We start from the raw sequence: 144179 nt of genomic DNA on the forward strand, positions 1-144179 counted from the left end.
TCTTCTGAGACCTTGTGAGGTCTGAGAAGCAGACCTCGGTTTCCTGACTATTATTTCTAGGGTTGGGTCTTGTGAGTACATTAATGCCCTTTCCCGCATGTAATCTGACTAAGTATTGAGAAAAACAAAAATCCTGTACATTATAAACAGATGACTGATGTGCTATAATTTTGGCGTAATTACTATAGTTTCTTGGACCGCGTACTATAATTCGGTGCCAAAAAGATGGCAGCACTGGAATGATCCTCTGGAAGCAAAGCAAAGTAAAGCGAATACGAAACAAAACATGGCCGACGTATTTTTATGTCAAAATTTCGTACTTTGATATATTAACACTGTAAATCAGTCGTCCGAGCCGTCTAATTGTGAAAAATACGATCACATGATTGTGAATAATTAATTACGACCGAACGAAACAGTCGAACTGCGGTGTGAATCGAATTACGCGTATTTTTCAAGATGTGAGACGTTTGTTGTCATTGCAAGGTAAGTTTTGGGTGCTTTCTTTTGCCTCGGTATGTTCATTGTTCGTGTTATTTGTCAAATATTCGAGCGTGTCACCGAAATTAATCATCCGTACTATTTTTTATTGATACTAAACTTGACGAAACGCGTGGCCAATTACGCGTTTCCGTCTTATCTGGCTATGATTACCTAGTCCTAGGTGGATATTGTTTGCCTCAGATTTACCTCACTTTTCAAATATTGTTCCCATATCACCGAGATATTCGATACATTATGATGATTGATAATGAAGAGCACAATATCACCAATTATTATGAGACATTATAAGTATGTTCCTCGATGACAGTCGGTATTTATTTTTTATTAAGTATGTAATTGTGTAGCCTTGTTTTCTTCGGATTACATATTTTTTAGATTGTATATACCTATTTATTCTGTCGGTATATCGTACTGTAGTGAACTCTGTCGCATCCGTCATAGAATTTCTTATTCATGCGGTGAGTAGGTCAATATTTTTCTTAAATGTTTATGTCTAATAAATGTTATTATTGTGTGATGATTTCCTGTGAGGTCACATCTTAAATTAGTATTGAAGCGCTATTGAAATTATTTATCATCAGCTTCTTGTGGTCAAAGTGACACCTTGCATCACAAACAATATTATTTTGTAATTTCTTGGAACATTCTTCACCTGACATCACAAGTCTAGCTAATAATATTATGGAATATGGAACATTATAAAAAGCAAGTCGCCAGGTATATTTTTATAAATACTTTAAAATTTAACACAATAATCGTACAGCTAGTTTAGCTACATTCAGTCCAGGCGTTCTTGAATTTTCATCGACAGGCTAATGTTCAGCAATTTTCGGGGCGTAAAAAAAAGGTGTCAAATCAGTTTGTGTCACCTATTACGCACTATGGTGTGTCGTTGTATCTTAACGCAATAATGGTACTTTCAAAATCCACGGTCGGCGGCCTCCGTTTCGGAAATGATCCCAATAGTGCGAATAATCCTACAAGCTTACCGAGAGTGCTCACTTACTCAGACTTGCGACGGCAGCTCAAATTTCTAGTACCTATAATAATATATTTTAATAATTTTTAGTGTTTTGCTGTCATACGTATGTAGTTGAAATGCAGCCTTCCGGCGCGACTGAAATTGAGTTGGTTATAGTGACATTAAACTTATAGGATGAAATGAGAATTGTGGACTCTTTTAGTCCGTAGTCCAGAATTACTTACTTGAGGGTCTCTACCCCAAACTCTCCCTCACCAGTCAGTCAGTCACACTCTGGGGTTCATAAACCTTATCCATTGCATCGACCAACATGACCAGCGCATCTGATTCTTGGCGTCCTCAAGATTTTAACTATATTATGCATAAATTGTTCAAAGAAATCAGCGTTCTTCGATATGAAACCTTTGGTTTTCCTTAACCATTTGGAATTCTTTAAATATATTTCCAAGACCTTCTCTATGCACAGAGTTATATTATTGTGCAGTTTTGAAATCCACGAAGAGATAGTTAACATCTTGGTCGTAGTGCTGCTTCTTTTCCAGCATCTGGCGTAGTTGTTTATATCAAATTTTATTTTAGGCATGGTCACAATATTGAAGCTCGAGTTGATATAAATAAAAAGGATTTCAAGTTATACACATTTATATTTTTTTAAAAATCGATGTTTTTTAAAATATATATAAAAAATATTGAAACGATGAATTAGTCAAAAATCTACACCACATAAAATCTAAAACTTAATAAACTAAATTTTAATGATAATTATGACCATAAAATATAATGCAATAATAAGATTTGACCCTGCAACGAATTCACATTTTATTACATTTTTTTACAATTGTAAGTTTATCTTGTTTAAAAAAAAATAAAAAATCTTTTTAATGTTTTCGGATACCTACATATTTATTAAATAATACAGTTGAAATTGTAAATTATCAAAAAAAAATCTCAAATTGCAAGCTTCGTATATTTCCGCTAGGTTCTCTGCTGGCATGCGTCTCCCCCTTAAGCCGTATCAATCGAATACTGGACACTCACCGACTCTTATCTCTCATTCAGACTCAACTGAGTCACAGTGAAGATGGATGAAACAACACTATTACATTGGTATTACCGAGATTCGGTTAATCTGCAGTCCTCCATTTTGACATTAACTAATACTTATTAATCCATCTAGTTGTAGGCTAAACAGTTTGTTGTTTTTTATCCAATATTTAGTGTTATTTTGGATGCGTTGTGTCATTGCAGATGTAGCCGGGCGAGCCATGGAGCGTGGGCGCGCGGAGCATCCCGTGGAGCTGGAGCCGGCAGTCCCTTCCGGCAGCGGATCGCAGCGTGCGGCTGACCCAGCCGTCACTTTCCGCCGCCTTGAGCCCTCCTACGCTGACGTCGCCCTGCCTGCCGCCTTCCTCGGCGTTGCCCTGCTCGCCGCTCTCTTCGTGCTCGTCGTGCTCGTCGCCTGGATCCGCGCCCACGCCGCCGCCTCCCGAGGGCGCACCCCACGCGATAAATCGCCAGCCTCAGTCCCCTCCGCCCTGGACGTGCCCACGCGGACGCCCCGCCCGGAGGAAGACGACAGCCGGTGTCCTGACGAGAGAGACGCTGCAGACGACCTCATTCCTGCAGACGATTTTGCCTTTCGGCTTCCCCGGATCTTCGACGATCCCGCCGACTTGAAGTTCGAGGACGAAGCCGAAGACCGAGAGAGGAATGCTCGAAGACCTCCCGCCGCCCATATGAGAAAGAGCAAAGCCGGGAAGACGACCCCGCCCGGTGGGGAGGGAAGTCGGCTCGCCCTTGTAGACAGTAGTCTGCCACCACGTTCAGAGCCAGCCCCACCCGAGCGCCGTTGGATTCCGCGCGGCAAAACATTGCTTGACTGGAGAGGCCGCGGCCAGAGCGGGGTCCTCGCTGTACCTGGCGAAGCCCCCCGCAGTCCGTTGGTTGCCCCTACTTTGGCACCTGACCGTTCGCCCTCCCTAGAGAAAGATGACAGGTCTCCCCTGTTTCGAAGGGACGAGCCCAAAAATGCCCGGTTCCGGTTTGGGGAAGACGCTGCAGAGCGTTGTGCAGCCGCTGGTTACGGTAGCGGCGGCGCCAGTCCCCTTGTGGAGGTGAGAGTGCAGCCACCCTCCACCGATTCTCACCGTGCCCTGGAACTCGTTTCACGGCGCTCTGGAACGCCGGAGTCGCCGTGTGAATCTTTCAAAGTCAGCAGCGCCCGTCTGAGGAGGGCGGGGAGTTTGAATGGTGAAGCACGCACCCCGGAAACCGTTGATTTCAAGGGCGAATTCAAAAGGTCGCCAAAAGATAAGCGTCTCAGTAGAACTGTGAGCGGAATGCATTTTGAAACATTCGATGGTGGGCTCGGTCCTGAATCTCTCGAGCGGATCGAACGCGACCCTGGCGAGAGAGAGAGGGGTATCCGGAATCCAAGCCGGGGACGAGAGCCGGTGAGAGAACGGGCAGAGGTCCAAAACTCACCTCGGGCTACGGAGGACGTCGACCGCGGCCCTAGATTTGACTTCTCTCCAGGGCTATTCCGCTCTGGGCCGCTCAGCTCTGCGGGCTCGCCTGGTGATCGGAAGTCGCCAAGTTTCTTCGCTGACAATCAGAGTCGGAATGCGTCTCCCAAGTCGTTCAGGGCCGAAGGCCCACTTTCACCCAGAATATCGGCTATGGACCCGTACAGAGCGGCACGGAGTCCGCTCATTATGGACAACGGGATGGATCACTTCCGATTCGACAAAGCGGAATATGGCACAGCTGACAACAGGATGAATGACTCTCCAGATGAGGTAGACTGCGCATTTTTAACAAAAGGTTCTGACGACACGGATGTCTCCGCTGTTGAATTGGCTGGCAACGAAAAGACTGATTTAGAAAAATTGTCCCCGCAACCCTCAATTGGAGCGAATGTCTCGCGGAACGGTGAAAATGAGGGGATTGATTTCGACAGACATGTTGTATCCAGAGGCAATTCGTTAAAAGTCGATGATTCCCGGGAAGAATCAATAAAAACACGGTCCCGGCGAAACTCAGGCAGGCCAGCCCTTTCCAGAGACAACTCCTTCAACGTGGCTGTCGATGACCCGTCTCAGGACCGAAAGATGTCGGGAGATCGATCGGCCACCTTCCGAAACGGTCCCGAGGATATTGCCAACGGCGAACTATCGATGCGCATGTCACTGGAGATGGAAGATAACGAACCTGCGGAATGCATTGATGGTTCTTTACAAATAAACATAGAAACTGACGACTCAGACAGATCTGCAAACGGAGTTCTCCCCGCTGTAACCGAAGACGGCCCAGACGGCTTGAGCGTACCGCAGGCCGGAGGCACTGCCAACTACCGAAGGCAACGTCTCAAATCCATCTCCTTGGACTCTGACAACGCCAAGTTCATTGAGCAGAACCTGGGAATACCCATTGTCAAACATCTGCGCCACGAGAACTTGTTCGATCCACGAGATGACGGCGATGATTCTGAAGCAGAACCATATGATGACGATGGTGATACTCGCTTTCATCATGCTGACGTTCCGAGGCGGACGGCATCGCCCACACACAGAGACGCCTACTTTAAATTTGGTGTTGCCGATGCGGTTGACCTGTATGCCGAATTTCGAGACGGAGCACTTGCGTCACCCGGTGATGCTCTCCCATTGAGGGATGGCCCGGTGGATTCCCCGGAGCCCGCCTCCCCTGTCAAGTATCTCCGAGATGGAGCTTCTGCTGTCTCCTTCTGCGAGATGCAGCCGAGGTTCTCTCCCAAAGAATTTGATTCCTTTGGAACTGGTGATGTAAAAATGTCCAAAGTTAGCAAGAACATAAGAAATCTGACGATAGACATCGGCAAAAGGGATGAGGACCTGGAGAGGGAGTTACGGGAGTATGAGCGCCTTGATTCAGCCACGGAGAAGCGTGCGACGCCCAAGACACCCACCCTAAAGGTGAAGGCCGCCTCCCTCGACTCTTCTGAGACTTTAAACCTGTCATTGCCCCGTGGGGATACGCTACGGGTGCCACACGACTCCGTCTCTGTGCCCAACACACCCAAGCGTAGGCCTGAGCGCCCCCTCGGCCACCGTGCCGGCCGCCTCGTCAAAGCCGATGATTATGGCGGGAACCTCCGCGACACTCACGGTCCTCAGCGGAAGCTCCACTCCAACGCCAAAGGCCCGGCCGGCCTCAAGGACAGTGGAATATTCCTTAGGGAGAACCACGCCAGCCTCATGCTTTTCCAAGCGGCTAAGTATGTCCCCGGCTCCGCCTTCAGCCGCAGGATGGGCTCTTTCGATGAAAACACAGTCGACCCGGCCGACAATGGCCCCACCCACCCCCGGCTTCCAGACCTCGCTGACCATCGCCTTGGCCCGCCGCAAAAGCACGGCGACGGGAACCCGTCTGTTCTCAAGCAAAACCTGAGTGTCTCCAGCGCCAACCTGAAAACTCTGCCCGAGGGGGTTCCCTCAAGCGACTTCCGAACCCGGCCTGACATGGACCGGCCCTCCAAGAGAACCCTCTTGCAGCGGCGCGGCTCCAATCAGAGCCTCACAATCAACCTAGATGGTGCCGGGGCCGGCTTGAGGCGTTCAACACTCAGCCTCCGAGGTTCTGATTTGTCGCTTGCCAGCTTCGGCGCATCCGGCTGCAATCTCAACGGCATAAAGGGCAGCGCATCTAATTTTAGCCTTAACACAGACAATCGACAAAGGAGGAACATCTTAGAGAGGAGGAATTCCAACACGTCATTGACACTAGCGCCAGAACCTGCACGCCACGCTCGCCCATATGGTGGTTCCAGTTGCAGCCTACGCGCTTCGCAGGGTAGCCTGGCGGGCGGCCGCCTCCTGCAGCGTCGCGGCTCAAATGCTAGTCTCACCCTTAACCTACAGGGCTCCCCCGCCTGCCGGGCCTCTGCCTCCTCGCTTGCCCGTTGCACTAGCAACGGCTCTCTTGATACCCGCCCTGGCGCAGACACGGATGCCGTGGGCGGCCGGAGAAGGGGGCTCCTGGAGCGCCGTGGCTCCAATGCCTCTCTGACACTGAACGTTGACAGTGGAGGTACGCGCCTCCGCTCTGACGCGGTTCTCAGCGTGTCTAATTATGACCTGGACGGCTCCGGCCGCACCCTCAGTCGCTGCGGGAGCGGCCTTGGCCGCCGAGGCTCTGACGTTTCCGAGCCAGACGACACGGCACGTGATGTACCCCGAGATGTGGAGATTGATGAAGCAGTTGCGCGGGATAGCCTCGCAGGCGATGCTGCACGCCGAACAGACAGGCATCGGAAGGCCGTCAGCACAGAGAGTCTTCTCCCCGAGCCGCGCCGTACGCGAACATCCCGCCGCCGGGACGCAACCGACACGTATTCCTTCGGGTCCCATGACGATCTCCGCTCAGACCGATATGCTGAAGGCACAGAAGCGGGAGGCGGTGACCTCGCCTATGTGGGTGGTGACCCAGATGACGAGATGATTTATGCTGTTCGGCCCCTTGCCAGCATCACTACTGAACCGCTCAGTCCCCATGCCACTTCTGAGGACTTCAAGACCTACTTGGCCAACGTCCAGCATCTGCAAAACGCCTCTAACATCCTGACCGGGCGCCACCTGAGAGACCTCAGTTCAGTGTTCCGCGAGGGATACTCGCGGCCCTCGCGGAGCGAGCGCCCCTCATATGGGACACTCCCGGAGCCCGATGACGGAGAGAGCAATCCCCAGCGACTTCTCCCTGAGGCTGATGCGCCGCGCCCTGACCGCCAGAAGGCTTTGCTGCGGAACCTGCATCAAGAATTCTGGGACTTGCCCACCAACTTCCAGGAGAAGCCGATGGTGTTCGGCTCCCATCCCAAGAACCGCTACAAGACCATCCTGCCTAACGAGCACTCTCGGGTTATCCTGAGAGCGGAGGCAGGAGCCACTGACGAAGGCTACATCAATGCCAATTACATTAAGGTGAGAAGACTACTTTTTATCAATTCTGATATTTTGTCGAACTAGACTTACTAGAACTGTCCAATAGAGAGTGTAATCCGATCGGTTCCTTTGATTTCTCGCCTTAACTTTATTCTTGATCAGTAAATTAAATGAATCGGGACATAACTTACAAAAGCACTTCTAAGCTGCTATAAGAAATATATCGTCGCTGCACATTCGCACATTCTAAGATAATTGTTATTTTTTTTTTATTAAATTAGACTAAAATATTTCATTTGTTATTAAAGCCTAATTTTTAAAAAAATATCACCACTTCAACATAAAAAACTCAATTTACCAATTTTTCGGCACATACAACTTATTCTTTACATAATTTGTGCATATTATAAGATATCTTCTAGAATCTAGACCAATGATACTCAACCTTTTTTTTCTTCAGGCTAAATACATATATTTGTAAAGTAACGCAGGCCGCATCACTACTGGTGTGACGAAAAAATCATGAACCCCTTTTTTACAAAACATTTTTGAGATTTTAAAAATTATGCGTGTTTTTTTAATTAATCATGTGCAATAGCAACACTCTTATACCAGATCTGATGTGAACCATAATGATAATCCTCTTTGGGTATCTGTGCGTCAAAATCGAAATGAATTTCAAGATATACGAAATTCCTGATAATAAATGTGTTTCGGGCCGCACATAAAAGCTTAAAGGGCCGCATGTGGGCCGCAGGTTGAGTATCGCTGATCTAGACCAAGGGTTCACAAATATTTTCGTCAAAGCTTACAGTTTTGAAATCAAAAATATTTGGGGGGCCAGCCTTTCTTTTGTAAATATTTTCTCTTTTTAAAAAAAATAAGGCAAAAATAATATTTTATTGTGTAAACTTATATTTTTAACTAAATATACATTATTCTCTTATAGAATATACTAAAAAATAATATTTCAATTTTTTAAATTGTTTGGTTGAAACTAAATCCTGCAACCTTGGCTCAATTTTGTGGTGTGAATACGCAAAACAGATCGATATGGTTGTCTGTTAATTTTGATCATGTTAAGCATGTTTAACTATACTTGGATATCGTCGCCGTAGATGTCAAGGGGGAGCCAGTCCACAAAATCATATTGCTGAGAAACAGGCACTCTAAAGATTTTGTGTGACAAAGAAAAGTAACATTTTTCTATTGAACTTTTTTGTTTTTAAAGATATAACAGTGAGACTTTCAACATAGAATATACATTGTGGTGTTATCTTTTTATTATTTTGTACAAATAACTAAAAAGAATAGTATCTTAGAAGTTATGTGTGTTATATCTCTTGACCACTGAATATTGAAATGTACAAAAAATGTAGTCAAAAGAGGTTTGTGGCTTAAATCCATTGACCACTGCATCTTTGATGATTTTAAAATGCTTTTGTGTACTTTACTCATTTTCACCAAATTTGTGGCTTGGCTCCCTTGACATCTACGGCGACGATATACCTCAAGTGAAAGATGCTTTTGCTTCTACGTTCTCTTGCAAATCTATTAATTCAAGCTGCATATTTACGGGAACAGCGTCCAGGTTACATGAAAAGGAATCTTGAAAAATATTAAAATTCATTTGATGTTTCAATCCAAGAAGTGCTTAGAAAATTCATCTAACATACATTGAATGATCCTGTAGTATTTTTCTGATCGCATAATACTGGAAGCCTCGGTAGATTCATTCAAAAGAGTTTGAAATGCTTCCAAATGACAAAAATTTCCAACATCGAATTGTTGTTGAATATGTCGAATCTCTGAAGCCTTCACATAATTAAAGAGATGGAAATAAACGCGCCCGCAAATGCAACAGACCTTGAATGCAATTGCAATATTACCGGACGTGTGGTGATTTGGTGCCTGGTGAGCCTGACATGAGGAAACAGCCTTCACCCAAAATAGGTCATGGCTGCGACCGCGCATTTAATTAACGGGTGCATACAAGTTCAAATTTTCCAGAATATCAGGATTGGATACTATACCACGTGAGAGCAGGGAAATATATGCAGCTACAATATGACATTGAATACATAAATAACACGAAAATATTATTATTAGGAGGCGTCCCTATAAAAATGGTCTATGTAATACATTGGTATCAAAAGTGATTTTATTGTATTTAAAGGGCTTATAATATGTTATAACACTACACAGCGTGGGGAATTGAATTTTCGTAATATTGCCACACTTATCAAAATTCATTTGAAAGGTTGGCTCGTGGAAGAGGGGTCCATATGCGATGTACATTGATACTTTTACTATGTTTATTTTTTATGTTTTTGTTGTTTGCTCTATTATGTGTTATGTTAAAATATGATTTTTAAATCAAGAAAATGCTTATCTTTCAAAATATACACATACAACAATGAAATGGTTGTATTTATTTTTTCATCTCTCCTGAACATTTTTGTTTTTGCATATAGACCCTTTTTATAGGGACGCCTTCAGTTTATGAAATTTAATTTAATTAAAATAATTTATATAAAATTAAATAAATAAAAAACCATCAACCATCGAATATGGGATATCTGAATCGCTTGACCTGCTCTATCTTTGATTGCAAGTTTATATTTAGCCAGGTTCCTTGAAAATTTTAGTCATTTTAATAGATAACACAGTTTTGAATTTATGTCCTGTGAAGTGCAAACTGCGCTGTGTTTTTGAAGATCCTCTTCTGATTCTGCTATAATAAATATTGATAATGCACCCCTTCATCCTCATTTTGCATTTGATCGGTTCATCCGTCCATAATAATGTGATATTTTTTTCCCATTCCAGGGGCACGATTATACCAAAAACTGTTACATAGCGACTCAGGGACCGCTCCAGAACACCGTTTATGACTTCTGGCTGATGGTCTATCAGAATGGCAGCAGGTTTAATGGAGATGGATGCACCAAGACTAATGAAGAACGACATTTCGGCTCCCCCCGAGCCGGCAGCGGAGACACAACGGAGAGATCCCGGGAGGGGCCGTCGGCCGCGCAGAAGATCGTCATGCTCACCAACCTGGTGGAGAATGGTCGCCAGAAATGTGAGAGATACTTCCCTTTGGAGCTGGATGAGGAGTTGCTCTTTCGGCGCGCGCCCGTCTCCGCCTGTTCCTCGGCGCGCGCCGACCTTGCCCCGCCGGGAGACTCGGAGGCCAACTCTTTCACTGTCAAGAATGTCGGCATTCTGAATAAAGTCGGCTACACTGTCAGAAAATTAAATGTCGTCTACAGAAACCGGTTCTTGAAGGTCGCTCCTGAGTATCCTCGAGACAGTTTGATTAAAATAGACATCCAACCGTCGACCGGCGGCGAGGAAACAGTGGACGTGGCCGGCGATGACCAAGCCCGCTCGCTTGTCGTGTACCATTACTGGTTCGACAGCTGGGCCGATCACAAGTGTCCGGAGGATGTCACCGCTCTGCTGGCCCTCAGCCTAGACGCGTCGCCCGGTCGCCGTCCAGATTTCGAGACGCGGGAGAAGAGGGCGGAGCCGTCCGATGCCCCCGTCGGATTCGAGAGAGGGACGGAAGCAGACGGAGCCGCCGCAGCACACGGAGAGCGGCGACTCAGCGCCTTCCAGCTGGCCAAGGCTTTCTTCGATGAAGCCTCGCGGGCCTCGTCGGAAAGCGTTCGGAACGTTGGCGACAGAAAGAATTCACTCGCCGGAAGGTTGGATCCACCGAAGCTTCGAAGGGATTCGGGGACGAGACGTGAATCTGCAAGCGGGATTGATCTTCGAAAGAGCGTCACCATTCCGAAGTCGATCGCTTCCGAGGCCGATCGGGAGGGGACTGACGCACCCCCGCTCATTGTGCACTGCTCGGCGGGCATCGGGCGCACAGGCTGCCTCATCGCCGTGCTTAATGGCCTCCGCCAGCTGGAGGCGGAGGGGCGGGTCGACGTGCTGGGCATTGTGTGCAACATGCGACTCAATCGCGGTGGCATGGTTCAGAACTCTGAGCAGTATGAGCTCATCCACAAGGTGCTGTGTCTGCACCGGGAGATCGCCCCGCCCGACGCCCGCTGATCGCCACCTTTCTTCAGACATTTACCGCTTCCGTGTGAAAGTGAATTCCTAACTTTTTCTCACGTTTGATAATTTCCTGGTGTTTTTGAAAATATTACGTATCCCCCCCGTCAAACGTTCGATTAATGATAGTTAATTTATTGTCTCCTTGTGAGATATTTATTTTTACGTCCTTTTTGTAAATAGATTATTTGTAGCCGTGCAAAGAAAATATTTTTTGAAGTAGTTTTAAGTAAATCTAATAATTGAGTAGTCATTCATGTTTTATCGGGACGCGCGCTTAGTATATTTTTGGGCAGTTTCATACCGGTCGTGAGCCATTTTATTAACTGTTGTTAAAATTCTAACGTAGATAAATTTAAATAATACACTGCCGCAGGTGAAATTCATGTCTTATTTTTGCATATCGCTCGGTTCGCCCGGCCATTGTAACTTTATTTTCACGCGTTTGATGCATTCATCGATTATTATTTATTATACATATCGATAGAAAATTTTCCAATCGGTCCAATACAGATATTGGATCCGATATTCCTTATCATTGGTAATGTCGGCAATACGTAAATCGCTCGCAGTCCTCCAACCCGAATTAGTGCATCAATTTTACAATACCAACAGTGTAACACAACTCTAGCGATGACGGTTCACGTAGGCGAGGCCGGCTCAGTGCACTATGAATAATAATTGTTATCTCCCGTCGGATAAATAGACCTAAAAATAACTTCTCACTATTGTTCCCGTAAAATCCAGGCAAATATTGAAAGATTTAACGATATAAATGGCAAGAAAAGTATTACGGTCACTCAAGCATCAATAACCGACAGACTTTTCTTCGGCCATATCTGCCCCTCGGTTGGAGAATACGGACACCACGCGGCGCCTCCGAGAATTCCTGTCGCTCGCTAGTCTTCTCGCATCATTCCAGGTTATACCGTCATCCCATAGCTCCGCTGTATACACTCTATAGATAGTATTCAGCGGCTTTCCGGGACAATCCGGTCGGTTTGAAAAATAAACGAGCCGGGTTGAGGCATCCGCAGCACGCGGCCGAGCCGGGTCAAATGGTCAAAATCAACGATGTCGATAACACCTTCCATAAGTAGAGGCAAAAAAATGACTTGCGGTCCACTGATTAGGTTAGCTACAAGCGAATTTTCATTGTACTTTCATTTGCAGAGAATTTCATACTACTGCTATGACATCATTTGCAAATTTTGAGGGTGTATCAAAAGACAGTCAGTCACGATAAGCAGCCACTACACTGGCATTATTTAGTTTATGTAAACCCATTTATAACCACACTCGAGTAAGGAATCACAATGGGCCGCCACGGCGTGAGTAAGAAAACCGAAATGACAACTGAGTGATGTTGATATTTCGTCGGTGTAGGAATGGTTTATCGAATAGACCAAATGTCAAATGTTCAAGAGACAAAAAACAAATTTCATTATCCTATATTTAAATACATGGAGGTATTTAAATTGTTGTTTTTACTGTATATGAATGCTGTATTCATTACAAAGCAATTTAAAGAAAAGGATGGTTCTGGTCCATTTTGATACAAAAAATCATTCTGCATTAAAAGGTCAATTTCGACAAAAACGGATATTCGACAAACCAATCTATAGCGACGATTTGTTGACACACTAATACCAAAAATGAGGCTTCTTCTCCTTCTATTTTTATAGTCCAAATTCTTTGGTAAAAATGCAATTTGAGTAATGCGGAGAGTATTAGTGTCTCGGGAGTCGCCCGTCAAACAAATGCAGAATTTTTAAATTGAAATGCATAATAGAAAATGAACAGGTCGTGTTAAGGCATGAATACGCAGTTTTGTATTCAAAATGTGGGAGCGGAAGTTTTTTCAGGTGTTTTGAAGGTATGAAACTATTATGTATGTATATGATTTTAAAAACTCCAAATTCATTCTATATAATGTTACTGATAGTTCTTCCGATTCAATTGTCGCTGTAGATATTTTTTATTTTTGTGACATCTTGCCGAGTTTTACTAAACAGAGTGTGTTGATTTTGTGCCATTGAATTAGCGAAAGAAACATTTTTTGAAATCTGTTTTTAAATTAATACAATTTTGTGAAATAATAATTCAGTAATGAGTATAAAATATTACATATTATCCAGTCGAAAGGTGAAACTCGCTCGTTTATGTTTATCATTAAATATACTTACATGTATCCAGTAATTTTATTATTTTAAAAATCAAGATTGCATCGATGACTTCTCCGAAATGATTTATATTTTATGATAAAATCCAGTTAATTTAAAAATGAAAAGTTTATAACCATGTCTTCTCGATCTAGTGGTAGTGTTTACTATGTTATCTGCACAAATGAAATCGCCCATTTATTCATTGCTCTGTCGGATTTTCAAAACCGACTCATTCCTATTCAATTGTCAATCTAATCGACTCAATGAGTGTTTTTCGACCGGCTTCAGGTTATGTGAGAAATTAGTATGACCCTCAGATAGCGAGGACCCCCTGTAACACAGTGTTGCCAATCGTGGTCCGCATACTAGGTACAATATTAAAAGGTTATAGTACGCCCAAAATACTATAATTTTGAATATCAGAAAAAATGGATTTTTTATCTTAAAGATTTAATTTCGACATTAAAAAATACGCCTAAAGTACTATAATTTCGTAATGGAAGAAAATTTGGTGAGCCGAGAAAAAAAGTTGCTCGAAAGAAGTAAAAAAAGTCCTCGACTTTTTATTTATAATCGATTCGCCGGTCAGCATTTTGGTTGGAAGAGATACCTAATTAAAAAAGGTTTCGCTGTTTCTCAAATTCTCCATTATTTGTTTTGTGAGAAATAAAAAACTTATACATACCTATTGAACAGATGACAATGCGTGCTATAATTTCTTGGACCGCGTACTATAATTCAGTCACGGATAGATGGCAACACTGATGTAACATGACATTTTGAAAGTTTAGCCGGTTTAGTTATCGCCAAAGTGAGCGATCAAAGTGGGGATTTTTTGTATCGACAAGGAATGAAAGAATAAAAACTGATTCCGCCAATCAAAAAAAAATTTGGATCAGAATCATCGACCAAATATCTGATCTGTTAAATTGACGAGGTTATACTTACATTACGTGTATGGTGAATCTGTAAAACGAGTTTATCTTTGACCTGAGATTTCTGATTCAATTTTATTTTAGTTACTATTTACTGTACCAAAATTTACAAAATCAGATGATTCATTAAATTTAAATGCTTATTTTTGACTCGAGATGCTCGTCATAGTTGAGTAACAGTTCATCACAGTTGAACTGTTTCAATCCGTTTAAAACCCACCTATGAATTGTGAAACGCTGAATATTCATTTCCTCAAAGTAACATTGTTTTGTTTTCACTTGATAATTAATATTAATAATTATTAGTAACCATCCTTTTGGCTTATTACACGATAATTTTCCTTTTGAGGTTTTTATATTTGGTGTATAGGGTAATCATTGATAATGTCATTAATTCCAATCTTATTTTTTTTATATACATAGTTAAATATTGTAAAAACTTAATAACGTTCGGTTGTAACTTAATAATATTCGGTGTTTTTTTAGTAATAGGTAAACGCCGTTCGGCACCAATTTAGTGTTATTTTTATGTAAATACTTTTATATAAAATATTAATATATTACGATACGTAATGGTAAACAGTTCCAATTTATTTTCATCTTTGTAAAATATATGTAAGCTATGTATTATAATATATCGTGAATATTTTTTGTGTAATTAAAAAAATTGTAAAACCAGTCTATCGTAGATTCCTAAAACGATACCTTTTGTAAGTTATATCAAAAAATCTATATTAAATATAATATTATATTATATCATATTTATTATTGTATGTTTAAAAAATGATAACACCAAAATCTATTTACATAATTTTACTATTAAGTGTAAGTGTAAGTAAAATGTTTATGTATTTTTTTCTATTTATGTATAAATATATATTGATAGATAGATACCAGTGTTAAATATTAAACAATAAAAAAATATATATCTAGATTCTTTTGTGACAAAATTGATATTTTTATTTGTAATTGTCCGGCCTCGACTCCTATTTCTCTAGAGACTATTTTGCTTTTTTTGTTCGCAAATATAATTATTTATATTTCAACAGTTCGTTTTGGTAATCGGTCATCTTCACTCTTATCGACAGAGAGCGAATCTACAGGCAGTCGTTTGGATTTAGCCGCATCGGATCCAGTTCGGGTCGATGCGGGTTTTACACGGCGTTGATACTGCTCATCGACTAAGTTGTGAAGTTGTACCATTTTTTCTGTTGCAATGCACCGTCGGATTTCTTTGAAAAACTCTATGTAATGGTGTAGGTTGTGTCTGAAAAGATACAAACAAAACATCAATCTATCATCGATTGAACCAGTTTCGGTGTGACAAGAGTAAGCGTACGCATACATGTCAATCTATACAGTTTTCATTTTGACAAAATATACGGTTTTCGGTTCAGTTCTGGTTCGAAGCCCTGGTTACAACTGAAATAGCTTTCGACATAAAAGACAACCTGTAGATTTTAATATAGAATTGTATAATCTAAATGCTTTTTTTTATAACATTTCACGAAATTAGGGTTCAAACTTATTAGTCCCAGTCATCAAAATTGATTGCAAATGTTCACTTGTTAATGCTGACTTGTATTGAAATTTTACGTAACCTACGAGTATTTCACCTTTTGAAAATGTCTTTTCACCTAGGTAGGTGTAGGTGCTACCAATAAATCCTTCAGCATTGCAGTCATATTATGACCACGATAGTCATCGCTCGCAAGACATTTATAGAAATCTCATAGTAGTTGACAATTCAGTGGAAAAACAATTTTTAGGATATGCGGTCAATAATACAGAGAGAACTCCAGTTGTATTGGTTCCCATAAATATGACTGACAAGCGTGCACTATTTTTTTGATCTCCATAGCCTAACTTCTCAAAAATCACACTTCACCGCTGATGTAGTTACTATTACAAAGCATCAGGGAAGTGAAATACATATATTATACATTTAAGTTTTATATTCACGAGAATGTCAATTCTTAGGGGACACTGTGACTCACATCATCAATAAAACGCTGGATAGAAGTTCTCTGGTATTGGTTAGATGATAAATGTATGCTCGACTATGTTTTCTGCACGCTAAACAAGTACAGCCGTCCACTAACGGGCCAAAGTCTTCTTTGTATCTGGAAATTAACAAAATGATTGTTCTATAAATATTAATTAAACTATAAGTATTCTTCGACCTTATAAAATAATAATATATTTAGTCACAATGATTAGATATCGGCCTTTAATGGTCAACCCATAAAAAAACACATTAAAATGGTGGATGAATCAAATATCCTAAGGAAACCTTTTGCCCATATATGTTTAGTAGGAGATTCTACAAATCGTCAGTTGTGTCGCTAAATTTCAAAACTCGCCATAACACCTTTTTGAAATAGTTAAGATATATAATATATTGTCAATGGATTCGTAATTAAAATCTCTACATGAAAACTTTATCGCCTCTTTCAAAATCCGCTACGAGTGACTTATTTATGAAACAAAATCAATGCGTCTATCAATTCCCGCTATAACACTGTTTAACTCATTCGCTGCTGACTATATAATGAGATTTTAATTAGCACCTTTAAAATGCACGTTAATTACATCGATCGGCCGGCCGCCTGGTCATTACGCGCATGTGCGTCTTCAGCGTCCAAAGTATTAACATTCAAAAACCGCTTTAATACAACTGACCAATAAAAAGCGAGAATCAGACTAAAAACAACATGGCCGCCAGTACATTTATTCTGTGACTTGTGAGAAGAATGTTATTTTGTTGATTTGATAATTTAACTATTTGTAGTCTCAACGTGAATATGGTTAAATATCCAATTAATAAAGCAAGGAAGATGTTGAGCCAACCAAAATCTTGGAAAGTCAACCAAATGTGCCAAAAACAGTAAGTTAAATTTGACATAAATGTGTTGGAAATGCATGGGTCACTACCTGAATTTCCAGTGGCGTGTAACTTAATTATGAGTGGTTAAAACTGTTCTTTTCACTAATATATTTTTTTACAAAGAATAAATTGTTACGAAATCATTTAAAAATCTCGTTCTAATATAATATATAATAGTTTGTATACGTTAAATAATGATACCCAGCAGATAAATTAATATAGAAAGTTTTTATCTAATTAACTGTTTCATTTCAGATATGCATATATTTTGGTGTTGAGAAAACAACATTTTTGTAGCAACAAGTTTAAATAAAAATAATTCTATTTACATTGCGACATTAAGTTGTCAAAATATTCCCTAACAAAATACGCTATAACCTTCAATGCATATTTCAAAAACCGTTATAACACTATGTAACTTACTAAAGCTGCTATAACCAAACATTTAAAACTATTATTTAATCAGTGGACTAGAATACAATATAAATAGGTATACAACATATTTCCAATAATGATCATTCATTGGGCAAAAAAAGAAAAACATCAATAATTCCATTATCCAAAAATTGAGAAGTTTTTATCAATTATCTCAAAAAATAAAAAGGTGTTATAGCGGGTTTTGAAACTTAGCGACACAGTTGTCCTTTCTGCCAGCTTAGGTGCAACGATAATTATATTACTTATTGCTGAGCGGCGTGTGTCAAAGAATTCATATTCGCATGTTGCAATTAAAATACTTTTTTTTGTTAAGCAATAGTGAACCATTAATACAATGTCTGTAGAATACGTTTTTTCATAATTACATATCTAAAAACTTTTGCATCCTACAACTACTATACATACAAATACCTATTAATAGATACCTACAAATAATAAATGATTTTGTTCGTGGACCCCTTTTAGAATGTTCTAAAAGTACCATATTGATACCTATTACCAAGTATATATTGTATAGTATCAAAACAATAGGTAACGATATCGCGAAAGTACCTATATCGATAGAAAAATCGTATATTTATTTCTTTACATATTTAAGTATTTTGAAGATGCTCAGCCCAAACTGGTCTATTTGATTATAAACTATTGTCACTGATGAATTTCACCAAATTGATCATAAGAAATTTCCTCTTCAAAGTACCAGTGGTGTACGGTCTATAGATGTAGATGCGGGACATCCCTGGAAATATTCGTTTGAATAATTATGGTATAATTATAATACCTATCATATATTATGTATTGCATAAGCCGTAATTGTATTCTTCATTCTTTCAAACGAACCGCAGAGAGGTATAAATTTGTATGAAACGTACGCATGGAATGGGTTACATTAAGATAGTTGAAAAATGTTGCAATATTTGAGTTCGACCCTGAAAAAAAAGACAAAATTTATCTACACTCGTAACAATGGTGTTGCTATAATGTTAATTGTTAACTTTTAATTGCACACATTGGCTTTTTTTTTTGACCATGTCTGATCCTAAGACGATCATATTATGGACAGAGTGGATGTTTGTATTAACAGATTTTTGTTTATACAAAAAATGGATGTTAGCCACTTGCTCAATCTATTAGGTTCCATACTCGGACTCCAAACACACATTGAAAAATAATACATATTATGTTCATTTGCCAGATCCAGGATTCGAGCCTGGGACCCATCGAGCTCGGCCATCGTGGGCGTAAATTAATAATAATTTATACATATTCACAAAATATACACACATGCGCACATGGTAATATGGTATTTGACATTAAATAACTAGGTATTTCAGTATAGCAGTATTGTATGAAATTGAAACAGCAAAGGCACATGGTAAATTGCCATTTTCTATTCACATGTAGAAGTGGACCCCGCAATGCAGGACATATCTTAAACGATTTACGAGCAACACTTATCAGCCGTTCACTTGCCGGTATATAGAGAGGAAAGGAACATGTGAACCAGATACATACACGTATTTGTTGATATTATACCCTTCCTGTAGGATTCGCCACGGGCAGTGAAATATAAATATTGTTAATTTAACTAATTTTCTATGCAATAGGTGAAGCTGTAAACATTTTTCAGTGATGAAGGCCGATGATAATTATTGACGTACATCTTATCTTGTAAATTCATTTCGTACTCCATATTGGCATCCGATTTGACGTCGAGTTTGAATCGGAATGACAGGGCATGAAAACGTTCGGTAGTTTGATAGGCGGCACTCGTGTCGAATAGGTCCCACCCGGACGCCACCAGGTGGAGAAGGGTCACCGCATTCCAGCATCCTGCTGCTACTCTCACTTTATTCTCCGGCAAGAGAGTCTGGAAAATGATAAATATTATTTTAGACATTGAGAATTGACTATAAATAAAAAGATAAAATGAATCTATATTAATGTGATTGAGGATTGAATTAACAGTGGATTAGAGTGAACCACTTTGTACAGTGGATTATTTTGCATATATTGAGGGTATACTGACAGAAAGCATTAACTCATTAAAACAAGTTCTGAGATAATCGCAAAAAGGACTTTAATTTTTTTTTCAAAGCGTTCTCCCACGTAGATTTTTTTATGATTTGAAAACATTTTTTCTACATTATAAAGACTAACCTTTATGGCAAACACAATATACATGTTAAAAGTCCTGTATTTTGTATACGTAGAACGCATTAGGTCATTATCATGCTTTCTATCAGAATAAAAAAATAACAATATGATTTAATAATGTTTCTATTTTCTCACCATTATATCCTATGCCTTTGTGCGTTTTACCAGGACGTAGAGTGTAAAATTGTATACATTTTGGCATTTAAAACAGAAAAACAGCAAAAACTGAAATAATGTGTTGTCAGTATACCCTCGATATGTAGTACCTACAGCAAAATCGCAGGCAGAGTGAATCCGGCTAATCAATAAATAGAAAGTGTCATAGCCGACTGGAAAAACGAAAAACACCTCTGGGTGTGTTTGAACTGTCAACCTTTTGATCTGCAGCTAAATGCACTGTGTCCTCAGGCTCGGATTGGTGAAAATTGTTGAAAATATCTACTTCGTCATATATGTATTATTTAACACGAAAACTTGATTAAATAATGGCGCCAGGTGGGATCTAGCTCTATCCACATCTTCTTAGTTGATAGTCGAATGAGCTACGGCGAGTGTGAGGATTTCAGCGCATTTATTCTATACGCCAGACTGCTTTCGGTCACTACGGCAGCTATCTAGGGCACGTTTGTATCGAAGTATTAGCACTTATTGTAACAATTACAATAAGTTAGTCGTCAAAACTGTCTATCTCGCTCTAAAATTTACCACAGCCAAAAGAGGTGCTGTTAAAACATAGCACTTACAATTACAACTAACTTATTGTAATTGTTACAATAAGTGCTAACACTTCGATAGAACCCTACCCTAGATAGCGGCCGAAAGCAGTCTTGTGTATGGAATAGAAGCGCAGGAATAATAAATGAAAATCAAGAAAACCATTTGTTCATTTCACCATCTACTTTTTATTACTGCAGTGCCCCGCAGTCATTTTTAATAAACTTTATACCTGTCAACCAGTGGCGGCCGGTGGTTTCCAAAATTGCTTTCATTGGGGGTGCACTCAAAATTTTCTTACCTTATTTAAAAAGCATATCAATTCAGCGTTGTTTCTGTTTAGCGAACACCTCAATCACTTCTCATTAAAGTCTTGAACTGTTTGTAAAAGTTTTTTCTCAATGCTTAACACAGGTAGACATGTTAAGTCAGTCCTGATTCATGGTAAGTATTTCTGAAAGACGATTTAATTCTTTTAATGGTTGAAAAACACTTTTCAATTTCCACAGATGTCATCGGACCATCCTTTTTTTATTCTGACTCTTATTATTATTATTGATAAAGTCTACGTTTACCGACATCATTTTAAAACACATACACTTCACTGATTGAACTATAATTATAAGTATTAAGTATTATAAATCTTTTATTCAAAATTTATCATTTTAAAACACATACACTTCCCTGATTAAACAATAAGTATATATATTGTTATGAATTTATTTTTATGAACAAAACTATCGAAATAACGTGACAAAACACCTAAAAAAGCCGACTATAACGACGACCGCAGAAATCACACTGAATTGTATGTAAGAAATAATATTTGAAGAAAATATTAAAAAAACAAAACTATCGATTGTTTTGAATAGGTAGGTACGTATTTTTCGACTCTCGACAAATCGTCAGTTTCTTCGTCTACAAAAAGCAATAAAACTCCAGCAAAATGCCTGCATTGTTAAAAATATGACATGTTATACATATTCACTCACTATGAGAAAGAACATGGTAACTGAGATTTTAATTTTTTATAAATTATATTCAAATATTTGCAAATATAGAAGGAATAAAGGATCGATCCAAAATATTTATGTTGATAATCAATTTTTATTCAATATCAGCCTATTTTCAATGAATTTATATGAGATTTAAATAAAAAAAATCTATTTTTTTATCAATCCTGCTAAATCTCAGTTACTACATTTTTCCGCGTAACTTTTGAGCTGCGTCCCTAATGGTCATAAAATTTTATGTATTCATGAGTTATTTATCGTTTTCACGTGTTGGCTTGAACTGTTATTACCCAATGTAATATGAACGGCAAACTAAGATCTATATTTGTGCGTTCCGACGAGCGCACGAATTCGGTGACTTTACTGAGTATATGCTTTTGGTATAAATTTACATGGATTAAATTGCGATAAACGAGTGATGACTTATGAATAGCATTGTTGCACATTGAGTGATGTTTAGGAAAAAGCAGTGCAGCGCACATGCATGGTGTTAGAGGAGCCGCCGCTGCTGTCAACTTCATTCTGAGATTTCACATCAGTAATGCAGAATATGAGTTTGACACGTACCGTGATATCTTGCAGGAACGGTTCGAGTTGGTGTTTTTGATATTCCTCAATGAGAGGGCCATCATGGGTGACGCCGTCCAGAATGAAACCCCCGAGTTTATCGGAGACGGCCGCGACCGACTCTGCACATCTTTTGCGCTCTTCTGTAGAATGCCCTCCTTCGATTACTCCTGTAAATATTATTTAGCTGTTTCAATGTATGTGAAATCCGGGAGAAAAGTTTTAAATACTCACTAAAATATGTATATCTTTAATAATTACAAAAATGTAAACTAACTTATAGATATCATTGTAATTAGAATTTATAGTACCTAATAGAGAAGTATTCTGTGATAAATACTCTGACTGGAAATGTCTCTGAATGCATCGAGCGAGCATGGCGGCGCTCCCGGCGGCCGATTTGGTGACTCTCTTCTTAGAAGAGGTGGAGTCTGTAAAACCGTCGCAGAAGGCCGAGTACAGGTCTGGCTTGAAACACTCCACTGTGTCCATGTAACTGAAATTATCCACAAAATATTTTATAGATCAAATATGACAGAGTTCAAGAGGTGTGCTGATTGTGGGTCCTTAATACAAAACGAGCGTCGTACATAAATAATTTTATGTGACAAATATCGATACTACATCAGTATAAAAAAGCATTTGTGGCGATCACACGTGACAAAAATGAATCTTTTTTGAGCACTATTCTTGGACTACGTAATTGGTATTTTCATTCAAAATAAGTAATACCTATTTAATGTTCTCCATTCTTAAAATAACAATAATACACTAATACTAAGAAAAATAGATAAAAATTGTAATTGAATTAAAATGGGCAATGATCCATTGGCATCTACCGGATTTTCATCACTATGTACTATTATTACGTACCTACATAATATTATTATGTACTGTAAAAAAATGTTCACTTAAAAATGTCATGAATTTGAATCCATTAAAAGACGATGGTTACTTTCGAAGCATATCCATTTCGCTATTGATTAAACATGCAACTTGGTTAGAATAACATTTCATTAAAAAATAAGTAGGTAGTATGCTCCTACCCATCGGCATCCATTTGTATTCTTCCTTTTCTTGTCCACAAGGGAACTTTGAGTGATTCTGTGGAACTGTAGGGATGGGCGGCTGTGGGATCTTGCAGCATCATGAAGCGAGGGTACTCTCCGAGTCCGCAAAATTGTGCCACCCCTTCACCTTGCGCTTTCACTCCAGGAACCATGTGGAGGGTTGACAGAAGAGGAGTTTCCATTAAGAACAGATCGCTTGTCAGCATTTGTAATACTTCATGGGTTAAATGTGGAATGCTAGCGCCCTGAAATAAATAATACAGCATCATCTATATTTTACGATGTAGGAGTCGAGCATTCTTTGGCGAAGAACTGAGAGCCCAAAGCATCTCCAATTCTGTTTGCTTCAACTAACTGAACCAATGTTTGATTTTCGGTTTATATGGAGAAAAAATAAATTCATTTCCAACTGCACTGTATTTCCGCTATTGATATAAGTTTTTCAACGATAAAAGGTGTTGCAGGCAAACGATTGGTGGCACCCAGTTCCCGATACATATCAAACGATCTCGATGACATGGTTATGATAATATTGTTTCAAGTATTGACCTTAATTTGGCGGCTAAACTAAAATAACAGGTTCGGTTTAACCTATATTTTTAAAACAGCTATCTTACTTTGGTGTACATCATGATTGCTGGAGTCTCTATAGTAAGACCTGGTATTCTAGGCAGGTCTGATATGGCACCCCGTCGTCCCAGTGAGGATTTAGATGCATGCACGGTGAATTTCATTGCTTTCATCGAATATATTGTCTTGAGAAGTTTTTTAAATTTTATTTCATAATAATTCACCATGCACAATTTTCAAACAAATTGCTCACACATGTCAATTTGACATTTCGATAAGTGCTGCCATATGTATATTATTATCAGCTAATCTATGTGCCATATTATGTATTTGAATAAGTATCTATGGTTTTCAAAATGGAAATAAAGATCCATGTCTAAATTAAAATCAAAGTCTATTTACAATCTTTTTCGAATTCCATTTTTCGGCACGCCAATTTTCCTATTATGAAATTACAGTACAGTTCTTTGCACTAATTTAGCGTAGGTATTTTTTTATGTTGAAATTAAACTTAAGGCCATTGGACCCGTTTTTTCCTGTCTTCTCAGAATCGTGGAAATGGCAAGGACGTTTGACACATAAAAAACACTTTATTTATTTAAAATCTAATAAATAATATTCAAATAAAACTTTTTGTGTCATTAAAATTTTCTGATTCGCTTTACTTTTTAAAATAAATGACAAATAGTCGGTCCTGTTTTCGAAATTGGCCAAAACGACTGTCACGCCACAGTGAATTTTTGAACTTAATAATAGTTTTGCAGGTATATATCGTCACCGTTTTAGCAAAACCATCTATGTGCACTTTCTCAAATTGTGCAGGAGAAGGATAAAACTGAATAAAAAAATAATGTTACATTTAAACATTAAAATTATGAAGAATGCTTTATTATAATCAGAAAATGGTCTAAGATTATTATTTTGTTTACAAAAATCTTTTATTTTTAATACAAAAATAATAAAAATACAGTTTGTGATGTCACATAAGTTGTTTTGACCGTTTTGTAAATACACATAGTTTAATTTATTCATCAAAATGTGAATAATAATAAATTCATGAAAAACTGTTACATAAATAATAGTTGAAATATACATAGTGTGTTAGTGATAAATTGCAATATCATTTTATTAATTATTAATGCAATAGTGAGATGATATTATATTTATAAGTTCGTTTACTTTCTATTAGCAGGTTTAAATGTTAGGTTATCGTAGAAATAGTGGTGATCTTTCTCTATTACACTTTTTAATTCCTGAAGATGTATGTATTTCGACTGTGATATTGGCAATGATTCATTATATATATTATAAAAGCTGTTGAATCTCGATGTTTTTTCTCTCTAAAGATATAACTTAGAGCAGTAGCGAATAATTTATTTCGGTTTTGATATCCACACCCATCCGATATTAGAATTATTTCATTGTATTGTCCTGCTTTCGATGAGATGAGACAAATTCATTAGAAGATACATTATGAAGAATGTATATGGTGAAATTGTGTAGTTGCAGCTTTTGTTTATAATACATTTGTGCCTGTGTTTTGGACATAGCAGCACACTTTGGAGATCCATTGTGATTACTAACCGTCCAGTAATACTTCTGGTACTCTCCTTCATTTCATTTTTGGTCTTCTAGCATCTTTTTTTTTTTAATAATGTGGCTATTGTATTCCATTTCTGAAACATTCTTCATTTTATAACTACAGCATATGGCAGTGATGGCACACTGATCTTTACGTGGTTGGTGGATACTGATTTTTTGGTGGTAAATATACTGGAGTATATTCAGCTGCTTTATGACCATTTTCCAGAGACCATTTTTTATATTCATCATGCATTTGTATTTTGGATCGGAAACACGATTCCACATACACCCTGGAGGTATTTTCTCTGCAATAATGGGTGGGAACTTTGGAATTAGATCCAACCATAATGTAACATTTTTCCACAAATCTCTCCGTTTTGATTTTTGGTTGCACTACCAATTATTTATCTTCAGTCAGATTCTTATTACTTGTCATTGTTGCTTTCAATTGGCCACTGTCATCGAGGCGTTTGTAGTTGTTTATCCAACTTTTAAATTAATTCTCGCCTATACCCTATTGACCATGTAGGCATCTTCCAGAAATTATTGAATATTTCCTGTCTCTCTTTTTGAGAAAGCATCTTTCAAACCGTCGTGCAAGACCATAATGCATAGCATATAACATAGAAACAAACAATGTGTAGCCAAACTGTAAAAAAACATTACACTCTCGATATCAAAATACCATCTTACTTATATGTTACTATAATATACACATAGTTGTTTTTGTGAACCGTGGTTTTTGAACCTTACACATAGCTGTTTTTTATTTTTTGAAATAACTTCGGAGCGAGTTTACCCAACACATAGATCATTTTACTGGCCTATAGAGAAAAAAATAAGGAATGACGTGGTATTTAAAAGTCATTTTTGATAAAAGTGACACATAGATGGTTTTGCTAAAACGGTGACGATATTGTATGAAAGAAATGGGTAAAATAATACATTTGATTAATTAACCCACGTACTTTTTTTAATATCAGAAAAATAAATATTTTAAAGCCATTTTAGTTTGAGTATACATCAGCCAATTTTGAATGATTTTTTCTCACAAAATAATATATACTGCACAATAAAAATATTTTTTTATTATAATATAACATTCAAGTAATATTATAAATAATAATTAACAATGAAAAAATAAATAAAACCTTATAAATTCGGTACAATTAGTGACGCTATATTACCAAAACACGTCGTACGTTTTCATGTATTTATCCTATTTTCAGACAATGTAGAAATATAATTATTTTGCAAAATTAACAAAAAGAGACCATTTGATCGATTAATCCATATAGTTTTTTCTATTTTCTCATTTCTAACCTTAGTAGGCTTCTGAATTTCAACGGGTTAATTTATTGTTAAGTGAGAATTAGCTGCTTTTGTTGTCAGTGTATATTTGATGAGTGCGCATCCTGACGATGTCGAAAGGCGAAACCAGGATCGCATAAAACGACTCAAATGAAATAGTACAAAACTTTTAGAATTTAATATATTTAATGCCGAGTTGAATTGAATGGAATCACCTTAGGCATTTATTAGTAATTATTTAACTCAAGTAAAACATATATTGAGGTAAGAACCTATTTCATTGAATAATAAAAACAATATTACTCTTCACATCACAAGTGACAAGATTTATATGAATTGTGTATTGCCTGAACTCGTCGATCCTAGACTAACACGGTCGATGGATATAAGAAACCCTCAATATAATAATTATCAAGTTAACAATTAATATCTATCAGTATAATAATATCAATTATCAATTAATAGCTATCAATAGAAAAGAAAATAAAATTATAAAAAAAACAATTTATAATAGTTATTCTAATACATTGCATACCGTTAAACCTATACACTAATCAAGGAACCAATTATTAATTTTCTATACACTAATGTTCCGAAATCCTCCGCGGCGACCAAAACGTACTGCCGTCAAATACTTCTTCTTCTTCTTTTCTTCTTTGCCCATATCCGCCCCTTAACTGGAGCATATGGACACCACGCGGCGCCTCCAAGAATCCCTGTCGCTCGCCAGTCTTCTTGCTTCGTTCCAGGTCAAACCAGCATCCCGTAGCTCCGCCGTATACACTCTGTAGATTGTATTTAGCGGCCTTCCAGGACGCCGGAATCCGGTCGGCTTGAAGAACAGGCAAGCCAGGTTAAAGTTCTCTTCTGGCATCCGCAGCACGTGGCCGAGCCAGGTCCAACGTCGCCTCTTCACTTTCAGCGTGATGAGAGGCTGCTTGGTACGTTCTCTTATCTCCTCGTTGCTCCTAAAGTCATACCACCGCACACCCAGTATTCGTCGCAAACATCTGTTTTCGAAGCTCAGTATACGGTTGCTCTGAGCCTTCGTAAGGTGCCATGATTCGCTACCGTAAAGCAGCACCGTCAGAATGCAAGCGTCGAATAGGCGGCATTTGGTTTTGACCGAGTACAATCGTGAGTCCCAGACATTTCGCATCGAGTTGAATGTTGCTCCAGCCATTCCCATTCGGATAGCGAGCTCTTTCTGCAAAATGCCATCTCCCGTGATGTGTACCCCCAGGTACTTGAAGCTGTCGACGCTCTCGATGCTCTGTCCATCGCTAATCAGAGGGAAATCTGGATCAGGACAGGTGCTATTGCACAAGACGTTGGTTTTCTTCCTCGACAAATATTCATTGAATTGCTTTCTTTTATGAGTCATTTTTTTATAATTTAATAAAAACGCAATAATAACAGAAATCTTTCATGCCATCTTAAGTTCGTATCATTGAACCTGAACTGAACGAATCAAATGGCACCATTGGATTTATTTGATTTGGAACCGTTTGGTAAAATGTCCACGGAAACGCTTTTCTGACAACTAATTAGTGTTGCCAGTACTTAAAATTAATTCATAATATATTAGTCTCTAAAACAGAAAAATATTTGAAACGTCAACTTGTTATGAAATTCTAACCTCCTATCGTGGTCTACAATAATACAAATTTAACAAACTGTCGTATTCATTCATTTTAAATATACAAAATATAAAGAATGCTTCATAAATAGGTAGCCATTTAGTTAATTTATAAGATTTATAGGTATGACGAGTTTTTAAAAATTACTTTTGATTAGAGCTTTTCATAATTGACCACTATTGTTCATGTCGACAGTATGATATTGTGACTTAGACGACAATCGAACTCGTTAGGTAATATAAAGATCATTCCGGGTTGATTTAACACAGTTTGTAGCTTAGAATCTCCGTTACAAAATATAAATAAAATGAAAATAAATTCTTTGTCTGACATAATAATTATAGTAATGATATTAAATCGAACTTGCATAGAAAATAGTGCTGGATTTTGAGATAACAAGACCAAAAGCGGCGTCTTGTTCGCGTATGGTTACTTATGAATAATAGGTATTGATTATTAATCTATAATACATAATATAATTCAAGTGCACTCCTATGGTGTAAATATCTAATATATTAATATGAACACCTCACTATATATAAATGCCGAATAATGCTTATCAACACTTTGACAGATTGCCATTAGTCTATGGATCGTCCGAATTGGTTTGACGTTTCATGTCAAACCATTTCTGATGGTCCGAGAACGGTTTGATTTTCAATGATACACTGAACCAAACGTCAAATTTCAAACCATTTCCGGTCAACTACAATTTGTATGTATATTGTCTATGGTTTAATTTGATTTGTTTCGTTCATGTTGAAAGAAACGAACCTCTTGTGAATGTTTTAAACTTATGCCAGCGCTCCATTGGCGAGCCAAAAGTCCGACGACAATAAGTCTTCAGATTTTTCTACGTTCTGCTACTGGCCAACAGACGTTCAACGAAACGAGTATATAATTAATTTGACGAGTAAAACAGTCGACTTTGACAGCATAGATAATATACGTATATCTGACAGTTAAATCGTGATGGCGTTAAATGATACCGACGTTTTATGTTTTTTGGGTTATTGGGTGGCAGATAATGTAATAACGAAGCAAAGGGTACACAAATACTGGGTGAAACATTGGATAAGGAAACGAACGACATTATCCCACACAAATTTAATACGAGAATTGCGTTTGCAACCGAGCGATTTCCGCAATTATTTGCGAATGTCGGAGGATGTATACACAGAACTGTATAATTTGGTCTCCCCATTTATTAAAAAAAAAATACTATGATGAGGGAAGCTATTTCTCCTCATGATAGATTATGTGCAACCCTGCGATTTTTGGCTGCCGGCGGAACATTCACTGACTTGCATTATAGAACTGCGATTGGAAGACAAACTCTGGGCAAGATAATTCCCGAAACTTGCCAAGTCATCATTGACGTTTTGAAAGGAGAATATTTCAAGGTGTGTATTATATTATACGTCATCTAATAAAGTTGGGCAAATTTACAAATATATCATTAACAAGTAGACATTGGTTGGTCTTATAAAGTGAACGTTTAGTGGATTGTTTTACCTATATAAATCATAGACGGCAACATCATAAGAATGGCAGACAAGATGCATTTGAGATAGGTATATATATAGTCACAAATAAGGCCATCGTTGACATGCTAAATATTCAATAGACCATTAGAATGCTGTACCTAGCCAGGACTCTCCATATAGGCTGTAAGCAAGCTGCTTAATTATTCCTGTTGAATGTATTGTAATACTAGTCATATTCTTCGAAAAGCAAGCATGGAATTTGATTTCTAAATGAGGCCACATAATAATATAGGTTTGCTAACATAGCTCAAATACTTACCATTTGTTGTATCGCTTAAGCTAAGGTTTATAGGCATAAAAACAAACAAAAAAACAAATATTTTTACAAGATATTTATTCATACAAAAAACATTAATTTATTATACCGGCTTTTGTACATTTTTGCTTAATATACGATACACTGGTTGAGTATGAACAGTAGTTGCTGGCGTTATTTTGTCACTTTGTCCCATAAAGGCAACTTCATGCATCAGCTTCTCGGCCAGCAATCTTTGTCCCTGTGACATCGATCGTAGTTTCATGGCCATCATTTTGCCAAAAACATCAAATTCATCTTCAGTCTTGCTTAGTTTGTCGGTGATTAATTCTAACACTTTGTTGGCGCTATCATTCGATTTTTTTCGTTTGAACGATGGGGGTTCTGGTGCTCTATTGAGATTCGACCTTGGAGTAGTCGACAACGTGGATGTTGAAGGCGAATATTCTATCTGTAAATAAAATGTTGATTATTTTTTGTTGCAGTTCCCTGATACGCACGAAGAAATGGAGACGATTGCAGAAGAATTTAATAGTAAATGGCAATTTCCAAATTGCCTGGGCGCAGTTGATGGGAAACACATTGCAATCGTGCCACCTGCAGGCGCCGGCTCCCACTTTTATAATTACAAACATTTCCACAGCATTGTTTTGATGGCGATTGCAAATGCTAATTATGAATTTATTTATGTTGATGTTGGAACAAATGGACGTATTTCTGATGGAGGCGTACTGAGAAAATCTGATTTTTTCAAACGTTTAGACGAAGGCAGATTAAAAATACCTGCACCAAAAAAACCTACTGCTAATTCTGATGCACTGCCATTTGTTTATATTGGCGATGAAGCCTTTGCATTACGTAACGATTTCATAAAGCCGTATTCACAAAGGCAATTAAATCACAGTTGTTGCACGGGATGGTGTGATGAGGGGTAGGTGATGAATAAAATCAGAAGGATTTGATGCGTATAAAAGTAATTCCCCAAATTTATTATCCCTTAACACAAATTACAGATTCAATTTACAGCTTAAATAATACAAAGTTTATAAATTAGATTACGACGATAGTGTTTGTGATAAAAGTTATTTTAACGTTGAAGCGAGCGGCGTGTTATTAAGACGAGCGAATTTAAGGTACTGAGTCCTTGTTGGATTGCCACGTCTGTTTTTATATTGAAAGTAGACAAAGAAAATGCTATCCACAGCGTGGGTAAATTTATTGTTTTGTTCCCACATTGCGGATAGATTCCTGGGATTTTGTCTGCGAAATTTGATTAAGGTACAAACGTTATCAGTCCAACAATGGATTTCACACGACACAATGACAGGAATGCACTGTTTACTCGTTCATTCCTGTGATGGACAACTGACACCCGGCACTTAAGCATTTCTTCAGCCGGCGGGAGGTGATCATATGTCCGTTCTCACGGCAGTGTTTTGCTGATTATTAAAAATATTGAATTATTAAAATGTTGTAATTTTTAGGTTTTAACTGCCATCTACACATTGCACTGTCTGCGGACTACTTCCACCCTCACAGTAAAAGAATATATAATTATCGGACATGCAGAGCCAGGCGAATTATAGAAAATGTTTTTGGCATTTTAGCTGCTAGATTCCGCATTTTTCAAGCTCCAATAAACATGAAAATTGAAAATATCAATACAGTTGTATTAGCTTGCTGTGTGCTGCACAACTTTCTTCGTCGCAAATCAACACATACTTATACTCCTTCTCATGACCTTGATAGGGAAAATCCTGAGACAGGTTTAATAGAGCTCGGACTGAGGTCACAGGACACCTTAGCGCCTTTGGAAGCAACGACTAATCGGAACTCGACTGCCAATGCTAAGAAAGCGCGAGGAGATTTCGAAAAATATTTTAATACTACCGGGGCTGTCACATGGCAAGAAAGTATGATAAGCAATAGATAAATTAAACCAATGTAACAATTTAGTTAAAATGTTTTACCTCAATACAATCTTCGTTGTTTAACGAGTTGGAGTAACTCTCATCAGGAGACATGTTTTCCAAATCGTCCACCATGCTGGATATTGAGCTCGATTCTGTAAAACAAAATGTAAATTGTTAAAATACAACATAATACTCAAACTTGTTTTTTATTATCTCTCCCCTAAGTACCCATTCCTTCATACGGTTAATATTGATATTGGTATAATTGGTGTAATCCAGTATATCGGGTATTTTCAAAATGTGTTTTCCGCTGTATTCCTCATAACCAAACTGTACCATTAATTTTGATTGATGATTGACGATTTATTGATTGTCTCTGAAGGAACCTAACTCGAGCGATTTTTGATTTTATGATCATTTCTTTTCTTCTTCTTTCGACCATGTCCGATCATAATATGGACCTCCACGGAGTGGAGGTTTGTATTGACAGATTTTGTTTTTACGAGAAATGGATGTCAGCCACTTGCTCAACATATTAGGTCCATACTCTGACTCATACACAAATTGAAATTCAATGTGTACTTGTCAGACCCAGGATTTGAACCTGGGACCCGACCACGACTCAATAAGCCGCGCTTCCACCGCCATGATCGTACCTATATATTATTATTTCTTACCTACCTCAGCAAAGAATAAATAATTTTATTGTGACTAGAAATGATTCATAGCTGTATGTTTTAATTGCTTAATAGTAGCTAATCTAATGCGATGTCACTTTCAGAGATACGACAATGTCATAGTCTGCACGTGTATAATAAATAGCTTTAAAGCATTCCCTCGTACCTATATATTATTATTATTTATTACCTACCTCGGCAAAGAATAAGAAATTTTATTGTGACTAGAAATGATTCATAGCTGTATGTTTTAATTGCTTAATAGTAGCTAATCTAATGCGATGTCACTTTCAGAGATACGACAATGTCATAGTCTGCACGTGTATAATAAATAGCTTTAAAGCATTCCCTCGTACCTATATATTATTATTATTTATTACCTACCTCGGCAAAGAATAAGAAATTTTATTGTGACTAGAAATGATTCATAGCTGTATGTTTTAATTGCTTAATAGTAGCTAATCTAATGCGATGTCACTTTCAGAGATACGACAATGTCATAGTCTGCACGTGTATAATAAATAGCTTTAAAGCATTCCCTCGTACCTATATATTATTATTATTTATTACCTACCTCGGCAAAGAATAAGAAATTTTATTGTGACTAGAAATGATTCATAGCTGTATGTTTTAATTGCTTAATAGTAGCTAATCTAATGCGATGTCACTTTCAGAGCTATGTACGACAATTTCATAATCTGCACGTGTATAATAAATAGCTTTAAAGCATTCCTACGTACCTTCCATTTGGTCGTTCAAGAACTCCAAATTTTTATAGTACCACAGTTTGGGTAGATAAACTGCGTCTGTGCCGGCTCCGCTTCGATATGATGTCCTTACTTTATTTCTTTCCTTTCTGTAACCCGACCTCAATGTCTGTATTTTCTTTTTAACATCGTCGACCCTTGCCTGCGGCTCCACCTTGATTAAAATCTCCAAAAGTTCCGCATACGCCAAGGACTTGGCATCACGATTCTTGTATAGTGGGCTGGTCGTCTTCCACAACGATGGGTTGTCTTTAAAACAACTAATAAAATCTTCCAAGAAACTTTTCGAATGCACTCGTAGATCTACCATTGTTGTTATCGATGTGAGATGTCCGAACACTTTGAATGACAGTAAAATAATGATGGCGCTGTCGTCCGTCGGCATAGATATAAATAATGTGACGGTAAAGCGTGGTGAACGTACGAATTTCAGCGGCTCGGCGAGTAAAATATCAAACATGTTTGAAATCCAACGAGCCTGGTCTGCGGATTAAAAAGTCCGCAGACCTGGGGTGCTCCACGCGAAAAAAAAGTCCGAAGACTGTAAATCGTCTGACTTGCGTGCCAATGGAGCGCCGGCATTATAATTTGTAATGTTAGCTTATGAAAATGAATAAAATTATATTTGTTTACACTTTCGGGTTTTTTAGTATTAGATTTTTTTTTGAAAAATATTTGCACTTAATTTGAACCTACAATATGATAGGTTCAAGAAAAGGTGTCACTTCACAAATTCAGCATATCAATAATATGAGGTTCTTATTTAGAGGTCTACTATTTTTATTCTTATAATTTATTCTACCGACTACAAAAATGTTTATAAAATTTGTTAGGAAAAAAATATTATTAATTCAACACTTTTAAAACCTCTGGTTTCGTATCTACTACGCGAGACGCCGAGCGAAGCGATTTTTGTTTTTTTACTTTGATATGCGCTTCGAGTATTGTTATTTTTTATGGCGCTTACGTCAAATTTGATTCTTGCGAATAAACCCATACGCCTTAAGTAACTACACTTTTTTAATATCGTCCAGCGTACCAAAAAAAATATCGTAGGTTTGCAGCACCCATATTTTACCGGCAGAGTTGCCAATCGCACTTCGCATTCGGCATCATCACTTGCGGACTGGCACCCGTCGTGGACGCCGTGCAGTCGCCTTTTAATATGCTCCGATACCAGCCGAGATCTACACACCTAAAAGATACCTCGCAGAAACCCACCGACCTAGCAAATTACCAATTTGCTATCACCGCCTCAAGTGACCAGACGACCAAATAACCGAACACACAATGGAGCAAATCACCGCTGAAATCTCCAGACTCGAAAGATTTAAACCGACCAGGCTATGAGAACTCATGACGCTCCACTTCCTGCTCCTAACGGCATACTAAGAGGAAGCCGCGGCAACTCTCCGCGCCGATTCACCCACCCGATTTATCAGGAGCGAACCAAGCACCAACGCGACAAAAATCATATCACAGACCTGGACAAATCACACCAACAGATTAACAACAAACTTAACGCCCGAAAAGGAAGCAGACCCTCCCGCACCCGCATGAAACGACAACAAACGCTTGAACGTAGTCGTAAGGGGCTTCCCGGTCAACATACACACAGAAAACATTACCAACGACCTACTACGAAGAGGCCTCCCGATCATCAGCGTCCAGAGAATGACCCGGGGCAGGAGCAAGCATCCGATGCCTCTTGTCCTGGTCAGACGACTGGACAACGACAAAGGGAGGCACATATTCAACTTACGACACGCACTCTATCATAAAATACAGATAGAATTACCGAGAAGAAGCACGCGGACCAGCCACTCGCAACACGCCAGATCCCACTCCCATTACGATCAAGTCAAGGAATTCATCATCTATAGCAGAACACAACATAAATCGGAACCGGAAGTGCTCTCGCACTACAGATCAAGGCACCATCCATATCGACCAACAAACAACAACTCACCACAGCACGATACGCACAATACTGCTACAACAACCACTACACCGCAGACACCACCCAAAGTCACCGAGTCTCAGGAAGTAGACGACGTCAACATCCCGATGCCGTCTACATTCCGCCCACAAACAGACAACGAAACAGAGACGGAGGAGTTGGCACCCGAGATCATCATCACAACGCCCCCCCCCCCCAACATCAACATGAACATCAACGCAACACCAGACGACGGAAACAACGATCACAGCGCAGACGACGCCACCTCCAAATCGCCACCCACACACACTCAACAGGAAGCTATCCACAGTAGCGATGACGAAGAGATCCTGTTCACACCAACGGGGTCTCCTTACACCTCACCAACCGGAAATACCCAGAACAACGAAGAGTCCCCAGAAATAGATGACAACAAGGAATGCATAGATATCGTGGAGGAACTAATGATAAAATACGAACTCTCGAAGACTGAAACTCATGCAAATCAAATCATACAGGATATATGCGATATCACGATCAAACGCCTGACCGATCTCAACATCCCGATCAGACCTGACTCTAGCAGCCAAATAGAACCGGAGGACAATCCAAAACAGAAGAGAAAACCGAGAAGAAGGACTGATTGTCGATAATGTACGAGCTCTCAATTATCAAGGAGCCACCCTCAGAAGAAGAAGAAGATGGTAATACTAATTCAAAAATCTTTGCGGGTGTGCGCACAACAACTGACGACAGTTTCATCGCAATCGGATGAATGGTATAGGAATCATAAGAATAAAATAAAATAGAGTGAAGAAGAAGAAGAATATGGTTGTAATAATTGAAAAACCTTTGCGGGTGTGCACATAATAACTCACCAAAGTTTCATAGCAATCGGATGAATGGTATAGAAACGCATGCGGGACAAACAAACATTCATTTTTATATATAAGTATAGACTACTGTTCTATTTCATTATTATTATTTGTAATATTTTTAATTATATAATATGTATGTACACAATAGTAAATTCTACATCTTTAACATAATTTATATTTTTAATTTTAGTTACCTACTTCGAATAAATATTTTTTTAATTTGTACAAAAAATATTTATTTTTTCTCTTAGAAATGTAACCACAGGACGCCTTTCGCAATTTCCTTATGCGCCATTGCTATAATGTAAGTTTCATAACCCCCTAAAACCATACATGTTAATTTCAAAAGCCCCTAAAACGGTAGTTGAGTTTCAAAGTCCCCTAAATTGAAAATCATTTGATTTCTAATATATTCTCTCAGTAAAATATGCAAAAGGTGAGTAAAGGATAGTAAATATTATACTATTTATAGTGTATAAATCAAATAATAAATACATAAAGTTCACGCATTTAATAGATATGACTTTTTCTCATTTTTCTCAGAACTGTCAAAAGTCGTTTTAGGGGCTTTTGAAACTAGACGCTTCATATTCCCGCCACCGAATCTAATTCCACAAGTATTGGCACACCTGAACACGGCAAGGGGAAAATGTTTACTAGTGACCCCATGGTGGAAGAAGTGTTTTTGGAGCGCAGACCTACAGCAGAGATCACTGGAACCCCCCTACCCGATCCCGCACTCAGAGTCATTTCTAGTGGACACGGTTACAAACCATCCACCTCCACAAGTCCGGGACCTATCACTCCAGTTATGGATAATTTCGGGTGGGCAGAGTTAGTTTCTAGCTGGTCAGTAGAGGACAGATCACTTCTCACTTCCGGCTGGTGACCATACACTTTGAAGACCTATTAACCTGCATGGGACAAATGGAAGACATGGTACATGGCCAACACGATAAGCTATAATACCCCAGAGCCGATTGAAGTGGCTAGATACCTGGGTCACTTATACAATAAGGAAGGTCTTTCATATAACACTTCTTCTTTCTTCTTCGATGGCGCTACAGCTCAAGTCGAGCCCTGGTCTCCTCCACCGCCGTCCTCCAGCCGGAACGGTCCTCCGCACGTATTTTCCAGTTCATGATTTTTAGCAGCTGGTTGGCATCTTTTGTAATGTTGTCACCCCATCGTGTGCGTGGCTTTCCCACTGGCCTTTTCCCCCCTGGGTTTCCTTCGAGGATCTTCTTCGGTATTTGTGACTCAGGCATGCGCTGGACATGACCTGCCCAGTTTAGCCTCTGGAGTTTTATGAAGTTGGAGAGTTTTGAATCTTGGTATAAGCGGTATAGTTCCGTGTTGTACCTAATTCTCCACTCCCCACCATCATTCATGGGTCCGTATATCCGCCTAAGGATCTTTCTCTCAAAGCAATCCACCATTTCAGCTGCTTTCACATTTAGCGTCCATGACTCGCACCCGTATGCAACGACTGTGCGTATGACGCTTTTATAGAGCCGCGTCTTAGTTTTTCTGTGGACATTTCTGGATTTGAATATGAGCAGCAATGAGAAGTACGATTTATTTGCAGCGGTTATTTGGTCTTTTATTTCTTCCGGTCCCTCGTTCTCTTTTTTAATATTGGAAGATTGGAACCCAGGTATGTGAACCGGTTGACAACCTCAAATTGATGGTTTCCAAAACTGGAACTTTTTCCCAGCCTACTCTGATTTTGTCGGCTTTGTACCATGACTTTAGTTTTGTTTTCATTTACTCTTAAGCCAATCTCTAGTGCGGCCCTTTGGAGGTGGTCAAATTCTTTCTTCACAATCTGTATGGATCTGCCCATCATGTTAAGGTCGTCTGCGTAGCCAACCAGTTGGCTCGGTCTGCTTAATATAGTGCCGCTCCTGTTCACTTGAGACTTTCTGATAGCGGATTCGAGGGTTAAGTTGAACAGCATGGGAGCCAATCCGTCTCCTTGCTTAAGACCCCGAGATACTTCAAAGCCCTCCGTCAGTTGGCCATTCACCTTCACCTGGGAGAGTGTATTCTGCAGTGTGATTCTAACAAGCCTGATTAGTTTCGGTGGGATTTCAAAGTCCAGAAGGACAGTGAATAGTTTTTCCCGGTCGATGCTGTCATATGCCTGCTTAAAATCAACAAAGAGTTGATAAATGTCCACATCGAATTCTCAGCATTTTTCCAGTATTTGGCGCACTGTGAAGAGCTGATCTGTTGTAGACCTTTCTGCCCTGAAGCCAGCTTGGTATTCACTTACTATGTTTTCTGCGTAACCTTCCAGTTTTGTCTTCAGGATCATTGTGAATACCTTATAACTTGTGCTCAGGAGTGATATCCCTCTGAAATTTTCACATCGCAGTGTGTCTCCTTTTTTATATATTGGACAGATAACGCTGATCTGCCAATCCGCTGGAATGCTTTCAGATTCCCAGATTTTAAGCATTAACTCATGCACTGCTGCTATTAATCGGTGTCCACCATACTTTAGAAGTTCTGCAGGGATGTTATCCGCGTCATATAACACTATTCTTGTACATAAGTCAGGTATAGCTACCTTTTGAAAACCTATGATCAGTAAAGACATCAGCAGTAACATAGTAGTGCGTCATATGTTAAAAGCCATATCCACCCGCAAGACTAAACCTACAAAACCATCGATTTGGGATCCAAGAATAATAGTAGACTACCTCAAGAAACAACATCACTAGTATACAACCTATATGAAGTTTCACGCAGAACAACTACCTATATTATTATTACTCGTATCGGGACGACGGGTTCATGACCTTACCCTACTCAGTGTATCGGATAATGGCCTAGTCGATAATAGCGAATATATAATTCTATGGCCAGTGTTTGGTTCCAAGATAGACACATCAAGGCACCGGCAATCTGGATGGAAATTAATCGCTTCCAGTTGCCAAAACATCGATCCAGTATTTTGGTTACGAAAACTTATCTGCGTTTCCTATGAAAGAATAAAAGAGGATGGTAATATTCCGGCGAGGCCCCCCAAAACCTGCGACTCGAGCAGTCATCGGAAATTGGGTGAAGTCAGTACTCGCTGATGCAGGGGTACAGGAATCACCAGGCAGTACTCGATCAGCAGTCGCCTCTCTAAATTGGTTAGAGAATTACCCCATAGATGACATCCTGCAGAGAGGTAATTGGCGCCAGGAAGCTACTTTTAAAACATTTTACCAGAGACCGATAGACACACAGACTTCTATAGTGGGGGACAAAATATATTGACCTCTCTGTTCAGCCCGGTGCACTGAGCCTAAAAGCAAGGAATATATTATACCTAATTCTCATGTTAGGTTTCATCCACCCTATCTTGCAGGATCTATCTTGCTTTACCAGATGATAACAAACAGTGATATCTCAAGGGACTTCAGAGTGAATAATTAAAGGAGTTTTACCTACCATTAAAACTCTTATTATTCTTGTTGACTCTGAAGTCCAGAGAACACCTACCTGGTTTCCTTGAGACATATCAAATTGAATAAGCAGAGACAAGAGACACCACCAATAGAAGCGTCAGTCCTGCCAGCCTGCTAAACAAGATTAGCAACCAGAGAGATAAATAATCATAAAAAAGAGATTGGACTCCTCCCACAGAGGTAGCACACAAATGTCAGTGCGTACTCGTTTTGTGAGACAAAGTTTTATCTCTCTGAAATTAGGTACACTTTGCTGTAAATGGGCCATGCTCAGACATAAAAACGCCCCACCTAGTATTTTTTTTATTAACACTTCAGCTTACAACAATTTATGATAAACGTATTTTCATTATAAAAAGTTCCCGTAATAAAAACTTTATTATGATTCAGGGTAAGAAAGAATAATGCAAATGGAAGTAAGTATTTTATTTTTAATAAAACAAAAAACACAATATTTTGAAAAATTAAACACAAATCAGTTAATAGCAAATGGTTAAATATTGGAATAAGTAATATGGTCTTGTTTTTACATATTGTTCTATATAAAATAACATAGCATTATTGTTTAGATAAAACTGTTAAATAAAAAACACAAATAATTACAGTTAATTACAAACAAAAAAAAAGTTTATTATATTACCTACCTATTAACACATGTGTATTTTGAAAATATTTTATGAAATAAAAATATAACATGGGTTCGTTTTTGACATATTGTGTATAAATTACTTGTTTATATAAACCTATTAGACACAAAATACAGGTAGGTATGTTGAAAATTTGATTAAGTATATAGTTAATTACAATATTTTATCTATTTAACATAATATTATCAGAGAAGCCCTGCATATATAGTATGAAGATATATTGAGATGGCACCCTGCTCTCCCGCCCGACTGCATCAATCCACAATTTCCGAAGAACTTCATTTTTAGGAAATCTGAAATAATTTAATTTATATAACATTATAAAATTGCTACATATATTCCATTACATACTTCATATAAATACAATTTTTTGTTTGGTATTCTTAAAAATATATTTAACTCTGAAATGAAATATAAAATCTATGTAAATAATGAATGTCATTATTTCATTCTGTCATTGTTTTTACTTTGAAAAACACAGCGTATATTTTGGTTTCAAAATAATATAATGCATACGGCCCTGGATTTTTTGCAATAAACAACCATTTGACGTTTGATGAAAAAGTTGTGAATTGTTATTGTAAAAGATCTTTTAGGAAAAACTGTCAATGTATAAATAATTAATAGTATGCATATTGTTCCGAAATGCTGTGACTCATTTGTATCCTTCCATTAGTAAAAACTTTTTTACCGAATAATAACGTAGAATAATACAACACTCATTTGTATTACTCAACAACATTCAATAAACGCACTCATTGCACTGCAAGAGACCATGGTTATTTTTTTACGTAAAACGTCGACGAAAATATCTTACTTCTTTCAAGATCGAGAGAATAACAATATTATATCCGCCATGTTGTTTTACGACACGAACTTGAAGTAGCAGCTCCAGAATACTAACTGTCTTTCTCCGATTCGTATTTTTTAGTACATAAATACTGGCATGTTCCCTCTCTAGTCTTCAATCTCTTTGAATCGAAAAGAAAAAGGGGTAAAAAAGGGCCAGCACAGAAGAACACAAGGCAAAAAATACGATCAACATCTCAAGGGACTTCAAAGTCAACAAGAATAATAGTTTTAATGGTAGGTAAAACTCCTTTCATTATTTTTTTATTCAAAATACTATAATTTTTTGGACTGTGTAATAATTCTATGACAAAAAGTAGGCAGCACTAGTCAGACGTCGATTAATCAATATTAGTCTATGCCTAATATTATCTATGGTTGAAACGTCAAGCCGTCAAGCGTATAGTCATCGTATAGTAAATAATCCATCGAAAAATATGGGATAATGTAGATGAAATGAATGAATTTTTTGCTGCTTGCCAGCCAATAGATTCGTCAGGTGACAAACGGTGGATCAGCATGGTAATCTTTATATTGTTTAAGTTATAAAACGTCAACCTAACAGTGCAACTCTACTAGAAAGTACTGGTCTCGTTAAATTAGAGTTGGCTGATTTTTCCTACACTTGTGATACACTATAGGCTGACTGTAAACATGAGAATATCGACCTTGTTCTGGCAGAAAGCACTAAAAAATAGAAAAAATATAGTTTCGGTTATTTGACTTTGAAGTGGTCAAAAATAATTTTGTGTTGTGAATGTTAATCTTGTACTTCCTACATTAATAAGAAAAAATAAGGTAATTGTGCTGCAGAGGTAGACACGAGCTTTTATATTTTTTTTTTGTACGAAAACAGTTTATTCCATGTAGACAATTATAATAAATACCTTTTTCTGTCGGCGCATCGGCTTTTCGATCCAATAATCGTTGATTGAAAATTTGAAATTTTCATACATTTTGATACACAATGGTTATGATCACAAACTAAGATTATATGAGGTAATATTAGGTTGGGGTAGGTTAGATTAGGTTTGGTTTGGTCTAAAAAGAAAGTTTTAAAATCTCATGTCCACCTCTGCGGCACATTTACCAAAAATAGATATTATAGATATAAAATAGATGGAATTTTATTTTTTCATTTATTTGAGAAAAAGCTCTGCCAGAACAAATGTTCGAGAATCCTAATTACATTTTTTTGGACTAAAGTGGTGAATAATGGCGTTTCATTTTTCTAAAGCCAGCCGCACGCACTGATAGTAGAATGGCACCTGATCGTTCTCCATGAGTAGTCGTATATTATTATCTATGTGCATTTTCACTCATATGTGTATCTGCATGTATTAATTAGTGCTCTCTGAAAGTCACTTGTTTACATTTTATATTATTCAATGGCCGTTTAAAAATTATGACTCAAGATGTCATAATATTTTAACATTTGTACACAGGTATTATAAAAATATATAAATTCTGATCGCCGTGACATCTCCTGGCTCGCGTCCGTTCATCAATACTAAAGAAAAGTAGTGGAATAACATAACTTACTAATAAAAATTGCTCGGCAGCGTATCTGTATATGGAAACAAATTTAAAAGAATAGTAAGTAAGTACAATATGCATGTCTATAGAGCGGCGGAGGACATAAGATATAGGAGGACCGTTTGGATAACTTGGACACTTGTTATTGTTCATAATATTGGCATAAATAAGACAATGGTAATCAAAAGAATAATTTTGTCTCAACGACTTCTCGATCACACTGCACTTAAGGCATTAAATTATCCTTTTTAAAAATTTTAAACCAATATGTACTAAGATTGTGAAATGACATTCGCTCCGCTCCGCTCCTTCAGAAATTCAGCCAATTGATGATAACAAACCGACTCATGACTCATGATATAAGCAATAAGAAATAACAATATTGTCTCGCAGTTTATACATAATTTGAAATGATATCAACACATACATAAGTCGATCGCAATGCCAGAAAAATGCGGCACCATTCTACAATAATTAATACTGGTAGAAACAACTTAAATGGAATGTTTGTTAACATACGAGGGTGGGTCAATAATTCCTTTGAAAAAAGCATTAAAACAGTTTTTATTTTTGTATTTTTTTTTTATTTCTCAACATAATCTCCTTGGAGCTCAATACACTTGGTTAGACGTTTCTCAATTTTTTTTAAACCGTCAGAAAAATAAGTTTTCGGAAGGTCCTCAAAATAAGCATTTGTCCGATCGATGACTTCTTCATTTGAAAAAAAACGTTGTCCACTTAGCCATTTTTTTAAGTTTGGGAAAAGGAAAAAGTCACTGGGGGGCTAAATCTGGCGAATACGGTGGGTGGTCGACCAATTCGAACTTCAATTCTTCAATTTTAGCCATTGATCGTAAACATGTGTGAACACGGGCATTGTCCTGATGAAAGAGGATTTTTTTCCTGTTTAAATGAGGCCGTTTTTCTTCAATTTTGTTTTTTAGCTGGTCCAATAAAGATGCATAATAATCCCCTGTTATTGTTTTTCCTTTTTCCAAATAGTCAACGAAAATAATTCCACGTGCATCCCAAAATACAGTAGCCAAACCTTACCAGCTGATTTTACGGTTTTCGCCTTCTTTGGACATGGTTCGCCTTTCGCAATCCACTGCTTTGACTGTTCTTTCGTCTCGGGAGTATAGTGGTGTATCCATGTTTCATCTACAGTCACAAAGCGACGAAAAAATTCATCCGGATTGCGTTGCATGAGCGACAACAGGGCTTTAGAGGCCACCACCCTATTGCGTTTATTGTCGACTGTGAGCAAACGCGGCACCCATCTTGCAGAAATTTTTTTCATGCCCAATTTGTCATGTAAAATAGAAATGACGCTACCTTTTGAGATCCCTGTAACCTCAATTATCTCACTCAACTTTAATCTTCGGTCACTTAACACCATATCGTGGATTTTATTGATCATTTCTGGTGTAGTCACCTCTACAGGACGTCCTGAGCGTGGTTCATCCTTTGTTGATGTACGACCACGTTTAAATTCATTTAACCAGTTATAAATAGTTGCAAGTGAAGGAGCAGATGTGCCGTGAACTAAATCCAACTCATTTTTTATTTCCTTTGCTGTTAACCCTTTTATATTAAAATGTTTAATAACAGCTCTAAACTCAATTTTCTCCATTTGTGTAAACAAGCAATTTTTTTTTTTAAATGTACGAGAAAAACACAACAACCCGACCAATCTGATTGAAACTTCGCAGCATACTGAATCGGTAGTGCCGCTGCATGAAAACAAACCGCTTACAGTACTAGTCGCGCCACCTGTCGGCTTTTCTAAGGACTTATTGACCCACCCTCGTATTATAAACAGAAGGTTCGACTACTTTTAAACCCATGAAAATAAACTTAGGTTCTGATAAAAAAAAACATAGTAATTGCAACACTTGAAAAATGTATCGACACTCCAAAATACATCTTATTATAACGTATATATGCACATAGAAATTGATGAAAAACCATTTAAAGATTTTCTTCAGAATGCTCTCGTTTACAGTATTTTTATAAAATGTATTCTTTTACTGATTTATATTTTTCGTTTTCCAAATCTTTAATCAAAAATGGAGCACACTAATGTCAACAAAATATTCGTCATCACTACTGAATGGTTTACCGTATCTAGTAATCACATTGGAGGTAACATAACTTCTTCTTCTTCTTTGGCCATATCCGCCCCTTAACTGGAGCATATGGACACCACGCGGCGCCTCCAAGAATCCCTGTCGCTCGCCAGTCTTCTTGCTTCGTTACCAACCAGCATCCCGTAGCTCCGCCGTATACATTCTGTAGATTGTATTTAGCGGCCTTCCAGGTCGCCGGAATCCGGTCGGCTTGAAGAACAGGCAAGCCAGGTTAAAGTTCTCTTCTGGCATCCGCAGCACATGGCCGAGCCAGGTTCAACGTCGTCTCTTCACTTTCAGCGTGATGAGAGGCTGCTTGGTGCATTCTCTTATCTCCTCGTTGCTCCCAAAGTCATACCACCGCACACCCAGTATTCGTCGCAAACATCTGTTTTCGAAGCTCAGTATACGGTTGCTCTGAGCCTTCGTAAGGTGCCATGATTCGCTACCGTAAAGCAGCACCGTCAGAATGCAAGCGTCGAATAGGCGGCATTTGATTTTGACCGAGTACAATCGTGAGTCCCAGACATTTCGCATCGAGTTGAATGTTGCTCCAGTCATTCCCATTCGGATAGCGAACTCTTTCTGCAAAATGCCTTCTCCCGTGACGTGTACCCCCAGGTACTTGAAGCTGTCGACGCTCTCGATGTTTTGTCGATCGCTAATCGCTAAATCTGGATCAGGACAGGTGCTATTGCATAAGACGTTGGTTTTCTTCACGTTGATTTTCAAACCAACGCGAGAGGAGTTGTTATGCAACCTGTCGATTGTCTCTTGAATGCCCTCGATTGAGTTGTCGAATATGACAGCATCATCGGCGTAACATAACGGGGCGCATTAATTGTTTGGCATTGACTGTTTCACCAATTTGCGATTCACACATATTTTCTGCCAATCCACAAATACATAGTTGTCGTCTAACTTTAAATTTGTGTGCTAAAAATTCCAAGTAAATCGTCATTCAAAATAAAAAAATTAAATTATTATTATTATTGTCTAGCCTGCACAGCTACAAGTTTAGTTTTCACTGATCGGTTTTTGATTATTTTAATTAACAATATAATTTTAATGTGATAAAGCGGCGATTACATTATGATCACGTCACGGTAACAAATTTAGTCTATGGTTTCGTCATTCCACAGATTATTTTGAATGATCACTATCTCTATAAATTCAATAATGTAGAGTGCTAACTCTAATTATTATTAGTAAGTATTTTGAATTATTATTCATGCTAATTTCGTTTATTTTAACAGTTTCTATGTGTGCGTACGTTAAAATTACTTGCGATATTGCATCCATAGATAATATTTTGAACAGGACCCAAACAGCAGACCATAGATAATAATTTAATAGAAAATCCATAGAGAAATAAAAAACAAACTGCACGCTTTTGAAAACGTGTAGGCATGTAGAAAATAATAAAAAACGTTCATTGAGTCTCGCGGTTGGCGATGTAGCACGATAAGTTGGAGGCGACCTCATTGTTGTTGTGGCCATTTTGGTAGATTTTGCTGTCAATGTTCGTTTAAGAATACAGTATTATATTATATTTATAAGTAATAAGTATTCAGAAACTTAGAGTAGCACAACGTTGTATGGAGAGGTGCATGCTGGGCATAATGCAAAAAGACAAAAAGAGGAATGAGTGGATAAAAAGCAGACAAGGGTTTGTGATGTAATAGAGTTCATTAAAAGCCTCAAATGGAGATGGGCTGGACACATAGCTCGAAGAAGAGACAATCGTTGGTCAAATTTAGTCATCCAGTGGTATCCAAGAGGTAAAAAACCTCCGCAAGGTAGATCTAGAGGCCGTTGGATCGATGAAATGATAAAGTTCTGCGGAAGTACGTGGCAACGCAACGCACAGGACCGAGAGAAGTGGAAGCAGCTTGAAGAGGCCTTCATCCAGCAGTGGATAGATTCAGGCTGATGATGATGACATACCTAATATCAAAAATGTATATAGCTGTAATAAAATCGATTTCATATACAAATTCATGCTATGTCAAGAGAATTCTCCCGAGTGCCACACACAGGTTCGCCACCGCTAATATAGTTATATTCACCCTGTTCTGAAGCACGTCTTTGAGCACCATAACTAGCGTTTCCATAATTTAATTCAGTTTTCTGGTTTTTTTTAGCATAGCAGATTTGTTACCGACGCTAATTCAGCCGGTAGATGTGATATACTCTTCATTGGAGATTCTATCATTCAACAGCTTCAGTTGACAAAAGTTTACAGACGAGAATTACCAAAAGGTTTGCCAAGAGGGAAATAAAATATGTTATAATGCTGTTGAATATATTTTCTCGAAACAAAGAACGGGAATGCCGTGCTCTCACTGCATAGGTATTTCTCAATCTGGAAGAAACATTTCAGGACACGGAACGCATCTTCCCTAAATTTTTCAGATTGAGTTCTTTAAAATTTAAATGATAAAAACATGTCTTTTGTTTTGCAATTTATTGTAACTGAAACATTCAATCTTACCTTTCTTATTATATTGGTAATTAATTTTCTATTTGGTTAATGCTTGGTGAAAGATATTAAATAAAAACTTCTAGACCGGGGATGGTAAATATGATTTGATCAATGTCCCAAAATAAGATAAAAATTTAATGCAATTTTTTTCCCATGAGTACTCTCTGTTCCAGCCTTTGATGACCTTTGTTTGTGTGTTAGTGACTGTAGTGTATTAGTGATAGTAATCTAGATCTTTGTTTTTCCGTTTCAACTTTCCTTTGTTATCTTTGCCAAGTACTTAATAACTTCTCAAAATTTTGTAAAATTAATTTCTTGAGATTCAAATTTTCTGATTATTTCTCGATAAGTTCATTAAATATGTTGAAAGAAATATGTTAATTTAATGGATAGCCATACCAAAGATGTTGTGGATTCTATGGCGCGCAAGTGATTGCTATTGATCCAGTTCAAGTAAACCTCACGTCGCTATGTTTGATATTCTACCTTCTTTGTTCATGGGAAGTTTCTTAATTTCTTCTTGCATAATATTATTTAGGAACTTTTGTATATAGATAAAACAGTGTTTTAGTTAATGGATCTTGCGGGTATAGAAGAAAAATAAACTGTCAATGTTCGATGAAACATTGCCATACCTACCGCTTACCTTTGATAAGAATACATTTGCTATTACAGGTGGCCCTCGACTTTCGTACAATTCGCTATTTTTTCGTACATTTCTTAAAATATAGATTTTTGTCGATAATGCAAAAAGTGTGCGCTTCCACGCAGTCACAATTGATAAAGACACAGCATGTTATTTACCAAGTAAAAAGGGGTGGTATTCACTATTCAACTATCTCTTGACAAGTTTATAAAGAAAACACCCGATTGCTAATACGCCTCGTTAACTTTATTATCATCATCACCAGCCTGTATCTATCCACTGCTGGATGAAGGCCTCTTCAAGCTGCTTCCACTTCTCTCGGTCCTGTGCGTTGCGTTGCCACGTACTTCCGCAGAACTTGATCATTTCATCGATCCAGCCGCCTCTAGGTCTACCTGCGGACGTTTTGTACTTCTTGGACTGGATGATTAGATTTGTCCGATGATTGTCTCTTCTTCGAGCTATGTATCCAGCCCATCTCCATTTAAGGCTTTTAATAAACTCTATTACATCGCAAACCCATGTCTGCTTCCTTATCCACTCATTCCTCTTTTTGTCCTTTCGCGTTATGCCCAGCATGTACCTCTCCATACCACGTTGCAGTGGCGAAGGGTGGAGGTAGGCTGTTAAGATTTGCTATAAATAGTGCACACTAAACTTTTTTAGTCATATGTATTTGTATTTATTGAACTAAGACTACAATTTACAGATGGTGTTAGTTGGTTTTTAAAAATCAATTAAACCATGCCTAAATGAAACCATAATAGTTTTGGTCTAATTTGGGCAATACGACAAAATTGTACACACTTTTTCATTCATAGTTATTTGTTTTTGTTGCATTAAAAATACATATTACACATATTATTGGTTAATTTTTCTAAATTCATTTAGCCCTGCCTAAACCAAACTATAATAAATAAAAAATATAGTTTTATTTATAAAATATTCAAAGTTATGTATGATTTAATTGCATAATTTTAGATAGACATGTATTTTTTGACTATTATCTATTATGGCTTGGTTTCTCAGGGTTTAATTGAATTTTAAAAACTAGCCAACACTATCTGTAAATTGTAGTCTTATTTCAATGAAAACAAATATGTATGTCTGAAAAAGTTTAATGTGCACTGTTTATGGCGGATCTTAACAGCCTACCTCCACCCTTCGCCACTGCCACGTTGTGCTACTCTAAGTTTCTGGATCTCTCTTTTACTTAGGATTCATGTTTTAACTTTATTATACCCATTGATAAATAAATATTTTAAAGTACGCTTTTTGATGTTTTTTTTTTACATTGCTCTACTTTCGTACACATTTTCAGGAACCAGTCATGTACGAAAGTCGATGGCCGCCTGTATCTGCTCAATAGGAGCAATATTTTCAGAATCAATAGCCGCCCGGCTCCATATTATTTTTTAATAGGAATGTTTCTGAATTATGTATATTCAATCAAAGCAAATCAAATAAAATGATTATTGACCCCTTTTCGAGACACCTTCAATTATGAGATTTTAGTGAAATTTTTTGTGAAATTGGTATGAAAATGATAGGTATGATTTCGCTAATTTATGTATTCGAATGTTCCATATGTTTTAGTATTAAATTTGACTCTAATGGGGCGAACACATTACCGCCACGTTACATGTGTAATGTCGTTTTTCTTGATATTTAAAATGTTATCAGACTAATATATATCAATGAGGTCACCTCACGCTACATCACCGATAGTACGAATCAGTGAACCTTTTATTTTATTTATTCTCTGCAGACCTACACATTTTCTACTCACGTAAAAACGCGTGCACTTTGTTTTTAGTGATTCGGTCTGTGGATTTTCTGATTATTATCTATGACTGGTGTTTACGTATATTATCTATGGTCTGCCGGTTGGGTTTTTTCTAAAAGGATTATATCAATGATTTGACGTACGCACACGTAGAAACTGTTTGAATTATAAATAATAATTCAAAATATCAAATATAAAGCAATGTTCTTACCTTATCCATCAAATTTATTTTTTATTGTATAATATGCATGGCCCCCACATCCTGAAGCGGGCCCCCAGGTTAATATCTTTGGAAGGCCCCCCTACCTATCGTTAAGGATAAAGGCAGTGTGACGCACTATATTAGCGTTTTCCAAATGGTGTTCGCGGTAAAATTAATGTGTATATTTTAATACATCCGTTTGAATTATGGAGTTTTTGAGTAACGATATACAATTAAAAATTGTATTGTACAACCACATGGTTTTAAATAACATTATTGAAGGAAAATAGCGCCGCAGGCGACTTTTTTTTACTGTTAGAGCCAATTTGTGATGTGTTTATCTCACTTATCTGGTAAAATCGCCACGCCGGGCCCCTCCTGAGCCCGGGCCCCCAGGCTAGAGCCCTGTCAGCCCCCCCCTTATGGGGGCCATGATAATATTATTTTCAAATTTATGGAGATAGTGATGATTCAAAATATTCTGCGGAATATCGAAACCATGTACTAAATAAATTTGTCCGTGTGGCGTGATGGTAATGTGTTCACCCCATAACCATCTTGTGCACTGATTATGATCTCAAATGTAGCCTTTACATGTTTTTATGTCTAGATAAGATCATTCTGAATTTCGGAATTGGCGGAGACAGAGTAGAACATGTTCAATGGCGAATCGAAGATGGAAATTGGTTGGAAAAAATTCTACCTAATTTGGTGAGCACATTGATACAATTATTATTAATTTAGATTAAATTACAGTTGAAAACATCTCATTTTTGAATGAAAAATACTTTCAGGTAGTATTATTTGTCGGAACAAATAATGTGAACTGTGCTCCTGCAGAAGTATACAAGGGTATTACTCATCTGGTTGACACAATAAAGGCCAAGTCTCCCGCCTCGCGCATCATCCTACCTGTTAGTGTTTAAATGCTATTTGTATTGCTTGTGTGTCACTGTCAACTTATATTATCATATTATATGAAGCGTCTTATTTCCAAAAACAGATATGTCCACGATTCAATATACTTACGCAGTAAATGACATTGCTGCGTCAATTCAATTCAAGTCAAACGTAATGCCGAGAGCTCTTATAGATGATATTCACAAGAAAACTCTGCCATACATTGAATATTGGAAAAGCCATACTCGTGAGGAGTGAACAATAAAATATTGCATTTATCAATATTGAAGTCCAGTTTGTTACGCCCGTCTGCCTCAATCTAATATATTATTATCTACCTATATCATGTTGGAGTCAATGACAATTGTCCGAGGCGACAACTTTGAAGAGTTTTAAGTCATCAGCGAACAACAAAAATATATCATTTGTAATTGCCAATGCTGTCATTTATAAAGCTGTGAACAGCGATGACCCCGAGGGACACCAGAAAATGTTACAAATGTCTTTGATTAATGGAGGTCGTACTATACGTATTGTCAATTCCTAAAATAACTCACGAATAACTTTAAAAATCAACCTGACAATCCAATTAGTAGGAGTTTTTCCATCAAAATGTCGTTGATTGACTGTCAAATGCTTTCGAGAAATCGTCGTAACAGTCAACCTGACGATCCCTGACACGTGCTGATGACACATAATCGGTAAATACCATCAGATTTGTTTCCGTTGATCGGCCTGCTCTAAATCTATCCTGTTCATTCATTATAAATGGAGGAATTATGCTGTAAATATAATATTATACATATTTTATATTAAGTTTTGACCTTAGACTATAGATACATCTAGACGCCACCCGTTGCATTGCTAAATGAAGCCGCTTGCCTTGCGTTTGGTTTGTGAGCGAGCAAACGCATTCGTCTAGAAATGTTCGAGACCATAGACCATTTCGCTAGTGCTCGCCCAAAGTGCTCGCACTAGACGCTCAGAATTAAAATATAATTTTCTATTTTTTTACGTTATATAGTATTTTTAAGCGGTCAAAATGCAACCATTAGATAAAGATATCTATAATTTAAGTTATTTCAAAAAAACACTAGGTCACTGATATTAAAATATATAATAAAATACAAATAAATTATCACGAACATGTATCAACTTACCTATGAAACGTTATACCATCTTCTTGCTTATCAGTACGGCTACCACATTTTAAGACAACACACAGAACCATCTTTTCTACTTAATTAACTAAAAATATTTACCACTGACTTTATGTTTAACACAAAAATATCAATTTTAGCAACACGAGCTCGCAAGTTATCGACGCTGTGTGAAGCGTTTTGCCCCGATTTGATGGCGATATTTTTGGAAACTAGCTTACACAAAATGTAGACCTTTTATCTTACTCTAGCGCGTGTCAAAGAGATCGTAAGGGTGCCGAATACTTTCTCACTCGCACTCATGCATCGTTTTTGTTCAGGCCTTGGTTTTGACCATATGTGGACTTATCGGTTTTTGAAAGTTGAACCTTCATAATAAAATAATAGTCATGACTCATGATAAATGAGTGGTATGTCACAATGATAACCATCAGTGTGTGTTTTAGTTACTTCTGCCAAAAGGTCATCGCCCGAATAAACTGCGACTACAAAACGATGAAGTGAACAAAGCACTTATAAATAGGTATAAATACGCTTCCGACAATGAAAATGTACTTATTGTGGATACATGTGGCCACAAATTTTTAGGTATTTGCCATTTCTTGTACTGTACATACATAATAATAAATTGGTTTAGATTTGAGATATTATTGATTGAATGGTTTCACAGATGACAAATCTGTAACCATGTATGTTTTTTGACCTACAATAAAATTAGTGATAATGTTAAATATGATACCATTAGCCAGTCTGTACTGGAAATAATCAGATATTGATTTTCAAAACATGCAAATTTGGAAAAGATACGGGAATCGATTTCTGCGAGTCCATTCAATCAACGAGAGGCGATCGGTTCAACCTCCGCTCCTCGGTGAGCGTATACTGTGGATTTTTATGTTTTCATTATTAATTGCATAGAGAGACGTGCTTCTGCATGTATTCCTAATAGGGTTTGATTTATTTTTTAGGTGACGATGGCAGTATATCTCATCTCCTGATGCATGACTACCTCCACCTGACAGAGAAAGGTTACCAGTTATCTTTCGGGCCCGTATTCGATGAAATTAAAGAGATGCTGAAAGATTGATGTCGCCGGCGAAAGCGGGGTCTATTTATAATGGGGTAGCGATTGAGTGCACAAAAAATTTCACCAAAATCACATAAATGAATAGTCTTCACTAAGGATTCCAATCCCAGGATCCCGAGCTATTTTCGATACCTATGAATCCCGGGATTGATTTTTTTATCAATTTTCATGGAAAATAAAACAAAAATATAACAGAAAAAATACTTTTAATAACAGATAACTACATTAGAAATAAACTGAGTTTGAATGAAGTTTGATTTGTACCAATGTGTAAGTTGCTGATTCATTTTATTTTTTCACATAAATTAATAAAAATGAGAAAGATTGGAAAAAAACAATGCTTCGCACTTTTAACAAAGTAATTCCACCATGATCTCATACGTTTTACGGCAGTTTCATATTAGGCTGACTAATTAGATTTTTGAAGCGGAAAGGCCATAAGTACACTATGATTATTTGATTTACTATTTTAAATCTCGCTAATCTATTCATTAAGTCTTTACTATCAGAAACAGCAATCTCATTAAATTCACATTATTATTTATATTACAATATTATGTACTCCATTAAACTTATGTATTTCCAAGATTGAACGTAGATATACAATATTAACAATAAATGTCTTAAATAGTATAAATAATACTAGATTTATTTTTGACCAATTTTATCAATGTTATTTGTAAATATAAACAATTTATATTAACAATGGAAAAAATGCCATCCCGGGATTGTTAAATTGTAATACCGAAATCCCAGGATCAGAATTTTGGCTCGGGATTGGATTCCCTAGTCTTTACGTTTAGTAAAATTATGTTCCATTTAAAGTTTTCAGTCTGACATGCAAGAAAGTTTTTTAACAGTTCAACTGTGAAATCACACCAAAATAACTATAAATTAAACATAGAATGCTTATAGTTGTAAAGTTGCACACTGTGTAAGTCTTGATCTTACATTATCATGGAACCGTTAATTGCAAAGAATGAACGCAGTAGATAAATCATTACAGTCAAGAAATGGTAATTTATTAATAGATTTAGAATCGTTATCTCTAAAAATGCACCGTCTTTAACATTGTTTATTGATAATGTCAAGACTTCTAAACGTTTTTAAAAAGGAAACAACAATTAACTTAATTTCTTAAATGTAGATACATAATATAATAATTGATATCTTCTCCAGTTCCACAACTCATATCTCGTATATCACAATCTGTAATATAATAAACTATGAAATGCAGTTTTAGATAAATACATTTTATTCATTATATTATACATATAATTTTTCTACGGATGTTGAGAGTAGGGCCCTCGAATGATTAAATCTTCTTCTGAATATGATAATTGCACATAGATATTTTAAAAACTTTCTATCAAGTCCAACATATAAATTCAAATTAAAACTCTAAGAACCGAATCTGACAGTTCAACTGCATGTTTGGAGATGGAAAACATGTTTATAAGTATTATACTTATGACTGTTAGAATAATCCATTGGAATGTTCAAAATAGCATTCACAATGTTGCGTGCACTATCTGTGAAATATCATTTACTTACATGGATGAATATGTGCAAAATATTGCATATCATATCGGACATACAATGTTCAATAAACCTTTCTGATATGTGTAAATACTCGTAGCTATAAATTATACTCTTTCATAACTTCCCTATGTATTTTTAGGTATATTGGTTAAAAAATAAAATATCTTACAACATTTACGAGCATAATATTATTCATTATTCAGTCCATAGAAGTGTCCAGTCGCATAATTTACTCGGATACTGATACAATAAAACCTCGATGAGCGTGAAGGGGTGAGGGTGTCTTTTAAAACCGTATACCTGTTATATAATAAAGAATTTTTGCCAAATGTGTATGTTAAAAAATTGAGAAATCGGTTACTTATCTCTTTTTAATTATATGTATAATTAACTATTTCTTTTATTCAACGAATAATTCACAAGATTTAAGAATATATCATTCTGATTATTGAACATATATAATTTAGAAAAACACTTTCTGAGAGAGTATATTATAACCAATAGAAAAAATCTTTTTTGAAAAAAGTATGCCACCCCGGCCGGGAATCGAACCCTGCATCTCCTGGGTATACGCCCCATCCGTCGCATTTAACCAATATGCTGGGTGACATACTAATTGCGACAAATTTTAACTATTGGTCAATTTTAATACCTACTCATCAGCGCTCTTCCAAATCAAGCTACTTTGGCAATCATAAAAGATTTTTCAAAAAAGATTTTTTCTATTGGTTATAATATACTCTCTCAGAAAGTGTTTTTCTAAATTATATAATATGTTCAATTATATGTATGTTAGGTTAGGTACTTATAAACAACAAAACATGGGCCAACATGTATTTGGGCATTTTCGCCAAAGTTTGTACATGTTTGAAATTTGGGTAATATTATTTTTTCACTCAAATTAACCATTTTTATATAGCTAGCAGATTCCTTGTTCTATTGCTGAATTGGTGATAGCAATTTTTCAGCAAAATATTGATTGATATAATATTTATATCATTTTTTTTATGACATTGGGCATAATAAGTTTCCGTTCCGTGATTACGAAACTAAGCTTATAAAACATGAATGAGACACTTTTTATCACTTAAAAGAGCTCTATTAGATTAAAAAACCCATACACTTAAAAATAAAAGTACAAATAGTCAAAAAATATTATTGAATTTTAATTCTTGGGCACATTTCGTTCCACTCCGTTACCCTATGTCTATAATGGCAGAGCATTTTTCCTTTAGTATTTGAAAAAACCAATCAATGTTCGTTCTGCTATTTTTTTAAAGACAGTAATCACTTTTACTAAATTTTATTGGAAAAATATATATGTTTCGTTATTTAATAATCAAATGAAAAATAGTTAACGTTCAACTTTTTTGGGGACATTTTCGGAATGGAACGAAATGGTAACGGAGTGTAATTTGTAAAGCTAAAGTTACATGTTACCATAAAAACAAATTTTTATTTTATGAAATTTATTTGAATTTTTTGATAGTCAGATATATATTCAACGTGCGTCACAATAACAAATCAAATCAAACTTAATCACTAAAATAGACATATTTTATAATAAATTTCACAATACTAGTAAAATAAGGTAGGTAATAATTTTGACACACTATACATTACCATAACTTTTATTTGGCATTTATATTATTTGTAACTCAGAAAAAAAATATTAAAGCAAATTAACAATATATGAAAAAAATTAAATCAGCAAGGGATTCGGACGCGAGTTTCTAGCGCGGCACGGAGTATATAACTTTTACGAAAATAATTACAGTCGAACTCGGTTATTACGATCTTGGACATAACGAGATCTCGGATGTAATAAGGAAACATTTGTTGAAATTTGGTTTATGATTTTCGCCATACATTTAATTTATTCGCTGTTATAACGAGCAACTTATCGGATATACCGAGCTAAAATGCTGTTAATGTGTCGATCGTTTTAAAACATTTCGACCCTAAGCAATAAAATCCGATTGGACAGGATGCCGCCGGGGTCGGATTACGCTTATGACACTAGTAAAGTGTCTAAGTACCTACCTTATTGGTGTTTCGCCGAGAATAATAAAAAAAGTATCCACGCATATGGTTGAAAAATCCAAGGTTTGTGAAGTTCGTAGGTACCTACCAGAGTTCATTACAATAAACAACTTCTTTTGTAGTTTATGAATGCCATGCTCGTTTCGGGGATTTTTACGATGGTTTCCAAATTTTTTATTTTCGACTTTTTGTGTAATGTGACATGCTCATTTAAAAATACCTATTCTCTGATATAACGAGTAACGCTTATAACAAGCAAATTCAGTCGGTCCCATCTTCTTCGTAATAACCAAGTTCGACTGTATGTTGTCTTGAAATTTACTTGTATTCATCAACATAAAATGTAGCTATACAGGTTGATTGTAATCAAGACGTACTTTTCTGACATTTCGCGAATACCTACAGTTCCAGGTATTAAATCTAATAGGGTACACATTTCTGTTAAACGTGACAAAAAAATACTTTTTCATACATTTTTATAAATTTCTATGCCTAAAATGTATGGAGAAGTTTTAAAATTTTGGTGGCGTATAACAGAAAGAGTATGACAGAGCCAGTGCTTGTCTCGCAATTATTTCAGTCTGGTGTTTTTTCTTTTCCTTCTGTTGTTTTTGTATCTCTCCATACTTTTATCTGCGCTAGTTTTGCGTATTCAGACATATCACATACTTTTTAAATCTTTATTATATAGTCAGGTTATTTTCTATATTTTTTAATGAAAATATTTTTGTTTTACATACGAACAGACAAAATAAAACTTTTTATAATCTATGAAGAACTAAACACACAATGTAATCCCAACTTTATGCATTGCATTTCGTTACTTTTACATTCCACATATACGTTACCACCAATATAGTTTCGGAGTGGAAGTAACGGATTCTGTTTTAGAAGTGGTTGAAGCCAAAATTTAGCTTAGTTTTATTGTTAAACCTGCGATATGTTTTATTATATCTGTAGTATGAAAGATAAGCTCCATATGTATAGTATGTGAAATAGAAATATGTGATTTCTTACCTTACAAATCGTGGTAACAGTAGTGGAACTTCTTAAATGACCAACCCAGAAAGCAACCTGTTCCGATAGCGATAGCGACACACACCAACAATTTAAATTGTAAATGGCGATCAGTGTTATACAAAAGTGTTGCTACATTAAAAAAATACATATTTACAGTGGAAATTTTTCGCCTTCATGCTAAAATCATGGTAACGGAATGTGGAATTCCACTTTTTCAAATATCCTGGGACACACTTTAAACGTGATTTTTTTCAATATTGGTCAAAATTTACGAAAAAACTGTATATTTTCCAAAAATATATAATGTAAGCTGTTGAAGACACTACGAATTTAATTTTACACAATCAAAATTAATGACGAAATCAGACTTTGTTTATTTGAATTTAGGAGTGGGACATGGTAAAAACACACTACCTTTCGATCTAAATAATCAATTAAAAATATATACAGGTCAGACAGTTGTATTTAACTGATCGAATAAAGTAAATTAATAAATTTGCATGTTAAAAATACATAACTTTCCAATATTCTATAATATAATAACTATGAAAAAATCAATCAAAGTCATGGGACATGCCAAAAATGCAATGTACAAACTTTGGCGAAAATGCCCATTTATTTTACTATTAGGTACATGCTGAAAGACAACCACACACGATTTAATAATTGTTTGTGACAATTGTAATAACTGATCAGTGATCATATACCGATTGTGTGCCGAACATTGTTTACGATAGGAATAAGGATTCGAAAATTACTCTGTTAAATCAAGGTTTTATCGTATTAATAGATGTTTTATTTAATATATTGGTGACACATTTTTCAAAATAAAGAAAATAAATATGACATTAAAGTAACACAGAAATAAGTGCTTTACTTACCTATTTATAGTAAAATATAATTTTAACTAAAATTTATATTAGTAATACATACATTAAATGTTTATTATTATTATGTTTATGGTGATGGTATCAAATTTGAACAATATAATACGAAACATTGTGGTTTTATTCAAGAGGTTTATTTTGTTTGTACATAATAGGTTTATATTACTTAATGGTTTTTGATAGTGAGTATTTTTGGTATTTCATTTTCGAAACGGCTCAAAATTATAAGGAATTTTTGTGAAGTCTTTAAAGCATTTTTTTATTATTTTTCGTTGACATATTTCTTTAGTAGCCAACTCTTTGGGTTTGCCATAATTATCAATAGAACTATTATGAGATTTCCAAGATCCTTCAGCACAGTTTGTTTTATTTAGAGAAGTTTTCACCATCGTTAACATTTTTATGCAGATATTTGAATGGCAGGCAAACAACGCGAGAGCCTTGAAGGCTAAATACCGAAAATGATTTATACAAAATGGAAAGTCAACAGCCGTAGGTTTACTGCTGTGAATTACTTTTATAATGGCATTGCACATTTTGACGGCGACTTTTCTTTTGTAGATTGAAAACAGTATGTCGACATTTAAGCCGTCGGTGTTGCAAAAAATTATGTTAACAATGGAACAAAATTTATTTGCAGATATACACAAGGTGATGAAGATATTTCGCCAGATTATTTCTTCACAATTAATTTGCAAGTTAAAATACAATGACATCAAAGGAACGGTCGTTTGGATTATTCTCGTTTCTAAAAACTTTAAGGGGTCAGAGATGGATTGATTGAAAAGTATTCTGTAGCAAATTTGCCCAGAATACACAGTCTCGTCACGCGTAACTTCCATGTTGGACGTATTCAGAACATATCCAAAAAAATGAATATTATTTGTCAATTTTCCAAAATCATTTGAAAAATTGATCATTGATTTAGTTTGGTTGATTCTTCCCAAACTTACCATGCGGTTGAAAAATTTGTAAGCGGTCTCAATGTTGTCACTGACAAATAAATAATCATCTACGAGCCGCAAGAGGAATGCAACGTTTTCTTCGAGTTCCATATTTGCATAATCGGATAAGTTTCCTTCATCATAATTTCTGTAGAAAATTTCACAGAGCATCGGTGAAAAACGCATTCCTTGCACTAAGCCCCTATTCCAAGCGTAAGCGCACGATCCCGATCTGACCAAAACGGGCTCTTTTAAATCATCCATTAATTTTTTATACTCTTTGGCGATAAATCGTTTCTTTTCTGAGTCAGTCTCGTTTTTTTGGAATCGGAAATGTGATTCCGCTAATATTCTACGCAACTCTGCTATATCGACAGAGCCGAAAGCGTCCGTTAAGTCAGCTTTAATAAAATACAGTTTAGGCTTTTCCAAATACATCCATTTTTCATGAAGATTCAAATATTTTCGCTCAAACGATTGCGGCTTATCGTACGGGAATAACGTGTTGAACAAAATTCTTCTGCATTTCCCCGCCTGCTTTTCTGATTGAGTTTTTCGCTTATATCTGATGATGACTCTTACACTCGAATTTGACTTTAATAGTAGTCTCATGACGGGCAACGTTTTAAGGAAACGCTTTCTTTCAGTCTTCACAGAGAGAGATAGATTTCGTTTGGACTCGCAGCCCAAACTAAACATCTTTTGTTTGATAAGGTTACCACTTTTTAACTGACGACCGATAAATTGATCGGTGAGCCTTTGCCAATCGCTTTTGAAATAAAAGAAAAGCCTTCTAGATTCGCATGTCACTTTTGTAACTGTCACATAAAAATTTGCCGCTACGATGGAGCAGACGGTGTTCTTGATGAGCCACACGATGACTTTTATTAGCAAATTCTTTCTGCCGACTGCGAAATGTTCCGCGCCACCGTTCATCCACCCGATTTGGCGGATCTCCCATTTGTTCAAAATCTTTTCCAAGGCGACGTGTTGACCTGACATATTCTTTAACACTGACCGAACTAGATCATAGAAAACTTTTCTGTTTTTGTTATTCCCGAATAAACTTTTAGGCACGATCAACTCCAGTATGCAAAGGAGCACATCCGTGATTTTCACAACATCTATGTCTAGCAGCATATCAGACGAAATCGGCTTCAACTTAATAAAAAATTCGCGGAAGTCATTTTTTGAGAACATTGAAAACTTTTCTTTGAGGTCTAGCAAAATATTCTCTATTTGCGGTCGAACCGTTAACAGCACTTCGGAATCAACGGCAGCTGAAGTTATTTTCAGAATATTTTGAAAAATTTCAGAAGAGGTGACATATTTTTTACACAAGAAATTGAATTTGTTATTATTGATGCTGCGGCAGGAATACTTATTGCAAAAATAATCTGTGAAACAAACCGTGTTTGAATGTTTCATTGTACCTGAACTCTTGAATCTTTTGAAATCCATTGCAATTGGCAATAAATCCGCTAATTATATTAATCTGCAGTCAGCTCATTTGTATACAGCTCTTGACATCTAAACTCTTTACGGCAGAAAAGCAGAAAGGGCGAGTTTCGCTGTTTGATTTTCAACAGAGCCGGTTTGAAAACCATCCAATCCATGAAGACATCTTTAAAAAAAATTATAATTACGATTATATACTTCTATTTCAATCAAAATTATTGCGTGTCAGTTTTTGTAGTAATAATAATGTTATGGTTTTTTTTAGTTCTCTACTGAAGAGGTATCTAAAGCTATTTATTAAATATTTTTCATATGCGATGGCCGCGCGGCGCGTTGGCCTATAGCGTCGTGGGTCACAGGTTCGAATCCTGGGTCTGGCAAGTACATATATTGTTTTTCAATTTGGGCATGAGTCAGAGTAAGGACCTAATAGGTTGAGCAAGTGGCTGACATCCATTTCTGGTAAAAACAAAATCTGTTAAAACAAATCTCCACTCTAAGGAGCTCCATGTATTATGATCTTATTAGGATCGGATATGGTCGGAAGAAGAATGAGTTTATCAAAATGTTTTACATTGAACGTTTTTGAATCATCGAGTATATGGAAAGAAGGTTGAGATAGAAAAACCGATAAACATAATATTGTGTCATCAAATAAAACATAGATACATAAACCATTTCTTTCATTCAACGAATAATTCTCAAGGATTGAGAATGTAGCATTCTATATAATATTGAATAGGTATAAGTACATAATAAAATTGATATCTAATGTCATTCCAAACATACTATCTGTTTCTATGACAGAATGATATTCAAAACAAAATGCATTTTAGTATTTATCTATTGATTTGTGATGACGACAATCTTTGTTCCTGATCTAATACTAACTCGCTTACATTCGATTTAGTAAAAATATGAGTTTATTTTATGCGTACTACACGCAATTTTTAAAAATATCTACTTACATATATATTATATAAGTAATATAAAAAATGCGTATATCTGTTTTTAATAATAGTTTTACCAATATATATCAATCGATGCGCAAACGCATTGTCTAAAAAAGTAACAGGCAGATACTCTGATTTTGATAGATTTGCAATGCTTGTTTAAAAAAAACGAGATGTAACCATAAGATGTAGGGAGTAAAAATGCAAAATAAGATCTTTGCATTTTTACTCAGGTGACAATTTTCTTCTAAAATTTGGCTGTTTGGATTTCAAAATTTGATGATTTATTAATTCTTAGCTTTTTACATTAGTAGTTGTTAAATTTGTCAAGTATTAATTATCATCCATATCTGGAGTCTTCTAATGGTTTTAAAAGGAGTTTTTTTTCCATACCGTTGAATTTTCTGATTAGATGCATCTAATCTGTTCTTTCTCGCTTCTGCGAGTCCTTTAAATTTTTCAAGCTGTTCCCTCAGCTGCCGCTTATGTGCAGTTTCAACTCCCGAAACCAGCGTGTCATCTTTTCATTAGACGTGTGTTCAGTATTCAAGGCATGCTAAAACTATTACAATATATTAAGTAGGTACATGTTATTTTTGGCGTTGTTTATATTTGTCATTGCATCTGATGACTGCGCAGAATTCCCCGTAATAGAATAATAATAGAAGTAACAGAATCGCCGTAATAGTCAGCCTTTTCAGTCCGCTCTTAGTACGTATAAATGACCCATCAGTGTCCCGAATAGACGACATGGAAATTTGATGGTTTCCAATTCAAACGACCAATTCTGTTGCCCAAGTAGTACGCCATACTCGGACCCATGGAAATCTGTTGTGCCAAAGGTCAATATACTATCATTAACTATTCACAAAAAATAATAAATCATTAAATATTGCAGGAGGTATCATATTTTAGTGTGATTATCTCTTTGTTTTATGATTAAAATGAATATTGACAGTATACCATACATCATTATAATAAATGAAAAAAGTTAATAATTAATGATTGTAATAAGTATTGTCTAATACAGGGTTGTGAGATACCCGGGGTTCCAGCGGTTAGCTCAGGTGTCCATCGAACCCCGGATTCACAAAAAAGATATTTTAAATTGAGGAGAAATTAAATGAAACCACGTCTGTCTCGTGCGTAACTTGGTATTATCTTATATTTACATTTTCTTTACACGTTTACATATTTTGTTTTAACAATAAGTTTCGCAGGTCCGTACATGTTGGAAAAGGGACGCTCACTAACTTTTTTTTCTTTTTCAAACTTCGCGTACCCACGCCATCCAACAAAAAGGACTCTCGTGATTGGCCAAATTTTATCGCGTGATGTTTTTTTGATTTGACGAATCACGAGGACCACCCCGGCGCAGGCGCGTGGAAATTTGGACGTTGCCGGCAAGCGCGGCAAAATTTATTATATGAATACTTATATTTAGTCTTAAAATTATCTCTTTCATCCATCATCATTTATACTTTTTAAATTAAATTAAATGTATCTTAATTGCACCTCCGCCCAATATGTGATCTTCACACACCGGACGAAGGCCTTTACTTATGAATAAAAAATACTTACGTGGTTGAGCAAGGAATCAGATTAGATGTTTTATGAAGCCGTTTCTAGAGGTCAGGGTTACGTTTCGACTTATAGCTACTAAATGATTATTTTACACCGGGAGAAGCCCGCCTGTAACAGGGGTGTATCAGTTGGCGAACCTTTTTATGTACGTGTGCCAAAATTTCCCAAATAATATTTTTTGCAGTTTTTCATAGGGATTAGTATTACTTAGTTTGGTTCTTTAAGCACAAATTGCCGCCAGAATTGCTCCGATCAAATGAGACATTCTCTCGCTACAGTGGTTACGAGCATTATAAAATGATTGTAAATCGATCAAAATCAGAGGTTCGCGGTGCGACTTCCCCTGCCACCTGATGAGGTCAGTGCGATAATATTATGTGTGTCGCATAAAACCTAAGGATCGATCTATGCATTTTAAATTAAACGTAATGCTTATTCTTGAAGAATATCTGCCTGCTATTTTTTATAGGTATAATGCAATCTGTCATTTAAGCATGAATTTCGTCATTTCCGTTTGCGCATCGATTGGTAAATATTATTGGTAGGTAAAACTATTATTAAAAATAGAAGAAAATACGCATGGCGGTGTCGTCATTATCTTTTAATAATATATTTATTTGTAGGTAGGTACTTAAACTTTTTTGTAAAAAAAATATATTTTAAATTATTAAGGCTATACCTCAGTTGAGGCATGGTCTAAAAAGATCGTGGCTAGGTGATGCGCGGATTGCGGGTCGCAGGTGCAAATGATGCATGCCGAACGAAATGTAATTTGTCATATAAATCCAACATGCGTCCATTCAATGTTCTATTAGTAACAATAATAATATATTCTCTTGCTTGCTTAGTATATTGCCTTTTACTTTTAGCTGGAGTCATTATTGACATATTTTCTTTTTAAAGTAAATGGGTAATGTTTTTAGTCATCTTTACACGATTTAAGAATTAATACCCCCGTCGCCATCATGAAACAAATTGACGTATTCACACCTCGACATTCGCTTCTATAGTTGAAAATTATTTGCCGTTTCACTGAACTTAAGTAGAAAGTACTTAAGTAGGTAGATCATTTTTTTTCTCTTCAACATAAAACAATCGCGTGCCATGCTAAATCATCCTGTATTGTCTGAAAATGTGGCCGTCGTACGAATATTATTGAATATTAAGTATACACATGTTATGATGTGCGGTGCACTCTTCAAATAAATATTAGCCTCATCACCGCGGAGCATTTAATTACTATTTAATTACCACATTGAAATAACACGCTAATTATATCGAATGGCCAACTAGTGAGGACACAACAGCTGTGCAGTCAGCGGTGAAAAGGTTAACAATACTGCATATACTGTGTGTAACCGCAGACCTACCGATCCCTAAGACAAACTATAACATATATTACGATAGACATCAATATTGATGAAATGTAGTTGCACTATTTGTTTTATTTTTCATAGTAGTATCATTACCACCTTATTAATACCATAATATTAACATAAAACCGCGGTTGTCTGAACGAAAAACAAGCTAAGAATGACGTATTCTTGACTCTTGTTAATTTTATCCAACATTTTTCCACACGAGATCGGTAGCCTGTTATCACTTATTACCACACCCGCAGAATGTGTAGGTCTTATTGTAAAATAGAGAAAATGTGAGTATATTAGTATTTAACTTACTTTTAATAATAACATTCACTATAATGAATGTCTTATCGATCGATCCGCGATCGAAGTATTTTTCTTTTTATTAATTTGAGTTTTTAATGTCCTGCATGTATAGGATTTTTTATACCTTTGCACATTGAATGACGGACCTATGCAAGTATTAAAGACGGAAGGTTAGGAAAAGGTAAATTTATTAATATTTTTTATGTATGCATTCGTATCAAGGGAGTCCATTCTCTTTGATTCGTATACATTTTAAATAAAAAGATGTACTGTCCACATTAACAACTGACACAACTTCAAATTTTCAATGTATTGCCAGCTATATGAGCTATGGCTACCAGTTGCAGTGTTGCCATATTTTGAAAGTGGAATTATAGTACAGTGCCTTCAAAATTATACTATTTCGGCAAAAAATATAGTACGCGTTGAGTGACCAATAATTTTCTGCATTTTCAAAAAATTAAACGTGGGGTAATTAACGTCTTGTTTTTTTAGACAAAATATACATGAAGGGTAATTAACGTCTCGTTTTTTAGACAAAATTAAAATGTCAACTCAATGGTTTCCAAACTGTATGTTACTACGCCTACCTTTAAAAAATCTAATCTAGGCGCCCCCGCCTTATTTCATTAAATACACCTTTTTAAATAGTCAATTTTCGTTCATTGACAGATGGATTCTATTATGGACCCCACATCCTGGAGCGGACCCTCCGGGGCAGGATTTTTCAACCATATTTAATTTAATATTATTTGCTATTAATAATAATGTGAAAAGTGCATTAGCAAACTAACCAAGAACTCAGTAAATAGATTTTTGTTTGCTTCAATATATCTGGCGTAGAAATATTTAAAAGTGGAGACATGGCGAACTTTTTTTTTGTCATTTTGATTTCCTAAGCTCCAATTTTTTATGAATGCCTTACCCTTGTCTTTTTAAATCAGTGAAAGCATTAGTGGTCCTTGGATTGATTTATTCACTCATTTTTTTACAATTTCAACCAAATAGACAAGTTTAACAACAAGATTATCGTTCCTAAACAAATTCGCCTCAAATTTCAACATTATGATTAATTTGACCCTTATATTTCATTTCTTTACGAGATAGCCATTGCGCTTGACAATAGTATAGAAGTGAGAGATTATAAAATCAGTCTCAATATTTGCAGAAAGGTTTGCAAACAACCTTTTATATGACTGTGTTTGTGTAGTTTATAACTAGCGGCTGTTTTACTATAAACTATGCATTTGCAAACTGCAAATCTGTGGCTACATTAATTGTGTTAAACTTTTCGCGCCTCCCAGCTTGGAAATCGCTGTGTTAAGTAATTAACGTCACCTTTTTTAGACATGGGGATTTTTTTTTTGCTTCTCATAGATTATGTTTGGCGTTGTTTTTCTTCTATTGGGAACTTTTTTCCAATTTCTCAAAATTATAGTATTTTGGGCGTACTATACCTATTTTATATCGTACATAGTACGCAGGCGAAAATAATAGTACAAATACTATAATTATAGTACGGTTGGCAACACTGACCAGTTGCCATAAGCTACGTCCCCATTTAGTCACTTCAACGCCGACTTCCTCTTCAACTTTTAAATTCTGGTTTTACACCGAGAAGTTTTGTGCATGCGCAGAGGAGATGAATCCGTTTTACTGTCTACATTCGTTCATCACAGCTTACACTTCGTTGAGTCATAGATTATACATCGAAATAGATTCGCAGGTGATGAATAAAATTATTCACGGTAATACAGCGCCACCACGGAGCGTACGGGAAACGAGTGTAAAATGTTAAAAGAAAACAGTAAAATTTAGAATAACAAATACTTAATTATATTAATTATTTTTTTAAACTTATTATCACAATCATATTTGTAATAAATGAGCATACTTGAGTGTGTCCTAACGACAAACCAGTCATGGAACTAGTTTAGTGCCATCTATCGGTGCACTTTGTATTAAATTAATGATATTTATTCTTGTATGGATATTCACCCTCGAAATTAAAATATTCTATGCCAAAACGTCATGCGAATAATTCTGATTGTCAAAATAAATATTACAATAATTATACTAGGTATATTGTAATTACATCAATTTAAGTTGAAGAGATTTAAATTTAATGATATAATATATTTTCTGACTACTGTTCGGAATAATGAGGGCAACAGAATCGAATGAAAACGTCCTTTTTCAGAACTTGACACGGATGTCAAAGGCAAAATGGATGTCAGCCACTTGCTCAAACTATTAGGTCTTACCCTGACTCACACACAAATTGAAAAACAATATGTGTACTTGCCAGACCCAGGATTTGAACCTGGGACCCACGGCATAATAGTCTAACGCTTAAGCCGTGCGGCCACCGTGGGCGTTATACATAATACGACACATCAATACTACAATATGTCATTGAATAGGTACCTACCTACAATAACTAGATAATAATATTATATTCGATACAACACAACAGTGACTCGTATGAGAACCACGAGGATTCATTTTTGCTGTAGCCCCAGCTCAAAACTCATTGTTGTTTCCTTAGTCTTGTGGAGCTCTTTTGAAAAATACGAACTCAAGCTCTCAATTTTATTTTTAACCCCTATTATCGACATGCCATTTGACTCATGTCTCATATGCAAACCACGAGGGTTCATGCTTGTTGTCAGCCACAGCGCCACTCTTTGTTTCCTTTGTTTTATGGTACTCCTTGGAAAAGTAGAACCGTAAACATTTTATTTTTACCCCTAAAACTGACATTCCAAATTTTCCTGCCAATAACATGTAGGCATCATTGCGCTTCAGTTTGTTCGTATAGTCTTTATGGTTATATGCCATAATGCGCAATGTGCCCCTACTCTCAATAAAATCTATTGTAATCATTTCAGTCGACATTTTGCAAAAAATCGTAATATTCCAATACTAAAATGCATCCAATATGATCAAATAGACTCAAATAAATACATTTATTGACAACGCAACTGACAGCCAAATGCACGAACGACCCGAATCTTACCGAAAAAATACGAAGCTGCTGGGGTGTTGAATAGAAATCCAAGCCGGTCGGATCGCAGTGCGTTAGTACTTTCATCACAAAATGGCGGCCATTTTCGAACCGATTTCAAGGTCGACGACGCATGCCCTGAGTTCAATTCGTGAGACGTATGGAAAAGTCCCGAGTGTAGACCCGGCTATAGACTAATAATAAATAATATACTTTCCAGTTGCCCATCAGTCAGTGTGGCCATATTTTCAAAGTGGAATTATAGTACCGAGCCTCCAAAATTATAGTATTACAGCAAAAAATATAGTACGCGTTGAATGACGAATACTTTTCTGCGTTTTCCAAAAATTACGCGTAAAGTAATTAAGAGCCCGATGAACAGGACAAGGTCATTCATAGTTCATTCAGAGAGTAATCTCAGCGTTGAAAGGACGTCATTTTAATTCAGTCTAACCTCAAAAACCTCTAACCATCGGGGTTTTATTTTAAGAAACGCTTTAATTATTAATTACAATTCGCGGTCAAATGAATAATCAATATTATTATTATTACCTTCAAACATAACATGTATGCGACGTAACATGATGCCGGCCGACGGAATACAGGGCTGTCAAAATAATATCAATCTAATCGTACGTTTTAAAGAGTTACAATTTTAAATTTAAAAATAGCTTACTGTACAGATAATAATTACATACTTCCAAGCGTCAAACGGCATACAACATTCATCTAAAATAATTATGAAAAGACTAGCTGATTATGTTATGTTATTTTTGTATTGTTCTTATTTTTTTGCTTATCAAAATATTTCACATATTATCTGATGATGTGTATTTTGTATATTTCGTAATATGTATCTTGTCTCATTAAAATGTTAATTTCGTTATAGTTTTTAATTAAACCGGTGTAATTACATATTAGATTTAAACACTATTAATTGTCTTGTGTGACTTTTATAATATCAGATAGCCTTACGCGAGATGGGCAAGATAAAAAATAAAACTGTAGGATGTCGGCAGAAGAGTAAACAAAACCCAGCTCATTGGATAACCGAATGGTAAGCAACTGTATATATTATATTTTTCCGCCAAATTGCACACAATTAAAAACAATTTATCATAAAAACAAGTAAGACGTCTTCGACAGCCCTGGGTGATTCGATCCTGTCGGCACCTTTTGTCTTGTTCTCAACGATCCGCTAGCTTGGAATAAAAAATAATCTGTGGGTGACCACGTTAATAATCATTTTTTTATAAGTATAAATTATTTCTTGCATTGGCTTTACTTACCAACAAAATACAATAATTATTGTACCTACCAACTAAAAGTAAAGTTGCGTTACTTGTTTGTAAAAGTGTCAGACTAAATTTAAACCAATCGGTTAAGTAATAAAAAGTCACTTTCTATTTAAAATAAACTATATTCCACGTTTTTTTTTAAATATGCATTAGAATTAAATAATATGTACCTATTTTTTTAATAATTATATAATAGGTCTTACACATTCAAAATAAATACTATTCATTAATAATGTTTTTTGGATAGCACATGAAATAAAAATGTAGGTAGATAATGTGTTTCAAAATCCTTCGTAGGTATGTTTAGTTCTCGTACAATTTCAGGTTAAAAAGTTATTAATCTATTTCTAAGTTTCTAAACTACTAAACTAAACTCTTAGTTTAAAAACGTCACAATATCCACCATATTGGTTGCAATACTACCCACCAAACCGCTGATTAACATATTGAATTTAGGAACATTGAAGTATATTAAAAGATATTATTTTTTGGTCACCCCATACTCTGCTGAAGCCGAAGCGAGTTTGTTTGTTTTAAATTTAATTTATTGACAGTGCTCGAAATGGAAAATTTCACGAACAGGAACGCTGTATAATTTTCCGAAACTAAGTACTTATGCTAATCCTTTCTTTACGTACGTACGTACTTTTGATTTAAAAATGCAACAATAAACTTTAAACTTCTTACGTGGATCTATATTGGGCATGTTGGTAAGGCGAAATAATCTTGTTTTAACAAAGTATACCGTCAAAAATTGTATTATTCGTTATTCTTACTTTATCTACCACTATAACCAGTGTATGATACCTCTACCACCACTCGTCACTGATTATAACTTATATTACTGTCTCATTTGGGATAGATAAGTTTGTAATTAATTAGTCATAACAAACAACATATCCACATAAGTACCTTATAGATTCAAATTAAAAATTTATTTACGTACTTATAGAAAATTTTACGAATTCCATTTAAATACGAGCACAGAATATCAAACATCAAGAAATAGTATTAAAATAGTGTTTAAAAAATAAAGAAATAGTATTAGAAAAAACAGTAAGTGCCTACCTATACCAAGAATTTATAAAACAACGTTCACATAAACTCGTTCTCACGCAGGTGGAATATACGATTATCCGAAGCGATTTGGTTGAACATAGTTATTTCCTGCCCAATTATCATTAGCAATTATTGCACCTTGGCAGAACAAACAACTTAGATTATCAAGAAAGTTATAAAATAATATATAATAAAATCAATACTAAGTACCAATAATGGCAGAGTTCTCATTTGTACTGGGTAGATATAAGTTGGAAAAAATACTTAGCCTAAATACCTAGTTCTCTTTTAACTTTCAGAATACAGTATGTAAGCATACGTCTTGAGAAATCAATCGGATAAAACCATGGATAGTATCCACTATCCACACAGCTTTAAAGGATTCTCAAAGATTTATTTTGAAGCTTCTCTACTATAAGGGGGCATAAGGCCGTACCTACATCTAAAAAAAGTTTCAAGTCATCCAAACAACGTAAACATAGCATTATTTGTAATTAAATTACCAATGGTGTGTCATTTTCATTTATATAAGATAAAACATGACGGAAGGTGAAACTCAGGTTGCTAAACACGATTCTTATAGAATAATATAAAATTGTCATTAATTAGTACCTACTATATTCAACATTATAAGGACTAATATTGTATTGTATGCATGTTATGTTACAATGGTGATGCTTTGGTTACCATTATTGTAATATACATCTACCACCGTATTAATTTAATAATCTATGACTAACACCACCTAAAATAATTAGATGTCCGCACTGCACACATAGGTACCTAATTTGTTAGTACCTACTTATTCTAAACGATTCAATCTATGTTGTTTGTCCTTGCCCTATGTATTATTTCTATTATTTTTAAAGTTACAAGCTACAATGCATTTAAAAATAATTGTAATACAATAGGAACGTCCCAAATAAATAAACTCTGCAGAAGGCTATTCAATATTTTTTTCTGCCCAAACCATCAATGGCCCAAACACATTTTTGTAGAAAACTTCATTCATTATTAAAAATTGGGGTTTACGACCTATCATAAATATTTTTTAACACTAGTCAAGTTGTTGAGATGATAATAATTATTGAATCAGAGAACAGATGTTGCCACTGTATTGTCCACCGGAAAGAATTCCTAATGTTTTAGCAGAGTTACACGAAGTACCTACTACGTAAGTAAGCCTTCATTATTTTTATAAATATCCACAAAATTATCAAATTGTGCGTGTGGCCAGAATTATCTTAAATCAGTTTGGATACCAGCGACAATAGTTTATAGGTATATATTATGTAATAATATAATTATGTAAAAATGGCGAATTTGTATCCCACAGGAAAGTACTTATTAAAAACGATAATTGTAAGGGTGATTATCCACGTAGTGTTACGAATAAAAAGCGAATTTAACATAATAGACTTTTTAAAATATTATATTATAAAGCCTATTATAAGGACAGTATTCATCCACAGGTAATTAATAAATAAATGTCAAAGGTTAAAAATCCTCCTCCTGTAAAATAGGATTTTGGTTAATTCGCTCTTTTTACAATACACCGACGATAATTATAAAAGTATTCGTATCGCCTGCTGAGAATTTTTACCAACTTTTAAGAGAACAAATTGTTTTTAAAAAATATGTTCAACACAAAGTTAAAATTAAAACACAAAACTTACCAGAAGCAACAAAATTCACTTACAAAAAAGTATACTTATCATGACCTATGGCAAATAAATGAATGAATGTAGTAGTTATATCACAAGATTTATTGTACTATAGTCGCAATTCAACAATAATGTAAATTACAAAACAAATGTAAACATCGTAAAAATAGGGGTTTACGACACGTCATAAACTTTTTTTAACAAAAGTCAATTGTTGAGATGAATACCATCTGTTGCCCTTTCAATGGTTATTGGAGTGAATTCCTAATGTAATGTGGTTTTAGCAGATTAACACGAATTACCTACTACTTTATTATACCTTCATTATTTTTATAAATAACCACTCAATATCATTTTTTAAATGATCAAATTGTGTAGGTATGTGGCCAGCGTTACGTTACCTGCGACAAAATATTTTTCAATAGTTTCGGTTAACACGTTTCGCCTGATGACATTTTTGACAAACTTTTAGGAGAACAATTTTTTATTAAAAAATCAAGTTAAACACACAGTTAAAATTAAAACACAAAACTTACTAGAATGTAGCAAAAAAAAACACCAAACTAATAATATAAACAATTTTGTTTAGAAACGTATTTATATCTTAAATAATACAAAATATTTTAAAAGGCAACTAATAGGAATATTATAGCTGAATTGCACGAGTCAAATTATCAAACTTTTTTGTATTAATTTATTTAACCACCGAAAACACAATTCATTCACCCGAAAATAAATGGCGAAGTAATAATTTTTGTCACTCCGAATAAATTAATATAATAAATTAGTAGGTAAGTAAATTAACAATGCGTAATAGTCAAAGGCAAGATAGTATTGAGATTTGAAATGTTTCATCCTTTAGAAATTATTAAACAATGTATACTTTATTTTTTAAGAGTTTTCAAATAGTGTCAGCAAGGCACATTTTTTTGGGTAATAAAGTAATTTACGCTTGCAGCTGGTTGTTTCTTGTTATTTAGACAATGCATTTAGGCATGGACATATCGTCACAAAATAAGAAGGTTGACAGAAATTTAGGGATGTCATAATTTTTATTTTTAACCCTTGCACGCCCGGCATAACATAACTTCGTTAATTTTTAATTTTGAGAAAAACTTTAAAAGATACATTCATATATAATTATCTCAATCTAATGAACCGCAACGCAATTTTAAATGAATTCACGAGCCGGAACGGTATATTTTGGAATTCCACGAACCACAACGGCGCTCCGGTGCGTTCCTGTCCATTCCGAGCGCTGTTTATTGACCATTACTTTTGACGCAAGTATTGGCGGCGACTTTTTAATATTACTAGTAGACCAGCTATTTCGGACCACATATAAAAATATCATATTTTCAATTCTCAAGGGCATTTCTGTAGAGCGTCCCCTTAACGTCACCCTTTTTAAACAAAATTTCAAATGTAAAGTAATTACCTAACGTCGCGTTTTTTTTAAACAAAATTGAAATGTTAGAGAATTAGCGTCTCGTTTTTTCCAAAATATTCAAATGTAAGGTGATTAACATTTCCTTTTTTTTTGTCAAAACTTCAAACGTTAGGTACTTTTTTTTTTATCTAATGCTAACCTTTTGTCCGAATTTTTAAAACTATAGTACACATACTATAATTATAGTATGGTTGGCATCACTGTTTTGAACCAAAGTCAAGAGATTTTTTGACGTTTTTCGACCATTTTTCCCCAAGTTTTCTAAATCTTCTTATATTGCGAAATTATAGTACTTTTCACCAATTTATCGAACGGAAATATCGAAATTTTAGTAATTTTTGCATATTTTTTTCGATATTCAAAATTATAGTATTTTGGGCGTACTATACCTGTTTTATATCGTACATAGTAAGAAAACCAAAATTATAGTACAAATTTAATACGATAATTATAGTACGGCTGGTAACACTGGTCACCAATAGCAAGCGCTGTGCGGCTGGTTAATGCACTCCCTAGAAATATAGAAATTTTTAACGATGCAATATGTATTTGTTTTTAAAATTCTATTTTATTGTCTAATTTGTATTTTTCTGGAATTACTTACTCTTGTTTTTTATTTTATTTTATGTTTTTGCTATAAAACTATTTTTTTAGTTTGTTTTTTAAGTTGTTTTACTTGTACTTTTAAATGTCATGTTATGAACGTCTTGAGTTAATAATTTGTTATGTGCTTAATTATTAAAGTGTCTTTTTTAGATAAATAAATATAATTCGGTGACAAAAAGATGGTAACACTGCATGGGTCTATTATCATGCAGTGTTGCCAACCATACTGTAATTATAGTATTTGTACTATAATTTTGATCCGCGTATGGTCCACTATGTACGATATAAAACAGGTATAGTACGTCCAAAATACTATAATTTTGAATAGGTATCGAAAAAAATATGTAAAAAGTACTTACTAAAATTTAAATATTTTCGTTCGATAAATTAGTGTAAAGTACTATAATTTCGCAATATAAGAAGATTTGGAGGACTTGGAAAAAAATGCTCGAAAAACATAATAAAATCTTTTGACGTTGGTTTAAAATGAAATTTCATGAATTCCTCGGTAAGCATTTTTGGTCGGAAGAGGTAACTAAATAAAAAGGGGTCTCGGAGTTTCTCAAATTCTCAGTTATTATTTCTTTGAAACAAAAAACCTATACATTTTTATTATTTTTAACAGATGACAACGCGTTATATTATATTTTCCCCAAATACTATAATTTTGGAGGCTCTTTATAATTCCACTTTGAAAAGATGGCAGCACTGTTATCATGGTTTATGGAGTCTATGGTCTATGGTTTCTATCTGGCCCTGTGACGTTCATAGCCGATGGAAAATAGAAAGTTATACAAATTTGGAAAAGGAAACGTCAAATTTTGTAAATAATATAAATGTATACTAATAACACAAAAATACCACACCTAAGTGATGTGATGAAAAGAAATGATCTTTATTTTATTGTATAGTACAATCGCCAGCTGGCATAATAAACTGGTTATTAGTGGTTAGTCGTTTAATGGTTGGTTATTATCAAACAACTTGCGAGCTAGGAGATTTTGCTGCACTATGTAAATGGAAACTATACATGTGTGTTGACTTCGTCATGTGAAATATTCGTGTAAAAAATAAAAGAAGTGATCCATCAAATAGTCATTGTATGCGCAATATAACTTTTGAATTCCGTCATAGGTTTGTTGAAAAATGTACAAAACCGGTTTTTCTAGGACGTAACGAAGCATAGCAACAATGCCGATTTATTGTCCAGGGATTTATTTTGTTGAAGCGTATCTACTTACGTGTTCAATATTTTATAATACTATAATGTGAATAAAGTGTTAATATTTTAAATATTTCCTTTGACATGATTAAAATGACATTTCCAACGTATGGGTGTACTCGCAAACCATAACCGGTTCGCAGCATGAAAATTAAAAAAGAGACCGTTGATTACGTCGACGAAATGAAATCAGAATCGTCTGCCATGGCCAACAATAATAATTATGGATTTAATTCCGAAGCAGAGTACTCTGGTCAAGATCAACAGCAAATCTTTATAAAGCAGGAAGTTCGTGAAAGAGACTATGATGATGATTCGAGTGATCAAAATATACAGGTGAGCACAACAATTTGTGTGATACCAAATTTAATAATCATGTTAGGTAAGCACTTATCTGTAAGTACATAGTGATTAGGTGTACCTATAAAGATACTTCACATCTATTGAAAATTTATATAATATGTGGCTAGGTATATACAGTCGAACTTGGTTATTACGAGGAAAATGGGACCGACTGAATTTGCTTGTTATAAGCGTTACTCGTTATATCAGAGAATAGGTATTTTTAAAAGAGCGGTCACATAACACAAAAAGTTGCAATTCAAACAAAAATACACAATTAGAATTTTTCCTCAAAGCAAGCATGGCATTCATAAACTTCAAAAGAAGTAGTTTATTTTAATGAACGCTGGTAGGTACCTTTACATGCAATTTCAACCATATGCGTGGATACTTTTTCAATATTGTCGGCGAAAACACCAATTAGGTAGGTACTTAGACACTTAACTAGTGTCATAAACGTAATCTGATCCCGGCGGCATCATGTCCAGTCGGATTTTATTGCTTAGGGTCGAAATTTTTTTAAACGATCGAGACAATAACAGTTTTAAGAAAATTTTTGATATTTTAGCTCGGTATACCCGATAAGTAGCTCGTTATAAAAGTGAATAAATGTATGGAGAAAATCGTAAACTAAAATGTCAACCTTAAAATGTTTCCTCGGTACATCCGAGATCTCGCTATATCCGTGATCGTAATAACCGAGATCGGAACTAACTATTTTTAAAAATCTGACTCATATTTTAATGATCTGGTGATTAGGTGAGTGAATAATTATTTTTTCACCATTTATCATTATTTTTTGGCAGAAATAGTTTATCCCTCTCAACTATACAAATTTCATACTCAATGCTCAACTCAGTGTTTACAATTAATAATCCAAGAGCCAAGATTAACTAAATCGTTGACCATCTCAGATCCTCAATATGCACCTTCACTGAGCAACCGGTTGCTTCGATCTAATATTACTTATAATTACAAAAAATATCATTTCACACAAACAACCTTGAGCGTGCCAGGTAATAAAGAAAGAATCATTTTTGAAATGATATTCTTTTCTGGGATACTCGAATACTACATATTGTTAATATTTTTTTCTATGCTTACAGATGCCTAACAATGAGGATGGCGGATGTACACAGACCAATAATCCGCTACACGCCTTCATAAAACAAGAAATTCCTGATAATTCAGAATATATCCGCTATAATAAATCCCCTGCACAGGTAATTTTGTATGCCTATTGTTTATTATAATATGCCACCGATAAACGATTCCGTATCATCTTGAAATAATTATTAATACCTCGATGACTTGATCATATTATAAATTATCATTAATTCATTACATTTGGCTTTAAACGTTTATTTATAGATAAAAATATTGGCTATTGTCTATGTGTATGACAAAAAATTTTCTTTATTTTTTCTCTGTGAAATGGTCGCGTGGAATCAGAGACAATGGCCTATGTCAAGTCTTGTAAGCTCGAGTGGATGCACCTTTTCACACTAGTCTTCTGCTTCTCATTATATATGTTGACGGCGACTTTGTTATTGTATATAAAATTCAAGGAATTCATTGATTACTGACTTTTGTGTCGTCTTTTTCAGGATGAAAATTGCGACAAAGTCAAAATGGAGCCGAAGGAAGACTCGCAGGGGTATCACCGGCGCGGGAACGAATATCGAAATGATCCAGACGATGGTCGCGAATCTCCCGGTTCCAGTTTCGTCACATCGAAGACGGGCGCCATTCTCTCGGAAGATGTGAAACGAGAGCCTTCTGGGTCAGACGACTATGAAATACCACTGGAGGTGCAGATAAATAAGGAAAAGAAAAAATCAAAGGGGAGCGGGACGTTCCCGTGTGACCTCTGCGACTTCACGTGCAAGCGGGCCTCCATCCTGGCCGAGCACCGGGCAACCCACGCCGAGGCGACGCCCTTCCAGTGCGACGTCTGCAATCTAAAGTTCGAGCGCTTTGGCCAGCTCAGCCGGCATGGCCTCGTCCACCTGGAGAAGACGCTGGTGTGCGACCGCTGTCCTCTCAAGTTCAAGCTGGCCCGCCACTTGGATCGCCACAAGCTTTCACACGGCGGGGTGAAGGCGTTTGTCTGCGAGGTGTGCAACTACGAGTGCTTTAAGTCCTTCGACCTGAAGAGACACCGGAACATCCACAGGGAGGAGAGCCCTTTCGCGTGCGATGAGTGCGGCTTTACGTGCAAGCATGCCAGCTCCCTGAAGCGCCACAAGACCGTGCATACGGACGAACGGCCCTATGTTTGTGACGTGTGTGACTACCGCTGTAAGCAGCTAGCCGTGCTCACTGTGCACCGCATGATTCACAGCCAGGTCAAGTCTCACGTGTGCGATGTGTGCCGGTATGCTTGCGCACACTCTGACACTCTGCGCCGCCACAAACTCACGCACAATGACAAATGCTTTGCATGCGACCTCTGCGACTACCGCTGCAACCGGATCAGCAACCTCAAGTCCCACAAACTAATCCACAGTGACAGCAAGCCCTATGCGTGCGACGTCTGCACTTTCCGCAGTAAACACCTCAGCAATCTCAATCGCCACCGTTCTTTTCATGACATCGACAAGGTCGATGCCCCCTGATTGCCGGCTGACACTTCCTTGAGCGTCCTCGCCATTCGCCATGCGCTTGGGGAAATCTGCCAGGCGACTGAAGATTAAACCTTCACCCTTGATTGTTATCGTAGCATCAATGTTGTCAAAATTATGACTTATCCTTTATTTACCAACAACATTGTTTCAAATTCCAACTCTTCCATATGATTTCGTGTCATTTGTTTCTCAGGCTAAAAAATTTATATTATTATAGTCTCGTTTGAGATTATATAAAACAGTTTTGGAAGTGTATTTCTATTTCTATCCGTAGTCTCTTTGAAATGACAGATTAATCACCTGTAAATTGGAAAGATATTATCATAGACCAATTTCTTCATGAAGTCCCTCTTGTCAGTATTAAAAAACTTGAATTCAATAATGATTAATGTTTATAATAATATTACAAAGTTTTTCAATATTTATAATTGCACGATTTACAATTGATATCAACTTGAACACGCATCATTTACACAAGTGTAATATATGTCTAAATTTATTGTCATACATTGATAATAACTGAATTCTTTAGGGATGAAGTGGTTTCATGTCCTCGGGGGTGCGATTAAGCTAAGTAAAAAAAACCTCTCAACTGTGATCTTATTTATAATAAAGTTATTTTATATATAAAAAAAAAATATTAGTTAATCTTTTATTAAATTTATGCTTACTTTCTATACATGAAAAGTCTTTGATCATTGCCAAATTTCATAAATTGCGGTTTGCTCATCATCAAGTAGTCTTACCCAGATCTGCCAGGTTCCAGTTAAAATATGAAATTGGGTTTGGTTTCGATTCTGTAAAGCAGTAATGAGTGACATTTGTTTCTACGAGGGCCAAAATAAATACTAAAAACATTGGAGGCCGCATTTATATAGTACAAACTGATTATTTTATACAACAATAAAATCCTATTCATTCTTCGACATATTATTATGAAAGAAGCCCTCGCTGGGCAGTGGGTTCTCAGCAACGCTTTAAGGTTACCAGTGCATCTATTCTATACACAAGACTGCTTTCGGCCGCTATCTAAGGTAGGATAGTATCCAAGTATTAGCACTTATTGTAACAATTACAACTAACTTATTGTAATTGTTACAATAAGTGTTAATATTTCGATACTTTCCTACCCTGGTTAGCTGCCGTAAAGGCTAAAAGTAGTCTTGTGTATAGAATAGATGAGCTGATGGAGTGACTTGAGATAAATAAATATGTAGGGGTCGTCGATGTGATTGCCCGGAGCGTTTCCCTCTTGATGGCTGCAGGGTTGTCTGCACTTCTGTGCGGCTTCGTGAGCGGCTGTTGAACCGCCGGTCGTGGTTCTTTGCCCGTGGGCGTGAGTCGCGGATGTGGATGCCGGCGATTTCATCTCGGATGCTTGTCATTTGCTCCTGCAATGACAATGTAAGTTTCCGCATCCTGGTCTCAATCAGCGCTTCCATTGTTGCCTTCGAGATTGACGGTCTGGCTGTGGCTTCCACCATGGCATCAGCAAGGTCCGCAACTTTGTCCGGATCTGTGTCCTATTGGGTGGCGAGCACTACCTGCATGGTATGTGGCTACCTACCTATCCACAAGGTTCTCAGGACTTCGTCGGAGATGGCGGTACCGACAAGCGTCCTTAAATGCCGTAGGAACTGTGACGGTTTCCGATCCCGCATCTCTTCGTGTTCTAGAAGACGTCTGTTAGACCAAACCACTCATCTCACCACTTCCGGAAACCGCAGTACGGAAGAGGTCCTGTCGATCAAAACCGTTTCAGGCAGGTCTGCGTATCATGACCTGTCACACCGGGACCACCAGTGGCTGCGCGCCCAAGGTGACTCGCTCCGGACAAACTACAGATTGCGAAGAGGGAGTTTCAAGATATGATGAGACTTGGGATCGCTCGACCATCAGGTAGCAGTTGGGCATCGCCGTTACACCAGGTCGCCAAATCGAACGAACAATGGCGTCCGTGTGGTGACTACCGAGGTCTGAACGCCAGATCCATACCAGATCGGTATCCGGTAGGTCGCATCCAAGATTTTGCCCAAGCTCTCCGCGGGAGGAAGGTATTCTCCACCATCGACCTGGTCCGAGCATACAATCAAATCCCAGTCGCCGAAGAAGATATACCGAAGACTGCCATTACGACACCTTTTGGCCTCTTCGAGTTTCCATATATGTCGTTTGGCCTCCGTAACGCGGCGCAAACATTCCAAAGATTCATCGACAACCCCTACAAATACTTTGAAAAAACTCTATAGATGATCTAATTAATGTTAATGTAGTGTCAACATGTTTAATCGGAACAGACTGGAGAGACTAGAATTTAAAACAATATGAAGAAGTGGAGATACTCCGATGATCCTTCGAGCTGCGAATGTGACACCGAGAAAACTGCAGAATGTACGATTGCTTGTCCCCTCGTTGCATCCGGCTGCATCATCGATGATATGTTTAAAGCTAAAAGCCAATGTAAAACTATCAATATTGATGCCAAAGTATGGTTACTTTTTTGACCGCCCTAATGGTAATCAAGGCGTGGCGTGGTTGGAAAGAGTCCTCTCTTAAAATTTTTTTATACTCAAAAGAAATAAACTGCTCTGGAGTCCCACTCCATTTCCTTCTCTCCAAATGAGTAATCTCCTTTTTTGTATATTATAAGGACTATATTATTATTATATAAATAAGGCCTCATTCTGATACGATATCGTCGTTATGAGAAGATATGAAAACCTCATATCGAAAAATGTTAAAATGTTCAGGAGGATAAAAAAACAGGTTTACTCAAAATTTTCTTTAAGAACATGATCAAAGTTGTTTTAGAAGATGATTAATTAATCAAGTGGGGCATTTTGTACAGTTTGGATTTGGCTTGTGGCTTATAGATTTGGCAGTATTTAACTTAGAAAATGAGTATGTGGAATGAAATTTCGCAGTACTCGCCAATCGGAGACCGACCGTAGAGGTGACTGCACGCCGATTTGTTTCGTGATGATTACGTATTAATTCTTTATTAATTCTTAAATCGTGTAAAGATGACTAAAAACGTTACCCATTTACTTTAAAAAGAAAACATGTCAATGAATATATTATTATTGTTACTAATAGAACAATAAACAGAACATTAAATGGACGCATGTTAGATTTATATGACAAATTATATCTCGGTCGGCACGCGTCATTTGCACCCGCGACCATGCCTCAACTGAGGTATAGCCTTAAGTTTGTAAGAATTTTATTGTTATACGAGGTTTCAATGTTTATAATAAATACATTAGTTAGATTTTCTCGTCATTGAAAATAAAACACCTTTTCGACGTTTGATCTATTTAATAATCTTTAAAAAGGAGATGGAAAAAAATAATGAAACAATAAAATAATAATTCAAATTTAATGAGATACGAGTATTACAACTTATAAAAATAGAATTTTGGATAAACGAGTCTGTGATTTTTGTCAATATCTCAGTAACTATAGATAAATACCACATACGAGTTAGACACCTTAGTAGCTCATCAAATTGGCTATAAAATAAGTAAACAAACCAATATCGTAAAATTTGAAGTTACGAGGTTTTCATATCTTAAGACGATATGCGCCTAAAAACACTCGCTGTTTAAATATATTTTAGCTTTAGTTATGATGAGGATATTCTGACAGACAACTCAAACATTGTAGAGTTAACAAAAACTTTATTTCAAAAGCATTAGTGTCTTCTTTTTGTTCGTGTCCGATCCTAATATGATCATATGGACCTCCGCAGTGCAGGTTTGTATTGTCAGATTTTCGTTTTCCGTTAGGTCCGTACTCTGACTCTAAACACAAATTGAAAAACAATGTGTATCTGCCAGATCTGGGATTCTAACCTGGAACCCGTGACATTATGAGCCGACGCGTAAGCCGCTCGCCCATTGTTATACATACTAACTTTTCCCCATACCCACCAAATCCAGCCAGTTACGCCATCGTGGGCCGAGTGTAGTTATCGAAAAAAATTGAAACATACCTATAATATTTTTGCACATGAATAATATACTGTATGTGGAATATTATTATTATGTATACTGTAGTGCTTACGGTGACGAGCGGCACCATGTCTGCTTCTCAAACCGTGAGTTGCAGGTTTCCGATCGCTATAATGTCTGGCAAATTAACATTTTTTTTTCAATATACCTCGGGATCCAGAGCGTGAATTCAACAGGTTGAGTGAATGACTAATAACCGTTTTTCATAATCTGTTAAGAAATCTCCTCGGGACACTCACCGGGTGGTAGAGCAACGGTGACGACTATGATACAAATTACAGTAAATTTTGTATTGTAAGTAAATTATTAAGAGGGGCTCACTGTACTGAAAAAATCTTTTCCAACACTCATTTCTAGGTCTCAAATTTTGAAACGTTATGAAGTTTTCAAGTATTTGAGCTATATTTTATTGAAGTCAAAATCTTACCAGTCAGTGTCAAAATAGGTACCTATACGAAATTTAATAAAAATTAGGTTACAAAAATTGAAATGTAAAATTATAATTGGCATCCATGTATTTTTGTTAGATCAAAATTTATAAAGAATAATATTGCATCATAATATCGTCTTTGTTCTGGCAGAAGACACTAATTCGAAAAAATGACATATTGAGTTAGTTATACCAAAATGTTCCTTATTTCAAACTTTACCGTCTGGAAACCTTCTTAATAAATAAACAGTCTTATTTTAAAGTCATCCTTTTTACGATTACTTAATAAACTCACATGATAGACCATTTTAACAACTTCAAAGTGAAATTACTCAAAACTAGTATTCTCCAGTTAGTGTGTTCTGCCAGAACAGAGACGATATGGTAATGCGTAAATGGGTAACTCTTGAACACTCTTATGTTAATAATTTTACAACAGGTTTAAATAAACTAAAAGAAGTACAATGTCGGAACACATTTAGTATCTTCAATTGAAAATCACTGGTCACCTCTTCTCTTGTTCACACCAGTCCGTCCACTTTTTCTAATGTGTACCTACCTTTAGTTTGAAAACAGACTACTAATTAAATAATTTACTATGAATTTAAATTAATATTAATTATATACTGGTATTCTTTGTATTCTCTTAGATGTTAGTGTTTAGCCAGGAAATTGTAGTCGGCGGGTAGGGGCGGTATGGGCGGCGGATCAGCAGGAATGTTGAGACCCTCCGTGTCCAACAGCCTCAGGCGGACCTCCATGCTCGTGAGCAACTCCAGGTCTTCATTACGCGTTCCGCTGCACATTTCGTTGCCGAGAAGAGCGTTGATCCCGTCCGTCCAATAGTCGAATAGTCGAATGTTCGGGGTCACGAAATCTAGATTCTTCGTTTCATCGTCTGACTCTATTATTATTGAAAATTTATTGATTTTTCTGTCTTTGGGGTTGGAAAAGTTTTTTCCGAAGGCGAGACTTTTGATGGTGGAAACAGGCAAGACGTTCACCAGCTCCTCCGGAGCGGGCTTGCCCGGCCCTTTGCAGTCGCCGTACTGCAGGAAGGTGCGGTTCGGGGACAGTCGGATGAACCAATGTTTGCCTTTGACGACTATACCTTTCGGGGTCAGTTTGGAAAATCTTGCCCCGTTGACCAGCATGTGGAAACGATGCTGCTCTATTAGGCTGACTATCTCGGGTTTGATCCGTTCCTTCAACTCGACGACAGGCCTGGCGAGAGATTCTCGCTTCTGGCGGACGATTCTCTTGTGCTGCCACATGTTACTGATCTCCGTGTAGGTTAGCGCTCTGATGCCGCTTCGGAACTCGTCCAGATTCAGAGGAACCCGCGAGAGCGCCTGAACTATCTGCTCCCTGACGACTCCGAACACCGTCGCGGAGTCCTCGCCCGTCGCCTTCATCTCCTTCCAGGTCTTGTCCAGCAGCGAGACGCAGACGCAGAACAGCTCCTCGAAAGGGTGCCCGTGACTGAACAGCACCGGGTAGAGGTTCCGGCGGGAAGGTTTCAGCATGTCGGCGAGCAGTGCCGCCAGCCGAATGCAGCTCTTGCCGAACGGCCATCGATGCTTTTCGCACGTGCTGCCGTTTTTCAGGATGATGTTGGCGTACGACTCTCTGTAGTTCCTCGCAAAGTAAACCATGCAGTCGAGTGCCAGCGCTCCGGGAGAACCCTCCCTGTTCAGATCCTCGACAGGATCCTGGTCGTCGGTGAAACCCAGTCTGTTGTCGAGGACCTCCGGTATCCCTTCGGGGGCCCCCGCGTCGTCCCCGAACTCTGTGGCGATGCGGCTCAGCTCGCGCATCAGCACCCGAGAATACTGACTGCTGCAGTCCACTTTGGCAATCCTTTGCTCTATCAGGCTCAGGCAGTTAGTCTGGAGGGCGTGCAGCTCGTCCGCCAGCTTCGGGTCCAGACTTCCGGGTTTGTACATATTCAGCAAGATTATATTTCTGATCTCCTTCGAGAGAAGCGTCGCCCCTATGGTTTTACGATCGTTCGCGTCCGCGTACGTGAACAGAGCGTTGACGAGCGAGAGGACTCTCGTCTTCAACCGCTGGTCGTTTCCGATCGACGTGCCGATCCGCATGATCAGATCCGCGACCAGCGCGTCTCTCCGTATCGAAAAACTCTTTTCGCTGTGCAATACGCAATTTTGTAATATCGACAGACTGGCGTAGACGATCGCCGGATACTTGTAGAAAGATCGCTCCGAAACGAAGCGAACGACTCCGCCGATGAACTGAACGTCCGCCACGTTCCACGACACGATGCAGTGCTCCATCAAAATGGCGAACGAGACCAGCGCGTCGACCACCAGTTTTCGGATGACATTTTCGGCTTCAATAATAGTAATGATCAGAGGGAGTCCCTTTTCTTCGATGAAGTCTTTCGCGAACTCTTTGTATACACTCAGCTGTGATAACTTTTGGACCGCGTTGATCTTCGATTCGTCGCTCAGCTGCAGATCGGCTATGATGTTTTTGGCGGCGACGCGCGGACGCTTGTCGAGAATCAGCAGCAGTCCGCTTTTGATGTCGCTCTTGTTGTCTTCCGTCACGTAGTCTCTTCGGACGTCTTCCGGAAATCGCAGCACGTATTCTCCGGAATCGGTTAGACCCCACGTTTCGCAGATATCGTCGATCACACTCGCCACCGTGTGGCTCAAGTCGAACTCTTTCAGTCCTTGCAACTTCTCACGGTCACCGCACAAAAACTGTATCCCGATCTTGACGATGCTCGAGGGGCTCGTCGACGTCGCCATCTCGAAAGATGTCGACTCAATGTAGGTATCTTACCTACTAGCTATGATCGCTGTTTATATCACCGAGCGTGAAACTGTAGAGTACCTATAATATTGAATTTAGTTTGTAAAATAAATATTTGTGGGTAGGTACCTACCTACGTTAAATAATGAACTCGGAATTATTAAGGAGTGGACCTGTCATTTTTTTCTTGAGAGATAAGAATGTTTTATTTTTGATTAGTAGGCATATTATGCGCGCATGCACCAGTATATTTTTATCATCAGGATTAAGACATGATAAGTACGATAACTAAATAAATCAATACGCAGGTAGAAAACTATGCGTATGGGCGGGTACGGAAGGAGATAACAATTAAATTAGATACAATTATTTAATACCGCAGATTCGTACTTACGTTGTTCTGGAATCACTGTTTAATAAAATATAAAATTGATTTAGTTAATCTGATGATTATCTTCATTAATATTTTGTTAGGGCGCTCTTATTGCCTTTATATTTTTTGTATAAACTAATTGAATTACACAATTAAAGTAAATATTTCTAGAATAGGTTTTGATAATTATTGTCATATTTTCTTCATCGCACCAGGATCGCGTGACCTACATCAAACAATACAATATCGAGGTCAATGCTCAACCTACCAGGTATGTACCTAGTGGAGAAATTTGTAGCTTGTAATTTAATAGTAATTAATCAATGCATATCTAAATATGTCAAAAATATAAATACATATTATATAATTTTTTTTAAAGGCAAAGCCAAATGTGTTAATTGATATAAATAAGGTTGTAGGTATAGATTATAGGTGATACTTATAAGGGGCGCATTAAATTCTGAGACCTGAGTGCGTGCAGGAGTAAGAGGGTCCCGCGGTTGCAAAGGCCCCTAAATTAAAAAAAAGCAAAAATAGCGATCTGTATAGCAGAGGTAAACTACGGTAAATCCAAAATGACAACTTCACAGGAGAGACGAATTTGTGATTTTTGGAACATTCAACTTGTGGCATTCGTGAATGGAAAAAGATAATATTTATCTATTTATCAAAACCTTTTTGTTTGTTTACCGCTGTAGTTCAATTATAAGTTTCATCAAAAGAATTGTATGTTTTCTTACTGTTGTTTACCTCTAATAGTTATGGAGTTACAATGACATTTTTAACTTTTATAATAAGAGTAGGTAATATGAGTTACAGCTGTTTACCACGTATGCAAGATAAGTAATGAAGTAACAATATAACAATAACTCCATTTCACGATTTTTGGAGTTACAATGGTTAACCTCTGGTATACAGCGATATTACACTTACCTGGAATTTTTTTTAACTGAAAATACGGGTTGAGAGGGCAGCAATTAGAACTGTGAGTATGGCCCCAGACTGGTTAAAGTATAACTAAATATTTTAAAAAGTCAATGTTACTTCTGATAATATCAATCAATCGTTACAAAATACAGAAAGTCGCAATATGGTCGCAATCAAACACGATATTATTGAAATACTTAATTCAACACACGAGACGTATGTGCTATCCGGCATAGTATGGTAAACCATTTATTGACCTGATTGGTAGTAGATATAAACATTGCGTGGGCCGCATACAACCAATGACCCAAGCATACAACCCGCTGGCTGTCTACCCCTGATATATAATGACTACCTAATTAAAATTTCACAATGCGTTTACTACAGTTTTTTTTAATATCTCAATCAATGAATAAGCCTCGATAAACAAAATGATAACAATTCTTATCATAATGATACGGTAGATTAAACCAGAGCTGGAAATGGAAGCAGAACTGAATCCTCTAATCATGTCAGAACCGGAGACGGGACCAAAACCGAAACCGTTGATTCCAAATAGTGAGAACCCCGAACCAGAACCATAAAATTGTTTCGGGGGTTTTACACATCATGGAACTAGTTATTCCAAATAAAATAATAATTAATAGGTATATTAGGTGTAGGTAATGGAAGTTATTGTTGTTAATACTTTAATTGAGTCATTTACGTTGACCACGGTCGACTATAAACTAGAGGTAGTCGATCGTTCCGAAGATTGGTTTATAGGCCGGAAAAGCTGTAAACATAAATGACACAATTTAAATAGAACTTTGCTTCAAAACCATTATAATGGAGTTCTATCTCGTAAACACCAGTTCTAATAATAATTAATAAAACATATTATATTCTCACGTAATGTTTTATAAACATCTTTTACTAGGTAACGTGGATGAATATCTGCAAGTTGTGCTATCCAGAAAAATTTTTATAGACAGCTCGCTGAGTTTTGAAATAAAAATGAAACATCCAAATATTCCTATAACTGGGTAGGTAAATAAATATACCTATGTACAGTGACGTCCCATAAAGGTAAACGGCGGCAAATCGAAGAGAATAATTATTTGGTATCTTGGTATGGTATGGTGGTTTGCGATGTAATAGAGTTTATTAAAAGCCTTAAATAGAGATGGGCTGGACACATAGCTTGAATAAGACACAATCGTTGGACAAATCTAGTCATCCAGTGGTATCCAAGAAGTACAAAACGTCCGCAAGGTAGAACTAGAGGCCGCTGGATCGATGAAATGATAAAGGTCTGCGGAAGTACGTGGCAATGCAATACACAGGACCGAGAGAAGTGGAAGCTGCTTGAAGAGGCCTTCATCCAGCACTGGATAGATTGAAACTGATGATGATATAGAAATAGCTACCTTCCTAAACTTAGTAATAACGAAAACATTTTCCATTCAAAATTCAGCTCACTGGTTGGAAACAAAATGCATTAATTAACATAAAAGATTTAACAGGACTGTGATGTCGGGTTACGCGATGTCTGTTTACTTCCGCTGTCCTTCGACGTCCTTGGTGACCAGCAATGATACGTGCAGATTTTCGAAGTACTTACATTTGAATAAATTATAGGTAGACATTAGTGGCGAATATTTCATCATGAAATAATTATTATAATGGACTAGCCTGTGCTTATTTTTTTATGTTTATCTATTATTATATACATAAGATAGTATTTATAAGAAAGTACATAGGTAATTATTAGCCCATAGGCACCATAATAATTATGTTGTATGTGAACTGTAGATAGCTCTGCTGTTCATTGTGTTATTTATGTGATGGCTGATGACATAGTTACTGACTTCGCATCAAAAAGGGCCAGGAAAGTTTTTTTTTATTTTAATGGTAGAGTGTTGACACTATTAATAATTAATACCTAGTGCAGGGTTTGCTAACATTTTTACGTACGCGTGCCAAAATTTCCCAAATTATATTTTCCGACTGTCTGACGTGACGTGCCAAGCAGTTTTTCAAGGCGAAAAAAAAAGATTTTCAAAGTTTCCTGAAAAAAATGTTTTTAAGAATTCCATTAAACCATATTCCATTAAAAAAACTTTTATTGTGCGAATATTTTTCTCCTTGTTTTCAAAATTCACATAGAGATCGTGGAAGCATATAAACTAGAGGTGAGTTGGAAATACTGTCACCAGTTTGTGTACTCAAATATCGGATGAAACTACCCATACTCAGTACGTGTGGCCCAATAAACTTGTGATGATATCATTGCGAGTTTCGCTGGCTAGTTGGTAGACTTTCAATACAATAATGCCACAAATTGAAAGCTTCGTATTTTTTTCACTAGGTGATATTGGTACGTGAATTAAATTAATTTGCATTTATGTAATTAAAAATACCAGAAAAATATAATAATAAAGAGAATGAACGTTCATGTTTTGCAGTTTTTTTTTTTAAATTACTTATAGCTTTAACTTCAATTAAAAAAAATCTTCAAATAGTTGTTTAAGCTTGTCCGATATGATAATAGATGTCAATGTATTAACTTCGGTGTCGCAGTTCAAAATGAATATTTTTATTCTCGGTACACAATATTATTATTATATTGTATAATGACGTAAATAGAATAATATAGCGTAGATATATTTTTTAAATGGCTGACAACAAACTGTACGTAGGTGTGTAAATGCATTAAAAAACCCGGTCTACGAAAATATAATCCATAAATTTTGTTCTGTGTTTATCTTTAGTTTAGTCCAGGGGGGGGGCAAACTTTTTGGATGGAGGGCCAAATTCAAGAATTCAAAATGAGCGGCGGGCCGCAAGTAAAATACCATTTTTAGATATTTATTATCACGAAAAATAAACATTATTGTCTCTCTTACAAAAGTGCGCAATTCACGATTGCGCAATTATTGATGTTTGTATTTAACATTTTTTTATATTTCCACAAAAATGGGTTTTTGTCTCTCTTGCAAAAATTGCGCAATTATTGATGTTTGTATTTTTTTATTTTTCGGGATTTCGGCCTTCGGGATTCCGGCCATTCGGGATTTCGGCCATTCGGGATTTCAGCATTTGGGATTTCGGCCTTCGGGATTTCGTCCGGCACCCAGTACCTAAGTAGTTTATCAATCAAACTACTGAAACATTTATACTTAGCAGATAACTTATTTAATATTTTGTTTGTAATTTCATACTATCTTAAAATACGCATTAATGCATAATAATATACATGTTTAAGCTTTATTATAATATTAAGTCGATAAAACGCTGAAATATAATGTTATTTTCATTCTAACATCTAACATTATTTTTAATATTTGTTGAACATTATAAATAAGTACCCATGTATAGACAATAAATTAATTGATTATGCACATCGTTAAGTTTTAGCGAGGGAAGAATTATTTTCTTTTAATAAACATCATAAGGCATAATAATTATTCTCAATCTATATTAAAAATGTGTCAAGCGCGAAATGTATAAGGTACAACTACTGAGAAGATGGAAGCATACTAAACTGACTTGCTTATTTACTCCAACAAAACTTACGTCTATTCCTTTGCGCATTTAATTCAACTGTGCGGCGTCCAATCCTCCCGGAGGCCAATTGGGTCGACGTCCAATTGGGCCGGCGTCCGATTGTACCGGCAGCCAATTACCGGAGGTCAATCGCCGGAGGCCAGTTCGCGGTGCCAAATCGTCCCATTCCCTCATGAAAGGATGATAAAAAATACTGTAAGTATAAAAAATGGGGCGGCATGTTGTCTAGGGACGTTACTGCCAGTAGGTACAACGACAAAATGCATGTTATCCTTTTATTAACAATTTTGTGAAAAAAAAACATAATTCTCTACAACTTTTATCTGATTTAAAAATATATTTAATGACTAACGCGATACAGCACTGCAACGTGGAAATAAATATTTTAAAAATTCAAATTTTTTATAGCAATTGCAATGATAGCGCAGGGCAGCCCTGCCCTGGCTGGCGACATCTATCACCTTGTAGGTCGTTTGGCGTCCTAATCTATTACACAGTGGTCGAGCGGGCGTCGGGGCGGCAGCGGCGTGCGCAACTCAAACGTTTAACGCTTTCGCTGCTGAAGAGATAATGAGATTTTAATTGCCCCCTTTAAAATGCACGTTAATTACATCGATCGGCCGCCTGGTCATTACGCACCGTGTGCGTCTTCCGCGTCCAAAGTATTAACCGTATGTGAAATGTTCGTAGACGGTGTCGTTTTTTTGGGAATTTCACACACGGTTATACGTCATTACACTCTGGCCAAGCACTAGTCGTAGATTTTAATAAAATAATGAAATACTTATGTCTAATAATAATGAATCCCATTGACTCGGCATGCTGGTTATTTTATGTATTGAGTAGTTTGAATGGTTTTTTCATTGGGACGGATTTTTGTTCAGTTTGACGCGATCAGGATGGATCATGGCCCCCACATCCTAAAGCGGGCCCCCAGGCTAGGATCTATGGCGGGCCCCCCTACCTATCGCTAAGGTTAAGGGCAGTGTGATTTTTTACAGCAATGTTCCTCAAATGGTTTCCACGGAACCCTAGGGTTAAGGGTATTCCGTGTATTTTTACCGATGTTTAAATAAATCCAGTTGATTTATTGAGTTGTCGGCACTCATTTCGTGGTAGGTACTGAAGGCCTCCGACTTCCTGACTAGCTCAGGCACTTGGAAGTGGAGGTTCATTAATGTGGAGGAACAGGCAGGAATCTCATAGACGTGGAGTAACCAAGAAGTTACGGTAGAGAAAGAAAGTCGATAACTCAAGAAAACACTGGTTAAACTTCATAACTGGTATATTATCAATGTTTTTACACAATTTAACTTATGGTCACCCTTTATTCAAAAGTTTATAATCAAATGTCAATGAAATAATGTTTATATGTAACTAGATTCTCGTTAAACAATCACAATAAGTCGAATGTCGAAATTATTTAACGTCTACAAGCCACAATTATCCAAAAGGAAAAGGTCTGAATTGTTCGCATCCGAAATTCGCAAGTAAATTATGAAAAGTCATTTATTTAAATCTCGAAATTAAAAAAAAACATTTGAAAACGTCCGATTTATTTATATCTCGAAGTCCACAAAAATAACCACATTTATTACTGATTAATTGAAAATTAATTCGAATATTATTAATTAATTATTTTAAAATTAACTTGATTATTATTAACTAATTATTTAACATTGACTTAATTATTTCTAATTAGTTATGCAGACGAGATCGCGTGGGTCCCGGGGCAACAAAGCGTCGCCGAAGCGACCCCCGGAATCCCCAAAACAGACTGATGATCGGATTTTAGAACCTTGCCTTTTTATCCGTTAGGGGTGGTCGTATTTCTTACCCATTCAAACCGATACCGCCATATGCTACACATTTATATAAGGTTGACGGATGTCAGTCTATCAACCAAACATATAGTGATATGGATGTACATAATATGATTAATATTAATATTACTTTAATTACATTAATTACCATATACTATTACGCCCGTCCATATGTCCCACTTTATTATTTCGCTAACCCATTGCATATTACATTTCATTAACCATTATATTACAATAAAATTATACATTACCAATTATCTTACAACCAAATCATATTTTATATTTAATCTATCTTAATTAACCCTTAACCTAAGCATATTATATTTAATCAAAATTTAATCCTATTATCATATTACCTCTATGTACATGGTCTGTGACCGACTTATCTCTTCCATAGTTCACTCTGAGAAGTGGTGGGACTTGCCAGAGCAAAATGCGGGACTTCTACATGTATTAAATATTGTTCTGCTTTGTCGAGGGTCGTAATCATCTAACCGGTGGTACATTGACTACCAGGATCAGACCGAGCGGTTGGGAGGCACTACTCTTTATGGGAGCGCCCCCCACAGGGGCGGAAAATTAAGTGTGCGTCAGTACCCAAGTAAGATGGAACCCTTCGCCATATATTCGCCAGAAAACACACAAAATAATTATATAACAAAATTCTACACGTGAATTAGCATTTAATTATATCAATCAAAATATCACATCAAATTATATCGCACAGACACATATTTTGAAATGTTAATAATCATTTAGGAAAATAGCGCCGCAGGCGACTTTTTTACTATTAGAGCAAATTTGTGGTGTGTTTTTCTCATTTAACTGGTCGGCTTGCCACGCCGGGCCCCCTCTAAGCCCGGGCCCCCAGGCTAGAGCCCTGTCAGCCCCCCTTGGGGGCCATGGGATGGATGCTTTATTTATCGTACATTTAGATTTAAATTATTGTAGTAAAAATAATAAGTAAGTTTTGTTTATTCAATGGAGCAAGGTCCTATTAGATTGAAAAACATACGAAAAACTGTTTCTCGTAAAAGGCATTTTAAGATAATTACGTACGATTCTGTAGGAGTGCGACTATTTATGCTTTGAATAATTAGTAAGTACAAACATTCAACATGCTTAATTTATTATATAACCAACTACTTACCTAGAACCACCTAGGTGACAAATAACATTTTTATTATTTTTATAGCGTACAAAAGCAGGGAAAATAAAATAAAATTCTTATCAGAAATGCAAAATGTATGTCTTTATTAATAATTAATAACGACATTATTTCGAAGCCTGGTTTCAAACAATCCGCCATGTTGCATGGATTATTCCGGTATTGTTTTAAAAGTAGTTGGCAAGCAGTGACACAATATTATATTCTCCACTTAGGTATATAGGTACACAATATATTTCTCTATCTATATGACCACACGAAATCAAAGACTGGTGTTGAGGAAAGTCAAGATAATGTATTCTAAAAATATTATATTATGTAGGTAGGTACATAATATAATAGGTATACTGTATACTTAATATTTTTATTTATTCGTAATAATTATGGCATACAATAGTCCTAATTGACTAAGTATTTTATTTGCCTATAAGCATGTATTTTACTTAGTCGTAATAAAATAGCAAATAACATGCGTATCAGTGGCGCGTTTAAGGTAGTGGAGGCCCGATGCACTCTATGATTTTGAGGTCCCATGATAAAAATTAAAATAAAACCATAAATTCCAATTTTTTATATTTGTATAAAATTTAGTCTTATTTGCATTGCTTTTTCGTAAATATGCTACTTTTTAACAAATTAATAATATTAAAATACCAACACGAATATTGCCAAACTACATAAATACATACCTAATCTTTTTATATAATATATTATATTCTTTTCCTTCCTTCACATTTGTATGCGCAGAATAAACAAATAAATAATTTTTACATAGGTATTCAATTCTAATAGTTGTTTTACCCCGTTACCGTCCATAGGGCAGGGCAAGTGCAATGTTTTGTTGTGTCCGTATAAATCGTTATTGTAGCATGTTTCATGGTGAAGGAGAGTCGGCCACGGTGATGAATTCTGTGGGGCTGAGCTTGTTAGAGCGCGGAGAATAATTAAACAACGACAGTGGCGCACCCAAGGGGGGGAAGGGGGCCTGGCAACCCCCCACAGTCCAAATATAAAAATTATCAGAATGATTTTAAACATTGAAATTGAAAGCCAATAAACTATACCTTAGGCTTAGACAAATAAAAGCACGGCAAAAAAAAATATTTGTAATTCTCCAGCACCCATTTTAGAAAAATTTCTTAGATTTTAATTTCTAACACAAAAATTTCAAAACACTAATGTCGGTTTTTTTTAGAAACCCAATCCCTAATGGAACTGTCAAAAAATTCTCGGTGTCGTTGAGATAAGTGAGATAAACACACATCATAAATTAGCTTTAATAGTAAAGAAAAAGTCTAAGGCGCTATTATACTTAATGGTCATAAACATTTTAAATTATATAATTGTGCAATATATTTTCTGATTATTATGTGTCGATACTCGACAGCTCCATAATTAAAGTAGACGTATTAAAAATCGCTAATAATTTATTATTTAATTAACCCTTAATTTGAACTAAAACACAATTTGAAAAACATTAATGTAGTGTTTCACACTGCCTTCAATCTTGGCGGTAGGTAGGTGGCCAGTCAAATATCCTAGCCTGAGGGCCCGTTTCAGGATGTGGGGGCCATGGTGTAGGTACACCGAGTGCAATAGACAAAAGACCGATAAACGAGAAATTAGGCTGTGTTGAGTAGGTTTGTGTATAAATTAAATGCAATAATACTTTTTTTTGTCCATTTTCAATTAATATTTTGGTACCTCAATATTAAAAAATCAAAAATTGACGATAAACATTCGGCGAAAAGAACGACTACTAGCACAGCCGATATTATTTGAGTAATGTTTTAGCATACTAGGCGCACATATCCAGCATGGTCGCTGTTAGTCACTTCCAATCCGCCAGTCGCTGATGACACGCTCAACGGTTACCGCCACTATGCCTCCAATTTAGTAAAAACTAGGAGAAACTGTACAGATATGCAGCCGTGTATTGTGAAAATATGTAAAAATAATTATATGAAGAAGAAAAGAGCCTATGGGACTAATTTACTTTCTCCTCCTTGCCCCCCCCCCCAATATTAAATCCTGAGTGCTCCACTGAACAGCGATCACCGGTTTCATGTATTTAGAGTAGTAATTCCCAATCTTTTTTGGTTAGAAGAAAATTTTGAAAAACCTCAGAGAACTCCTACATTTGATGGGGTAAAAAATTACGAATATTTTCATTTTACGTCTGGCTTACTAGGTACAAACAAACATTGGACACATACTATTATTTTTTTATTTTATAGATATTGAATTTGTGTTAATGTTAGTATCACTGTTTTTTTAAAAATATATTTTTCAATATTGCTCGAATATCCAAACAAGATAAAGTTTTAAACAGCTTACAATTACATACTTACTTGTAGTGATTACATTTTCATTACATTTCATTCAGTTTCAGAATTGGTAGGGAGTCGAAAATTTTTCCCAGATTCGCAAATTCTTGAGATATCCGGGTTGAGAATCACAGATCACTTAGAGGGCTCGCACATCAGAACTCGCCGCATGCGTCTTACGACGAATTCGTCGATGTGGCGTCATCGTAAACCAAGAAACAAACGTTATCAAATGGAGCTTCGCAGATTGGCCGATGCAACTGCGACTCTGCGACCCTGCGACATGCCTCGAGTTGCATTGGCCAAAGCCTGCATGTCAATCTCGAAAAATGTCGATTCCGCGCATGCGCACAGCCTGCGGCCATCGGCCATTTCTGTCTCTGTCTCTGTCTACACTATCATTGCTCGCTCATCGCTGGTCACCGCGTTTGACGTTTGTTCATACAATCAACACAATAAAAATGTCAGACGAGAGACTTCTCCTTTTTCGCGTTTGACGTTTGCCGCTAGGCAGATGTGCGAGGTTGTAGCATGCAACATTCGCCGGCAGTCTCTACGGGAAAATGCATTTTACATCGATTTATATTAATTTATACAATCATAAAAAACATATATTTAATTAATATGTGCGATAATTAGTATATTAAAATTTGTTATATTTTATTTAATATGCCAATTAATACTACCTAAGTAGATAATTCTGCTCTTTTTTGTTATGGACTAAAAATAAAACAATCGTTTATCATATTTATAATACTTTTATTAGTTTTATTAATATGTAAACCGACATCGAGACATTTATTTAAACCACATTATTAACTACTAGATTCTTCTAGATGTTTGTTACATACAGTGTCTAATAATTTTATTTTATTTACATACGCAATTTGAATTCCTTAAAAATCTATATTTTTAATTGGTAGGTACTTACACACTTCAATAATAAATTACAATACAATGTTTTAATGAAGAGCTAAGTAGGTACGTAGGTACATGTTATACCTACCTACTTTATAATGCCTACGTATATAATTACAACTTAAATCTTAAACACACTGGCTAAATATTATAATTTATTATAATATATTGTAATAATACTATAATAGGTAATACCTACCTCCTATATTATATGGTTGTGTATTTTTGAAATTTCATAAGCAAATTAATAAAACACTTAATATCGTCACTGTTCTGGCAGAAGACACTAATTCGAAAAAATGACATATTGAGTTAGTTATACCAAAATGTTCCTTATTTCAAACTTTGCCGTCTGGAAACCTTCTTAATAAATAAACAGTCTTTATTTTAAAGTCATCCTTTTTACGATTACTCGCATGATAGACCATTTCAAACATTTTAACAACTTCAAAGTCAAATTACTCAAAACTAGTATTCTCCAGTTAGTGTGTTCTGCTAGAACAGAGACGATATGTTTTCGTAGATTTGGTTCAGAGAAATTTTTCATGAGACAATTTCTGTAATAAAAAAAGTAATATAAATCTGTATATATTTATCATATTAGTGAGGATGTGATATTCAATAAACTACAAGAACATACGTTAGGTATTACCAGTCGAGCGCTAAGGCAGCTGATCCGTAGACATGCTAATAAAATTTGCCGGTTCGACTCACGTCAAAAACACCGAATGAGTAAAATATTTGAGTTTTTGAGTGTTGTGACAGTTAAAAATATTGTGACAGTGATAACAGTGACGTCCCGCGAGGGTAGGCAGGTCACGCATTGCACAAGGACGGGAGAGCAGTGTCGGTTTTAGAGTAAGTAGATGATGAGGTCGCTTCATTAGAAAATGTCGAAATTTTAGTTTAAAAATAATGGAAGCGTTTAAAATCCTGACAACGTTACCATTGTTTGTTGTGTTTAATACCAACTGTAATATTGTAATGGCGGTTTATCGCACAGGATTTTTTTTACAAATGTGCATCCAAACCTGTCAGCGCCACAGACTTCTACGTACCTAAAATCACCACTGTTTGAATGTAAGATAGCCGATAATAAATAGTAAAATGGGTAACTAAGTAGCTAACGAATTTGCAGACAATTTGAAACTAAAAATGAAAGGGGTTGCATTCTAAGTCTGCTTAAGGTCAGTGGGACGTCACTGGGTGTAGATGTGCGTAGGTACATTACATAATGACATATTAAGGAACGAAGATATCACACATTTAATATCTGATAAAAATGCATCGTCTTTCAAGGAATTTCAAAATTCTTCAAAATGTTCAAAATATTATTTCTAGTAGTTATACATAATAATATTTGGGGTGTTTTCAAATTATAATATGTTAGACTTGAAAAATAACATTTGATGTGTAGGTACATGATGTAAGTATGTAAGGCAGCAAAGTCCAAAACCGTCAAACACGAGTTTTTGGATATCATGGATAGCTGACGGTTTATTTTGTTATATATTATGTTTAATTGATATCTTCTATGAAAATGATAATTTAAATTCCATGAAAAAAAATAGCTAAAAAAAAACTTCGCAAGTTTTTGATGTTTTCTAAAAACAGCAAAGTAGGACTTTGCTTGCAATAACTTCGGATGACAAGCTTGGTGCCTCTTAAAAACTGTTGCAGTTTTTTTAATGTTGCTCGCATTGTCATATGAGACTCGGCGAGTATAATAATTATTAATAGCAAACATGTTTGAAGTCCAACGAATTTTGGTAGTCGGAGCTTTATACTCCGAACTGAAAACACCATGGTTTGCTGACCAGTGGCATATAACTAAAATTCAATAATTGAACACTGATCTATTCAGTGGACAGCACACTGAGATCAAAATTTTGATGAGGCGCAGTGTTGCCATCTTCTCAAAGTGGAATTATAGTACAGAGCCTCCAAAATTATAGTATTTGGGGAAAAAATATAGTATGCGGTGTCATCTATTGCAAATGTATAGGTTTTTTGCAATGACATTATTTAATGGACGACGCACTCAATAACAGTAGCTAGCAAGTAAATTCGCGCATTCGCATGTATAGGTAGACGTCACGCAATTTCCATTATGCGATATCACGCATCGGGAATTTATAGCAATATAACCTTTATTGTAATGGCGTTAGAGCAGTGTTTCTAATGTCAATGTTCATTTGAGCGAACCCGTTCGAACCGAACCATTCGGCAGACCCAATAAAAAGCATCAGGAATTTATAGCAATATCACCTTTATTGTAATGGCGTTAGAACAGATTATGCCATTCGGCAGACCCGACAATAAAGTGAGTGTCATTTTTTTTCCAGATGATTCGTCCATATTAATGTCATTGGTTTTTTGTTTCTCAGAAAAAAAGGAGAATTTGAGAAATTCCGAGACCCTTTTTTATTTAGGTACCTCTTCCGACCAAAAAGCTTAACGACGAATTCAAGAAATTTCAATTTAAACCAAAGTCAAGGGATTTTTTTTACGTTTTTCGAGAATTTTTTTCCATGTGCTCCAAATCTTCTTATATTGCGAAATTATAGTACTTTTTCCGATATTCAAAATTATAGTATTTTGGGCGTACTATACCTGTTTTATTTTGTACATAGTACGAGGACCATAATTATAAAACAAATACTATAATTATAGTACGGTTGGCAACACTGATGAGGCGGGAGATATCCGTATCTTTTTGTTTATTGAATTTTAGTAGAAGGTCATTTCTAAACTTTGGCTGGTGATATCCACACAATCCGTCTTACATATTAAAATTAGTTTTCTTATAAATCCATCATTACGAATTTTGATATACCGATACAATAATATTATCTTTACCTAGCACTCTTTTAATTATTAATTGCAATTATTATTTTGCACTTCATTTTGTATTGGAAATATTTACATACTATCAAGCTTGTTAAATGTAATAATTGAAACGTCGATTAGACAAGCGATCCGAACGCATGGAAAGTGACGGTGTAAGTTACACTCATTGATTACGAGATGCCCTACGATAGAATTTAGGCCATGTTTAGTAAAAAATATATAAATATGCGATGTTGGGTTAATTACATTTAGTTAATTCGTCAATACATCGAAATATGCAGTTATGTACCAGCGTGTTTCATGTCTTATTTGATCGTATTTTATGACAGGTTTGGAGGTTTACCCAGTGCTCGAAATAGAAAATCTTACGAACCGGAGCGCTGAATAATCATTCAAAAATATCAAGTTATGTTAAATATTTTTCGGATATCATAAGGGCGATATGCCTAATAATCAGGGTTTCATTTATACTTGAAGGGGTTCTGCGCTGATCCACATTACCGCCCCCTCCCAATACAACATTAAAATGTAGTTTTTTTTCCGTCAATTTTCTTAGAATTGGGCTCTTATCTTCAAAATTCTAGAAGCTCGAACATTTGTGTATTCCTTCGCTGCAAGGTTCTGGACCTGTAGCCCCTTTAGCCATTTTTGTAAACACATCTGAAGTCCAAACAGCCTATATTATATTATAGACCTTGTAGGACTAATCATTAATAAATAATATACACGGTTTGTCAGCTCGTGTCAGGCGAATTTTTTTCCCACGAATCAGTTCTTAAAACTTTAAAAACTACATACCTACATGCAATACTATCTCAATAACATGTAACGGAACGCAATTTTCAATGAATCCACGATCCGGAACGGTATCTTTTAGAATTTCACGAACAGGAACGGCACTCCGGTGCGTTCCGGTCTATTTCGAGCCCTGGGTTTACCTAAAAAAAATAGTGTTAAATATACAGTAATAGAGCTGTGCTGTAATAATTTAAGCCAGGTTGTGAAAAATACCTGTCCGTTCTTTTTTTAATTTTCAGACGAAACGAGCGTCTTCTGTGATTAAATAAACCGAAAATGAGCAGTGTGCATAAAATTATTGTGATGGCAAAGTTGAGTAAACTGAATTCAAAATTAAGGTTACAAATTGGCGTAATCGTCGTTCAATGTAGGGAGCTAAAAATTGGCCGGACTGGCCTTCAATATACACACAAGAGACAAGATTGTGACCGACTATTCGAGTGGTGCGGGTTCTTTTATGAAGCAGTCGATGTCTTCACTTTGATGTAATTATGATGATAAATAAATACTTAATATAGATATAATGTAATGTTTGTAATCCCGCATGACTTGACATAATTGAATACGTGTATTAAATAAGGCTCTAAGTACCAAAAAGTAGTATTGCCTGTAGTTACAAAATACCGAGTCATTGCTGTAAAATTTCATGAAGCAGACCTTTTGAAAAATGTAGTTTTACAGTGTGAAGCAATCACGGCAGCTTCTATAATTTTAGGTATTAAGAACTCGCAAGTGTCAACACACCATCGTCAGCTATTTTATATTGAATGCCGTTGACCACTGCAGTGCTACTTACACCATTATAAATAAAACACGCCAACGGACTTACAACGTCGACAGGTTTAATTATTTTGCTGTATTTTTTTGACTTTCTTGAGGCACTTAGACTATAGTTGAAGTTATTGGCGTTGGTATGTAGAACATTTTTCTATAAAAATGTCAGTTTTTATTATTTTGGTACTTAGCGCCTTAATTAATACACGTATTCAGCTGTAGTTTTTTGTTTACATAATAAGTAAATGCAAACTTTTTCCAGGTCTTGAAACTGCTGTGGTCTCCAACAATACATTTCCTAAAGCTGAAAGTGCATCCTGAACAAAACTCATTGACGAGATGGTTAAAGCTTGTTTATAATTATCATCGTTCACTGACACTAATTGAAATAAAAAAATTCAATAAAATAATATAAGACATGTGGATAACATTGTAACTTTGTAGGACTACATTCTAGCCAAATTTTTACATTATTTTGTACAATGTCGACTAACATAATAATACTAGAATTGCAATATCAATTTAAGAAGCAACATGATTTAGTTCTCATTGATAAGGCTGTTTTGAGAAATTCGGAATACGAGTTACTGGTTAAAACCTTCAAATTTTATACTGAATGTAGATTAAATAACCAATGTTAGAAATTAATTGAAAATCGAGGCATAAAGATGTTCTATATGTCATATTACTTGTTTTCATTGTGCTCTAATAAAAATTCAAACCTTGCTCGGAGTACTTTTTACATACATGGGTTTGCTTACAAAATAATTCCAATTATTCTGGTGAATATTTTCCATTTATAATCAGTAGGCAGGTACCACTATATTGTGATTGGGTTTAGGTATGTCAAAATCTCACAACTCATTGAAATTAGCTGCCAATGAATACCATCAACTGAGGATACTTGATTGAATTTAAATATAATTTCTGATTTAATCGGTTTTACATGACGAGATGCACGATACGGGCCGATGGACCGAGGGTAGTGGGGCGACTTTGTTCTCGACTTATGCTCATATCAGGGAACTCAGAAATAATGGGAACTGAAATACACAACGGGTAAGGCGATAGCAGGTAACCGACTCGAGTAAGGAATAATCCGGGTTAAACTTACACACAGGTCTAGAATACGTTTTACGTCGAATACTGAAAACTGCTCTCGGTTTATGCATTTACGCTCATTTAATGTTGGTGTATTACACACACTATTGCACGTGCATAGTGCGTGCTTCATTTTCGTAGAACACTCACACATTCAAAAGCCTGCTTCACCATGCGGCGTATTGAATATAGCCTATCGGTATTCTATTTATTATCTGTTCTGTGGCTCATATGCTGGAGAGTAACAGGGTGAAGTAAAAATATATGAGCTATTTAGGATGCCGGGGTGATCTGGGAAAAAGCGAGAAGACTGTCTAGTGACATGGACTCTTGGAAGAGCCGCGCGGTGTCCGCGTGATCTAAATGAGGAGTAGACATGGTCACTGATACTCGAAAAATGAGAGATAGAGTAAATTAATCAATGTCGATGATTTAAAAACACACAAAACATTTTCCCTGTTGATCATAAGGTGAACTCTGTTAATAATAAAATTCATGATACCTCATCATTTTAATATACGGTAGGTATGTATATAGCACGGTGGTTGATAGACTCCTCCACCTCACATCGATAGGACATTTGTGGAGAATTTTTATTGATCGTTCGGTAGTTATGTTAAAGGTGTGTGCAATATAATTGTCACATCCAAAACTTTGTTGAAATATATTGCGCAACTCACGAAATACTAGTAAATAATATGTCTATGTAGTTAGCTGTATACTATTGTGCAATATCGCTGGAGTTATCAATAGTTTGGACGTCATCGAGATGAGTATCTATATAAATAGTGCATAATGCAGAAGTCTTGAACAATCTGTGAGTTTTTGCATTCTATTGAAGGGACGTACATAACCAATATAATATATACTTATGTCACGCAATAAAATAAATACAACTAAAAACGACGACAATTATTCGAGAGTATTCTTACTTTATACTTTACGGTATATATATATGATATTTTTATTACATTTCTGCAGATTATTTGCCGTTTCACGTAAGTATGTGCGTGTATTTATTGATCTTTAATTGCGTCAAAGATGGCAAACGTCCAGTTGTCCTGATGCTCAGATGGCGCCGCCATATCATCCGATTTTCTTTCGTATACTTTATTAAAAAAAAAAAACTATTATTTACTCTTGGAAAAGCTTCTTCCCTAAAGTTTACCTACACGCGGCAACGTTACAGACATATTGTTGTCCCAATAATATAGTGGTAAGGTGCTTACTAGTTATTAGGTTTGAGTTAATGAATTCAAAATTGAACCAAAATACAATGTCAGTGTAGGTATACGACAAAGTTGTGTTCCGAATTTTGGGTAGTAAATACTTATTTATAATAGTAATATTTCAAACAGATCGATTTTCCTTTACGTCAGGATAGAAATGGGGATCCGAATACACGTGCTATTGTTATAATCGATGCGTTATTGCGATATCATTTACCACTAAACCAGACACTGGTCCAAAGCCAGGCCCCTTAAAAAAAATTGCCAGATGCTTGTCGAACACGATTTGATAATAATAAGATTTTATAATAATATATTTATAGGTAAGTACATTATTAAATTAATAGACTGATGTAAGAATTGTGTTGTGAAGGCAGACGCGTCATGTGACATTGATCTCCTCGTCGCTGCCGCTGCCCGCTTCGCTGTCGAAGTCCACCGCATCATCAGCCGCCGCCAGCATATAGCTTCTCCCCTCTCCGTGGCCGCTCATGCTTTCCAAGTTATTATTATTTGGTAGACTGCCTTGGGCTCTGCCGCCGTCGTCCGCCATTCCCGGGGAAGCCGGAGACAGCTTCGTCCTGTCGGCCTCGGCGTCCGAGAGATCCGGGTGAGGGTTGTTTTTGTTCGGTAGCGTTTGTTCACGCGATCCTCCGCTCGCCAGAAGCTCTCGCTCTTTGGAGTTGCGCCACTTCATTCGACGGTTCTGGAACCAGATTTTCACCTGGAACGAATAAGAAAAAATAGGTTAGGTTAAGGCCGTTACCAATAGTATAAATCGTAGGTTCGCTATCTTTTTCGGGGGGCGACCCTCTTATAAGCTAAGTAATCTCCGAACCTCAGCCATATTTACATAGTTCGTCATAATTGTCCCAACAGCAGGGCTCGAAATGGACCGGAGCGCACCGGAGCGCCGTTCCTGTTCGTGAAATCGGTAAAATTGTCGCTCCGTCTCGTGGATAAAATAATTTGACCGTCTGAGCTAGATAGGCCATATAATACAAAATCTAACACACTTATTTTTAAGAAATACACATAAAATTTGATAACTTAGTAAATATCTATAGAAAACTGTCGAGCGCTCCGGTTCGTAAACTTTTCCATTTCGAGCGCTGCCCAACAGTATTGTTTAGTACATGTACGTCCAACTTCAAGTAGGCTGTGATGTAGCACATTCTCCCGTTGTCATTTTTCAACGTAGTCAAATACAGAATAACAAATTATAGTTACTTCGTACTATTACTAAAATAACACGAAGAAATACAAAATTATTGTCATTTTCGTTACTCAGAGATCTCCATAAAATTAATCCTTTAATGTGTAAAGAACCTGCTGCGCGACAGTAAGAAGAAACTACGCCTCATATTAAAGCGCGAGGATTCACCAATTCTCTTTTCTTACTCCTGCGGTAGGCCGTGAGCGATGCGATTCGAAATAATGTTACGACGAGGTCACTTCTTTCATTCGCTTCCTTATGGTTAATTTTAAAATGACTTCGTTACCTGGTTTTAAGCAAATAAAAATAGAAACAGATAATGATTCCCCTTCAAAATTGCAATAGCATTATTACACTATATTATATTACAACTGGATGTATCTACCTACACGCTTTTTACATTTTCACGACTCAATTCCTGATTCGCTATGACGCTATCGACTAAAATCCATCCCGTGATCAACTCGGCACTCGTCAGACACTGGTGTAGTGTGCAGTTATTAGGTTCAAGTTTTCTATCCAAACACGTCGAACACACGTGAATTTAGCATAATAATAAATATAGATAAATAAATAATAATTAAACTATTATTTAAGTAAATTAGCGTAATTTCGTCCGTTGAGAAGTCATGTTAAACTGACAATGAAAATGATAGTAATACTATTGATATTTTGTTTAACTACACATTTATTATTATTATTATTATTATTATTCACACGCCCAAGAAGCTCATGGTTAATTGAAATATCTCAAAGCGAATGATTTTGAAACGGATGAAAAACGACCTAACACTATTTCACGCATAGCAGTTAGTTAAAGTGAAAAAAATATTTGTGACGAAATCGATGAAGTGAAATTGATAATAATAATCATGTCGCAAAATAAACCGACGGTTAAAAAGAAGATTAATTGTTGTTGTGGCATTTTGAAAGGGCTAATGACGTTTGATTTGTTTCGCCAAAATACTAGATGGCTTTTTTAGCAGATGCCGATTTTTTGTAATTTATTTTATCGAAAATTTGACAAGTCATATACGACATACGTAATAATAAATATTATAAGTACCTACTAATAAAATATACATCTCGAGACGCGTCTAAGCCGTCTGTATAATATTATTAAGTAAACATTTTCTAGACACGACTCGCACCGTGAGTGTAAAACCAAGGCATCTCTGCAAAAGTTATATTTTAGATATATTAGGGTTTGAAGTCTTCGTGAGCTTCAAAAAAAAAAAACCATAATATTTGGTTTATATCTACATTATATTGCATGTTCTTTCAGTTACTTCTCTTATACATTATCAAGTTCACGACTTTTACAGTTGTTTTGCATTTAATCTCGAAATTGAAAAATTTGCAGATGCCTTGGTTTTACACTCACGGTGCGATGTGTTTGTTAATCATTAGATCGTAACCTGTCGTGGGCTACTAACTTACCTACCTACCTACATAAACGGGCGGTAAGGTGGCGTTTACTTCATTTAAGATAAACACAAAAATTATGTAAGTATAAAAAAATAGTCCTCGTGACTAACAAACATTATTCTTAAATAATTACAAGGTAAAAAGAACTTTTTTATATACAACGTTTTTTAAATTTTCTGTTGAATCATATAAACTTGACTTGACTAGCTTAAACGAACAAAAATATTTGTACTTATATACTGAAATGTAATTTTGACATTAATCCATATTGATTTCCATAGTAATGCACGTATATATTAATAATTTAGTTGCTAGGACCCAGACCTCTAGTAACCAATAACAGTGGATTGTATTACGGATTTCTTTCAAAATAACTTTTCATACAAAACAGAATTAACTGAACAATTCTACTTAAAAATGGATAAAAGTATTAAAATAATGCATTGGCATCGTGTTCTGATACATTCTAAAAGTTTCAAATGTCTAGGTAGTCGGGAAGTTAGTTAAAAATCGATTGCAAGATTTGTACTGGATAAACAACCACCGGACAAATAAGAATACGACCTAATAAAAACGTTGTAAAATTATGTAAGCATAAAAAAATAGTCCTCGTGACTAACAAAAATTAATCTTAAAAATACCCAATTGCACGACGCAGCCTGCAGTTATTGATAATAGGTATGCGCCATGAAAGTATTTCTGTTATTATAGTGATTTGTATGGAATCCATATTATTATGAAGGTTCGAAGTAAAGGCTTGATTACATTGACAGACGCGCAGACAACCCGATCCAACGATCCACGCCGACCGACGTGGCGAACATTTTTACACTATTTGCAATTACACACAACGATTAAATCGCGTTGATACTTGTTTTTGATTGGTTTAAAAAAACACAGCGTTCATGTATTAATAAAAAATAACCTATAATATATTAAAATATAGGTTGACCGAAAACTATTTCTTCGTTAGATTGGTGGCTAAACTGAAGAGTATTCCCGCGCAAATTTACGTAAAAACTGAGCTGTCAAACCTAGTGGGCAGTGTTCGTATATCTTCGTACATTCTCGGCAATCTTCGCTTGGATCGGGACGACGGAAAATAGAATTTATCCCACTTTACTCACGATCGCTCCCGATCCTTGAAAACCATAGAGAATAGATTTTGATAGTCGTGGCAGACGATCGGGCCAGACGCAATCTGCCAATGTAATTCGAGCTTTACGGATACTAAGCTTGATACTTTTGGCGCATGCTGAGTGTGCGGTCAGCGATGGTGGTACCTATGACCTTTTCAAAAACAAAAAGGGTACGAGAGAGAACCGTGCGGTTTCTCGTCTATCGATATACGAGATTGGTCCGTGCCACGGATTCCTCAAGACACAGAGAGCCGGGAGACACAAGACCGCAGGAGCAATCGTAGACGATGAAGAAAGAATAAAAAATATATTGATAAAATCAGTTAGGTAATTTAATATAAGATTAATAATTTTACTATAGGGTTACATCGAAAATGTCAGTCTCCGAAATTACCGTCAAGATAGTGACAATATTTGCGTGATGGTGGAGTAATGAATTATATTTTGTCGGACGCAGTAATCGATCAAGCGATGCAAGGACAAGGACAAGGGCGTAAATCAGTTTGCAAGTGATTTGTCAAAAATCGCACAATACCGACATTGTGTGGAATTTTTTCACCGAAATGTGGAAAAAGGGCGATTCCGGTTATTGTTCAATATTCCCGCGCCCCCCTTTTGTTATTTTGCACAATGAATATCACATTAAAGCGTGACTAAGTGAAATTTTGCAAAAATGAATGATATGTATGTTATATTATCAATTATCATTTATTATATGTGTTTCATAAACGGCATGAGGCAGATGATTGTTATGCTAAAATCAAATGAGACCTAGTTTATATTTAAAAAAAATATATATATATATAAAATCTGCTTATTTATGTAGGTACTGTTGGCATTACTTATTTATAGAGTCGGATTGTAATTTTTGATTCTGATAAATAATTGGTGAGACGAATGTACAAAATTTGAATACAGGGCATAAAGGCTATAGGTTGAGGGATGGTCCAAAAATATTGTGACTAGGCGGTGCGCGGATTGTACAAATGACGCGAGCCGAACGAAATATAATCTGTCATAAAAATTCAACACGCGTCCATTAAATGTTATGTTATTGTTATATTATTAGTAATAATAATAGTATATTCATTGACATGTTTTCCTTTTCAAGTAAATGGGTAACGTTTTTTAGTCATCTTTACACGATTTAAGAATATATTCCTCCGACGCCATCACACAACAAATTAACGTGGTTACACCTCGACTGTCGGTCTCCGATTGGCGACGAGTGAAAAATTTCGTCCCACCTACTGTTGAAAATTATTTGCCGTTTCACTTATGTTTGTTCTTAAACTACACTGAAAAAGGTGGTTCATAATCAGGGAACTCAGAAATAATGTGAACTGAAATACCCAACGGGTAAGGCGATAGCAGGTAACCGTCTCGAGTAAGGAAGAATCCGGGTTAAACTTACACACGTGTCAAGAATACGTTGTACGTCGAATACTAAAAACTGCTCTCGGTTTATGATACATTTACGCTCATTTAATGTTGGTGTATTTCACACACTATTGCACGTGCATAATGCGTGCTTCGTTTTGGTAGGACACTGACACATGCAAAAACCCTGCTTCAACGTGCGGCGTATTGAATATAGCCTATCGGTATTCTATTTATTATCTGTTCTGTGTTCATAATATTAAATTTATCAACACTATGAAAACGGTTTAAAAACATGCCTAAGTAGGTGTCTAATTCTGGGTTTTTCGTAACTTTCCTAATATTTATCTGCAGGTACCAGAGCTCTCTACGTTGATCATAATATACGTTACACAGGTTTATTAATATAAATTTAACCGGCGCCGTTTTTAAAAGTATGAATTTGGATAATTTGGATCTACAGTATTTTTTATTATAATATTAACAATAATAAAAGATAATAACGTTAACATACTCGTAGTCACACAATCGCGCAAGGGCGAAAGGTCCCCAAATGAGATTGAAAAATATAATACCTACAACATCCGACTGTCCGCGCGCCGCCAATTATTATTTTTCGAAATCTATTGCATATTCAAATACTTTTAAAAATCTGATATAATTTTGTAATCCGTAAAAAGTAAGTGATGTCTATTAGGTACATATTGGCAAAGTAACGACGGGTGGTCTTAAACTTAAAAATAATTATTTTTACTTCACACGTAATTTTTATCAAGGACCAACTATCAAAAGTAGAATTAATCCCTTCTGGCGAATGAGATGAATCTGTTAATTAAATTTTAATTCAACTACAATTTATTATTATTTTTTTTATTATGAAACAAGTACTTAATTAAAAAATTAAAGAGTATTATGGCATTACATATTATTTTCCAATGCGCCATACTTATACATAAATAAAATCCAGTGACGTCCCTAGACAAAATGCCGCCCCTAGGCAGCGTCAAAATGCCATTCCACTATGCAGTATTTTTTTATTATCCTTTCATGACTTCAATATCTAAGAAATACATTATTAACAAAATATATATGTAAGTACCACAAAATTTAATTTAAATGTCATCTCTACTTCAATAGACAATATTGCGAGTCCACGGTTTCAGATACAGTTAAAAATACACCTGACAACTTTCAAAACTCGCGAATGACTGGCAAAAATATTTACGTTTAAGTATGTACCTACCTATAATTCGCAAATCTGCACGTGTCATTGCTGGCCATCAAAGAGTGATGTCCAAAGACAACGGAAGTGAACTAGACATCGCGAATCCGACGAAAAAATACAGTCCTGTTAAACCGTTTACGCTAATTAATAGGTACATTTTGTTTCCAACGAGGGAGCTGAATTTTTTAATGGAAAGATATTTCCGTTATTACTAAGTTTAGGTCCCTATTCCTATATTATACATTTATTGATTCTCCTCGATTTGCCGCCCTTCGAGTAACTGCCGCCCCCAAGCGACGCTTAGTCTGCCTACCCCCACGGGACGTCACTGATAAAATCTATATAAAATTATAAACAGTATGAAATTATAAATAGCCATGATGACTATGGTCCCCACATCTTGAAGCAGACCCCCAGCCCAGGATCTTTGGCGCCCCCCCCCTACCCATCGCTAGGGTTTTAGCAGTGGGACTTTTAATAGAATCGTTTTCTAAATGTTGTTTCAGGTAAAATTCAGGGTATTTGGTGTATTTTTAGCGATTTTTTGTGTTGTTTTCGACACACAGTTATCAAAAATTGCATCACATAACTAGACATTTTAAAAATCTACAAATAAAATAGCACCGCAGGCGACTTTTTTCACCAGTAGAGCAAATTTTTTATCTGTGTTTATCTCACTTATCAGGTAGACCCGCCACGCCGTGCCCCTCCAGAACCCGGGCCCCCAGGCTAAAGCCCTGTCAGCCCCCTCTTTGTGGGGGCCGTAGTCATGACATAATATGTAAACATCTTTGCTGATCGGTATTTAATACGAACATTATTTATCACTTTTTGGCATTTAAAGGTTTATGCACACATAGTGTGTATACAATTGACAAAAGTTAAACTATGTAACTGTTTATGTATTTGGATCTCCAGCTTGGGAGTCTTTATCGTTATTTCGATTTCCATTATTATTTGACTTCTTGAATCAAGTGTATAGCAAGCCAACAATCCTCGTAAATTATATAAAAAGCTCTTTTTGGAAATAATACGATTAAGAAAGCATTTTTTTGTCATATAAATATGAAATTGAAATGCAAACCTAGTGGTTATTCACACGTTTCTTCATAGTAGAATCCTTCATAGTAGGGGGTACAATATAAGTGTATCGACATACAGTAATACGTATTTATAATTATAGTCGGATACTTTTGTTTGAGATTATTAGTAAGCGACTCTTCCCATTGGACTACTGCGCTGCTCGTACAGAATGAAAACAGGCCGACAAGATCCAATTTTATTCGAAATAAAATTTGAATAAATAATTTGGCGGGAATATGCATGAAGCCTCTAAACAAATATGGAGGCCGCAATAACAATTAAAGGCGGGAGAATAATTTCATTTACTTTTTCGAATTCATTCAAATTCAAATTGGTCCGCCATGTTTATAGCGCGGTTATTTTCCCGCTGAAAAATAGACCCGGCCTGCATATTGCATATATGCATACTAATAACCAAACGGGACGAATTGAATTATTAAAATAATTTTTGTGAAAATTTCCAATGACATAATCATCAGGGGTTATCACAGACCTAATTGAATTGAAGGACAATTATCCCGTTTTAACAGTTATTTTATACACAATATGATAAAATAATATAGGTATTACCTACAATTAATAGACTATGTAGGTATATTTTATATAAACGGTGCATTGGAAACGACATGATTCTTAAGGTGAACTGAGCCTTTTTTAAAGAGGCACCTAGCGGAAAAATACGAAGCTTGCAATTTGAGATTTTTTTTTTTGATAATTTACAATTTCAACTGTATTAATTAATAAATATGTATCTGAAAACATTAAAAAGAAAAATATTTTTTATTTTAAGTCAAAGATAAACTTACTTACAATTAATTGTAAAAAATGTGAATTTGTTGAATCGGACCGCATCTTATTATTACATATATTTTATGGTCATATTTATTATTAAAATTTGGTTTTTTAAGTTTTCTATGCGATACATCCGTTAAAGTGGTGCCTGAAGTATCTCAAAAACTAATACAAATAACCAATAACCTAGTTGCGAATGGCATGCACCATAGTGTGCAGAAAAATACATATATAGGTAGAACGACATACTCATAACATTATAATCACATTTCCTACTTTCTACCAAATTTTTGAAGTGGGAGCTTGGTCGCAGTGGCGGATTTTATATAACGTAAATGACGCAATAAATCCAACATAAGATTTAAAAGGGGACCTCCAACATATTATAATAACTATAACAGGTATAGTCTTCTTTATGGAATCAGAACCGAACCCAAGGCAATTTTTAAATGGAACCGAACCTGGAAACTAATAAAAATGTAGTGCTTCTATAAGACCGATGGAATTAAATTAGTTATGTACCTAGTATCTAGTTACAGATAGGAAGAAAGTACGTAATCTATTATTTTGAATAAATAATATGAATTTAGATTTCACTGTTAAATCATGTAAAATAAGTTACATTCCGTGGGACTAAGCAGGGCATGCGCTGCTTGGGGACAGAAAACTAAGGCAGATAGTTCCAATATTAAATTATATATCTTTGATAGTCGATTCCTTAGAGATGAATTATTATTATTATTTAATTTTTGTTATTTAGATATAGGTACCTCATTACTTATATTAAAGGTTTTGATTAAAGGTTGTATATTTTTTTAGTACAAAAAAAAGAAAATAATTAAGGGAAAATTAAATTTTTTTTATAGTAGGGGGCCTCAAAATCAGTCATTTCGTCGGGCCTCTACGTCACTAAACGCGCCACTGCCTATGGGATAAATCGCCTCCAGGGCGCCTCAAATTATAAGCGCATCAATAAATATGAAATTAAAAATAATATGTCACTGAAAATGTATTAATATAATAAATGCTGCTTTGGGAAATTTTATATCTCTGGTCGTGACTGATTATCCTTGGAACATATAATAAAGTGATCCATTTGTTAGGCATGATTACGTGCTGTGTTGAAAATGGAAATATATCACTTAACTCAGGGAATGATGCTAGATTTACTTTCAATATTTTCCCTAAAATACCTGAATGTAATTAAAATTTGTGTTTGCGGGATAGTACCTATATATTTTAAAGGCTTTAAACTTTTAATCAGTCAAAACAATATATATGTATGTGGTGTGCGATTTTAAAATTTATGGTAATGTGCCCTTTGCAGGGCAAATATTCCCGATCTCTGATATAGATAATATGGCCGTATTGAACAAGAAAGCAAATATTGCATGACATGTAGGCACTTTCTATATTTCTATTTTGTTAAGTACGTTGAATGAATATTGTTAAACACACGTGCACCACAATATTAGTGTTTGGGGTGTCATTCCAAAACCAACCCCGCGTATAAAACCACACACTTCACGCAAATAATCACATGTATCTTCTCACTAACAGTGTATGGGGATTTTAAAAACAAGTTTACATATGATGCTTATTTTTACGGAATTCGAGGGAAAGAGCACTGACGAAAATATGAAATATTCCGTATTATAAGCTATCCATAAAACATCTAATGCATATTTTATTGTTATTGTTATTTGAATTTGAAATCTATATTTAATGTAAAGGTAAAGTAAAGTGATGGTTTAAGACAGTACGAGGGCCCTGGCGCTTGATTGTGAGCCGTGAGGCCCTATGGTAAAACATGGCTAGCAAATCTATTTCATCATTATGTATTTCATTATAAATAAACGTATAACCATAACAAATAAATGTTTTAATCTCCGTCTTACATACTGTGAATAGAGTTGGGTATTTCTATATTTGTATATATCATTTGAACATACAACAGTTGAAAATGTCCCTCTGAGGCGGGCGAAACCGGTCCTAATTTATTGATTAAAATTGGAATAAGTACTACAAAAAAAATTGCGTTTTATTAAATTAAACAACAATACAATGCAGTTTCGCCATGAATTGACAGTTAATAAAATAAAAGAAAAAAATACCAGTGGTCTTTTGTCCATATCAGTCAACTTTGTCGACTCACGGAACCCTTAGAATTATAAGTTTTTTCTGGGAACCCCATGCCAGCTTTAAAAAAAATGTATCTTAAAATAATTACATTTTTTTTACACAATTTGTCGAAGTTCTAGGTCTATTTGTCGACTTTTTATGACTCGCGGTACCCCCAGAGAGGTGCCACGGAACACAGCTTGAAGACCACTGGAATATACGAACGGAAAAATACAATCGCTAAATTTTCAAATGCTCTTGAGAAATTTGGTAAATCAGAACCAGCCTGCCAAATTTCTGAAGCAGGTTCCTCTTGCGCCTGTAGGATAGGTCGATACTGAATAAAATAGAGATTACAGTCATTCAGTGCCGAAATTAACTGACTCGGTTTTAGTGTTTTTTTTTTAACTTAAATTAAACTATAATATTTCAATGTTTTCTGTTTGATTGAGATACTTAATGTTTTTCTCAGACAAGGATTCTGATCTGTCGTCTGATTTCGCAAAGACAATTGACATTTTTTCTGAAGCCCCACAGACAGTGATTACATACAGAAATTTATGATGATGGTGGAGGTAGGTACTTACTCATGTTATTATCGCGGAACCACCGTTGCAACAGATAACAACCAAAACACGATGAATTATTATGATTCGTAAATGGCGCAGATAGGATTCGAACCCACGTCCTCTGAAGTGAGCGGCGCGTGGCGCGAGTCGTTTTATCTTAGGCGGGCGTTCCTTTGGTGTCGGCGGCAGATGCCTGGAAGGGGGGCCCCCGGTCTAATCGCCTCTGCGGCTGACAGCTACGGCCCTGCCCTGCCCCGCTTTGCCGAATGCATTCACTTTTCCGATAGTCATGTTGTAGCTGACAATTTAAAAATAGTTTTTTCTTAAAAAAATAGTAGGTAGGTATGCGTAAGTGAAACGGAGTTTTTGTAATAATGTAGAAACCCAGCCGTTGAGGGCTATAAAATAGTACTATAATTTGTCTCAAACTAAGTCTCGATGTACTTGATAATACAAACAATATAAATATTATAAGGTGGTTTTGCATAAACATATAAACATCATTATTATATACTAATTTCTAACGTGAAGCTAAACCAACGCCTTTTATTGGATGGGAAACACTGCTGATAGAAGTTTTCTCCAAGCATTTACTAAGAATTGATTTGGTTACAAGCTTACCGGCATAATGCGCGTGGCCTCTGGTTAGAGAAGTAGATAGTTGAGCAGTAGTGAAGAGTGCCTGTTGAATGATGTGGTTGGCAACTGAAAAAGCTCCTAGGTCAGCCATATTTACGGGACTTGAATTTGAATTATGTTTCATTTTCTAAGCTCGCTATCCACCATGCCATGAATATGCAGCGCGCCACGCGTAAAATAACGTTAATAAAGTTAATTAGGTATATACAAAATTATATCGCTGTAAAAAGATCAAAATTCACCGCCAATAAAACCGTATTGCTAGATTTTCATTATCATTTCATACATTTCTTTTTACATCCATTGTTCAATATTTCCGGTAAAACGATAGGCTTAATTACCTACATTCTACAATATCCGGTCAAGGCATCCAGCAATTTTAGACAAATTCTGACGTTACGGGCGTGATTTTTACAAAACTCATGTACCTATGTTATGTTTGTTTTGTATGCGCCAATTACTCCGAATTCATTGATGCTGCCTTGCTCGAGCTTTGATAGTGTTAGTTAATTCTACAAGACATCGTCTGACTAAAGTAAACTGGCTCGCACATCTAAATTCGCAATCTAAAAAAATGTTTCATTCCACCAATGTGCGGAGCTCCCATTTGGTAACGTGTGTTTTGTAAATAACGATTACGTCACATCGACGTAATTGACATGTTGCAAACGAGAAGTGTTTAGATGTGCGAGCCGGCTAAGAATTTAAGACTCCAAACAATTTATTATATATAGGTACAGACTGATGCCGTTGGTGGATATTTTTCATATACATAATATAATATAGGTAACAAAGTAATAATGTAAATACGTTGATGGGTATATCAAACGACGCGAGCCAGAGATGATAAGATTGATAATATATTATATTATGTATGAGCTAGATTTTGGAAGTTATTTTTTAACGGTTATTATTATATACAAATTCAGTTTTAACCACAAAAATATTAGATTTTCATCGGGAAAAAAATATTACTGGGTTCTATAAGGTGGATTAATTGATTGATTACTTATGATAATATAATTGTTAGAAATGATTTCAACATAACAAAATGTTTAACACAGCATTTTCATTCTATAAACTATTTTTGGATTAAAAAATATAAACAATAGGTAATATATAAAATACAATAATAAAAAAATAAGTTAATTTTCCAACGACATTTATCTGTAGGTATGCATTATTAATTGACTGTAATCTAGACTAACCTAATGTTCTAGCTAGCGCATATACCAATACAATGAAAGGAAGGCTGCGAGAAATTTGGTACAATTCATGCATACCTACACAAAATACACGTTTTGTAAAAAACACAATGATAGAATCAGTGTCATGCTATAGCGTACCCCTAGGCTGTAGGTATTTTAGTCTAACGCGTTTACGAAAAACATTAGACCTTGTGCATTATATATACAAATATTTTTTAGTAGGATGGTAGGCTTTAAATAATTTCTTAGTATGGAGTCTTCGCCACTTTAGTTGAGTGTTATTTATATAGAACGATGGGAAACAATAGGTAATATTGAAAACATCACAATATAATAATATTATATTCTGTAGGTATACTTAGCTAGATATCTAATATCAATGCCGCGATTCAAAGTATTTCTTTATCATAATAGTTCTAATGTATGTACTACTGTACTATATATTCGATTTAATATTGTGATCGGTCTATTAAAAACGGTCGATTGAAAGCTATTCTTTCATTTAAATAAGGGATTAAGTAATATTTCTTTGAGTTGTTCTAACACATTTGCAGTGCAGCGAGCTAAGCAGTCAGTTTGACTAGGGAAGGGCAGTCGGACGTGATTTGTGAACTTCAAACAAGGGCGCCTCGTAAAAGAATTATTGCATAATACCTATACTGTAGAATTAACCCAAATTGTCGCACGTAACATATAGCATTTTGTATTAATATAATAATAACGAAGCTACATTAAATAATAAATATACATGTATAATCTGCAATGTATTTCCAGGAATAGAATGTAAATACCACAGGACAGCAAATTTAATGCTTGTTGAATCTTGAATATGTTTTTTTGTATGAAGCAATAAAAGACACATAGTTATTTTATTTCGTTTAATACCCACTAATAATCAGACTGCGGCACGAAACTGTGAATAGTACTAGTTATTGGTACGAATGCAACATGGTAAACTATTCGTAGAAAATGATGATTGTCTCATGTTGACATAAACGGTAAACCACGTTAAGTCTTATTCTTTAGCATGAATCCTAATGTTAAACTCAAATCAGACTATATTAGTACTTTTGCAAATGTTCCTACCTGTTAATCTCATTATAATAATATCTAACTACACTGTAGAAAGGCCGAAATGGAACTGATTTATTGACTGTCATTTCCTGTTCGTATTATTGTCTATGCTATATAAATGAGCATAGATAGACAATAATGCGTCAGTTGTAGAGTTGAGTAAACCTCTAAAGATGTGAACTATTACGATGTATATGTATCAGTGTCGAAGGGTGACTTTTGGAAAGAGGTAGGCTATGGAGAAAGCACACTTGTCAGATATACTTAAGGGAAATAAGAAGATAATCTGACATTAGTACTGATTAATGTGTACACACTCATGACAACGACACACAAAATCGATGGAATTTAAAAGGTCAATGACGATATAAAATTAAGCAATGAATTTGAATTATCTATTTTCCTAAACATTTTTAAACGTAACAAACGCTCAAAATATATTGTCATCTTTGAAAAAATCCATTGTTGTGTATCAGCTGTTCTATAAACATCTATAATTACAACTAAACATTTTAAAATACTTAAAATATCAACTGACATGACTGATTGAATAAATTTAATTATCTTAGTCTATGAGTGAACTAACTGATAAATAAAAATTTCGAGATAAATTTTTATTTTTAACAACAATCAATATTTATAATATGTAATTGAATCCAATAGAAATTATTAATTATTTTGAACAAATGCGCAGCCATAGATAATAACATTGTGGGCAAATGTAATAGGCGCTGCTTCAATAGCCTATCGATTTGTATGGACGGCTTCAGACATCTTGTGATCGCGGGAAATAAACTCTATACCAAAAAAAAAAACGCTCCCCATACATGTGAAGAGAGACGTGATGTGACGTATTTAATTATAACTTTCGAGAGATGCCATGGATAGTGCTTTTGAAATTGATGATACAATAATTATACTATATATGTCGATATACTATATACGAAGCATATTAAATAAATATTTGTATATAATATTTATGTGGTCATATAAATACGTTAATATGAATTTTAAAAATATTTTTCTTATGAAGGTATGCTTTACGTAATCGCCTAGCATGGAGTCTTGGCCACTGATATGTACGCATTTTATATTTTTGTGCCTAACAATTAATTATTGTTATGTTATTACTTTTCTGAACTGTCAATATATATTTTTTATTAATATCTGCAATAATTATCGTTTGTATATTTTAACATTATTACTTAAATAAATTTAAATACCTAACAAAGTTACTGTTGAGTTAAATTAAGTGTAAAATAATAACTATATAATCGTTTAAATTCCACTACCCGCCATTGGAGCGGTAATACGAGAGCATAAGTTGCAGACAGTTCCCTGCTGAACGTTTGCGCGAAGCAAATTGACAAATCACACAAAAATAATACATTTATACCCACTCGCGCACGGCACTGCGTTTACAAGACTTCTCTTTCACTCGAACGAATACTGCTGAGGAAAATTGTTGTCCATCCCACTCCTACGCGTCGGAAAATTGTATGACGTCATTATTCTGCCAGAAGCGGCAGTGATTGTTTGTCTCTGTCTTGCGTAACAAGGGTTAATCATTTTATAGGGTTAGTGGTGGTTCAGATAAGAAGTAAATTTCTTTTTTTTTGGTTTTTGTTTTAAGTAAGTAGTATGTACGCATAGAACACGATTTACTAAAGTTATTATTTATCTAAAGAAACTGTAATTAACAGTACCCTCCGTTGTTTTAAAAATATTTTGATTTAATTTAGAAAAACGTAGTATTTATTGAACGTGTGTGATTTTACAGAGAATGCTTTGAATAATCCATTCTTTCTATAAACAAATGCTAATTCGACATGGAGTACCTACATATTCTAAGATAAGATAAGATAACAACTGTATTTGTATTTATAGGTACTCATTGAGTCGCTCGATGATCTGAAACGAAGCAAATCCTCCTTCAGAATACAAATGCATACATGAAGCGCCTAGTTTCAAAAGCCCCTAAAACGGTTTTTGAAATTTTTTGAGTTAGATAAATGTATTTAGATGGATATTTTTGTTACCTATATGATGGCCAAAGATTGAACTTCAAAAAAACGCCAAATACCGTCAATACGTATGATCAAGTTCACAGATTTAATAGATATGATTTTTTTCTCATTTTTCACAGAACTACCTAAAATCGTTTTAGGGGCTTTTGAAACTAGGCGCTTCACATGAGAAAAAAACGTCCTTTATGTACATGTATCTAGGTATATTATGTGTTCTGATGATGTACCTGAGTTGGTTTTGAAAAAAAAACCAATCGTCTCGTAGTCACTAATATAGTTAAATCATAACCAGCGAACACAAAATTAATGGGAACTACCTAACTCTAACGGGTGTGGTATAGGTAATAAGGTACAGATCTCAGGTGTTCGGGAAAATCGGAAATCAGAAGTCGGGAAAAATATGAAATACACTTAAGCACGTGTTAAAGACTATGTCATTTTCAATAGTTATGTCTCATAATATGCATTAAAGTTTATTACGTAAACATAACGTGCATTCAATGTTTGCAGATAGTCGGCTCGATTTGTGTCCCTTGGTTTAACACTAGTTGATTTATACATCAGGTAGATAGATGCTGATTTAAAAAAAAAAATATATATATATTGTTTAAACGTGAATTTTAATATCCTCGTGGGTACATACATATCTACATGTTTTTGTATATCAAAATAGACATTAAACATGTGGCATAAATAAAAATAATAATTTTATGAATTATTTGCCCATAACATAATAGATCGTTAAAATCAACTATTAGCCATTGCGAAATCGGAGTATAAAGAGACCACACGATGGTCGATTTCAGATACTTAATATCCTATATAAAATAAAATAAAGTAAACCAAAATCTCCCCTTGCTCTATTAGTATAGTTTACGCTAAGTGGTCTGTCGATATGTTTCACCCTCCGCTATGCTCGCAGTGGCGTGCGGACTTTAAGATAAAATAAATTGTTTAATAACCATTAACCATCATGAGTATATTGTATTCGAACGTACCAATTTAACTTTTGTAGACCGTAATAGATGTAGCGATACCTGTCAAAAATTATGATGTGTATGTGGATAATATATTATATCTGAGTGCATGGCCTCCACATCTTGAAGCAGGGCCCCAGGCTAAGATGTTTGGCGGTCCCCCCCCTACCTATCGCTAAGGGTAAAGGCAGTGTGACACGCTGCAGTAGCGTTTTCCAAATGGTGTACGCGGTAAAATTAAAGTGTATTTTTAGCGATTTTCTGTATTTTTAATATGTACATCCATTAAAATACAGTTAAAAATTGCAACGTACAACCAAATATTTTTAATTATTGATATCATTGTAGTAAAATAGCGCCACAGGCGACTTTTTTTTTACTGTTAGATCAAATTTGTGATCTAAGTTTATCTCACTTATCTGGTCGACTCGTCACGCCGGGCTATTCCTGAGCCCGGGCCCCCAGGCTAGAGCCCTGTCAGCCCCCCCCCCCCCTTTGTGGGGGCCATGTCTGAGTGTACACATCATTGACATAAATTTATAAATTATACATTATCTTTTATTTTACAAACCGGGAAAAATCACCAAGTAATAACGAACCATTCACTATAGATTATGCCAACTGTACCTACCTATCTACCGACAAGAATTGGTTATAGCCATGCAATGCCATAAAATATAATATAACATATTATAATATGATATGATATATATATATATAGGTACATATTGATATATTGACTCGAGAAGTTGGAAAAGTATGCACTGAACAGAGAATATGATGTATTGGTTTCATTGCTTATAACATAATAATGGTAATAAGATGACGTGTACTTAGAGTAAAATTAGTCGTCAATTTAAATGAAATTTCAAATAACGCCTCGGACGTATATTTGTTAGGAAATAAAACCGCGTGTTTAGTATTGCATCAGTTGATTAATATACTTGGCAATTGTCTGGAATGTAATGGTTGCTTCAAATCTCATATGGTACTCGTACCTACCTACAAATACCTATATATAAAAAAACTAATTAGTATGAATGTCTTTCAGGTTTTTCACATGGTGTAGGTATTCAAATGATAATATTATTATGTTTGCTCTAAAATGTATGCGAATATATAAAGCGGTGGGTATAATATTGACAGACCCTCATTTTTCTTGGTTTGGATCAAACACACGTTGAAAAAATAGTGTGTAATAGAAAATTTATATCATATTAAGCAAATACATTATCAATGCATATTTACGACATTTTCTGTCTTGGATGTAAAGCTTTCGTAAATTATTATTATGGTATCAGAAAAATTCTTCTTCCATGTCCGCCCCTTAGTCGGAGCATATGGACAACATGCGGCGCCTCCAAGAATTCCTGTCCCTTTCCAGTCTTCTTGCTTCGTTCCAGGTCGAACCAGCATCCCGTAGCTCCGCCGTATACACTCTATAGATAGTATTTAGCGACCTTCCAGGACGTCGGAATCCGGTCGGCTTGAAGAACAGGCAAGCCAGGTTGAGGTTCTCTTCTGGCATCCGCAGCACGTGGCCGAGCCAGGTCCAAAGTCGCCTCTTCACTCTCCGCGTAATGAGAGGCTGCTTGGTGCTTTCCCTTATCTCTCCGTTGCTCCTAAAGTCATATCACCCGCACACCCAGTATCCGTCGCAAATCAGAAAACTTACTATTTCGTTACCTACCTTCCAAACAATACAATTTAAAACTCCCGTCATGATATTTATTCTGGTCCCTTTTGTAGATCGGCTAGTTATCCACTGACTACGAAAACAAAGATCTGTCTGCCACTTTGAGAATAGTTTTAACCACTTCAGTATTTATTCCAACAAAATTCAAATTTCGTAATACATAACAACAAAAAAATGTATAAAGCAACTAGTAGAAATCTTCGCGTAATTTTTGTGTATTGTAAGCAACATAATTTAATGTATCACTGCACTGCACTGTACTAGCAGACGTGTCAATTTACTTTGAAAAATAATCTCGGACGTCCGACAAAATGTTTGCAAACTCTTTGAAGATATTTGACACTGCAAAAACATTATTGTTATTCTAACATTCTATGTGGGTATTAATTGTCCATACACTTTCCGCGGTTATTGTAAGGCAAGTCGTTGTTTAATTCAATTAAAATCAAATAGTCTGATCTGCGACTTTGGATTTATTCAATCACTCGTATGGCGACAGGGTGTAAACGACGACTACAAATCCAAAATCGCAAAAATAAATTAGTTCAAAGCCACCGGCAGATCCTAAATCGATGCTGAGGCACCCCAGATCAGCTTTTTGGATCGAGTCCTCCGGGAAAGGATTAATATTATTTTTAACTTTCAATTAATTTTTGAAACTATAGAGGTTTTTAAACGAAACAAGAGAAACAATTTTAGGTGTAGGCAGGCCGATTCTACTATATTAAAGGTATACATATTCAATTTATATTATACATTATGTTTTTGTTGTTGTTGAAAACCTAAGCAAAGTCCACTACAGTTTTTCTATCGAATTTTATCATTTTTATGTACGAGTAGTAGTAATAAGTGTACATTTTCAGTATGACCAGTCATAAATAATAATTTGTCACTCTTCAATCGGAGGTTGCTAGAAACTACCGGAATGGAAAATAAATGAGATATGGTTTACATTGTTAAATATGCAAATAAGCAGGTAGTCAAGAATGAATGATTTTTTTTCATTCAATTACATAATTTGGAACAACATTATAAACAAACTCAGTGTATAGAATGATTATATAAAATAAATTTTACCCGATAGGTGATCCTTCTCAATACGGGCGTTGAGCTCTATCGATTTGAAATAACACCTCAAATCCATAATTGTTAAGATCAGCGCTCGAAATGTAAAAGTTCACGAACTGCAGCTCTCGACACATTTTCTGAAGATATTTACATAGTCATCAAATCGTATGTGTATTTTATAAAAATAAGTGTGTCAGATTTTCTATTCCATGGCCTATCTAGCTCAGATGGTCAACATATTTTTTCCACGAGACGGAGCGATAATTTTACAAATTTCACGAGCCGGAACGGCGCTCCGGTGCGTTCCGTTCCATTTCGAGCCCTGGTTAAGATATTTCCCATGATTAGCTATTGTATCGGTAGCATAATCGCTGAATCTCTCTGTCTGAATTGCGATCGACGTAGATTCAATTCCTATGACGAACCTACTGCGTTACCAAGATTTTTTAAAAATGTATATTTTTGCAGTTGCTTCAAATCAAATTCTGATTTTAAACATTCAAAATTTAATAATATTACGAAAGTACCAAAATAAAGGTTACCTATTCAATTTTATTTTACTTCAAAATATAAATTGGTGGGTGTTGATTTCTGACAACGCAAATAATAACACGCTTCTGTTAAGGGTGGGTATTAAACATTAAACTCACTTTTCCGAATAAATCCCGGCCGGACCTGCGGCTGAGGCGGGGGGCGAGGTGGCGAGAAGGGTGGCGTCAGGTTTGCTGCGGGAAATCGTATGTGACTAACTTTCTCAAACTTTTACGCGGTAGGTAGCTAGATAATATCATTTCATGAATTTACTATTAATACCGACTCTTTTACAAAAGTAATTCTCATATCAGATAGGTATTACGTCATGTAAAGATTTTATACATAGAGGTATTAAATTAAAAGAGGGGCAAGGAATCGGCTTTCTCATACAGCTGAATGAAGCAGGCCAACAATAGCCGATAACTTAAAAATAGCGACGCGATAAAAAAAAATCAGGGCATCACAGAGGATTTACTTTGGTCATTATAACGTACCCATATAATATAATGTTAACGTTCAAATTTTGCCACAAATTGATTACCAGCCCGCCCCACCATACTTTTTCGCCATACTAGCCGGCTTCACCATACTTTGATAATATAACCTGCCGCCCCTAGATGTTATAGTTCTCATGTACCGAGACATTATTCGATTGTTATATATTTTACTTCCATACGAAGACGAGATTTTCATAATATGAATATATATAAGCTAACAATGTATTTCATAATGCTGGTATTATGTTTGAGGTTACGCTAAATTCCACGAAAACATAAGTGCTGATTAGGCTTTTACCGAGTAGATCTGATTTTTGCGTTTTAGTTAATAAAAACTAATGACTCGATGAGTATACATAAGCAACTGTGAATACATAATAGAGAAATTAATATTATGTACTGCTGAAAATTAATGTGTTTTCGCGGTGGTATAGTAGAAAAATGTCCCCTTTTAAATCCGTAGGTCGTGACTTTGAATCTCGCACCTGGAGAAATTACAAGTTGTCTTTTCAATGGGTGTGCCAGATCCAGAACACGGGTCTAACAAGTTGACCGAATGGCTAACAACTATTTTTCGTAATAAAATATGATAGAAGACAGCCGAGATCCTAAGATTATAGACCCAATTATTAAATAAAAACAGTCAAATGATAAAGTAATTAATTTAAAGCAGAGCTGGAAATTAAGCCGGAATAAATCCCTGAAATTCTGAAAAGTCTTTAAATATTTTGGAACTGGAACCGAGATCACAGCACTTGATCCCGAACTTTGAGCGAATCGGAACCTCTTAAAATGTCGTCGAGGATCGGGAGGTTCCATTATTTCATTGATTTTAAATTTTATAATATTTTATTCTATTAATATAAAATAGTATTATCTCATTGGTAAAGAAGTCGACACGTTTTTTGTTCTAGGTGTTTTCGTTAAAATATTTTTTTATCCAAAATCGAAGACGACTCGATTTTTTAGGGAATATATACCGAGGCAACTTTGTAATATGCTCGCCGTAGTCGGCGGACGTCTAGCTAGATATTTACTTTTCGTTTTGAAATAAAAATTAAATATCCTAGGTAGGTCAATAAAAATGGGGAAGTATATTGTTTTTTTTTAAATAACGAGAATAGGGGTTAAAGTAATTGTATTGATGGAACCGAACCCGGAACCGACCATTAAAATATTTAGATGTTCAAACAGCTCTAGGCATTCGATAAATTGAAGAATATGAAAGATTTTTTTATGTGTTAAATGATATTTTGAACTCTTGTTTTATTTTATAAAATACAATAATATTTCAAAATCGGTGGTCGGTGAGTGAGTGAGGGGAGGGGATACTGTTGATAAAAGGGCCCGAAGACGTCACAGCCAGATGACGGCCATTTCCACTTTCCACTGCTGCAATGTTTTGTTGCCAGAGAAAGAAATAATTAATAATGATAATAACTTCAGACTTTTGACGCACTTCATAAAAACATGCAGTTGAGGTAATATTCTTTATTACAGACTGCTTCAACTGAATAATATTATTACTATAACATTATTGTAGACATTAGTCTTATGTAATATACACATATGTACATTTAAATATACCTAATACTATGTACAAAGTGTGATATCACCAGCTGAGACTCAGAAGTGACCTGAACGTGCAGAAAGATATTTTCCATCTCATTATTTCATACAAAATATGTCAGATACCTACATAATGTGATGTGTCAATATATATCGTGCATCAATGATATAGTGACTGGATTCTTGCACGTTTATCCCAGGTAACTTTTAAAGTTTGGATCGTGATGCTATACTAAGAAAATTAAGTACTTAGTTAATAATATACAAAAATCATGGACTTGTAGCCGACCACCTGGTTGATTGCTGCTACGTTGCTACAATGAGTTTTAAAAGTATTTGATTAATTATATTACATATGATGGTGTTCCTCGAAGGTCAAAGTATTAACATTTCTTTATAAATCTTTAGTTAGAATCCGATTTGAGAGTGCGTCAATTGTTTGGGAACTTCATCAGTTGAAGTGCTGCCTTATGGCGAGGAAGGCACTTAGGCTCAGAAGAAAATGATGAGTGATTTTCACTTGAGGTTTTATGAGTACTATTTCTGTACTGTGAGGTTATATGAGTACTATTCGTGTCATTCAGTTAGCGCATTCTTCTCTTTTATTTAATGTGTACAGCTAGCTGGACATTAGTAATACTATTGATATATTCCAAATACCTATCTAAGGGTAAAACAATACGAGCTTTTTTATAATTTCTTAAAATACAGTATATTTAACTCTATTGGTTGATTTCTAATTGTTCCCTATATAAATTATTCCTACTGTTCTCATCGTATTATATTTTTATTAATTATTTGTTTAACCGTAAACCAAGTAACATATTGGGGACGCATAATTTGTAATGTTTTAATTTTAAGAATGTCAGATTCGGTATAATTAGCGAGCGACTTAATGAAGCGGTCTGAGTTTTCCAGACAGTTTACTATAAATAACACGACATTGCTTATTACCCTAAAGTAAACGCATTTCAATTATTGTTATTGTCAGATCGGCGCTCCGAGTTGAGATTATCGGGTTGTCGCTGTGTTTACATTTTGAGTGAAAATTGAAGAGTGGAGGGTCGGCTCGGCCGCTGCAGGGCACGCGTCTGCCACGGCTCGATATGCCATCACCCCAACAATTAGCATAAGACTGTTGTAATCATTTCAATTATAATATTAATTAGCTACATGCCAAGAATGAGCTTGAATCATTTAGTGCTAACACCGTGACTGGCGCGTTTGGAGTTGGGATTGCAATACCGGTATTCCATTATTTATCAATACTGAAATACCGGTTTTAAAATCCAAAATACCGGAATTTTCGGTATTAAGAAAGCACACTCATTTACGTTTCTGAAAATGAATTATAAGTTATGTGCTGCTAACACTACACTCACACATTCAAAACCTTGCGTCAAAATGTAGTGTATTGGAGTATAGCCAATCGGAATTCTATTGATTAATCTGTTTTGAGGGAACGCGTCATACATCATCACGAGAGGTTTGGGTTTTATGACGACATGTCAAAATGTACGAAAAAAAGCGATAGTTTTCTCCAACATCATAAAAATATATTCGACGCTGCTTTGAATATTTAAATAATTACAAGATAAAAAGAACTTTTAATATACCTACAACGTTTTTAAATTTTCTGTTGAATCATATAAACTTGACTTGACTAGCTTAAACGATCAAAAAAATTGTACTTGATAGAAATAATACTGAAATGTCATTTTGACATTCATATTGATTGCCATAGTAACGCACGTATATATTAATAATTTAGTTGCTAGGACCCCAGACCCTAGCAACCAATAATAGTGGATTGGATTACGGATTTCTTCCGAAATAACTTTTCATACAAAACAGAATTAACTGAAAATGAATTCAAATCTACTTAAAGATGGCTAAAAGTATTAAAAAAATGCATTGGCACCGTGTTCTGATATATTCTAAAAGTTTCAAATGTCTAGCTAGTCGGGAAGTTAGTTAAAAATCGATTGCAAGATTTGTACCGGATAAACAACCACCGGACAAATAAGAATACGACCTAATAAAAACGTTGTAGTGTAAAATGGAATTCATTCGGGAGTTGACAATGAAATTTTTTAGATTAGATCAATATTCACTGATATATTATGGAAAAAAATGTGCGTGGTCTAATAAAGGCCCGTATGCCGAACTTTTTGAACGAAGAAATTTCCGAAATGGTCGTAATAATGAAATTGCGAAGTGTGAAATGGACACTGTTTTAAATTGAATTTCGAACAACTTTCCATCATTAGTTATTTGTGCAATATCAAATATTATTATATTACCTTAATTTGGGAAATTACGACTTTAATTATAAATATGATCGAACCGGGAATTGATGCCGGTGTGCTACGATTGCTAGGTGGTCCATGCCACTTAAATAATATACAATCTGATCTTTGATCATTACAATAATTGAAGTAGGTATATTGCGCGTTATGTTCAACCCCTTGCATTCCAACTTCCATATTTCTCGGCGTAACCCATTCACGCCGCCAAATCTCACACCTCTCTGCTTCACAAACAATCGCCCTCCCACCCCCTGCAAAAGCTGCAATATTTTGTTCGTACATGTTCGACCCTTCTTGCCCACACAAGTACCTAGCACGATAATATGATGTTGACCAGTTATTATAAAACTTTTGCTGCTAAAATGAGCGAGTCTCGTAAATATATTGCAACACAAAATTATCCCTGGGAACACACAAGGATATAACATATCGCAGTGTTTATAATATAATGGTAGCTGCTGAAAATTGTTAGGATAAAAAAGATAATGTTCGTTGGCCATAATAATTATCTACAATTCGTTTGTCCTACATCAATTTTAGAAATAAATTCTGATTAAAGTGTCTCATTAGCGGTGGTTAGCCTACTGGATAGGCTCTACCATAAATATGATGTTTTGATTTTGATTTGATTTTGATTTTGATTTGTTTGACTTGAAACTCTTTTTGGAAGTTGTCACCTTGGACGATTGTCGTCAGCTCCAACTTGATATAGATAATATATTAGATTGGGGCAGGCGTAACAAACTAGAATTCAATATTGATAAATGCAATCTTTTGTCGTTTACCAGAGCCTCAAAAGTGTTGTTTTTCCAATACTCGATGCATGACAGAGTTCTGTCACGAATATCATCTGTAAGGGATCTTGGCATTACGTTTGAGAGTAAACTGACATTTATTAGCCATATAGTTACCATTTGTAACAAGGCGCTTAAAATGTTGGGCTTCGTCATGCGTACTTCCCGGGTCTTTTCGGATGTTACGGTATTAAAACTTTTATTTAATTCTTTAGTTCGAAGCAGACTTGAGAGTGGGTCTATTGTTTGGGCACCGCATCAGTTGAAGTATGGCCTTATGGTGGAGAGGGTTCAGAAGAAATTCTTGAGACTCCTTTATTTGAGGTTGTACGGATACTATCCGTGGCTTTATCCAACTGACTTTCTCTTAGGCATGCTTACATACTGCAGTTTGCAATTTAGAAGAAATCTTTATTTAGCTATGTATTTTTTTCGACTTATACGAGGTATAAATGAGAACTCTGCCATTCTGGGTAGTGTTGACCTGTGTGTCCCTGATAACTATCTTAGAAATAGAGAACATCAGTTGTTTATTCTCCCAAGGTGCAGAACCAACCTGCCACTGGTAATGCCAATTGGGAGGGCGATAACTATGTTCAACGAAATTGCTTCGGGTGTTGATATATTCCACCTACGTGAGGATGAGTATAGGTGGACGTTATTTTATAAATTTTTAAAATAGGGTCTGCTTAACTCATCCGGTGTATTTCCATGTACCTATATAATTAATATTTTTGTATGTACATATTTCTACTGTTTAATAACATATTATCTATCTCTTTTTTATGTCATGTTGTGAACGTCTTAAACTTATAATTTGTAATGTCCACAATATGTAAAAATAAATAAATTGAAATTGAAATTGAAATTGAAAAATTTAAATTTTCTTTTAAAAATTACCAAGTGCGGCTAGGTGTCAGAAAATATATGGAGCGCTGTCAAGACTATAAACGGCCACTGTCGTAACATTAATTTTAATATTTATTAAAATTTCTCAATAATTATGAGAATTGCCAGATGATTTCTAAATATCCTAAATAATAATATATCCAATATGGACCAGCATACATAAATATGTGTACTACGTTGTCATGCTCAGTAAGAAAATGTATTCGGAAAAGTGATAATAATCTCCTACTATTTGCCGCTACTCCGAATGATTTTTGAGAGTGAGAAAATAGCGAATTATAGCGAGAACTAATCAATATTGAAACTGTTTTCGTGAAGTATGGGAATTTTTAATCTGAAATCTAAAGCCTGTGTAAGAAGTTTTATAGATGTTGTCAGACCAAACTGATTTGGTGACATCACTATAATATCGCGCACCGTTGTCTGTTTATTTATAAAAAAGGTTGCTTCTCTACATTATACCCAGAGTGCAACTTTCCATGAAGGCCCGCTGTTACGAAGCAGCGGTTCCACCGATTGGAGCCAATCTGGTCTCGCGCTCTATCTTCTAGCTAGGGTCACGCGCAGGGAACTCAGAAATAATGGGAACTGAAATACATAACGGGTAAGGCGATAGCAGGTAACCGACTCGAGTAAGGAAGAATCCGGGTTAAACTTACACACGTGTCAAGAATACGTTTTACGTCGAATACTGAAAACTGCTCTCGGTTTATGCATTTACGCTCATTTAATGTTGGTGTATTATACACACCATTGCACGTGCATAATGCGTACTTCATTTTCGTAGGACACTCACACATTCAAAATTCTGCTTCACCATGCGGCGTATTGAATGTGGCCTATCGGTATTCTATTTATTATTTGTTCTGTGGTCACGCGATTGACAAGAAACAATATAAGCAATGGTTTTAATTTTTGTGAACTATGTATGGTCAATTACTAATTCCAAAAAGCGATAAGTCCACATTTGGTCAAAATCGAGAAAAAAATACGCACGTATTCTTTGTATAATTTTACACAATATGTATTGATCTATAAATTCCAAAACGCGACATAACCCCACGAAAAAAATATTTTAAGTCTCGATTTATTACAAAAAGCGCCAAGTCCGTGTTTCATATTATTTAAAGCTTGGTTGATTTCGCGCGTGCTTAAGTCAACCAATAAGGGAACGTTCAATATTGAAAAGGGCGTCTCCATTGCTGAAGCATCTGGTAAACTCATGACAGTGCCACGGAAATATGTGCCTTATGCGGAGTAAATTAAAAAGTGAACTACAAATAGCGCTACGTCCAATTTTATTTTGCCTATATTTATTACATTCAAGAGTTTATGGGCTGAAACAAATAGCCATTTGGTTCTAATTTCGACATAAAATACAACGGAAAAAATAGTCTCACATTAAAACAAATAATTGAAGCTTGAAACACAAAAACGCTGTTTCCCAAAAAAATTGAATTGTGGACTTGTTGCTTTTTGTAATTAGACGCCTCATTTAAACCTTCAAAAATTTGAAAAAGAATCTGTAAGATTTTGTCGATTTAAAGACCAGAAAAATATGGTTTTAAATCTGTAAAAAGTGTACTATCTAATATTATTAAAACGTCCATTAAATACAAAGTTGAATTGTAACCGGGGGCTTCGCACTTCACCTTTTACGAGTTGTACTGTTTTCGTATTACTTTAGCTACCATAAATAATTGTTGGTAAGTAGGTACCTAAGTATTTAATACCTCTATGGTAAGTACCTATTATGTTAACCGCGTGAGAAATGCAATTATATTATACAGTGGTTAACGGTTCGTCCGAAACCTATCGAATTGGAAAATCTTACGAACCGGAGCGCTTAATAATTTTCTGATATTGCTATTTTTTATCGATATGTATAGATATTAATTTTATAAAAATAAGTGTGTTCGATTTTTTGTTATACCTATGGCCTATCTAGCTCAGATGGTCAAATAATTTTCCCATGAGACGGAGCGATCATTTTTGGGGGTTTCATGAACTGGAGCGGCGCTCCGGTGCGCTCCGATCCATTTCGAGCCCTGCCACGAGGGATGCAAGGCTTTTGGGGTAGCCTTCGCCAGTAGATCGTCCCTGACTGAAGACAATTTATCTGTTTATAATTGATTAAAATCCTCCCACGGTGGTCGCGCGGCTTAAGCGTTGGACTATAACGCCGTGGGTCCCAGGTTTGAATCCTGGGTCTGACAAGTACACATATTGTTTTTCAATTTGTGTCTGTCAGGGTATGGACCTAATAGGTTGAGCAAGTGGCTGACATCCATTTCTCGTAAAAAACAAAATCCGTTAATACAAACCTCTACTCTGTGGAGGCCCATATGATCCTATTAGGATCGGACATGGTCGAAAAAAAAATATATATAACAATTAAGAGATTTGGTACTATTTATTTGCTATTGATAGTTATTTTAAAATCAGCCGTTTTTATATAGCTACGTATTTTTGAGGCAATTTTTACAATTTATTATCTTGACATTTTGTGGAACCGTAAAACTATATATAATTATTTTAATATAGTTTATTTTCTAATGTATTTTAGAAGTTTAAGTTTCCGGAAAGGGCGCAAGATCACACACCAGTGGCCTTTCCTCTCGTCATGACCAAACGCCCAAAAGAAGGACGGCGTCTGTGAAATATCGACCGCCCCTAAACGTTATGTTTAATCTCATAATGCCAACATCTGACATTTCGACAATATTATCTACCAGTACCAATATTGTAATATTAATTATTATAGTACTTACTGACACCAACTATAACGCTTGTAAATTTCAGGTTTTTATGTCAAAATAAAATTTAATCAAATCTATCAAGATTAATTGACTGACTTCGAAATGATTATCTATATTGAAGTTGTGGTCACTACTTTCTTTGGCTTATTTTTACTTATGATGTAGCTTTTGGATGATTATGGTTTTTAAAGATTACAATGCAATTTAGGCGAGATAAAACGAAAATACTGATTCATCAGAATATTTAAAAGGGGTCTCGAAACAGTTTAAACCAGTCATATCATTATTAAATTATATCAAGATCTTAAAAAAATATGTATATTTCTCACGAATAATACTTATATTATTATAAATATTAGCAAAGGATAACAAAATTCCTGCATAGAACATCAAAAGGGCCTATAACGTAAACACTCAAACAGAAAACTTGAACATAAAAAATAATCCACTAATATTATTGTGTATTATCACTAGGGAGCGGATTTGTATGCAACAAAAAACATGATTATATGCATGCACTTAAAATCAATAAAATATGCACTTAAACCGAAGAAATATGCAGTTCAAAATCGATATTTTTTGTGGGAAAAAATTATAAATACCCACTTTACCCAATATTATTGACGAAAAATCGAATAACCAGTTAATAATTTTTCAACATAATACGATATCAGAACAAAAAAACACAAACAATCAATTATTTTCAAAATAGATTTTCACAAGTACAAATAATTGAATAATAAATGCAATGTATACCGAACATAACTTAAAAAACAAAAACGACACACTTAACTATTCCTAAATACTATTTTGTTTTTTTTCCCGAAAAAAAAATACAATATTTTTTTCAATATGCTCTGGCGTTAAAATTTTCCGCATAGATCTGTCAGTATTTTGTTTATATGCGGAAAACGACCTCTCAACGTCTACAGAGGTGATTGGGCAAACTTTAAATTATAGTCCCCGAGTTGACTTCACATTTTCTGATAAATTCACAGCTCGGAGATGGCATAAAAATGCATCTAAACTATCTACCTTCCTAACTTAGTTATATTTCGATAAAATAATTAAAAAAAACTAAAATCATAAATTGAAAAGCTCTAAATACGCATTTATTTATGAAATATGCACTAATGCCTCAAATATGCTCTAAAGTCTCAAATATGCATTTTATATGCACAATAAAATTTTATTTTTGGATTCTGTATCTTTCAAAACAGATTTCTGTGCAACTCTCATAGCTGTACATACACCCTAACAAAACATGCACTAGCATACAAATCCGGGCCCTAGTCATCACTGTGATCTTCCATAATAATTATTTTTAGTTACAGATTGTGATTCTAGGAAATAAATGCATTGATATTTTATTAACTACTATTTTTTATGGTTTTTGTTTATTTTTTATCGTGGTGGGCCTCAAAATCAGTCAATGCCTCGAGAATCCACGTCCATAGCCCCCTGCCATAACCATAACCCACTGGTTAAATTTAAATATGCAGTAATTCAAAATAAATCTAAAATATTCATGTGAGATTATTTCGTTTGATATCCTCACTAGTAGCAATGTGTTATGAGTAAGTAGCTTTTGATCGGCCTGGGGGGTGCGGGGGTGGCGACCGGTTGACCGGAGAAAGTGTTAATGCCATCGACACAACACCAAATAATCGCGGATGACAGAGTCGTGCAGCGGTAACGTTATGAGTTGTGACAGAATGCCAACTTTTATTATAATTTTTAAATTCCGTCATGTAACATAGTATTAAATGCGCTGATCATATTGATTAAGTTAGTGTCGATGTAGTCGCTTTATTGATGGAGTTGGTCCATTTCGAAGTTGCACGTTCTCGTAACTTCTTTTCTTCGATCACTCTTCTTACCAGCCCACGCGGCTATCTTCTTTCCGCGTGACCGAATAATTAATGACCTTCATCTTCCCCTAGCGGAGGTCGGCCACCATCAAGGCGAAACAATGATCATCAATCGTAATTTTAATGAGCTAGGTATCTACCTACTGTTTTTACTGTAAACAATTTTTTCCGGTTCGGTACATGTTCAAACACGCGCGTTAACATGATCTTACTCCCTACTTCAGCTATCGTTTGTGGATTTATGGCCACAGCCGCATGTTGTAGCTTAACCACTGGGAAATGCCAATAGAAATGGCGTATTTCAAAAAAATACTACCATATTCTTAGGTCAATAATTATTATAAAAAAATCATTATTCGTAAGATATTTTATCACATTTGAATGGTCAAAGACATAGCTTATAATCAGTATCTTTATAATTATTTTCAAATGTGTTAATCGTGCCCATTTTTTGAATAATACAATACCTAATTCTTGTAAAATTTGGGATCACAGAAATTATAAATAATTATAATTTTGTATCGTACAATTTTACGAATGGTTTTATAAATGCGTTTAAAAACCATTAAATTTAAAAAAAACCTTAACACCACTCCACATGGATGTAGGTACTGAAATATGACTATATTCTAACTAAAACATTAGATCGAGAGGTTTAAAAGAATACTATTTTATGTAATAAAAATACTTTATGCAGTCATCAAATGTTTAAAATGAATATAAAGGATAATAAGGTTCCAAAATTATATAAATAGATTATCTACAACGTTTAAGGAATCTCCAGGATCATGCTCTGAAAATACCATAACATCTCTATTTTGACCTACGTCCTACGTGGCGCACGTGGCCGTTAATAATTGGAAGGAATGTTTCCAATCCAAAAACTGTAAAATAAAATCATGCGGCGCAGACTGCAGCGAGTCAGCTCATACGATGTAAGGGGGGGTTCAATGAAAATGAAATAAAAAATATGACTGGAAAATGCAAAAGAGGGCTGAATTTCTTTTTTAAATTGCCCTTTGACGTTTGCGAAATTGCAAAAAGGCGTCGCTGGAAAGGTAAAATAACCCACCCCGCCGCAAATAATAAACCTTTGTTGGGGAATTGATGAACATATTTTTATTGATGACAAAATAAATATTTGGTTAATCTTAATACTTTGGTCATAATATTACATTGAAACAATTAATAGTAGTAACGGGTAGGTAGGTAGGTAGGTAGGTAGGTAGGTACCTACTATTATTTCTCAATAACTCACGATATTATTAATAGATACACTAAATAATACAGACATGAGCGCCACAACATTATGTGCACACGGGCGGCCGACTCAAGGGGCGACCGCGGGCGCTTCCTAATTCGGCGGTCGTTTCCTGATGAGCGATTCATTTGTAATCAATAATTCCATTTTTTTTCAACCATGTCCGATCCTAATAGGATCATATGGGCCTCCACAGAATAGAGGTTTGTATTAACAGATTTTGTTTTTTACGAGAAATGGATGTCAGCCACTTGCTCAACCTATTAGGTCCATACCCTGACAGACACAAATTGAAAAACAATATGTGTACTTGCTAGACCCAGGATTAAAACCTGAGACCCTAGGCGTGATAGTCCAACCAGCGCTCGAAATGGAAAATTTTACGAACCGGAGCGCTCGATAATTTTATGAAAATATTGACGTTGTTATCTAATTGAATATTTATTTTATAAAAATAAGCCTGTTAGATTTTTTATTATATGACATATCTAGCTCAGGTGGTCAAATTAATATGTCCACGAGACGGAGCGATAATTTTGGAAATTTTATGAACCGGAACGGCGCTCCGGTGCGTTCCGGTCCATTTCGAGCCCTGAGTCCAACGCTTAAGCCGCGCGGCCACCGTGGGTGTCACTCCATAACAATTTATTATTATGTAATATTATGCACACAAAAGTGAATATGAATAATTGTTAACATATCGTTTAGTTTTTAAGACTACTGATTATCTTCAATTTACCAATAATGTGCCTTATATAATCAATCATACTATAAAGAGGTGATGTTATTTAGACGTACCTATTTGATTTTGCGAAACGATAGTATATGACGCCAGTACGAATATAAATAAAATTTTAATTAATACATGTTCGGTGACGAATGACATGATGTTTAGGATGACGTTACGCTATTTTATTTAGATAATTAACTGAGATGAAAGTTGCACATGGGAAGAAAATGGACCTATTTTAGAGGAAGATACCAAGAAGGTGGCACGTGGCGAGAAAGATACAAACACGAACTGTGCGTCTCTCACTTAAAATTAGGGTTGAGTCCGTTGGGCAAAGAGACTGCTCTATAACAGACCAGAAGATGACGTTCGGAAAATCTAGACCACAGTGGTAGGACTGTGTGTAAAGAGACGCAGTATCCCCGAGGATAATATGAAAAATAATAACAATATAATATATGAAGGAAAATATGGTCATATGGCCATAACTATTAGTTAATTTCGTGTATATTGCAGGTGAATCAATTATTAAAGCATATTGGCCGGAATCCGATGGATACGGATTCGAATCCAGCCAGCCACCATGTTTTGTTTAAAAAATATCTGATGTGTCAGTTTCTGAGGTGTTTCCGAATTATTACAATGTGCAATAAAAATGTTATAGGTATTTTTAATTATGGTGAATAATTATTTGTTGATAAAAAAAATAGTTTGTTACTAAAGTCATTAATAGCGGTTTAAATGCAAAATACGTCAAACAAAAATAACTTATAGACCCTTCGAGAATACCTGTTCTCATAATGCACCTGTCAGTGGTGACTTAAAGCGAAAAAAGTCGATTGGCGTCGCGACGCGACCACGCCTCTCCGTCTAACAAAGGTGAGAACTTAAACGGATTTAGCTTTTTCCAGAGTTTTCCCTGACGCACACGTTTCCCGCGCATCCGAGCTCCCCCAGCGCTTTCCACCTGCCGGCTGTTATCAGCATTATTTCAGAATGGGGTGGCCAATTTCAGGCGCACGAACATGTAAAGCACACAGTCGCACTGAGTCTGAATGAATTCGTATTGTTTTTTTTCTGGATTGTCTAGCTGTGGAGCTGTGTTACCAAAACATGTTTTTCTAAATTTTATTAGATCAGTGGTCCCCAACCCCCGGTCCGTGGATCAAATGGTACCACGCCGCCCAAGTAACATTAAATTATTTCCATAGTTTTGGATATCAGTGGAAGATGAATATCCATCTTTAAACTGTAAAGCTATAAATTTATTAATGTAATTTTCAACATTATAGTTGTGTCCATCTGTCACAATATAAGATTAAAAAAATATTACGTAAAAAACCATTTTTATTTCAGTATTAGGGGTCCGCGATTTTTTTTAACCTTTTTTACCGGTCCGCAGGTGTAAAAAGGTTGGGGAACACTGGTATAGATTATTAATATATTGATGGAATGGGTGATGGACACTCGTCGAAGTAAAATACCGAAGTTGTCGGAATATTGTCGACCTCATTGTGAAAAATTCTGCAACAGACTGCTTCCCCATTTTTAATAAAATTGCAGTTTTAAAACATTAAAAAAAAAACATAGAATTCCGATTATCCCAACCGGGAGGGTGCATGAGGTTTTGAAGCAAATTTGCTTGCAGTAATTTCATAAAAATGATTTTTGTGAATACTTTTTAGTTAAAATTATTTAGTCTTACATAATATACAGTGAGTGGTGTCTTATCATCTTAGGTAAATATTTGTTAAATTAAAGAGTTATATCTACAGTTACAGCTACTACCCTAGTTACATCTGTAGGTAGGTATCATTTCAGAAGAAAATAATGGTGCAAAGTGTAATAAATTGACTAGCTTGTATTGTTTCTGAAAAAACACGTAATGTCATGTCTTTATGAGACAATTAAAATATAATTATGTATCGGCAACCCATTCCCATGATGTTGTGCCAGAGTGCACGACTCGGATGTCTTTTTGAGTGCGGGTCCGAATTCTTCTGCTGGAAAAAACCCCATGCACAGTGCTCGAAATGGAAGATTTTACGAACCGGAGCGCTAAATAATTGTTCATATTATGATAATTATGATAATGTTAACAGCTGTATGTAATATATGGAAATATACCTGCCAAGTTCAGATGAAGTAACTGTCTTTAAATTTGTGACATGCAAGTTTAGGGCATAATTTTGTCAGCGCCGCAGATGAAAATCGAGGTTTACGTCATGTCTTAAATATATTTTTTTTACTATTATTCCGACAAATTTCGTATCAACTTTAAAAAATATATGTAAGTAAAGTAAACTAATTTTAATAATATGTTTTAATAATAAAATTCACGAACCAGAATGCAATATTTAATTTTTTCACGAGACGCAACGATAATGACGGGGATTTCACGAACAGGAGCTGCGCTCCGGTGCGTTCCAGTCCATTTCGAGCGCTGCCCATGCACAATATATAACAAACAGTTCTCGTAAAAAATATGTTGACATAACCTCCCTCGCGTCGTTCGTCGAAAATTATCTGCTGACGTAAAATATTGTTCAATATAATATCATCAATATTTAGGATGTTGGATTAGCATTATTTGATTTGTTAACTTTATGTTTATTACATTATTCGGCAGTGAACAAAATTGACTGGTTAACTCAAAATACCTAACATTTAAATGTAATACGTTGATTTACATGACACGATTCGATGCTTCTAGCTCAATTCGTAATAGTATTTGACATTTAAGAATGATTTAGATGTTTGACGGTTTGCATGTAAGTTGGTATGGAGCAGTTTTTAGCTTAATATGAAGTTAGAATATCACAATTATTGTGTATGTACCTAAGACAAAACTGACGCTGGGTTCAGTACGACATTTGCGTGTATGGAGGTTTCCATGAGATATCATAATATATTCAATTCATATCACAAAACGTTATTTATTGCCAACACAACTAAAAATTATTTGGTATATTATTGTAGTAATATGTTAGTGATTATACTTAATATGTCTTCAATATCGCACTTGATACTAGTTTAATAACCCATACCGTGCGTTCAACGCAACTGATGAGTTGCCATTAGATGGCCATTCGATACTATTAGCATGTTAATTAAATGTGGTTATTAAATAGTAATTAACTGGTCCGCATTGAATGGGAAAATTGTGGAGGTCCGCGGTGGTTTTTTTTCGGTTGGGGCTCCTGTTAGGAACGAAAATGATAACTTACCTTCCTAATAATGAAGTCTATATAACTTTTCATATTATCATATGCTGCCTACGCTACATACGCGTGGTTTTATATAATAATATATTGATAGTTTTACAAGTTACAGATTAAACTAGTTTTTTATAATTTTTTGAAGCTCTCTGTCTTGTATAATAATTGTCATATACATAAAATTATTAGCTCACAGAGTAATCCACTTTACGATGTAAACAGAAGCGGCGAGAACCACCCTCTCCCATCTGGCAGTCCTCTGCGGGCCATGCGCAATGATATCTCTCATTTAAATAATCGCCCATAACTACCCCCTACTGACAAAAGTATATCCGCTCCCTGTCAACTGCAATCCGTATTAAGGAGGTTATAATTAAATGAAAATATAATTAAATATTAATTTGTCATTCAGAGCCAGTGTTTTATTTGTTTTATGCTGTGATTACGGAGTCAATACTGTATTCATATTATTAATGGAATCAGTTTTATGACAATGCAATATAATAAAGTCTCAAGGAAAAGGGAGATAAATCAAAAGCGCGACAGTGAGATGTATCCCTATGGCTATTAAAAAGATGGGTCGGCCCCAAGGCCTGAACAAAAACGATGCATGAGTGCGAGTGAGAAAGTATTCGGCACCCTTACAATCTCTGCGACACGCGCTAGAGTAAGATAAAAGGTCTACATATCTGTGAGCTAGTTTCCAAAAGTATCACTATCAAATCGGGGCGAAACGCTTCACATAGCGTCGATAACTTGCGAGCTCGAGTTGCTAAAATTGATATTTTTTGTGTTAAACATAAAGTCAATGGTAAATATTTTTAGTTAATTAAGTAGAAAAGATGGTTCTGTGTGTTGTCTTAAAATGTGGTAGCCGTACTGATAAGCAAGAAGATGGTATTACGTTTCATAGGTAAGTTGATATATGTTCGTGATATTTTATTTGTATTTTATTATATATTTTAATATCTGTGACCTAGTGTTTCTTTAAAGTAACTTAAATTATGGATATCTTTACCTAATGGTTGCATTTTGACCTCTTAAAAATACTATATAACGTAAAAAAATGAAAATTATATTTTAATTCTGAGCGTCTAGTGCGAGCACTAGCGAAATGGTCTATGGTCTCAAACATTTGTATACGAATGCGTTCGCTCGCCCACAAACCAAACGCACGGCACGCAGCTTCATTTAGCAATGCAATGGTTGGCGTCTAGATGTATCTATAGTCTAAGGTCGGCCCAGCATTTATTTCAGTTTATTTATTTTATTATCTCAGGGCAATTCCATAGAGAAATTAAGAACTAATCTCCCTGTTCAATTGTTATTAAAATTATAAGGTAATTATCACATATTCACCTTTATGTTTAGAATATATTAGAATTTTACCCTGAGTACATAATTCATTTTTTATTAAAAAATACAAAACTAAAATATAATATACATGATGATTTAAGAGATATATTATTCCCCGACCATGTCCGATCCTAATAAGATCATATGGGCCTCCACGGGGTGGAGGTTTGTATTAACAGGTTTTGTTTTTACGAGAAATTGATGTCAGCCACTTGTTCAACCAATTAAGTCCATACTCTGACTCATACACAAATTGAAAAACAATATGTGTACTTGCCAGACCCAGGATTGGAACTTGGGACCCACGACACTATAGCCCGTTATTATTATTAAATTAATACCATGAAATGACTGTATACCTCCCGGTATATTACGAGTAATAGCTAAATGATTGGGTCATTGATTGTCATCAATAATATCTTCATTCAATAATGTCTTACGGATCGGGAGATGGAAAAATCAACTTCTGCGTCACAGTGGGTGCAAAACAAATGTTGTGACACATATTGTTATCTTTGTAATATAATAAAAGAGTAGGTTTCTAACCTGCGAATCTTTAAGCCCCAGTTTCTCGGCCAATTTCTTCCTGTCCGGTTTGCTGATGTATTTTTGTAGCTGAAACCTTCTCTCGAGTCCTCGGCGCTGCGTGTCGCTGAAGACGGCCCTCCTCATCATCCCGCGGCGAGGCTTCCCCCGCGCCCCTCCGGCCCACGGAAACGCGCCGCCGCCCACCCCCGCCGGCGGAAGGAACCCGCCTCCTGCGCCTCCGACTGGAAAACAAAAACGTACATCTTATTTTGAACAGAGTTATTGTGTCATATTAATGAAAAAAGGAAATACCTACACTTATAATGGATTCAAGTGTGCTCTGATGCATGGGTTGTCATTTTTTTTCTAATAACGAAGTACTACAGATATTATGACATCTATAATAGGCATTACGACACACAAATTATCCTAAAATTGTAAGAAAAACGCAACATTATATTACAATTTATTTTGAGCTTAGAGAGAACATGCTATTATAACTTGCAGGTAGGTACTATTAACAGGGCTCGAAATGGACCGGAGTGCACTGGAACACCGTTCCGGTTCATGAACTCATCAAAAATATCGCTCTATCACGTGGAAAAATTAATTTGACCACATGAGTTAGATAGGTAATATAACAAAAATTCCAACACACTTATTTTTCTAAAATATACATAAAATTAGAAAAATACTTTAATGTTCTCGGAAAATTATTGACCGCTCTGGTTCGTTGAATTTTACATTTCAAACGCTGACTGTTGAAACTATGAGATATTACAATATTTATGTAAATCGATAAGTAATCTGAGACCAGATACTGATGTATTTCACATAATATATACGACCAATGCGAGGGTTAGATACCCTATTTTTTAAACGGCAATATTTTGATTATGTTGTAAAACTGATTCACTATCTATAGTCTAAGTCCAAGTACCTAATGCACGAAAAATGGAGTAAAGTATTCGAAGCTTTAATGTGATTATTGCAAAACTATATTCTACCGGAATGACATGAAATTGAACAGCCAACGCTCATGGCATATTTATAAAATACATATTAATAATTATTAAATGATCATTTAGAATTCAGTAATTGAGCTACTCACATATGGAATGTAAGTGAATGTTTTCGCGTATGGTTAAATGTTTCACGACAAACTTATCAACAGTCACAGTGCGATGCAACAGTTATAAATGGAAACTCTAACGAAAGAACAATTATTGATATATTTCAATACCTATATAATACACTGGAATATATTATTATATAACGGAGAGATGGCAATAGAAGAACTAGACGGCCGAAATTGAGATGGCTGAACTCCACCACGGGAGATTTAAAAATGCTTGGTCAAAACAATTGGAGAGTGACGGCGCTGGATCGTTCAGGATGGAGGAAGTTTTTGAAGGAGGCCAAGACCCCCCGATGGTAAGTAAGTATGGTATAAACACAAACAAACAAATGGTAGAGAAAGTTCTACGTAGCGACAAAACAAGAAAATTACAGTAAATCGGTCACATTGTGAGAGGACAAAATTAGATCACTATTTAAGGGAATGATGAATGGTTGGCATATACCTAACCTTATTGGCATCCTGCATACCAAAACAAGACACCTTATATCAACATAAAGATCACCCCAGTCCCTGATGATGGCCAACCTTTTATAGGGAATGACACAACAAAATTAATGGTAATAATAACTATCTATAATAGTTGGGTGGTATCTCCGATCAAAATAATTATCTTATGCATCTGATAAAAATTAGAGCAATTAGTTTCTTTATTTTTTAAATACAAGTTTTAGTATCTACGGTAATTTAATATATTAACAGTAAAAAACTTTAATCAGTTGTGTATTCGATTTATCATGTTACTTACTTACTATGTGAGTTGCCTACAGTCATAACTCACATATTCAAAAAATCGAGTTTTGAGATAATCACAAAAAAACCACCAGCGCACTGTTTTTTTTTTTTAATTAGAAGAAATGTATTGAACTCCCTTGAATATTAATGAGTGTGTGAGTCGATTTACATATATATTTTTAAAAATATATCCTACCTATAATACTCACAGGGGGGATCTAAGAAATAATGGGAACTGCAATATCCAACGGGTGTGGCGAATCAGGCAACCGATCTCGAGTGTGGAAGAATACGACATAAACTTAAACACGTGTCAAGAATACGTCATACGCCGAATAGTGATAACTGCTCTCGGATTATGCACTGACGCTCATTTAATATTGGTGTATTGAAGGTTGCAACACACACATGGACGTCTATAATAATAATTCGTGGTTTATTTTCGTATGACACTCACACATTCAAAACCCTGCATCAAAATGTGTATTGGGATTA

The 144179-nt window shown here is 35.8% G+C and overlaps 7 protein-coding genes across 8 annotated transcripts; 3 read left to right on the top strand and 4 right to left on the bottom strand.

Moving 5' to 3' along the window:
* The first annotated feature begins 265 nt into the window (after nt 1–265).
* On the top strand, nt 266–14517 carry PTP-ER (Protein tyrosine phosphatase-ERK/Enhancer of Ras1). Its single transcript, XM_085956675.1, has 3 exons — nt 266–486; nt 2735–7443; nt 10234–14517. Exons 2-3 carry the CDS (start codon nt 2752–2754, stop codon nt 11473–11475), a joined length of 5934 nt encoding a protein of 1977 aa, XP_085812801.1. The 5' UTR covers nt 266–486; nt 2735–2751; the 3' UTR covers nt 11476–14517.
* Nucleotides 14518–15471: 954 nt separating this feature from the next.
* LOC147065202 (queuine tRNA-ribosyltransferase accessory subunit 2) lies at nt 15472–24274 on the bottom strand. The gene is made up of 7 exons (XM_085956676.1): nt 24042–24274; nt 23401–23669; nt 22666–22850; nt 22355–22524; nt 19565–19773; nt 16576–16701; nt 15472–15845 (listed from the first exon to the last, which is right to left on the bottom strand). The coding sequence occupies exons 1-7, from the start codon at nt 24219–24221 to the stop codon at nt 15614–15616; spliced, it is 1371 nt and encodes a 456-aa protein (XP_085812802.1). The 5' UTR covers nt 24222–24274; the 3' UTR covers nt 15472–15613.
* A 6126-nt stretch (nt 24275–30400) lies between these two features.
* Nucleotides 30401–39740, bottom strand: LOC147065203 (uncharacterized). Its single transcript, XM_085956677.1, has 4 exons — nt 39666–39740; nt 33663–34494; nt 32303–32397; nt 30401–30783 (listed from the first exon to the last, which is right to left on the bottom strand). Exons 2-4 carry the CDS (start codon nt 34147–34149, stop codon nt 30436–30438), a joined length of 930 nt encoding a protein of 309 aa, XP_085812803.1. The 5' UTR covers nt 34150–34494; nt 39666–39740; the 3' UTR covers nt 30401–30435.
* Nucleotides 39741–41824: 2084 nt separating this feature from the next.
* LOC147065204 (platelet-activating factor acetylhydrolase IB subunit alpha2-like) lies at nt 41825–55116 on the top strand. 2 transcript variants are annotated; one of them, XM_085956715.1, is made up of 6 exons: nt 41825–41988; nt 47276–47393; nt 50861–50961; nt 51045–51164; nt 52757–52898; nt 53279–55116. In XM_085956715.1, the coding sequence occupies exons 1-6, from the start codon at nt 41923–41925 to the stop codon at nt 53395–53397; spliced, it is 666 nt and encodes a 221-aa protein (XP_085812841.1). In that variant the 5' UTR covers nt 41825–41922; the 3' UTR covers nt 53398–55116. The 2 variants fall into 2 exon arrangements, with proteins under 2 accessions (XP_085812841.1, XP_085812842.1); XM_085956716.1 differs by lacking the exon at nt 51045–51164 and having other exon boundaries at nt 41843–41988.
* Nucleotides 55117–58968: 3852 nt separating this feature from the next.
* LOC147065205 (telomerase reverse transcriptase-like) lies at nt 58969–61417 on the bottom strand. The gene has a single exon (XM_085956714.1). It carries the CDS (start codon nt 61292–61294, stop codon nt 59090–59092), a length of 2205 nt encoding a protein of 734 aa, XP_085812840.1. The 5' UTR covers nt 61295–61417; the 3' UTR covers nt 58969–59089.
* A 13872-nt stretch (nt 61418–75289) lies between these two features.
* On the top strand, nt 75290–79411 carry LOC147065206 (uncharacterized). The gene is made up of 3 exons (XM_085956643.1): nt 75290–76140; nt 77253–77369; nt 77754–79411. Exons 1-3 carry the CDS (start codon nt 75949–75951, stop codon nt 78762–78764), a joined length of 1320 nt encoding a protein of 439 aa, XP_085812769.1. The 5' UTR covers nt 75290–75948; the 3' UTR covers nt 78765–79411.
* Nucleotides 79412–83869: 4458 nt separating this feature from the next.
* LOC147065207 (engulfment and cell motility protein 1-like) lies at nt 83870–85993 on the bottom strand. The gene has a single exon (XM_085956947.1). It carries the CDS (start codon nt 85991–85993, stop codon nt 83870–83872), a length of 2124 nt encoding a protein of 707 aa, XP_085813073.1.
* Nucleotides 85994–144179: the final 58186 nt, after the last annotated feature.

Source organism: Rhyacophila brunnea, unplaced genomic scaffold, assembly GCF_057557595.1.
Source record: "Rhyacophila brunnea isolate RB1 unplaced genomic scaffold, BYU_Rbru_1.0 scaffold_6, whole genome shotgun sequence".
In the NCBI taxonomy this organism is placed as follows: domain Eukaryota; kingdom Metazoa; phylum Arthropoda; class Insecta; order Trichoptera; family Rhyacophilidae; genus Rhyacophila; species Rhyacophila brunnea.

Coding starts and splice junctions, on each gene's coding strand:
- LOC147065205 (XM_085956714.1), bottom strand. CDS start 61,294: ATGGATTTCAAAAGATTCAAGAGTTCAGGTACAATGAAACATTCAAAC.
- LOC147065207 (XM_085956947.1), bottom strand. CDS start 85,993: ATGGCGACGTCGACGAGCCCCTCGAGCATCGTCAAGATCGGGATACAG.
- LOC147065202 (XM_085956676.1), bottom strand. CDS start 24,221: ATGGTGAATTATTATGAAATAAAATTTAAAAAACTTCTCAAGACAATA. Junction 22,525..22,665: donor ACAGAATACTTCTCTATTAG/GTACTATAAATT, acceptor TAATATTTACAG/GAGTAATCGAAGGAGGGCAT. Junction 15,846..16,575: donor TCCAGCGTTTTATTGATGAT/GTGAGTCACAGT, acceptor GTATCTTTTCAG/ACACAACCTACACCATTACA.
- PTP-ER (XM_085956675.1), top strand. CDS start 2,752: ATGGAGCGTGGGCGCGCGGAGCATCCCGTGGAGCTGGAGCCGGCAGTC. Junction 7,444..10,233: donor TCAATGCCAATTACATTAAG/GTGAGAAGACTA, acceptor TTCCCATTCCAG/GGGCACGATTATACCAAAAA.
- LOC147065206 (XM_085956643.1), top strand. CDS start 75,949: ATGAAAATTAAAAAAGAGACCGTTGATTACGTCGACGAAATGAAATCA. Junction 76,141..77,252: donor CGAGTGATCAAAATATACAG/GTGAGCACAACA, acceptor CTATGCTTACAG/ATGCCTAACAATGAGGATGG. Junction 77,370..77,753: donor ATAATAAATCCCCTGCACAG/GTAATTTTGTAT, acceptor CGTCTTTTTCAG/GATGAAAATTGCGACAAAGT.
- LOC147065203 (XM_085956677.1), bottom strand. CDS start 34,149: ATGTTTGATATTTTACTCGCCGAGCCGCTGAAATTCGTACGTTCACCA. Junction 32,398..33,662: donor CTTGAACGACCAAATGGAAG/GTACGTAGGAAT, acceptor TTTGTTTTACAG/AATCGAGCTCAATATCCAGC. Junction 30,784..32,302: donor ACAACGAAGATTGTATTGAG/GTAAAACATTTT, acceptor TTTTATTTACAG/ATAGAATATTCGCCTTCAAC.
- LOC147065204 (XM_085956715.1), top strand. CDS start 41,923: ATGAATGAATTTTTTGCTGCTTGCCAGCCAATAGATTCGTCAGGTGAC. Junction 41,989..47,275: donor ACAAACGGTGGATCAGCATG/GTAATCTTTATA, acceptor GGTTTTTTTTAG/CATAGCAGATTTGTTACCGA. Junction 51,165..52,756: donor CCTCGCGCATCATCCTACCT/GTTAGTGTTTAA, acceptor TGTGTGTTTTAG/TTACTTCTGCCAAAAGGTCA.